This window comes from Lampetra planeri, chromosome 56 (genome assembly GCF_965212315.1).
Source record: "Lampetra planeri chromosome 56, kcLamPlan1.2.h2, whole genome shotgun sequence".
In the NCBI taxonomy this organism is placed as follows: Eukaryota; Metazoa; Chordata; class Hyperoartia; order Petromyzontiformes; family Petromyzontidae; genus Lampetra; species Lampetra planeri.
In genome coordinates, this window is record NC_136162.1 from 4152725 (window position 1) to 4284483 (window position 131759).

The 131759-nt window shown below is 46.3% G+C and overlaps 1 protein-coding gene across 1 annotated transcript; it reads left to right on the top strand.

Annotated features, from left to right (window-relative positions):
- The first annotated feature begins 18571 nt into the window (after positions 1 to 18571).
- Positions 18572 to 101299, top strand: MRE11 (MRE11 double strand break repair nuclease). The gene is made up of 19 exons (XM_078618188.1): positions 18572 to 18879; positions 20940 to 21072; positions 26456 to 26616; positions 29764 to 29851; positions 34341 to 34482; positions 38012 to 38126; positions 55478 to 55663; positions 56694 to 56859; positions 67521 to 67601; positions 70493 to 70619; positions 79800 to 79903; positions 82673 to 82843; positions 88358 to 88417; positions 89249 to 89441; positions 95442 to 95552; positions 95933 to 96006; positions 96965 to 97047; positions 97829 to 97922; positions 99389 to 101299. The coding sequence occupies exons 1-19, from the start codon at positions 18869 to 18871 to the stop codon at positions 99413 to 99415; spliced, it is 2127 nt and encodes a 708-aa protein (XP_078474314.1). The 5' UTR covers positions 18572 to 18868; the 3' UTR covers positions 99416 to 101299.
- The last annotated feature ends 30460 nt before the right edge of the window (positions 101300 to 131759 follow it).

Sequence of the window (131759 nt, forward strand, 5' to 3'; positions counted from 1 at the left end):
ATGGCGGCCCTCTTGAAATATTGAGTTTTTTTGTTTGTTATATATTTACCGATATTTTTGTTTGTTTTTAACATAGCTCTCATTGTGCTTTTGGATGCCGACCCCTGTGCTGGCTAAACACAGACGAGCCCAGAAGAGATTTAATGCATTTGTAGTGCCACTCGACACAGCACTCTTCAATAGTGGTAGGAGTCTTCATTTCTTCCAGCACGAGACACACGCAGGTTTGCAAATATTCACTTCACTCCAAGCGTCCCGAACTCCCTCGCTTCCCCCCAAACTTTGTGTATATCCCTCACACCCCCTTTCCCGAAGGTTTCCTTGACCATTCACTTGGTTCCTTGACCTACCGCTTGGTTCTTTGACCTACCGCTTGGTTCCCTGACCTTCTGCTAGGCCCGTTAAGTACCAATCCAGAGGGCTTTGTTCAACTTCTTAACTGTCTGTGTCACGCACGCCGTGTCCAGAACGTCGGGTGAGTAACTTTGGGCTGTCATCTTCTTGGTTCTTTCGGTAAAGTCACGTATAAGGGAAATAAAAAAATAAAAATAAAAACATAATAAGATAAAATTATTTTATTGTTTTATTTTTCTTATAATAAAAATATTATTTATTATAATAAAAATAAAACATAATAAAATATAATTATTATTAAAAAATATTATTTATTATAATAAAAATAAAACATAAAATAATTGTATTTTATTATGTTTTATTTTTATTATTTCCCTTCTACGTGACTTTACCGAAAGAACCAAGATGAATCCCTGCAGTCACGAAAGCTTTAAATCGAAATTTTACTTTGGACTGCCATTGAATCACTGCACAGTGAGTGTGCCGTACCGTTCTCTCACCGTTGGTTCAATCGCTACGCCGTGATGTAGAATCTATCCTGTGACCTGGGGATTGCAAGTCCGGCAAAGTGTTCACCATTACACACGACAGCGGCATCTCCAATGAAACTTATTACACGCTTTTTATGAACTCACTCTGTCTGTTGTTGTATCCTCAAATCTTCTAAATTTTTACCCACTTCCCAATGTGATATCGACTGCAAACTTGGTATACTTATGTAATACTGATGACAATACTATATTCTATCATGAAACAATAAAAAATATATTTTAAAACATTATTTTTTATATGTTATGTTTCGGCTTGGCTCTAATTGTCCACGGTAAACTGACGTTGGCTATAAATGACCACGGTCCCTTGCGTTGTGGCAAGTTTCAGGGCCACGTCCTGGAGTCATGGAGTTCTTCCATTACTAGTACGGTACATTTCATTAAAGCGTGTTTTGAAAAAGTGTTTTTTTTAACGCTGAATTCGGTGCTTCTACAGCTTAGCACTGCAAGAGAGAGAGAGAGTTCGTGTTCTCGTGGCCACAGTTATTATCATGGTTGAGTGTTCCTGCTAGGTGGCACAGCAGTATATTGATCGGCTTGTAAATCAAACAAGTGGTTGCGCGTTCAATAGCCCCCGTTTGGGAGCACACGGGACACTCATCATGTTGTTGTTGTGTAGCATCGAAGTCATTTCCATTGGTTGGTGTTCGATCTCCTAATTTACAGCCCCGCTATAGCCACTGGTGGCAATTCCACGTTCCTATGGCGAGGGCGAGTCTACACATACCGGGTACCCGATACCCGTACCCTACCCGATACCCGGCTACCCGTACCCGGCCGGGTACGGGTACCCATTTGCGACCCTGGTGCGGCCGGGTACGGGTAGGGAATCAAAACCCGTTTGCGACCTCTGCCAACTGTTGACCACCACACAAAGTGGTGCTAATTTTATCTCACTCGGAGATGATGATGGGCTGAGTCAATCGCTTCAACCGACTGCAGAAGCCGCTTGCTTTACCACTCAAGCCTCCAATGGCAATTACAGTGCGGTAAATGTGACATGAGTAATAGCTAAAGAAAAATTACTAATTCAATTACACTTCAACGATTTCAAGTTAAATGACCGCGCACCACCGGTCATTGTGTAAGTTGTGTACTCGTGTCGTGAATACTGACGAGGCACACATTGGCTGGCTTTTATAAAATGACACGGGAGAGTAACTTTATTTTTTTTTATCAGGGTCATGTGTTTTATTCAGGTCATAATAAGCCTCGACTTGTAGCAGTGCCGGATTATCCTAATAGCAACAGTAGCTATGGGCCCCGCGCTAAGGGGTCGTCCATAAATGACGTCACGTGACTTTGGACGATTGTTTACCCCCCCCCTCGTCACACGGCGTCACAAAAAGTCAGACCCCCCCCCCTAGGTGCGTGACGTCATTTATGGACGGTCCCTGACCACAAACGATTGCGTCACGAAGTGGCTTATCACGTGGACATTTACAGCAGCAAAATACTGGAAACGATGGCGCAGCCTTCTTGAATCCCTTCCTCCTCTTCTGTCCACCCTGCAGAACGAGTGGGTACATCGTGGTTAGTCAATGGGCAGGTCCTGTGTGTAAAATGCAATGTTGACTCAACCTGGTGCAGGTTAGGAATCTCTTATGCACCGTGGCGCGATGTTAACTACCTCGCCTGGTATACAGGAGGTCGTGGGCTCAATCCCGACCCTGACGCCTGCTGTATACATGGAGTTTGCGTGTCTCTCTCTCACCATGATCACGGTGGCTAAGAGATGTTAACTACCTCGCCTGGTCTACAGGAGGTCGTGGGTTCGATCCCGACCCTGACGCCTGCTGCTGTATATTTGTAGTTTGCGTGTCTCTCTCCCTGTGGTCGCGTGGATTTTTCTTCAGGTCCTCCTTTTTGCCCCTCCACATTTAGAAACATGCATTTAGAGCGTTTGGCTGCTATGCATTACCACGTGATAAGCCGCTTCGTTGAGCTATCATTTGTGGCCAGGTTGCTTTAGCTGGTAAAAAAAAAAAATGGTTCATAGTCTATACTTGCCTGATACTGCAACACAATAGTTGATTTGAGTTGCCAGTCAGGATGTGCAGTAGGCCTGGATTTCTCGGGGTTGTCACGGGCACGCGAGATTATTGCCCGTGACACTAATATCGTCTAACTTGCGACGTGACATTTTTACACTGCACTCCTGCGAAGGAGCCAAATCGGAATGGCATTCGGTTCGGTCCTTTTGTTATTGTTCTCCAGACCCTCGTGGCCTTCTGGGTCATGCCTTTAATACCAGGCCTGTCTCGTCTACTTATGTTTGACGTACTCTTATGAAATGAGAGGAAAGTTTCGACAATGCAATACGTCGTGAGCGATTAGTGTCCCGAGCGAACACAGCTTGAGTCATCGCACTGCATAGGGATCGGGTGACGTTGCATGCCTATCATATGCCCATTATCGAGGAGTACAGAATTGTATTCAAATCCTAGATTTTAAGTTTTCGTGACTGCAAGGATCCATACTCTTTGGTTTTTTCGGTAAAGTCACGTAGGTTAAAAATAATAAAAATGAAAACTAAATTATATCACAAATAAAATAAATAAAATAATGAAAACAACTAAATTAAATTACATATTGGTCCTATCAATTGTACATTGATAGATAGGACATATATCCAATCTTTTTACGAAAAATTCTCCAAATTCGTTGTACAATTGTGTGTGTGCGCGCGCCTGTGATTTGGAGCGACGCTCACAACAACGAGCGGCTAAAACACGGCAAGTTGGCATAGAAGGGGGCAGAGTTGGTGCATCGGCCAGTCATCTCAGTCTGTCAACCCATGGCACCTGGGTCTGTCCCGTGACCTCCTGCCAGCGGGCGTTCGACACTTCACGTGGCCCTAAAGTGCACCTAGCCTGGCACAAGCGCCGTGATGTCACGGCCACTTAGTGGTGAATGGTGTTCGTTGTTTTCTGTGATTTGGTGCATCTGCCAGTCATCTGAGTCGCTCAACCCACGGCACCTGGGGTGTGTTCTGTGACCGACCTTACCAGCTGAGCCTTGGACACTTTCACGTGGCCTAAAAGGTGCACCTAGCCTGGCACGAGCACCGTGGTGCCGTCACTGCCACTTAGTGGTACACGGCAGTGGTTGTTGTTATAAGGACAGAGTGTGTGGAGCGATGTTGCGTGACTAAAGTCACATTTAGAAGATCGTACTTATACTCTTGATCAGTGGTTCTTCACCTGGAGTGCACGCGCCCCCTAGGAGTGCGAGACATTGCCAGATTTTTGTTTTTAGAAGGTAAATAATCGAAACACAAATTAAGCACGGGCATCGTAAGCACGACTTTGTCTCGTCAAACCCTACGTATTTATTAACATCATAAAAATAAATATTTTGGTGATTTTGAAAACGTTTTGGTTTAGCCATGTTTGTTTGTTGTAGTACAGAGTTAGCCTGATAACTTTAATGTTACATTGTCTTATGGTTGTTGTTGTTTGACTTGCATCCCACTGGGATTTTTGCACACAGCGTTGAAATACGGTGTTTTTTTCTGGAAGACGTTGCTGTTGTTTCCACGATTTTTCTGTTGCGTGTAGTCACTTCAAGATGTTTCTTGTTCATGTTTTTGTTTTGTTGCTGTTGCACCCGAGTCAAGAGCCACATGGCTCTGCAGGGTTATACCTAATAAATAAAACTGAAATTGAAAAGGCTGCAGTAAAGGTTAAGAACCGCTTGTCTTGGTGATGGGTGTTCACAGGGGGAAGGGACGCTGCCCTGGAATGCACTCGACTTGCAGTCTCCGCAGATCGCCGGTCCAGTTCGATCTCCTGGCGCGGCAGTAGCAACATCGGTGCAAAGTTCTTGAATCTCCTCCCAACCCTCCGCCACCACCCTCCCGCTGTCTACGCGACTTCAACACAAGAGAGTCGATCGGCAGGTCAAGTGTGGTGGGGTAAAGTGTGACTACTCCCACCTGGTCCAAGACGTCTGGCCGGTGTGGAGGAGGAGGAGGGGTGCGTTTCTCTCTACATAGATCTCCCTCCAGTGGAAACCCTTCTAACAGCAGTGGAGCGAGCGAGTCCCGTAATTTCGGGGGAGCCTCTTAGCGATGTAATGAGATATCGATTCCCCGAGATTGCAATGTGTGTGTCCAAGCACGCGTGTGAGAATGTACGCCGCATGAAAAGGTGGCATATTCCGCCCGCGGGCGACGTCCGCCGTGGAGATGGAACGTTGAGATCGGCTCGTGCGTAGGTGCCAGATGAATTGCGACACCGATCCTCCGCTGCCCATCAACCAGCGGTGGTTCGATCATGGGCGATAATGTGGTATCTGTGATGGGTTAACGTAATCCTCCAGCGCAACTGGAGGCTGCTACATTTAACGCGGCCTCACGAAAAAAAAAATACCAATTCTTGAATTGATTACCGACAATTTATGATCGCTCGAGGGAAGTTACTCATCATTCCACGCCTCGTCGTCATCATCAGCCGTGGTCAATTCACTGCTAGATGAATGCGCCCCCAAAAGCTGCATTGTAACACTCCATCTGCCGCACTAACCGAATTCATCGCTCCATCTCCATTGCACCAGCTCCTCTTTATAAACACACATCGCAGTGTGATAACGTACACCGAGTGCGAGCGAATGCTGTTATTATCTTTCGATTTAAAGCTTTCGTGACTGCAGGGATTCATCTTCTTGGTTCTTTCGGTAAAGTCACGTAGAAGGGAAGTAATAAAATAATAAAAATAAAACATAATAAAATGAAATAATTCTCACGACGTTTCGGCTACAACGCAAGCAGCCGTCTTCAGGTGAAGAATGAGACACTACCAAGCTAGGAGCTTATATACCTCCAACCCAGTTTATATATAAGCTCCTAGCTTGGTAGTGTCTCATTCTTCACCTGAAGACGGCTGCTTGCGTTGTAGCCGAAACGTCGTGAGAATTATTTCATTTTATTATGTTTTATTTTTATTATTTTATTACTTCCCTTCTACGTGACTTTACCGAAAGAACCAAGAAGATGCTGTTATTATCGTTACAATTAATTGGCTATCGATGCAGGCCTGGTGGAGGCAAGGCGGGTTGATGGATTACGTCCACAGAGGTTACCATATCCCTGATGCATCCGGTCAGCAGGACTGCCGCGTGCTCACAGCATGGATGGCAAGGGACTTCCCGACCCCCTCGATGGATTGTTTTAAGTCATCTTCTCGTTAGCACCACGGAGGTTCGCTCAGAAAATTCAGTTCTCCCAGCACAACGACAAAGATCCCCCGGATAGCCTTAACAGACCGTTGGGGGCAAAGCGCCGCCCATCAGCGTGTACCGTACCAATGAATGCCGACGACACCGGCACACGGAGGCGGTGGTGTGGCCAACGTCACCACGCCCGGCCGCCTTCGTCTCGCTTAGTGGCGATGTTTACACACCGCGCCGGGTACACTCACTCGAGGCTGAGTCGACCTAGGGGAAGTGGCACCGCTCTCGCCCCCCACTGCCGCATCACTGAGCACACACAAATTAATCAGAGGCCCTTGTCAATTCAATTCCAGGATGAAGTCATGTCACGGGGTTTGTTTGACCATCCTTCAGCACGCTGGCCAGCGCGGGTTGGTGGAATTGGGGGGGAGCGAGGGGAGAGATCACTCACCCACCGATGTTTATCCGTGACCCTGGGGTTGAGGTCACAACGCCGGGTTCATGGCGCAGCTGTGTGCCAAACCGCTGCGCCACCGTGCTTCGCCGGTACGCGTATATTTAGAAGGTGTTAATGAAATTAGCAGGCTAGAATTCAATTTCTCCACTTTCAAATATAAAAATGGGCCTTGCAGATTACGTCTTTTATCAGCATATTGGGGGGGGGGGGGTGGGGGGGGGTACACAGACAGGACTGGTCCAGATTTGGTTTCAGCAGCAGCTAGCAGCGTGAAGTATGATCAGCCGGCAATGTGATTTGTGATCAACTGACAGCGTGATCTGTGATCAACTGACAGCGTGATCTGTGATCAGCTGGGATCTGTGGTCAGCTGGCAACGTGATCTGTGATCAGCTGGGATCTGTGATCTGTGATCAGCTGGGATCTGTGATCAGCTGGGATCTGTGATCAGCTGGGATCTGTGATCAGCTGGGATCTGTGATCAGCTGGCAACGTGATCTGTGATCAGCTGGGATCTGTGATCAGCTGACAGCATGATCTGTGATCAGCTGGCAAAGAGATCTGTGATCAGCTGGGATCTGTGATCAGCTAGGATCTGTAATCAGCTGGCAAAGAGATCTGTGATCAGCTGGGATCTGTGATCAGCTGGGATCTGTAATCAGCTGACAGCGTGATCTGTGATCAGCTGACAACGTCATCTGTGATCAGCTGGCAGTGTGATCTGTGATCAAGCGGCTTGGGTTCCCAGCACGTTGCGCTAACCATCCTGCGGAAGCTATACTATTTGCTATTTAGAGTTCATCAGGTAAAGCCCACTGAGCTATGTAGTAGCTTTTTTCAGAAGCGACCTGTCTGTCACAAATGATAGCTCATGGAAATGTTTCGCAGTCAAATACTGTAAACACGTCGATTCTAAATGTGGAGGGAAAAACCGGAGGACCCGGAGGAAAATCCACGCGACCACGGGGAGAAAGACACGCAAACTCCAAATATACAGCAGCAGGCGTCAGGGTCGGGATCAAATCCACGACCTCCTGCATACCAGGCGAGGTAGTCAACATCTCAGCACTGTGGCACCCCACGGTGGCTAAGCAGGCGGTGAGCCTGGATAGTGCTAGATGGGCGACCAGTACCATGCTGGTTACAGGTGGATGCGGCTCTACGGGGTGGGTAGCCGAGGGCAGTGCAATGAAGGGAAAAAAAACACACGTCCCTTGTAGATCTTAAGTTTTCGTGACTGAAATGTTCCATACTCTTTAGTTCTTTCGGTAAAGTCACGTAGGTATAAAATAAAATAAATTTGTTTCTTACTGTGGTTGTCCCACCTGATGACGGAAGCTTGTGTTGCTTCCAAAACGTCGTGATTTAATTTATTTTTGATTATTTTTATTTTATTTTATACCTACGTGACTTTACCGAAAGAACTAAAGAGTACGTCCATTGTACTGTACTTTCTATGTTCCCCCAGAAAGTTGATAATCCAATCAGTTGTGACTGAATTCTTGCAAGCTGCAGCTCTACAAATCCTGGTCTCAAAGGCGCACGGTACAAAAATAATATGTTCACCACGTCTATGCTCGCTGAATTCTCAACCAACCCGCTTGGTGAAGTATGACCAACGTGGTGAAGTATGGTTAAGTAATCCCTCTGTATTCGCATGTCGTGGGGAGTAGGCCTTCACATCACAGGGCTGTGCATGCATAACAGATTTATAGCCTGTCATGCGAAGGATCCCACTCTCCTTGCACAGAGGATCAACCTATTCACTCCTCGCTGTGGCTGCCGTTAACTTTCATGGTTCATTGCCTCGTTCTTTATGGCTACATTACCACAGTCATCGGAGCACATGCATGCGTCACACGTGCTTTTTTTAAATTACTGCGTGTAAATGTTAATCTCTCGTGTCATTGGACTTTTACAACCAGTCAGATCATATGTTTGTGTAGTTATCAAACTGAGATCACTGCCAGCTGCGTTGACAGTGGTGCGCAAACACAAATTGTACGTATGTATGTTGAACATCAATCGGACGAAGCCAACAGCGCTAATCGGAGGTGCGGGGGAAGGACAACAAACTATGGGTCTCTGTGTGAGTCTATGGGACTCTGTGTGAGTCTATGGTCTCTGTGTGAGTCTGTGCATCTCTGTGTGAGTCTATGGGTCTCTGTGTGAGTCTATGGGTCTCTGTGTGAGTATATGGGTCTCTGTGTGAGTCTGTGGGTCTCTGTGTGGGTCTATGGGTCTCTGTGTGAGTCTGTGGGTCTCTGTGTTGGTCTATGGGTCTCTATGTGGGTCTATGGGTCTCTGTGTGAGTCTATGGGTCTCTGTGTGAGTCTATGGGTTTCTGTGTGAGTCTATGGGTCTCTATGTGAGTATGTACGTTGAACTTCTTTCGCACCGTACGTAACCAACTGTGCTAATCGGAGGTGCGCGGAAATTACAAGATACCAACGCCAAAAGCAGTTCTAAAAAAATAAAAATTAGTTTTCAATCTGGATTTAAAAGTGCATAACGCCAGTCGCTTCCTGATATCGGAAGGAAGAGCGTTCCAGACGGCCGCAGAGGCGCATCTGAAAGCGCGCTGTGCCCGTCTGTGTTCGATGGCGGGCCAAAAGCCGCTGCTGCTGCTAGGATGATCGGAGTTCCTTGTGCACCGCTGCCAATTCAACACAATTCGACACACTCCGTGACCTTAAAGTGAAAATATTAAAAAAGCTGAAATGCTGAGCAACTTCCCCCTCTTCTAGATTTGAAGCTTTTGTGACTGCAAGGATTAATACTCTTAGTTTTTTCGGTAAAGTCACGTATAGATAATAATAGAAAATCACGACGTTTCGGAGGCAACACAAGTCTCCGTCATCATTCATTTTTTCTACCTACGTGACTTTACCGAAAAAACGAAGAGTATGATTCCTCCCCCTCTTCATAGCACAGGGGTGAATGTTTGGAGTTTTTAGATTGATGAAGGGTGCCAACCCTGTGCATAGTACAAGAACTAAGTCGAGGTAAGGCAAGCTTATTTTGTGTAGCGAGGTGCGAAGAACTCAGGAGACCAGGATAGCGGAGTCTCATGTGCAAGGGAGACCTGGACTTCCGAAATAATATTGTACAGAAATAAAGAAAAAGAAACAGAGAGTAAAAACAAACAACTGCATTACAGAAGAAATCGAAACGCTGCGGCACGTGCCGGCTGTGACGTTGGTATTACGCAACATCGCCGGCAAGCAAATAGCATTTAGTCCCTAGTTTTCATGGAAAACGTGATTTTTCAGTCAACAGTAATAATGGATTTCCATAGTGCAACCGCAAGATGCACCTCATATGCAAATCTGGTATCGAGAAACTTGATATGAAAATAAAAAAATGCTAAATCAGTCTAGTAAACAAGTAAAATTATCATTTCAAAGGCTTGCAATCCTTTCAGCTTCATAACTTTGATCTGTTCCCTCGAGCTCAGCCATGCAAGAGATCAACACAAAACCAGTTATCGTTATTTTTTATTTCATTTCAAAAGAGGTGCAGTAAATGTGTAAGGTACTGAAATGAAATATCCTTCAAACGCGAATAAGACGTGAAGCCATGCAATAAAAATACGAAATGTTTTTTTTTTTTTCCGCGCGCTGTTGTGCGCCTCTCCCAATCAAATTAGGAATTTTGGGTTGCTCGTTCTTTCGGATTGTGCGGGGAATTGGAGCTTGCATCGGGGGCACTGCAGACAGCCAGTCTGAGGTATTAGATCGGAGCCCTTGGTGACCTCCTTGGTGGAAGTGTTCTCGCGGTTTCCCCCTTTCTCGGTCACAAATAATAAAAGGCAAAGGCGCAACAGCCCCCTGCAATTGCCCCACTCACGCCACTGCCGATGGAAGGGGGTCCTCCGCTCTCTCTCTCTTGAATATCCCCCCCGCACCCCGACGTTGTCAGGTCAGCTCAGATGTCTTAGAAGAGGTATGAGGACCCACGCTTCACCTCAGCACACGTGACGAAGCTGCCGATCGACTGAGTGTGACGTACCCATCGATATTGCTCGGTGGACAGAAGCGGGGGCTGGGAGGGGCAGAGGGAGAGATTTAGGCGACTTTATAATAAAGGTTTTTTTGGGGGGGGTTTAGATCGCGTAAATATAAATGCGTCATATTCTTGGTTCTTTCGGTAAAGTAACATAGAAGGGAAAAAACTATTAAATAATAAAAATATAAAACAATAAAATGCTCACGACGTTTCGACTGCAACACAAGCAATCATCATCAGGTGTGAAAACCACAGCAAGAACATTTTCTTGAGAATTTTATTTTTTTATATTTTTTATAATTGTATTGTTTTTTCCCTTCTACGTGACTTTACCGAAAGAACCAAGAATATGAATCCCTGCAGTCACGAAAGCTTTAAATCAAAATATAAATGTGTCATTAAACCTGCCACCACCCGACGCAGCCGATTAGCAAGGTTTTGTCAAGTGAACCCACAACATTTACAATTTGAGTACGACGTTTTGCTGGTGATAACAGCCAGCTTCATCAGGTGATTTTCCATAATTGTTAAGAAGGTGATGTCACCAGGTGTGAAGATCAGAGGGGGGGGGGGGTTAATGTAGTCATATAAATTCCAATTGATTACACGACTAAATTAACACCCCCTTTGAGGGTTTACTCTCCAACGCTGCGGTGTGCTGAAGCCGTAACTAATTTGTACGTTTTATTTACGTGACAAACCTTACCGATTGGCACGCGGCACGACTGGATGGATGGCAAGGGACTTCCCGACCCCTCGATGGTTTTTTGAAGTTGTCTCCCCGTAAGCACCACGGAAGTTCACTCAGAAAATTCAGTGCTCTCAGCAAAAAGACAAAGATCCACCTTATAGCCTTAACATATTGTTTGGGCAAGTGCCGCTGTCAGCGTGTATTGCACCAATTAAGTCCGACGACAACGGCACACAAAGGGGTGGGTGGCCAACGTCACGCCCGGCCGCCTTTGTCTCCCTTCATGGTGATGTTTACACACCGCACCAGGTACACTCATTTTAGGCTGAGTCGACCTAGGGGAAGCGCCACTGCTACCCCCACTCCCGCATCACTCGGCACAGATGGGTGGTGGCGGGTTAACGACACATTTATATTTAGGCCATCTAACCAAGAGATACAGGGTGTTTCAAAGAATTGGACCCGATTTGAAATCGCTATATCTCTGCAACCACGAACCGCCCATGAATGAAACTCTTACCACTTGAAAGGGCGGGGCATAGAGAGGGCGGGGCGTAGAGAGGGCGGGGCGTAGAGAGGGCGGGGCGTAGAGAGGGCGGGGCGTAGAGTTTCAAATGATTACCGCTCGATGCCTCTCCCAGCGCACAAACAGCCCCTAGCCTCAGTCATTCGCAAGACGCGCTGCCTCACCGTTGGAGAGGTCGCACGGGACCCCAAGACTTGGCGCTACACTCTTGGCCCCCAAGATCCCCAGACATCACCACACCCTGCGGCCTTTTCTAGTGGGGATACACGTCAAAGACCCGTGGTGTTTTTGTGCCACAATTAGCGACTAATCTGGATGACCTCAAAAACAGAATCACGGCAGCGGTGACTTCAATGGAAGAAGACACTTTGAGAGGCGTTTTGGATGAACTCACCTATCGTCTCGATGTTGTCCGTACAGCAGGTGGAGGGCACATAGAGCATTTATAAAATGGTTAGTAAAACTTGATAACTCATTAAACCGTTTGTAACTTTTAGTGTAATTGTAACATGTTGCCATCGTGAAATATACTGCTTTGAAATTGGGTCCATAATTTTCAAACACCCTGTATATTGGCCGCGAAACCCTACATGGAGGGATGATGGGCTGATTCAACCTCCAACCAATGAACGAATACATTTTATATATTCTTGGTTCTTTCGGTAAAGTCACGTAGAAGGGAAATAATAAAATAATATAAATACCATGAGAGGTTCGTTCATGAGGCTATTCACATATACAAACACAGAGACAATTTCAACCGAGAAGATGGATTCTGGCTTAGCAATCATTGGAAGGATTTGATAAACCATTTCAGGTCTTAATTGATTGTGTTCACGCTTACGTGACTTTCAGAGCGCATTCCATTTTCTGCTCCCCCCTCCTCTTTTCTGAATATAGATGGACTCGTCCATCTGACCAACTGCCAAATCGCTGTCCTTGGTGCTGACGTTAAGACAAACCGCCACTTTTTTTCAAATGTTCTTGCTGTGGATTTCACACCTGATGATGATTGCTTGTGTTGCAGTCGAAACGTCGTGAGAATTTTTATTGTTTTATATTATTTTATTATTTCCCTTCTACGTGACTTTACCGAAAGAACCAAAAATATGAATCCCTGCAGTCACGAAAGCTTTAAATGAGAATACATTTTAGGTCGCACTCATTCCACACAAAGTGCTTGCCACGAATGAACCACACAAATGAACCACAATACCTTGCTGATCTCGTCAAGCTGCATAAACCATCACGCGAACTCCGGCCATCATCACAGCAGCAGCTTTTCCCACAAACATGTGTGGTTGCTGCAGACTTGATGCTTTGCAAAAGGTATCTCTTTGGTGTTTGAACATCTTAACATCTCCTGTTTAATTGCCAGAGTATAACCTATTCTTACTTTTCATAATTTTGATACTGGAAAAAAGGTCCCATAGATACATCGAACAAAGACGGTCACCATATCGCGTGTTTTTAGATGTGTTAATGCGGCCGCCTGGAATGCTCTTCCTTCCGATATTACGAAGCCACTGGAGCTTTGCACTTTTAAATCATGTAGATTGAAAACTCATTTCTTTATAACTGCTTTTTCTGTTTAGTTTGTTGTCCTTCCCCCGCAGCTCCGACGAGCTACATACGGTGCGAAAGAAGTTCAACGTACATACGTACGTACATACAACCAGGATTACCCTCTGATTGCGAACCACTCGCTCTACCGTTGAGCCGTCTCACAGGATTATGGACGACGCACACCCTGAAATGAAATAACCCACTGGCCCGCCGTAAGGCCCCTTTTTCCCTGACGTAGCCTTTGTTTTCTGACCCGGCTCGAGGGGGAGAAAGTGCAACAGGATGAATCACCCAGCGGCTCGCTGTAAAGCCATTATTTTTAACTGGCTGCCATTTTATCCGCACTCACATCCATCAAATCGTACGGCAGATATGTGACAAACTGTGGTTGGGTTCTGGGTATTTGATGATAAAAGCATGAAATTTGGTCGCAGCTAGCGGAGGTACCAATAAAGATGTTTTTGCCACCTAAAACCATGCAGATTGTCCTGTGGTGACTTTGGCAGCCATAAAAAAAAATAGCACTAATAACTGCCAAGAATGACATATTTGTGATGTCGTTTTTAGTGAATCTTACACTTTTCATTTTTTGATATTTCTGTTTTAGAAAGCAACAATAATAATGATGATTGTCCACACTGCCATGACGCTCCTGGAGGCTGACAAAAGCAAATCTCCCACATGCGACATACACACAGCCTGAGGTTTGATTATATAGCCAAGCAAATAAACATGCTCTAATTTCAAATGTGAGTATTTTGTTCACGAACATCCATTGCTGAACGCGTTTAATGTAATGCTTAGGGCAGACACAATGGCCATGATCTATCCACTGATGTACGAAGGCAAGGCATGCGGCACACTGTTTAGAAAAACCCACAACCTGAACTGCGTGCAGTATAGCTATGAGGTATGAAGTTACAGAAAATTGAACGAGCCCTTTATGGCCCAGGAAACAACAGTAACATTTCTGGCTCTATACAAAAAGTGGCAAATTTCCAATGACAATTTGTCAATCGTAACACATTTAGAACTTGCTCCTCGTCAACTAAAACCCGGTTTTGTATTCAAACAAATTCTGAGAGCCGCATACAATTTCCTCAATCAATTTTTTAATTCTACTTATTCCGTGAATTATTGTTTCCAGTTTAAAAACAAAAATCTGTGTCTTCGCGGTCATTACAAATATCAGTACCGTTTATAAACATCAAAAGGCTATTGCACAAAACGTCGACCATTACATACCATTAAAATGTTTAAGGACACAGTGTTTGTGACGAGCGTATTGATTCCCAAGAAATTAAGAGCGTCGTATTTAATTTTTTTACATCCACGTGTAACTTCAGCAGCATAATACGAATCTTGAAACAAGCCGGCGGCAACTTGCCAACGCTGCCGCCTTCGTGGGCCAGGTGGCTCTTGACGTGAGAGCCGTTCAGCTCAATAGGCCTTGCCTGTCTCAATTAGGGTCCTGTGTCTGATGGGACAATTCAAATCGTCGCTTTGAAGAAATTATATGAAAGCTGAGCAAAAAGCTTGGTCATCTGCGGACGACGACACTATTATTGCACGAGTACCACAGGTACCACTCGCCTATGCTGACTCTTAATTGTGTGCGTTATATGTTATAAATATCATTCAATTTCCTAGAAAGCTAATCAGTGGACATGAATGGGCCCGATCATGTCTGATCTCCGAAGCCAAGTAGCTTTGAGCCTGGTTAGTACCTCGATGGGAAATTACCTGGGTGTTGTAGACTTGCACTGGGAGGTGGTCATTCCAGAAATGGGTTCTTTAATCGATCTGTGCAAAGCTCTGAACACACTGTGCGCAGCAGAGCTTTGAGGATGTTGAGTGTTAGTGCAGAGGCTTACACAACGTACTATGAAACCGACAACTTGAGTTAAATTCCTGTCTGTCGCTAACATAATTAGCACGGCTGCCTACATACGGTGTGAAAGAAGTTCAGCTTATAAACATACATAATAGTAGTAGGTTTTTACCCTTTTAAACTGGTACAAAACTGACACCTTTATTCAAGGCATCATGTTTGCAATAACCACAACACAAGTAGTCAAAAAAGCAAACAAAAAGAAGCAACTCTGATAATGATAATAATATGCACTGTCCTTGAAGTTGATTGGTCCACACCCGAGACGGCTTTCTTTAGAGCCTAGTCCCCATTGGTGTTGGACCAGATGACACCAGAAGGCCTTATTATTTTATTACTTCCCTTCTACGTGACTTTACCGAAAGAACCAATAAGATGAATCCCTGCAGTCACGAAAGCTTTAAATCGAAAATGATCAGAGTTGCTTCTTTTTGTTTGCTTTTTTGACTACTTGTGTTGTGGTTATTGCAAACATGATGCTTTGAATAAAGGTGTCAGTTTTGTACCAGTTTAAAAGGGTAAAAACCTACTACTATATTTTGCCACTGGTAAAAGAGATCTCATAGTGTAAACATACATATTGTGCAGAGCTTTCTACGTGGACTTCCTATGGGTGCTCTGGTATTCTTTCTTAGCATGAAGATTTCCTGAAAAAAAAAACAGGACAGGTCACAAACCCTTCTTTAGTCTCCCCAAGACTAGCTAACCAAACCAGTGTGGTTGAATATGGTAGGTAAAAATAAAACAATCCTATTACCAACACAGTGACTGGAAAAACACATTTCTGTTGTTGAGATGTATTCCCAGCGATGAAACCAATGGGCTGTCACATTGATAATGAGCGTGAAATTGGACCTCAATGAAAAATTAAGGAAGGAAATTACTTTGATTTGTCACTCAGCTTCATTCACAATTCCCAACGCCTTGCTTTGATTTTTTCCCCATAGGCAAATTAGCGCACAATAGGACGTAATTTTTGGTCTCTTATATTTCCTTTCAACAATCATGACTCAGTTAAGATTGAGCACTCGTTTGTCGTGCAGACACATGTAACTATAGATACGTAATTACAGTTTACTGCTGCAGTTATGGGTAAGTTTAGAACTTTTCATTTGGGACACAATTAGCGGGGATAATACAACTCATCCACCCCATGTCGTACATGGACCCAGACCAAACGTTGCACTTTGTTGCTACCATCTGTGCTAGAAAAGCTTGAGATGTACCAAGATCTTCAAATTGATAATCAAAGTTAATTATGCAATTATGATGATTGCTTTTGTTGCGATCGAAACGTCGTGATTTAATTTATTTAATTCTATACCTACGTGACTTTACCGAAAGAACCAAAGAGTATGGATCCATGCAGTCACGAAAAACTCAAATCTAGATTGAGGGGGGGGGGTCAAAAATCGTCCAAAATCGCGTGACGTCATTTATGGACGGCCGCCAACACGGCTGTGAGATATTTACACATTTGTTGCGTCTTGTTCAAAACTTGTGGTTTTCCAGCCCACGCTATATTTCATTATTTACAGATTTGATTGAAGTCTCAAAACCAAAACTGTAATATAACGGGGTCTTTAATGTCCATTTTTTTTTGCAACAGAGTCTGCGCTTGGGCAATTCTCAGAATAAAATTATCCGGTAACTCTGGTGAGAAACAACTTAAGTTTAACATGTAGGCTTTCGCAACCAATACTAACCATAATGGAGGTTTTTTGGGGTTAGATCGTGTAAATATAAATGTGTCGTTAAACCCGCCACCACCCGACACAGCCGATTAGTAAGGTTTGTCACGTAAACAGAACGTGCCAATTCGTTACTACTACAGCACACCGGTGTGTTGGAGAATAAATCCACAACACATTCATGGCTTTATATTCTTGGCTCTTTCGGTAAAGTCACGTAGAAGGGAAATAATAAAATAAAATAAGAAAATATTATTTTATTATTTATTGTTTTTTCCCTTCTACGTGACTTTACCGAAAGAACCAAGAATATGAATCCCTGCAGTCACAGAAGCTTTAAATCAAAACATTCATGGCTGCCGCCTGATGAGGCTGGTTGTAATTACCGGCTAAACGTCTCGAATTGTAAATGTTGTGGTGGGTATTACTCTCCTACACACCCGTGCGCTGAACTAGGTGGTGGTGGGTTTAACGACACATTTATATTCACGCAACCCCACCGTTCTATTCTGGAGAAATGAACTATTCATTAATTCCAGATGGCTCAGCAGTACACCATGACCTGTCCATGCTTTCAGTTCTACCTCGTGTGCAACTTACAGGGAGGGTGTGGTCCAGATGTCCTGTGACCCCAATAAAAAAAAAATATATTGTTTAAAAGTGAGATTTATTGAATACAGAAATTGATATGCAAAGTGAAAAACAAATGTGAGGATCAATTAATTGGGCAGGGGGGGGTGTCACAAGACATCTGGACCACGTTGTGTGTGGGGGGGGGGGGCAACAAGGCGCAGCCCTGCAATTGCTCACTCGTGCCCCTGCTGGCGGAAAGGGGCATCCACTAGAGCAGGGAGTTGTAGACGAGGCTCTCTGGAGGGTACATTGGTCTACTCTTCCACGCGACCATCATCTTCTTCATCAGTGTGTGGTGTTGCGAATGATTGTTGTGCATTTGAATAAGGGGCCGTCTATAAATGACGTCACGCGATTTTGGACGATTTTTGACCCCCCCCCCTTATCGTCACACGGCGTCACAAAAAGTCAGACCCCCCCTGAAATATGACGTCACAAAGCTCCGCCCCCCCCCCGCCAAAAATAAAACATGCTTCAAATAGCTTTAAACTATTAAATGTGCCGCTGCACTCTGATGTTGTAGGAGAAAACATTTATTAAAAAGTCTATTTAATTAAGTAGAACGTGTTGTCTATATTTATTTAAAGTTGTGTATTTTGATGTGACGTCATCTTTCTCAAACCCCCCCCCCCTCGTCACACATCGTCACAAATGTCTAACCCACCCCCCCCTTAGGTGCGTGACGTCATTTATGGACGGCCCCTAATTGCAATTGCCCTAAAAAAAACTTTGCCTCATTATATGCATATTTTATACATTTAAGGCTGCCGTATTTATCGACGGATGTGTTGTATTATTGTATGACGGCCACAGTTGTATTTGTTTGCTTTTACGAAACGCGATCTCACTGCTCTGCGGCTTCCGTAGCGGGATTCGCTCTTGAGACGCCTCTCGCAAATACCCTACAACGGATTAGCATAGAGGGGTCTCCCCCCACTCGGCCATTGGTCAGAGCCGACCACGTGGCGGTGGCAGCGTGGCGCCCGATTGGCTCGTTGCGCTCCCCCCCGTCCGTTCCCGCGCTTTTTGCTAAACCACGTGGGAAATCTAAACCGCGTTGCGCGCCCCCCCTCCACCGCTCAAAGCCAAACGGGAAATTCGAGCAAAGTTTGTCGATTTGTACAATTATCGTTAAAACATTTAAACATTTAATTTTATTCCCCCCCTCTCTCTCTAAACTGTACTACCTGAAGGTGTTTTGCAAACCGGTGAAGAGAATCGTGTACGTTGTGCACCCAGTATGTGTTAGGCTCCTCGTCTTGCGATTGACTGGCGGTGAATGAATTGTCAACACGATTTTGGAAGATTTAAAGAAGCGGGCTTTTACAATGGGCGACGCGTAAGTTTCTCTCGTTACCGGCGATGCTCACGATTTCTCTCCACCGCCTCAAGGCCTCCCACGAGTCGTTGCCACGATCTCTGGCCCTCGATAGTTGCAGCAATTCCACGTCTCGCTCCTTATACCACGAGACTGACCTCATACCACGTGACTTACCTCATACCACGTGACTGACCTAGCTTCTCATACCACGTGACTGACCCCGCTCCTCATACCACGTGACTGACCCCGCTCCTCACACCACGTGACTGACCTCACTCATACCATGTGACTGACCTAGCTCCTCATACCACGTGACTGACCTCGCTCATACCACGTGACTGATCTCACTCATACCACATGACTGACCTCGCTCCTCATACCACGTGACTGACCTCGCTCCTCATACCACGTGACTGATCTCGCTCCTCATACCACGTGACTTATCTCGCTCATCATACCACGTGACTGACCTCGCTCCTCATACCACGTGACTGACCTCGCTCCTCATACCACGTGACTGACCTCGCTCCTCATACCACTTGACTGACCCCGCTCCTCATACCACGTGACTGACCTCGCTCCTCATACCACGTGACTGATCTCGCTCATCATACCACGTGACTGACCTCGCTCCTCATACCACGTGACTGACCTCGCTCCTCATACCACGTGACTGACCTCGCTCCTCATACCACGTGACTGACCTCGCTCCTCATACCACTTGACTGACCCCGCTCCTCATACCACGTGACTGATCTTGCTCCTCATACCACTTGACTGACCCCGCTCCTCATACCATGTGACTGACCTCGCTCCTCATACCACGTGACTTATCTCGCTCATCATACCACGTGACTGACCTCGCTCCTCATACCACGTGACTGACCTCGCTCATACCACGTGACTGACCTCGCTCCTCATACCACGTGACTGACCTCGCTCCTCATACCACTTGACTGACCCCGCTCCTCATACCACGTGACTGATCTTGCTCCTCATACCACTTGACTGACCCCGCTCCTCATACCATGTGACTGACCTCGCTCCTCATACCACGTGACTGATCTCGCTCCTCATACCACGTGACTGACCTCGCTCCTCATACCACGTGACTGACCTCGCTACTCATACCACGTGACTGATCTCGCTCCTCATACCACGTGACTGACCTCGATCCTCATACCACGTGACTGACCTCGCTCCTCATACCACGTGACTGACCTCGCTCCTCATACCACGTGACTGACCTCACACCACGTGACTGACCTCACTCCTCACACCACGTGACTGACCTCGCTCCTCACACCACGTGACTGACCTCGCTCATACCACGTGACTGACCTCATACCACGTGACTGACCTCGCTCATACCACGTGACTGATCTCGCGCTCCATCTCCAGATGTTCGACATAGGCTTTAGGGCGGGCAAGCTTTCCAGGTTCCATCGGCCTCAGAGTGCAATGCGCTCACCGCTTTGCTTATTCCGCTCCACACCATTGTACATATATACACAGTAAGAATAACTACTGTAGCTGCATTTAATTGAAACGTGTTCGATGTTATACTTTGTTGTTGCTGTTTCCCTTCTCTGCATGAACTTATCTTCCTATTTTAACGGATGATATATACAGTAGTGCCTTATCCAAGGCAAAGATTTAACAGCGGTACAACAACATGCGAATGTAACGGTGCAGACGAGGTGAATGAAATAGATGAGGAAGCAATGGGGGGCCAATCTGTGATACGTGAATTCGGTGACAGTGAAATTCATGACAGTAAATGACGAATGAATTGCATGAATGAATGGGGTTAATGAGTGAAAGCCGTTTAATGAAAATATGAAGAGGGAACAGTGACGGTGGTGGTTATGAGGGGCGAAGATTAAGGGGTCGTGGGGTGAGCAAGGCAACAATGCGTGTGAGTTGTGAGGAGTGGGACCTTAGCGAGCGAATGCGGAGGGGGAGGGAACAGATAGAGAGAGAGACAGCAAAGATTGAGAACGTAGTTGAGCGAGAAGACACATCAACTCTTTTCACAATGCTCTCACGATGTCCCCCAACCCACCCCTCTCCCGTAGAAATGAAGAGGACACGTTTAAAATATTGATTGCCACCGACATCCACCTGGGCTACATGGAGAAGGATGCAGTGCGTGGCAATGACACGTTTGTGACGTTCGACGAAATCATGGAGATCGCGCGCTCAAAGGACGTACGTACACCTCACGGCCGTCACAGCTTCTACTCGTGCCACAAACACACCCCGAATCCCCTCACAGGGCGGGAACACATTCCTGCGGAGGGAGCTGGTAGGAACGTTGGGTTGCTCGGTCAATGGCCAGGGTCAACGGCGGCGTGGTGTATTCCGCAAATATGCCCGACTGTGAGGGCGGGCACAAGCCGGCGTGAGTAGGTTAAACGTTGAGTTTTATAAGGGCACCACGGGGTGACCAGCCCCTCCCCACCCAGATCCACCCCTCCCACCCCCTACCCAGCCCCACCCACCCTCCCCACCCAGCCCCTCTCCACCATCCCCACCCAGCCCCTCCCCACCTTCCCCTCCCCACCCAGCCCCTCCCCACCCTCCCCTCCCCCACCCAGCCCCTCCCCACCCTCCCTCCCCACCCAGCCCCTCCCCACACTCCCCTCTCCACCCAGCCCCTCCCCTCCAATTTTTGGATGCACGACGGACGGACACAATAATCCCCTCTGGGCTGGTAGAACCAGGTGGTTCCTACCCGTATTAAGGTTCTTGTAGACCCTAGGCACTTGTTTTTCGCAGGCCTCCAGTGATTAGTTTCTACAGCTGGTACTGCTGCTGCTGCCCCATGTTACGACTACCGTCGCTGTCACTCGATTGTTTCACGCGTACTTCGTCCGTAGGACAACAACGCCGCTTTATCTTCCTTTGCACCCTCAATTGAGAATGAGATTGTGCGAAAAATTATATTTGAACATGTTTTTGCTAATTTTGCAATGAAAAAATAATGTTCATCTCCGGTGTTAATTTCTCTTACCTTATAAAAAAAACGATTGACATGACTGTGCCTAAATCTTTATTTAAAGCTTTCGTGACTGCAGAGATTCATATTCTTGGTTCGTTCCATTTAATGGGCGCGAGTCTTCTGCGCGGGAGCAGGAAAGTGTTATCGCGTAGAGATCTGCGTAAAATGCATATTTTTGGATTATCCGCGATTTTGATATTATCCGCGGTCGTCCTCCCCTTCATTAGCGCGGATAATCCAAAGTCTACTGTACTCAAATTTGGACTAGAATTTATTGGTATTTAAAGGTTGTTTCGGTTATAAACCACCTCTTGAGTGTATAAGATTTGTGGAAGAGATGGTAAGAGCCCATTTGTACAGATACCGCCATGACTCTACTTCAAGTAACTTCAGTTACTTGAGGTACCAATATTATCCATAATATAGTTTTTTGTGGTTAAATTACGTAAATATAAATGTGTCGTTAAACCCGCCACCACCCGGCACAGCTAATTACTAAGGTTTTTCACGTAATTTAAAACATGCCATTTCATTACTACTTCAGCACACCGTTGTGTTGGAGAGTACATTTACAATTCGAGTAAGACGTTTCGCCGGTGATTACAACCAGCCTCATAAGCCGACAACCAGAGTTATGGGGAAATCCTCTTTCGGTCTTAAGTGACCTCACATTACATTTCAGAGTTGAGAAACGCCGAGTCGGGTCAACTGCATCAGAGGTCAAGAGCTCAGGCCTGGCACCGTTGAGATTCTGGGTTTCTGTCCAACATAGACATGTGATTAATAAGCGGTTCTCAAGCGTAGTGGAATGGATGGCAAGTTAAGTTTAAAAGTACAAATTGCACAGCATCAATCGTTACACTCTCAACAGGTACCCATTTACGGCTGAGTCGACCTTGAGAAAGGCCCAGGACCGGTTCTCCAATGCCATTTAAAAAAAAAATCTTGATTTTGATCGAAGCTCTGATTCCAAGCTCAGAATTCATAAACCGAATTGATTGCCATTCCATTTGCACGGTGAAATAGGACTACCCACATATGCTGTTTTGTTGGATGGGGAGAAAGCCCACTTTGGCTTTTAGAATCCTTTCATGCACCTCTGGAAGGCTCCCATATCAGGACCCTCAGGAGGCTAAGGTCATCGCAAATGACTGCTCACATTCACTGAGTTTCCCGTCGCTTTGTGCTTGTGATGGTACCATTAGCAATTACGATTCAAAGCAGCCCCTGCAATGCATGGCTTATAACTAAAGCCAAAGAACAGAACGTGTGTGAGAGAAAGCCCACCGGGGGAGAATGAGACACGAAGCCACACAGTGTTCATTCTCTCTCCCTCGAAGAGTAACCACACTTTACCCCACCACACGTGACCTACCAATTGACTACACTGGTTGTGTACCCATTTATATTGCTGAGGTTTTTAGTACTTTTATATCTCTCGGAGGAGAGATAGCGAACGGCTCGGAGATGACCGACAAGCGGCCAGAGACGAGCGGGAAAGGTAGCCGGGCGGTGAGCGGAAGCCAATTTCCCTGCCAGTTACTTACCCAGGGAAGCCCCATGAGTGCGTGTCCAAAGACTCTCTTATGAGGGGGTCCTGCTTTGGGATGTTTAGTTGTTTGGCATGTGTTGTACCCCTGAGATAATGCCGACAGTGCTCCACGTTGTTGTCTCCTGGTCACCTTACAGCCCCGCTCCTACATCACATTACCAGGCGATCCACTGGTAGAAAGCCAGCCACCCATCCACGAATTAACCAGGCTCAAGCCTGCTTAGCTACCCAGATATTGGGGGGATCAGCCACATTTATGGTGATTGTGTCATACGCAAGTATTATTGAGTGAAAGCAAATGAGTTTTCGTTTTATTGTCCTCCCTGTGGTCGCGTGGATTTCTCTCCGGTTCCTCTGATTTTCCCTTCCACGTTTATAGCATTTGGCTGCGATAAATTTACACATGAAAAGCCACTTAATTGAGCTTTCATTTGTGGCCAGTTGCTTCTGAAAAAGAGCTATGTAGCTCAGTGGGGCCTTACCTGGGGAAATAAAAAGGGTAATAAAATACAAAATATAATATTGATGCCAGGAAGAATTGAGTAGACGCCCCAACCATTTCCTTCCAGTTGTGAGTTGGACACTGGCTGGTTAAGTTCGAAAAGAAAAAGTACGCAATAAATATCTTCATCTGCTTTTTGATCAAACACTACGTGCGATCCATCACAATGAACCTCGTCCGGGGACAGAAATTGGTCTCTTCCACAAAACGGAGCCACCGATTTTGTTTACTTCAACAAGGAACGCATGGCCCATTCACTCTACAACCGGTTCCAGTTACACAGTTTGGCAATAGTGATGTAAATAAATGGATAAGTACAAGAGAGAAGACATACAATTGCACGAGTGCTCGGAAATTACACCACCTTGCAGCTGCACACGGAGAGCAGCAATTTGGCTGATTTCCCAATTTTCCTGGCAAAAGACTTTTGATATAATTTATTGGCTTTATAACGGCTGGACTTAAAATTCCTGAACATTCAAAGTGCTCTAAACCAGCGTGTGATGCCGATTTATATTTATTCCGTGTGCATAGCCCTGCAGTTTTTGATTAGTTATTTATCATGATAAGTTATTGTTTCAGAACTAAAATACATTAATACAAGTACATTTAACAATGTCAGGCAAACTCCAGTGATTTTACATAGTATGTATGTTGAATGCCTTTCGCACTCTACGTAGCCAACCTTGCTAATCGTATGTGCGGGGAAACTCTGCTTCGATAACGGTGCATCCCCGCAAGTTCTTGCTTATTCTGCTGCTGGCTGAAAGGGCCTCAATTATAGGGAACTCTAGAGATAGTCCCTCTAGATCAGGGGTTGGCAACCAAATTAACAAGCAGAGCCATTTTTTTCGAGTTCGGAAAAAAAAGTCCTTAAATAAGAGCTGCGCGCGGCTACGGAGCTGCAGGTTGTCGACCCCTGTTCTAGATGTCTGTAAAGTAACTAGAGAAGTTACACTTTACCCCACCACACGTGACCTACCTTTCGACTAACTGTTGTGTACCCATTTCTATTGCTGAATTTTTGTACTATTATTATTTTTGTTTGTCCACCACTGGGTGGACAGTGGCAGAGGGATTTAATAAACTTGGCTCATTGTTTCAACTGACGCGCCGCCGGGAGATCTAACCGGCAACTTCTTCCGTACCCTACAGAGCCAACTGCGATTATTGGAGGTGCGGGTAGGACACAACAAACTAAACACAAAAAGCAGTTCTAAAAAAAAATGTGTTTTCAATCTAGAGGATTGAAAAGTGCATTGGTTTGGTGGCTTCCTAATAACGGAAGAAAGAGCATTCCAAACGGCCGCATTATAATGCAAAATATACACAACTTTAACAACCCGATTTGAAACTTGTTGATTATCGCTGGGTAAAGGGAAAGGCCAGAGGGGATAAGCTATTATATGCAAATGCATTCCCTGCTTGTGAAAACTGACACATTTAAGCCATGGAGCTTGTTTTAGTTCTTCTCACTTTCAATGTGATCATTATACAAGTTAACTGCTTAAGGTATACCTTTGGAATCCTTAATTACCATTCTGAATTTGATTTGACTTGGCAGCTGCAAAATTGTGTTTGTGCCTCCGTTTCTGAGTCTGTCTGAAGTTGTTACACGGTGACAATTCTCTGCCTCTTATGGTTCCGAATCAAGATTATTTTTCTGGTGAATGCCTTTCCCTAGATGATGAGTGAATTATTGATGTTGTCTTGTCATATTTTTAAGTTTTTTTACGTGCATTGTAATGTTTGCAGATGAACTTTCATGAATAATATGCAGTTTTTTTCTTTCCGGGCCGTCAATATTATTCAGTCAGTGTATGGTTTCAGTGTGTGACAAATTTTCCCAGAACCCTCCTGGTTCTCGTCAGATCTCGGAAGCTATGCATCATCGAGCCCGGATTCTGCATGGGTTGCTGTGACCGCTGTGACCGCTGTGAATACCACGTTGTTGCAGGCTGCTTTGGAGCCGTGTGGTGTAGGGGCCAGAATAGCATTGTTCGACTGTACTTACTATGCTCCTACTGAAGGAACCCACTGGAGCTTATTAAGAAAGCCACTGGAGCTATGCACTTTTAAATCAAGATTGAAAACTGCCTTTTGCGTTTAGTTTGTTGTCTTTACACCCACACCTTCGATTAGCACGTTGGCTACGTACGGTGCGAAAGAAGTTCAACATACATACATACTCTTCTGTGCTTCCCACCATCACCCAGCAGCATCAACAGGTCCCCCACTTTCTTGATCGGCGGGTCGCGTGTGGTGGGCTAAAGTGTGGGTACTGCCACCTCCAAGATGTGTGGCCGGTGTGAAAGAGTGGACAAAGGCACCCTCTAGAGAGGCTGTCTAGAGTTTATCTGAGTTATGATGTCCGTACGCTGAACTTCTTTCATACAGTACGTAGCCAACCGCGCTAATCAGAGGTGCGGGGCAAGGACAACACCTGCGGACAACAGTTCTGCCAGCAGTGGCACGAGCAAGCAGTTGCAGGGCTGCACCTCTATCACCTTTATCAACAGTGTCGTGTTGCCCGCAGGTGGACTTCGTGCTGCTCGGCGGAGACCTGTTCCACGAGAACAAGCCATCCCGCCGGGCGATGCACGCCTGCATGGAGACGCTGCGCAAGTACTGCATGGGCGACCGCCCCGTCACCTTCGAAGTGCTGAGCGACCAAGCGGTGAACTTCGGCGGGAGCAAGTACGCGGCGCAGACCTTGCATCGGCCGACATCGCAGTTTTGTCCCTGGGCTCGTAAGCAGCGATTGGTGTCGCCTACTAAGGTGGACCCATCATCGTGACGACACAGATGTGGCATCGGCCGAGATCACAGTTTTGTCCCTGGGCTCGTAAGCAGCGATTGGTGTCGCCTACTAAGGTGGACCCATCATCGTGACGGCACAAATGTGACATCGGCCGAGATCACAGTTTTGTCCCTGGGTCCCCAAGCAGCGTTTGGTATCGCCTACTAAGGTGGGGACCGATCATCGGGACCTCTGGTGCGGGGCGTGTTGGTCGCTCGACTATGGGGGGTTTTCGCGGTTCGGCTCCAGCAGGCCACCCCCGGTCGATGCTGCGGCTGTAACGGCCGTGGGACTTTGAGCGCCGTTTTCTGTTTCAAGGTGGGACGTTGGGGCATCTCGCGACGTCCTTGGAGCAGGAGCGTGGCGGCGGTGACGGCGTGGTCCAAAGTTTTGCCAGGATTTAAACGTTTGCTTGAGACGGATTTAATTGGGAAACAAGAGGCACTTGTTCCTCCTTGTTTGCAGTGAAAAAAAAACTTAGCAGGGCCCACCCAAAAACGAGCCTTGACACTCAGTCAGGTTTTCCCGAGATAAATGAAGGGCATTGTTATTACTACTCAGTCGTGAGAGCATTTGTCCTCCTGGAGGCTCAGCTGACTTTGGCAACTGCATTGCTTTAGGGGTCCGACAACCTCAGAGCAGAGTCGCCGCCCCAAGCCACCAATTTTAGGTGACGTTTCAAAGTGATTTTCTGCTCAAATTGATCATTGAGTTGGTGCTTATCTTCCGTTTCCAGGCTTAAGCCAGTGGTGGAAATTCTGCATTCCTATAGCAGGGAAGAGCTTATCCATAGGACTGCTACCGTTGACCTGCTCACAAGGTGGTACTGAGAGGGATGATGGACTGAGTTAACCCCCAACCAGGATTTGAATTTGCGTGCCTCCAATTGTGAGCCACTCTGCCTCCTACTCACTTTACCGCCGAGCCTCCAGGCCGGTGATGATTATTCCCTTTTTTTTCCTTCCCCATTTCCTCGGATTTCAGATAACAAAGTTTGCTGGCAAAGTGCAGCATTCAACGGCAGCGCGCTTTCAATCGTTTAAGCGTCGGGCTCGCTGTCCCGGTCTCCCCAGCGAGTGTGACGGGATTTGGCCGCTGATTGTGGAGCGGAGCGGAACTATTTTCTCTCCGGTCCTCCTGAGCCCAGTTTTCTCCAGCGCCTGAGCACAGGAATGTCTCTTGTCAGCATCTCGCTGTCATGAGTTTACAAAAGATTTGGATTTTATTTTTTTCCGCACGATCCTGCTGTACGGCTATTTATAGTTGCACATGAATTGGACACTTATTGGTGCCAATGTCTTGCCACTTTCTTTGGCCCAATGCAACGTCGGCACTTCCTGGCCAAGCACGTTGTGCTTTCACTACGTTGTCCCCACTTGAAGAAGGACGCTTGTGTTGCGCCCGAAACGTCGTGATTTAATTTATTTGTTTTCATTTATTTTATTTTATTTTTTACCTACGTGACTTTACCGAAAAAAATAAAAAAAACAAAGAGAATGCATTATTAATACCAATGCTTTTTAATCACTGGTATTACAGTGATTACGTTTATGGAATAGTCGTTGCGTTATTCGATGCCAGATTAACGTGGTGACACCATGAATATATGCCGCCCCGACTGGACATCTGTGAAAACGAGCTTTATAGCTCATCGAATTCCTCCAGGATAAAAAAAAAGATTTCTGATTGTGAATATGTTCGCAGGGCCCTTGTGTAAAATCTCACAATCTGAAAGCAACTCTTTTATCAGCAACTGGGCCCTCCCTCCCACTCATCACAGACAAGAGGAGTTAGACAGATGTGGTTGATGGTACACTTCAAGATTGGCTGATGACATTGTTTTTGGTTTGGAAATGTTCACCACAAGATTGATTGGAATCACTTGGAGACTTTTAATGTGCAATTTTATTGAGGGACTTTATGTTGTTGTCTTGGTGTGGTCTGGGACTGTTCTTGCTGTTGTTTTGCTGCCTTTCCCAAGCTTGGGAGTCGGTGTACTTGTGGAATTTGAAGTTATATACTTGATCTGTTTATTTTTAGTGATTTGCTTTCTTTTCCTATACTTTACACTGATCGTTTTTTTGTATTTTTTGTTGTTATTGTAACATTCTGTCCTGTCCCTACTGAACATCTGTGACAAAGAGCTTTGTGGCTTATCAGATTTCTCTAGGATAAATAAAGATGCTGATGCTGACGTCAAGCAGCAGAGTAAACGTATATTTGCCAAAGACATATGGAAATAACAATGTATTCAAAGTAGCAAACGAAAAGACTGGAATTCTGGAAGGCAGCAGGCGTCTTCTATTCATGCTTGGATCATTGAAATAAGGTGGCCCAGAGATGCTGATGCATCTGCATAAGCTGAAGCTGAAAAAGATTGGGGAACAATTTTCAAGGTTCTGGGGAAGTATTTTATTCGCATACGCTTGTATTATTCAAGTGTACGGCTACCTCTAGGGAAATATGTTTACTAAGCCTCCCAGGAGAGGTGCTTACCAAAGATTTGTCCAGTAGGATCAATAAATAAATAAAAATCGCCGGCCTGGAAATGCAGTGGTTAACTGAAGCTTCATTTAAGTGTCAGGAAACTTACGAAGGTGATTTGCTAATAATATATATTTTTTATAATATAGTATGATGGTACGAGTATAATGATATGATGGCATGAGAGCATATCCCGCACATTTGCGTTGGATACACATCTGCGATGGAGGTGGAGGGTGGGGTGGAGGCCGTGACATCAGTGCGATGCACGGCACCCAGCCAGGCAAGAATGAATCCGCCCAGGTAGCCAGCCAGCAAACTTTTGTGTAATATAGTATGATAAGCATTTGTTTTCAAAATACGGACACTGTAAATGGGCAAATTTTTGGTTAAGAAAGATGACTGTTGTAATGACTTATTCAGTTGTTACCAGCTTTTACTGCTCCGAATGAACTAAAAAATCGAGCAAAAATTACGATTACCATTTGCTGAAAAAGCGATTTAATTGTGTTTGATTATGGAACATTCAAGACCGCGCTTGTTTGTCTTATTTGTTGCAGGTTCCCTTGGGTCAACTATGCGGATCCAAACCTGAACATCTCCATCCCTGTGTTCAGTGTTCATGGGAATCATGATGACCCTACAGGGGTAAGACAGCGTCTTACGGAAATACGCGTGTGAATTTAAACATACAGAACGAGCGTTATCAACCTCGTCACGAAACTTTTTAAAACCAGGTCATCCGAGGTTCCAAAACATTCCATGTTGTTTCATCGCATCTCAGTGGGTTTATTTCACCTCCTGGTTAAATGAAGGATTCAACAACAACAGCACCAAAACTTATCTCCCCCCCAACATAAAAAGTAAGCATCAAAATTAGCATCATCTGCACATTAATGCAGTCACCAAAGTTGTTTTCCAGAAAGATTGTGAATTTGTACAAACTCTGGCCTAAATTGTGCATTTTTTGCACAGTTGCTGAACCACAAAGCCCAAAAGGCCCATCACATCAAACGGCCAGCAACAAGCGGCACTGTTGTGTAATAGATAGTTGAGTTGAACAAGGTTATACGAAATTGGGAAAAGAGAGATGATGTTGAAAAATAGACATAATCTTTCGAGCGCTTTGAGCAAACTGTACGTCTTGCAGACGGGAACTTGAAAGTGACGATTTATACGAGCACGTGGATTACATCCACTGAAGAGTCGTTTTTCTTTCCTTAAGTATGCGCCGAGTGATGTATTGGCCAAGGAGTAAAACCTGGAACTTCCACCTTGTGGTCTTGATCATCATCAATCATCAGTCATGGTCAGTCCACTGCTGGATGCAGTTGTCCCCAAGCTTTTACCATTCACTCAAATGCCATAATGTAACGAACCACACAGCACCTGCACACCAGCTGATTTATCCTCTGTAGATAAATAAATAGCTTACTATTAAAATTCCTTCCCTCTATTACTGCTAACCCTACTCCCTCCCTTTGATGCTGCTAATCCTGCATACTGCATAATACATGGGCATAATATGACTTTGAAACCCCCCCCACCTCCTACGCATTCCACAAGTAGTGACTAATCCCATATCTGCATTTCCCATAAATATGATAAATTCCTCTTGATATGCAAATTATTTTGTCAAGGCGCCCTTCCCCCTTCCCCCTTCCAACCCAGCTTAAATATACGCTCCAAGCATGGTGCTGTTTCATTCAGACGCTGTCTCCCCTACAGACCTGGTCTTCACCTGATGACGGCTGCTTGCATTGTGGCCAAAACGTCGTGAGAATAATTTTATTATGTTTTATTTTATTATTTTTATTGTTTCCATTCTACGTGACTTTACCGAAAGAACCAAGAAGATGAATCCCTGCAGTCACGAAAGCTTTAAATCGAAATTTAGACCACAGCAATTTGAGAATCCACTTCTGGACGAAGACGTTCCCATGCCATTCATCGGCCGGTCACTGATTTCGTTTGACAATGCTTCACCACGCTGGTCGTTGCGAGTTTGTGAATAGTCGGTGGCGGGGTGGTCGGGGCGCTGGACTGGTCCAGACTCGCTTGACGTTAGCCAATGTTACGAATCAAATCAGGTCGTCTGGGTTCATAACACCGTGTGCCCGCTGCTCTACCAAGTCTTATCGTACCGCTGTATCTTATCCCACGGGTAATCTGAGATTACCCACGGACCAATCTTTCACTTCGTTTTCTCCTCCGGGGGCAAGGGGACCTTTGCTGGCTTTGCTGGCTTTACTGTTGTGCGTGGATGCCCCGGATAATACACTTTTTTTTTTGCTTTAACTTCATCAATCTCATCTGCGGGCTTGTGCAGGTGAGATCGGAGTTGGACAAAGTTTTTTCTATCAAAAAAAAAATCATCCATTACAACTTTTTCATCCACGGCTGTGTGTGTTTGTGTTCACACCCTTCCCGTTGACGGTGAATTTGTGTGGAATAGGAGGAGGCTTTTCACGAATGAAAATATGGATTGCGAATTAAGCTCACCCTGCAGATACGATTGCCACAGATAAAATGATGTTCGTTTGTCAACCCACTCTTGTCAATCCACTGCTGGAATGAAGGGCCCTCCCTACGCCATGCGGGTTATGGCTTTAATATGTTTTTTATCCGATGCATTACCACACTGATCAAGTTCAATTGTCAAGTTGATTCTGTTAAACCAGGCAAGAACGCTTTAAGAGACCAAGAGTCTCATTTGCAAGGTTGACCGGGGTCACCGAAATGTGACAATGCAAAGTTGGTGAAAGCACAGAGTGTTAGACGTGGCAGCATAGGGGTACAGTACCACAATTTATTTTGCTGCGTTGCCATCTGCTGCCACCACGTAGCCCATCCGCTTACAACATGCTGCTGCATATGGTTGGTTACCCATCCAAGTGCTATCCAGGCTCAACGCAGCTTAACTTCTGCGAACAGACTAATCGGGACGCATTGCTAGTGATTCGGGCAAATGCCAGTTGGGGTTTATAATTAACATTTCGATTTAAAGCTTTCGTGACTGCAGGGATTCATCTTCTTGGTTCATTCGGTAAAGTCACGTAGAAGGGAAATAATACAAATAATAAAATATAACATAATAAAATGATTCTCACGACGTTTCGGCCACAACGCAAGCAGCCGTCCTCAGGTGAGCTAATCCTGCATAATGCATGGGCTAAATATGACTTTGAAAACCCCCCGCCCACCTCCTACGCATTTCACAAGTAGTGACTAATCCCATATCTGCATTTCCCATATATATGCTAAATTCCTCTTGATATGCAAATTCCTTTGTCAAGGCGCTCTTCCCCCTCCAACCCAGCTTAAATATACGCTTCCAAGCCTGGTGGTGTTCATTCAGACACTGTCTTTCCGACAGATCTGTTCTTCACCTGAGGACGGCTGCTTGCGTTGTGGCCGAAACGTCGTGAGAATTATTTTATTATGTTTTATTTTTATTATTTTATTATTTCCCTTCTACGTGACTTTACCGAAAGAACCAAGAAGATTTATAATTAACAGTTTAAACACAAATAAAGGGCAACGTTGATTTGCATATATCTGATCAGACCAAGCGTCTGCTGGGAGGCATAAGTAAAAAAAAAAGTATTATATTCACTGGCAGTGTTGTATTCTGGTGTTTGTTTGTTTATTCTCAAGGGCAGTGCACTTTGTTAATTGCCGCTGCACTGGGATAAACTCCCACAGTAATGATGCCCCCAAGGAGCTGCATGATGCTACGTTTGCATATCTCACAATTGATTGTTTAAAAAAAAAACTCGTTCTCCGGCTAACCCTTACCTAGCCTCATGAGCAGCAATGGAATTGCACACGCACACACACACACACAGCAAGCGCCAGACAGATATTGCTTGTGACGTAAGTAAATATTGGCGGTATCGCTGGAGTGTATGCCTCTGTGTCGCGCCATGTAGGCAGTGCTATTGCGTTAAAATCTCGGTCAGGGGTTTATTTGGCTCCTCCATTCCTCCAGGGTGGATAATGTGAGAGTGTCAAGACGTCAACAGTGGTTGTTCTAAAGAGCCTGGATCACTGCTGTATTTAGGCACCTCCTCCCCCACCCCATGCTCTTAAGCAAGCTAGTGCATTGCTTCGATTTCAGGTAAGAGGCCAACTTAAACAAGGAAGTGTGCATGGGCAGCTGGAAGGGATGATGGCCAGTGGTCGAGACTAACAAAGTCGCAGCCAAAGGAGGGAATGCCTGCAGGGTTGCAGGGATGGAATCGGCACGTGGGCAGGAGCCCGATGGTTTGTTGCATCGCAAGACCGTCACACAGCAGTGGCTTGATCATTGCTGCTGATGATGAGACCGACTGATGGCAGCAGACCAACTGATGATAATCATAGCCTCGTGTTTAGCATGCACACTGAGTCATCGTTTATAATGGGCCACTTTGATTAAATTACCGATTTGTCTTCAGGACTGTTTGACTCCATTACTTGCAAAGAGTAGTGCACATTGTACCGCAGCTGAAATCCAGAAAGCAAAAATCCCGTACTTTATAATTGTCCACAACAGAATCCTGCATAAGTGTCGCTCGTGCGTTCAGTGCTGCAAAATGATTACCGGCGCAGCCTGGTATGAATCTTTGCTGCTGTTAGAATTAAACTTCGATTGTGCGATCTGTGGCGCAGAGATCAGAGCCCTGAGCTTGGACCATTAAGTTTCGAATTCAGGTTTCGTCCGCCTGTGATTAAGCCGGGTTCTCAAGGGTAGCAAGTTGATGGTGTCTGCCCAATCACCAATAACTGCACAAAAGCCATCGCGTTACATGTGGTTCTATACTTAAGTTAGCGAAGATCCAGGTCTGAAAATGTGAATATTGGTTTGACGGTCATGCGACAAACAGTACAATGATGTGGCAGAGTGGGTTGGGAAAGCGCTGCCCTCAACTCTGTGTGCACCAAAGGTTCACTTGAAGGGGTCTCAGAGGCATCCACGTGATATCCCATTGCCGTCAGTCGTTGCCTAAGACGAAGGGTTTCTCTTCTCTGCGTGAGATCTGGGTGGATTCTTTGCTTGGTGACACGACACCGAAAGCAGAATCGAAATCAACTTGGGACGGAAAATGACAAGAGCTTCACATAGCAGCATCACGTGGTCTCTGCTTGTGTTCAGGCGGAAGGGCTGTGTGCGTTGGACCTACTCAGCTGTTCCGGACTCATCAACCACTTTGGCCGGGCGACGTCCTTGGAGAAGATTGAAATCAGCCCCATCTTGCTGCAGAAAGGCTCCACCAAACTGGCTCTCTTTGGATTGGGTAAATGCACACGGCATGTACACACTGATAATCAGAATGGTATCTACGGTAGGCTCTCGATTATCCGCGCTAATGATGCAACGGATAGCTGCGGAAAATTCGCAATCGCGGAAAATCCAAAAATGTAACTATTTTCCGCAGATCTCTGTGCCAAAAACCACTCATCGGTATCAATAAAATTACTCAACATTAATCACAACTGACGATTAAACCGCACGCAGATAATCTAGGATTGAAGCTTTTGTGACTGCAGAAATTATACTCATTGTTTTTTTCGAGTGCGGTCACGTATCTAGAAATAAAATAAAATTTAAATTAAATTTAATTAAAGAAATCACGACGTTTCGAACGCAACACAAGTGCTTGTGTTGCGTTCGAAACGTCGCGATTTATTTTTATTTTATTTATTTCAATGTTTTTTTATTTCTACATACGTGACCGCACGCAGATAATTGAGAGTCTACTGTATTTGTGTTTCGATGATCTGCTCTCCTTATGCCGAGGAGTCTCCAAGCACTTGACACGCGATGAGTGACACGACTCATCTGTTGTTGAGGTTGGGTGGCTCGTGGGGGTGGTGGTAATCGGCGTTGTACTGTACTTTATATGGTCCACTGCTATGCTCCCAAAATTCGCCAAGCCACGCCAACACAATGCGTTTTAAGTGTGGTCAAATAACCCCCACGACCCGCGTGGCAAGGGAAGGCCCTAAGCCAGCTGTGAATTGTAAACAAGGCCGCACAATGTGCACACGTGCAACATGCGCACACGTGCAACATGCGCACGCGTGTACGCGCCGGAGGTGCGCAAAGCTATAAACGATGCACCGTTGCATCTTCCAATTTTCTCATTCAAGAGCCGCGATTGTAAATGAAATGCGGTTGCATTTAGACGATTTATAAATTCAAGATTACGTGATATAAACGGACGCATTTGCAAATGAGTAACCCCTGAAATAAATGGTAATGAATTGCGATTTCATCAAATAATCTCTGCACTTTGTTTTGAGTCCCGCTATTGATGTGGCTCATTATTTTTTTTGTGTACTTCGGCTGAATACGTAGCGTGTACCTGCTGTTCTTTCGGGAATAATGTATTCCGCGCATTTAACATAACCATTTTGAATACATGCATTACTCTGCCACCACTTAGGGAAGTATATACACATTAAAACAAATGTCTGGCTGGCATATAGCTCGAGTGAAGGTTTAAAGGGTAAAGGATTGTCGATAAAAACTGCATTGTGAGATGATTGTTGTAAAAAGCATGCGGTTACTGTTGACAGAAACCCAAGCCCCTTGTGCAAAGTTTTCCCGGTGTCTCATCTGGTTTGAACTTGAATCTTGAATTTGTTTGAGCTGTGCCAATGCACTTTTTTCTTAGATGCTCCCAACGCAATTGAAGTTCATGCCATATATTTTTCTTCCAATATATTTGTGATATCTTTATGATGGAAAAGTCGGTTCAATTCATTCGTTATAAAAATAAGAGTGCGCGATTTTAGTGGTTCAGCGTGTGGGGTTATTGGAGTACTTTAGGCATTTAAGCAGACAACGCCTAAAAGCCAAAGTGATTTCCGGCTCAAATGTCTACCAAGGCATTGATGCTCCTCTCCTGTATGCAGCCCTGAGCCAACGGTGTAAATTCTACGTTCCCATGGCAAGGGCGAGTTTAACCATAGGACAACCGTTGTTGCATTCCTCGCAAACTCGTACTCATTTTATCAACCTCAGCCATGATGGGCCTGAGTCAACCCTCCATTCAGAAATCCGATTGCCTCAGGGTTACTGGAAGCCAATTCTAACATGTTGATGTTTCCAGCCTGCACGATCTCTGTTTTGTCTGTTTTCTCATCACTTATAGAGAGTTACAAGTCAGTGATTGTTGAAATTGGGCACAAATACATGTTCCCAGCCGGTACATACTTTATCTCCTGTTCAACTTCCCATCACTTACTGAAAGTGATGGAATTGCAAAGAAACCGCAGTTTTCAGCCTTCACACACTTTTCCATCTGAACGATGTGATAACCATTTTCAGAGAGCGTTAGAATTGGTTAGAGATGAGCTCATGGTGTCTTTGATGATGTACCTGCACAGCAGCGCTTCTCAACCTGTTTCATTCCATGGCACACTTTCGAGCATGCCCAATCTTCGCATCACACCGAGTCAAAAAAAAACTATCGCAACTTTCTGTGCTATTACTCTGCCGTGAATGAATAAATGACTTGATGAATTATACAGAACGGGATGAGAACGTTTCATGGGCAATCTTGATTTGAAGCTTTCGTGACTGCAGGAATCCATACTCTGGTTCTTTCGGTAAAGTCACGTAGGTAGTAAATTAATAGATCACGACATTTCGATCGCAACACAAGCAATCGTCATCAGGTGGGACAAACACAGACAGCAGGAGAACTGCTGATGATGGTTGCTTGTGTGTGATCGAAACGTCGTTTCATGGGCATTCAATAATTTCATCTTGGTTTTATTTGTGTCAATCTGTCTTTTCACCTTATTCTGAGAATATATTTTGCTGCCTTATCCAATTTTCCCCTTTCTCCTCCCCACACCCACCACAACTCTTTAAACTCACTTTGCAATTTCCTCAAACCTGCCTCTTTTTTTTCCCTGACCACCTGTATATTTCCCAAGATCCTAAGTTTTTCCCCTATTATATTTGTCTGCTTGTCTTTCTTTTCGGATTGTCCTAATAAAAATGATTCTCTCTTTCCTTCTCTTCACCTCTCACACCTCCACCGCGACCATTTTATTTCTCCTGCGTCTCGTAAATGTTTTGCTCTATGTTCACCGAAGCATCCGTGCGTTGTCCAATCTCCTTAGTTTTATCTCTTTCTTTTGCATGTCTGCCTGTCACTTTTTACCCTGGCCTGCGAATGTATTTTGTTGTCAAGCTCATTCACGGTTCTGGCCTTCCCTCTGCTCGCCTTCCATACAACAACTTCGAAGAAGCTTGACCCAATTTATCAATGATCGATGGCTTGTGCATCAGATCTTATTTATTCACGATGTACTTACAAAAAAAATCAGCAGACTACCTGCTGGATCTCCTCACTGTTTAGAAGAACAAATGTATCCTAAAGTCCTCGCTCATTTATCAGCTTCACATTCCTTATTGCCGTACAAATACTGGAGGAAGGGCCTTTGCTGTTGATGCCCCAAGGGTCTGGAATGCTATCGCCAATAAACTGGAACTTGGATCACTACCTGTGAGATCTGCACTCAAACTGCTCTTGAGGAGCTATACCTAATAAATAAACTTGAAATTAAACTAAATAAACTTGACGGTGACATTTTTCATCTCATAATAAAAGTTATATTGGCTTAGATCGTGTGAATATAAATGCGTCATTAACCCACCACTACTCGCGATCTAACCTAAAAGAACTTTCATTATGAATGATATCGCTCGCGAAAGCCTAAGTGCTTTTTCATCATCCCACCTTCGTGTTGCTGACATTCGACTCCTCTCTCGAACCCCCCCCCGCACCCCGCTGCGTCTTGGCCCAGGTTCCATTCGTGACGAGCGGCTCCACCGCATGTTTGTCAAGGGCGACGTGCTGATGCTGCGGCCCAAGGAAGACAAGGACGAGTGGTTCAACCTTTTCGTCATTCACCAGAACAGGTGACGTTGACCGCCGAGCTATTTGAGCTTTTTTTCTTATTCTGCTCTGCATCTTAAGTTGAGTCGAGTTTGTTTTGTTTGACACCAGAGGCCAGGATGAGTTTCATTTGCAATTGTGACCTGGGGTATTTGTCATGCCAGTAGGCGATCATCGCCCCCCTCCTGACAGACTCATGCCCCAGGTGATTCTTGCAATTGAGACTTTCCTGGTCTCTCCTTGGCATCCTCACCTGGGTAAATAAAATGTATGTATGTTGGAGTTGACACCTTTTGCAAGGAATCATGCTTATGTAATGCGGGCGTAAGCGACCTTCCGGAGGTGACGTCACGGGGGGTGGAGTCATGTGACGTGGGGGTAAGGTTCGGGGCTTTAAGCGGGTAAACCGGAAGGGGAAGGTAGTCGGGGTGTGAGCGGAAAAGAGTGAGGCCACGCGGGCAAGTGTGGAGAGGGGGGGCGCCGACGGCGATCGGGAGCCAACCCCGAAGATAAGAGGAAGCTGCGGAGTGGTGTGCAGCTGGGGAGGAGACAGCCAGGAGGGCTGCGTGTTAGAGGCAGCGGTGTGGCTGCCAGGAGGAGCTGCGGAGAGAGAGAGAGAGGGGGCTGCTTGTTAGAGGCAGCGGTGTGGCTGCCAGGAGGAGCTGCGGAGAGAGAGAGAGAGAGCAAGAAGCTGTGAGAGCTGCGGAGGGAGAAGAGCAGCAGAGAGTACAGCCAAGGGGGGCTGTGTGAGAGAAACAGCAGCGGAGCTGCTGTTGTGGATCGGGCCGACATTGGAGTCAGCACCGTGGAGAAGCTACAGAGTAAAGACAGCCGTGTGGGTGTACAGCACGAACCGAATAATAAAGGACACTGAGCCAGACATCGTGGTCCAGTCGTTTATTACACTGGTGTCGGAAGTGCAACGGCATGTCGAAACAAGTGAGGAAGAAAGTTAATCCGGCGCCTGCATCGGCTTCTTCGTCCGACGACGACGAACTCCCTCCAACCACGGATCCTGTTGGGGTGGTGGAGGAGAGCCAGGCTGAGGCGACCACGGGAACGGGAGTGGAGGATGTTGGCGCGGTGGCGGGTCCGTCGACATCATCAGACGCGGATCAACGATGGCAAGCGATGGCGGTACAACTGGAGGCACTTAAGGACGTCCTGGCGCATCTATGCCATCTCGTCGCGCCAGGGACGATGGATGATGCAAGTGGTGCTCCGCGGGCCGCCACGTTGCCTGTCCTGCCGCCGCCATTGCCCACGCGGCAAGAGGCCGCCATTTTGCGCGCTCCGTGGCGCCAAACCGCCATCTTGGCCACGCCGCGGGCCGACGCCATTTTGAATTTGCCATCACAACCACCACCATTGGAAGACGGCGGGAAGAGGAGTCGGAGTCGCCACCTTACAACGGTTAAAGAATTTTCCGTCGGTGGGGACTGGAGCGCGTTCGCCTGCCGCTTCTTGGCGGCGGTACGCACAGCAAGATGGACCGATGCGGAGGCTTTGGAGGTGTTGCCGACTCTCCTGGACGACGAATCTGTCCGATTCTTCCGTTCCATAGCGACCGATAAGAAGGCAACTTTACGTGGTGTTTTTCAAGAAATGGCCGATGCTTATGAGCCACCAGATGATGCGCATCGGCGATTCGCTCAACGACAACGAGCACCAGAGGAGTCGCCCGTGGCGTTCAGGGGTGCGGTGCTGGAGCTGGCCATGGCAGCTTATCCTGAGACGCCACAGGACCTGCTTGAGCCTCTCATATTAGGGAAAATGTTGGAGCTGTCTCGGGATCTAGGGATCCCCATGCCTGTGTGTGGGCATGAGAAGCTAACTTCCCGGATGGCTGCTAAGTGTCTCGATGCGCAATTCAACCTCCGTCGCTGGAAACAAGTGACGGCGTGGACGGGGGGGCCCGTCAAAGATGGGGATGCGCTGGGATGGAACCCTGCGCAGGCCGTCTATGTTCCGGATGACCGGGGCCCTCAACAACTGACGGCCGCCTCCGCTCCATGGACGGGACGCGGCGGGCCGAGACCGCGCGCGGTGCTACCAGAACGGGGCCGTCAGGAGGCGAGGCCTGCGCTTCGGCGCAACGAGGCCGAATGTTTCCGCTGCGGGCGTAGGGGCCACTACGCCAGAGACTGCTGGGCCCGCTTCCCGGCTCCGCCGCAGCAGGAGGCCTCGGCACCGGTCAAGTCGGCTAAAGATCCTCCGAAACAGGCATGTCGGCACGCACCAGACACTCGGCAAGGCTTTCCACCTCACCCACCACCTGTGTTGCGCGATCCTATTGTTGTTGTTAAAGAAAGGCCATCGACGGGGCCTTGTCATTCAGTTACGCAGTGGCGCAAATTGGCACGGAGAGTTGTCGCGGCCGCTACGGGTTCGTCCACTGTACCGGGGTCCATACAAGGTGTGGACGTGCGCATTTTGGTCGACTCGGGGGCGTCTGCGACTATTATATCGGATGTCATTTTCCATCTGTTGGGCATTCCGTCGGGGGCTGTGCGTCCGGTTTATGGGTCGTGCGTCGCTGCGAACGGGGGTAGCATGGGCATCGTGGGTCAGGTGGATGCTAAGATATCTATTGGGGATGTGTCGGCCTCGGGTGTTGTGTTGATATCGAGATCTTTGGCGGTTCCTTGTTTGTTAGGCACCGATTTTTTGGCTAAGATGCCCATTTTGATCAAAATCAATGAGAATTGTATTGAACTGCCGGGGGGCCGTCAAATCTCGTTTCTGCCGTCGCCCTGGGGGCGACCTGCTTCGGCCGTACAAGTGCAGGCGCTGTCCGTCGCATCTGTGGACATCCCACCTGGTACACAGATGCTTATACCCTTGCGGTATCGGAAGCCCCTGCCTGATCGGCTAGGAGCAGTAGGGGTCTTGTTGTCACCGTCCGCCACGATAACAACCGGGTTGGCGTTAGTGGGGGCACAGACCATCGTCCGGCCGGATCAATTACCGTTTTTACAGGTGCTTAATGCGGGGGGAGAAAACGTCCGTGTCCCGGCCGGTACGGTTGTGGCACATGCCACTACGGCGTTTGCGACCCATGATTGTCCACATAGCCGGGGAGTTGTTGCTGGGGTTTCCGAGCCAAGGAGTTCGGATGATCGTTGGGTTGCTCAATTATGTGACGAAAATTCTTCCCTGTCCATGGAGCAACGTGGTGCGCTGCGTAAATTGTTGTTGACATATTCCGATGTGTTCAGCTCCGATGATTTGGATTTGGGCCGCACTTCCTTGCTTTACCATCACATTGAGACGGGCGATGCTGCCCCTATTCGATTAAATTCGCATCGGATGAGTCCTGCGGAGCGAGAACACGTACGGGGGGCAGTGGAAGACATGTTGGCTGCGGACATTATATCGCCATCTAACAGCCCATGGGGCGCTCCAGTCGTCTTGGTTAAGAAGAAGGATGGCAAATTGCGATTTTGTGTTGATTTCCGCAAATTGAATAAGATATCGGTGGCAGATGCGTACCCTCTGCCGCGTATGGATGACTCCCTCGACGCATTGTCGGGGGCTAAGTTCTTTTCCACACTGGACCTCTCTTCGGGATTTTGGCAGCTTCCCCTTGACGAGTCCTCACGGGAGAAAACCGCATTCCGTACGCCTCAGGGGTTATTTCAATTCAACTGTCTCCCGATGGGATTGAATGCGGCCCCTGCTACATTTCAAAGATTGATGGAGCTCGTTTTGACGGGGTTGCAGTGGGAGACATGTCTTATATATTTGGACGATATCATTGTCTTCAGCCGCACATTCGATGAACATTTGACGCGGCTGGAGACAGTGTTTACGAGGATGCGTTCTGCCAAATTGAAATTCAAACCAAAGAAATGTCACCTACTGCAACGGTCCGTCCGCTATTTGGGGCACATTGTGAGCGCTGAGGGAGTGTCCACGGATCCGGAAAAGACGGCGTGCGTCCGGGATTGGCCGACTCCGGCCACCGTGGGGGATGTTCGGCGGTTTTTGGGATTTGCCTCGTATTACCGAAGATTCGTGCCGGGTTTTGCGACGATTGCGAGGCCTTTGCATCTCCTTACGGGTAAAGGACGGAAGTTTGTTTGGGGACAGCCGGAGGAGGCGGCCTTTCGGAGTCTGCGTGATCTATTGGCCACGGCCCCAACATTGGATTATCCCGATTTCGATCACCCATTCATTCTTGATACGGACGCGAGTGACACAGGTATTGGGGCGGTGTTATCACAGTCTAAAGGGGGTGTAGAGCGTGTCGTGGCGTATGGTAGCCGAGTCTTGTCTCCTGCGGAAACCCGCTACTGTGTCACTCGCAGAGAACTATTGGCGGTTGTTTTTTTCCTACGGCAATTTCGACCATACCTCTACGGTCGTTCTTTTATTGTGCGTACGGATCATGCGGCCTTGCAATATGCCCTTAAAATTGACCAGCCATCCGGACAGTTGGCACGTTGGTTGGACACGCTACAGGAATTTTCCTTCCAAATTCAACATCGGAAGGGTGTGCGCCATGCGAACGCTGACGCACTTTCCAGATTACCGCGGCGCGGCCCTTGTAAATGTGAGTCGGGGACGCATAGGTGTTCGCCGATTCCAAACCCCCCTCAGCCGCTCACGCTGGCCGTCGAGAAGTCGGACACTCCGATGGAACCGGGACCGGCTGACGGGGTTTTGAATCTGCCGCGGTCTGTCTGGATCCGGGAACAGATGATGGATGAGTCATTGGTGTCCTTGCGGAAGCGGTCTGCTAAGGACAATGGGAGTCCGAGTACGGCTGTGGGGCCGCAAACCGCTCTCCGAGATGGTCTGCTTATGTGGCGGGAGGGGTTCCAGGAACGTTGGCGCCTGGTGGTACCAACGTCCTTGCGGTTCGAGTTGATTAGAACCCTCCATTGTGACACTCTCTTACATTTAGGGGTGCAGAAGACCTTGTTGACGTTGCAACGTCATTATTTTTGGCACGGCATGGCGACAGATGTCGTAGGGCACGTGCGCGCGTGCCCTGCGTGTGCACAACGTAAGCCGCCGAAACATCCTTACGTGCCGCCTCTCCAGTCGATTCAGGTGTCTCGAGTCAATGAATTGGTGGCACTGGACATATTGGGACCTTTTCCACCATCGGCGAGGGGTAATAAATATTTGCTGGTAGGGGTTGAGTACCTCTCCCGTTGGCCGATGGCCTGGCCGTTGCCCGATCAGTCGGCCGCGGCCATTACCGACGCCTTTTTGTTTGGGTATATTATGGATAAGGGGGCGCCTGAGAGACTCCTCACGGACCAGGGCAGGAATTTCTCTTCTAAATTATTGGCGGAAGTGTGCGCGGGCCTTGGGACTAAGAAAGTACGGACATCCCCATACCATCCGCAGACGGATGGTATGGTTGAACGGCTGAACAGGACATTGTCTGCCATGCTTTGCCATACCGTGAGTGAACAACAATCAGATTGGGATCTGCACATCCCCGGGGTGCTTTCGGCGTACAGGATGACGCCTCATGCGGCTACAGGATATTCGCCGTTTTACCTTATGTATGGTCGGGAAAACGTGCCGCCGGTAGATGTGCAATTGGGAACTGGGGTGAAGGGACCTCGGAAACCACTTCCTGAATACATCCAGGACACGGTTCGCCGAGTCACGGAGGCGCGGGAGAATGCCCGCGTGGCTACGGCCAAAGCCCAGGCCCGGAACGAGCGATATGCGCGACGGTCTGAGGGGGAGTGCCCTTGGAAGGTTGGGGACCTAGCCTGGCTTCATTGTCCACAGGTACGTCCGGGGACCTCGCCGAAATTGCACAAACCCTGGCATGGTCCCGTACGCCTCATTGCGGTTCCCAACCCACAGACAGCACGCGTCCAGATTGGGTCTCGTCGCTGGGTTGTGCATACGTCGCGCTTGAAACCATATGTTGCTCCCTTACATGATGCGTCATCCCCCAATATTGCCTTGCCGGGGTCTGTTGCTGCTGACTCTCCCCTGCCTGCGTCCATTGATCTCGCTAGAGCGCCTGTCGTACCTGTTCCAGACAGGCCGGCCGTGACATTGCGGGGGACGAGGGGCCCTGCTCGGAGGACGCCTGCCAGGTCTGCGGGACCTTCGAGCCCTGCAGCCCTTCCGACCCAGCTGCGGGCACGGTCACAGGACAAGCCCAAGACTAACTCTTTAGAGACACGGGACGGCGGTGGACTTCCAGCTGCGACAGGGGGATTACCCCCTGTCGTTCCTCGACTTTCATCGCGTTCCCGTTCTGCGAGTGGGCCGCCGACCGTCCGGGACGGGCCGGCGACCCGCACACGTTCCAAATCGCTTACGTTTCGTTGATTGTTGCTGTCTTGTTATTTTTTTCTTACAGTTGTATTTATTGCATGCTTTTGTACGATCGTTGATGTTGATTGCGTTGTTGTTGTTCTTGCTGTTACATTATATGCTTAGTGTCCTTTAGGGGGGGAAGCTCGGTTCGCCGCATTACGATTTGCTATTGGTCAGCCGAGGTCGGCTGGGATTTTTCTACGGGGGAGGGTGGTGTAATGCGGGCGTAAGCGACCTTCCGGAGGTGACGTCACGGGGGGTGGAGTCATGTGACGTGGGGGTAAGGTTCGGGGCTTTAAGCGGGTAAACCGGAAGGGGAAGGTAGTCGGGGTGTGAGCGGAAAAGAGTGAGGCCACGCGGGCAAGTGTGGAGAGGGGGGGCGCCGACGGCGATCGGGAGCCAACCCCGAAGATAAGAGGAAGCTGCGGAGTGGTGTGCAGCTGGGGAGGAGACAGCCAGGAGGGCTGCGTGTTAGAGGCAGCGGTGTGGCTGCCAGGAGGAGCTGCGGAGAGAGAGAGAGAGGGGGCTGCTTGTTAGAGGCAGCGGTGTGGCTGCCAGGAGGAGCTGCGGAGAGAGAGAGAGAGAGCAAGAAGCTGTGAGAGCTGCGGAGGGAGAAGAGCAGCAGAGAGTACAGCCAAGGGGGGCTGTGTGAGAGAAACAGCAGCGGAGCTGCTGTTGTGGATCGGGCCGACATTGGAGTCAGCACCGTGGAGAAGCTACAGAGTAAAGACAGCCGTGTGGGTGTACAGCACGAACCGAATAATAAAGGACACTGAGCCAGACATCGTGGTCCAGTCGTTTATTACACTTACATTAACCGCAATACCTGCAGTCAAATGCAAACAAAAAACAATACTCTGATAATTTATGCATTGTCTTTGAAACTGATTGGTCCACACCAGAGACAGCTTTCTTTAGAGCCTGGTCTCATATGGTGTTCGACCAGATGACGCAAGTATTGTGATTAATGTAAGCATGATTCCTTGCAAAAGGTGTCAGTTTTGTTGCCAGAAAAAAGGGGAAAAACCCTATTAGTATATTTTGGTACTGGCAAAGGAGGTCCCATGATATATTGGAGTTCTTTCGCACCGTATGTAGCCAACCGTGCTAATCAAGCTTGAATTGACTACACGGATCACCGGGTAAAACATGTTACCTTGTTCAGCAACAACCACACAACATAGCGTCACGCATCTACATCTGAGACACTTTATTGGAATGCGACTTTGTCAATCCTCCGGCGCCTCCATGAACATACAATTACATGAATGCTTACGCCAAACTTGACCATTTAAGGAGTGTGTCCAGCAGCTGAACAAAACGTCAACGAAACAGGAGAATAAAATATCGAAATTACAGGAGAAATGGGGAGAAAAAGAGGTAAAAGCCGCGTCGCGACTTCAGTAAAAAATGCATTTGGTATCGGACGGAAGAGTATGTATTTTTTTAAAATATACTACATCCTCTGCTGAGCTCTTGTATAAATCCATGTCGGTGAGTACTTCAGAGGACGTTGGACCAAACCTTGGGATTTAAACTCACGGTGGCTGGTTCAGCCCAGAGTTGTAAGCATGCTCATCATCATGGCAATTTTTCTGCGGTCGGAAATATTATTTCTTACACAGCCTTCATGGAGATTTGTGCAGGAAATCGCCTTAAGTGCAGCAAACATTAAAAAGCCGGTGGCGTCATGATCATATGCAAGAGTAGATCATTTTGTGGGTTTTTTTAAATAACCAAAACATGTGAAATTTGCCAAATTACCAGCAGTGTCTCTAGATGGCTATAGATTGGCTTCAAACCCGTGTTTATTCTAAACGTGGAGAGGAAAACCAGAGGACTGTGCAACCACGGGGAGAGACACATGCAAATATCCAGCAGCAGGCATCAGGGTCGGTTTCGAACCCACGACCTCCTGTATACCAGGTGAGGGAGATAACATCTCCATTGAGTGATTGACACAGAGCATCTTCACCATTCACCCACCTCGCTTCCATGCATCTCATATTGCGATGCTGCCGCAAGACATGAGTAATGAGGTGAGATAATTTGACAAAAAATTAAATCACGTTTACTCCTGGGTGATTTAAAGTTGAAAACTGCCGTAATAATCTCTTTTTATAGGATTAAGTGTTAGACTTCATGAAGGACTGATATGGTGATATTACGGTGTTATGAAATGACTTTTGTATATGGGATGAGTGGCATTATTTGTTCCTCTTTAAACCTGTAAATCCAACATTGAACTCATGGGCCACTGCCAGTTATACTCAAGTAAATCTCAACACTATTATATTCGTATTTTGAACAATGGTGGGAATTCATATGATTAGTATTAATTTTTGGGCCAGTAAATGTTCTTATGTTAATTCAATGTTTTTTCATGTGTAGCTGTTTGCCAATCCACTGCTGGATGAGGGCCTCCCCACACCATGTAAATTGTGGTGGTTATTGTGGTGGTTATATGACCATGCTAAATTCCTCTTGATATGCAAATTCTTTTGTCAAGGCGCCCTTTCCCCCCCTTCCAACCCAGCTTAAATATATGCTCCAAGCATGGTGCTGTTTCATTCAGACCCTGTAGCCTTGACAGACCTGGTTTTCACCTGAGGACGGCTGCTTGCGTTGTGGCCGAAACGTCGTGAGAATTATTTTATTATGTTTTATTTTTATTATTTTATTACTTCCCTTCTACGTGACTTTACCGAAAGAACCAAGAAGATGAATCCCTGCAGTCACGAAAACTTTAAATCGAAATATATGACCATACTTCACAAAACTGGTCAGCGCGGGTTGGAAACAGCTGAGACCATATACATGGAGTCATAGATTACAGAACAGCAATGGACTTTGCTGCAATGCCAACTACTAATGAACTCTGCCGCAGCCAATAACACCTTTTTGATGCATTGGATGGTGTTGACCCCATCGAAGCATTTGCCAGGCACAACAGGGCTTAGTTCTGAGGTCTGAAGAGGTTGTGCCATCGGTCATTGTGCCCCATTGCATTCTGATTGTGACCGCTTTTTTTTCAAGGGTTGTAATGGCAACGAATTAGAATGCAAGCACAGCCCTCTACTCTGCGTACACAGGAGTTCAAGAGCTCTTGCAGGATCTCAGCAAGTCGATAATTAACAGGTGGGCTGGAGCAAAGACAAACACCCCTTGATAGCCTTTCATCGACTGTTCTGCCAGGTACTCATTTCAGGCTAAGTTGGCATAGGGGAGGGTCCAGGACCGGCTGAAATATTCACCACTTGTTATTGGTCGTGAGCGAGAATCGTAACTCGGGTCGCCAGGTTCGTAGCGCAGCGCGCAAAACCGCTGCGACACTGCTCCCCATAACGTGAAATATCGCACACACATGCAATCAAACACTTTGCAGGTGGATGGCATGTATTTGTGAAACTCCATAATCGGCTGGGTTGTGAATTGGCCAGGCGATAGTAGCACAGACAGTAGGTTTTTGAATCCTCTGCTGAGCTCCGAGTGTTATTCTCTCGTACGTGTGGTGCGTCTCTTGCGGGTTTCTTGCCACGTGGATTCAAACACTGCTTCATGGAATTGGATAAGCATCGCAAAAATGCAGCTCCACCCTCCTTAAAACGAGTCTGTGGGATCCATTGAGACTTCCATCGGTAATTACCTGGCATTATTATCGGTAATTGCAAGCAAGAACATGCACATCAACATAAAGCCACACACAATTGATCGTATATTTAATTGTCCCGTTATGTTGTGTACTTTCAATTAAGGTTGCCTATCTGCCCACATGGCAGCTGACAATGATGCCCTGGTTCAGCTGTTCTGGGCAGGCTGACATTGCCGTGCGCGGGGTTGGGGAAGTGAGCGGGTTTGGGAAAATAGGTAGGTAGGTTCACTTGGGAGGGGGGGCGGGCGGGGGGATTTGTTCGAGTGTGCAATATTGACTTCGTGAAGAATCTTGCACGTACGTATGTTGAACTTCTTTCGCACTGTACGTACCCGAGCATGCTAACTGGAGGTTGCAAGGGAAGGACAACAAACTAAACACAAAAAGCAGTTTTAAATGAATCAGTTTTAAATATAGATTTTAAAGTGCTTAGCTCCAGTGGCTTCCTAATATTCGAAGGAAGAGCGTTCCAGACGGCCGCGGAAACGCATCCGAAAGTGCGTGATGCAGTGTAAATAGAGCAACAACTATAATTTTACATTGAGACGGTTGATTCAGACGATGGCGTCAGGCGTAGCGGAGTGTATCTCTGTGATGATTCCCCTCCCTCCTTCGTGTTTGAACCGGGCATGGAATCGTTATTTGTTCCACAGTCTGTTCCGCAATGGAGAGTTACAAATATTCCATGTGTGCATCAAATGGAATATTTTGTGCATCAAATGGAATATATTTGTGTGCGAATATGGCTTAGGGGTTCTGGCCCCAGCAGCTTCGTTGAAGATGTAAGCCAGAGATATTCTCACTCTGGGTCTTGTTCGAGTTGTTTGTGAGTTCTTGTGAACTCCAGTCGGGATATCCACAACTGGGGAGGGGGCACCGCAGTAAACGCCCAATCACCCCAGGAGCACACAGCCGAGATCGAGGTTCGTGCATAAAAGGGCACCATCGGTAGATCTTAAAGACCACGAAGGGGCCCGTACGATTGAATTAGCTACCGAATATGAAGTGACTCTAGGGCTCGTTAAGGCCTCAAATGCGAGCAACGTGATATGAATTTCCACTCGTCTAGAGACACGAAGCCAACGCGTATGACGCGGTAACATATAATCAATATCTAAATTATATACCATGTTCTCCAGACTTTAAGATGCTCTTGAAATTAAGACGCACCCCCAAAACGTCTGCCCGATGTCAATAAAGCTTTACGCAACTGGATTGTGAGATGCACCCCCAAACTTTTTGCCTCTAAGGTACAAGGTGAAAACAACGTGTGTTTTGTATTTTAGAAAATAACGATAAATGAATTCTCAACAATCCTAAGCTAATGGCTCTCCAATCTGGATTTGGGTTCTACCTATTCTTATTTGGCTTGATGTCCCGACAATTTGCCGCTTCCATCAGAAGCTGAACTCAGTTCCTTGCGAGGTTCACAGGGCGTGGTAAATGCAACGGAGAGCTGTATGCAGCACAACCCTGAAGACCTTCGCAAGTAGTAGTACAACCCCTAAGCTGACGCTCATTTCTGTTGTCTATGATGGCAATCTGTTCAGGAGATAAATGCCAATGTTGAGGTCTGCTAGCCAGGGCGAGAGGGTTTAACATAGGAGAGTTTTTGCGTAGGTTTTGCTACTCTGTTGAAGGAGCGCAGACTACGGTGGTCCATTATGTGGTACATTATGTGGTCCGTAGTTTCGGTTGCTTGGCCGCAATCGCACGACTGTCGCTTGTGTCTTTAAATTTTCTATTTATGAAGAAGATAAAACCACGTGTTGAATAACCTGGAGGGAGTCTGCATTTGAAGACGCTCTCCGTGTAATTGATGAAAATAACTTTTAGTTCCTTATTGAAACGTTACATTTATTATTTCACGGCTGAAACTCTCTATCCTAAATGGTTTTATGATGAAAATGCAAAGAAATCTAATCAAATATATGGAAAAATAATAACTGTGTCATCTTCCAATCACACTCCATCACCCTTACATTTTACCCGTTGGTTTGATGCTCACATTTTCAAAGAGGGATGGAAGTTCATTTCTAATAATCTCCTTAAAATGTTAAAACTCTCGTCTTTGTGCGCCAATAATTTGCCCATCGGAGCTCGATTCCTGGCTATGATTGACCATCAGTGGGGCCAGGACATTGCACAGTAAATTTTCATCGCAGAATTCAAATTGTGCGCGTTCGGATTGAATGTGTCATCCTTCCGCCAGTCCCAGATTCTGAGACGCTTTATATCCAATACCCGTGGTCACTATCGATCGCGCGCTTTCAGATCCGCTTCTGCGGCCGTCTGGAACGCTCTTACGATGTTAGGAAGCCGCTGGAGCAATGCAATTTTGAATCTAGATTGAAAACTTATTTCTTCAGAACTGCCTTTTGTGTTTAGTTTGTTGTCCTTCACTCGAACCTCCGATTAGCACGGATGGCAGCCTACGGTACTAAAGGAGTTCAACATACATTCATACACGAACGTGATGAGCAATCGTTTGTTTTTATTTATATGTTTTTTGGACAAACAAATGATCACGTTGATCAATTATCTGCTCGCCTTTACACTTGCCAGCGACGTACTAGCAGGCATGAGGATAAGAACCGGCTGGGTCATCTTTTCAGGCAAAAAAGTTATTTCCATTAGGTCCATTGCTTTATATCTGCTAACATGCACAGGTGCCAATTACCATTGGAGAGGCACAAATTGATGAGTAACGTTTTAGCCAAAATGTCATTACCGGCGCTGGTCAAGTGGAAGCTAATTTTGGGATATTTTTTTGTAAAGACTAAATCAATTAAAACCTGCAGTTAGGACATAATTTTACAAACGGTTGAATAAAGACCCAGCAGGGATGCGCACGTCTTTGTGTTTTTAAATCGTCATTTTCATCAGTCACGGTCGATCCACTTTCTGAGTGAAGGTCTCACTAAGCCGTTGCCACCTCTCACAATCCGGCAATCTAACTAGTCCATCCAACACCTGCGCACATGATCTGATTTCATTGATTCTAGATTTGAAGCTTTCGTGACTGCAAGGATTCATACTCTTAGTTCTTTCGGTAAAGTCACGTAGGTAAAAAATGAAATTAAAATTAATAAAAAATAAAAACAATAAAATCACGACGTTTCGGAGGCAACACAAGCTTCCGTCTTCAGGTGAAACTGTCACAGCAAAAAATCTGTATCAAGTAGAGAGAAGTCCCAAGAGGTACGACCTTATATACTGATTAAGGGGGGAGGAGCCAGGAAGGGCCGCGGGAGAGGAGGAGTTGTGAGATGGTCAGTACTGCTGCTGGAACTGAGCCTTTGTAATGTAGATGGCATATGTAGATAAGCCAGCTAGGATTAATCCGCCTTTTGTTATTCTGCTGATTTCATTGCTCCGTCTCCCTGGTGGGCACGCTCTCTCGGGCGTATTCTGTTCCCTTGGCTGTCGCTCGCGTCACTAATTCCTGACCATCAGCCCTCATCCCTTCTAGCCACCACGTGGCCCTGCCCAAAGCACGCTCACTTTTCCTTTTCAGTTTGAATTATGCCTCCAAACTTGTGACTGTTCTCTAACGCATGCCCTTCTCTTTCTGTCTCTATCGGTGTATTTCCGAGGATGCTCCTCTCCATGTTTAGAACACATTCCTGCGGGGGGAGCTGGTAGGAACGTTGGGTTGCTCGGTCAATGTCCAGGGTCAACGGCGGCGTGGTGTATTCCGCAAATATGGCCGACTGTGAGGGCGGGCACAAGCCGGCGTGAGTAGGTTAAACATTGAGTTTTATAAGGGCACCACGGGGTGATCAGCCCCTCCCCACCCAGCCCCACCCTCCCCACCCAGCCCCTCTCCACCCTCACCTCCCCACCCAGCCCCTCCCTCCCCACCCAGCCCCTCCCTGCACGACGGACGGACGGACACAATAATCCCCTGTGGGCTGGTGTAACCAGGAGGTTCCTACCAGTATCAACATTCTGATTCTGATGCTCCTCTGTGCACTCTTGAGCATTTTCCCCATGTTCTTTGGTAGCGCTGACAGTGTCACAGCTGATAAAAAAAACTTTTTTTTCGCAACAATTTTATCTGTTGCTTTTTGTTCAGTGCTTCAAATTGGCTCGAACTTGCTTTTGTCTGTTGAAACGATTTTCGATTCCATTGCACATTCAGTGGCTATCCCAAGTGCACATTATCGCCTGTGGGTGTTTTATTGTTGACATGTGGTAATTCTTGTATATGTACATATAAAGCTACACCTTTTAGAGGTGGCCAAGTGATATCACAACTCAGAATTCATGGGTTTTTATGTGAGCGGGATATCGAACCCTGGTGCCTCGCGATTGAGTCAGCGTCTCGCAATCGGGAAAAAGCACGCGTTCAAATTCTGCTATGAGATCTCTTTTACCAGTGGCAAAATATAGTAGTAGGTTTTTACCTGGTTGGGTAAAAACCTACTACTATGTTCAAATTCTGGTTGGGTGTTTTTCCTCGGCCCCGTTGTCCGTCCCTCTGTAGTTGATGAACAAGTGCCACTTTTGTGCCGGAGTCAATATTGTTTGCCCTATTGATCGACTAATCCTCCATCATAGGAATGTCGAATTTCCTCCACTGGCTCAGAGCCTCAATGCTCAGCAGAAAATGACTTTGACATTTTTTTTACTTTAACACAGGGATTAAAGAAAATCGACAGCTTCTCCATGCGCGAGCACATTCTCATCTCCTAAGATGGCTTTAATCCATCCTGTGGTGGAAATTTTCTATTTCCGCATAGGTGGTTGCAGTTGTGCTGTATAGCTGCCCCAAACTCATCCGAGCGCATTTATATATTATTATTATGACCACTCGAGAAGTTAGTCTCTTCGCAAAGGCTGAAGCTTACGTTTGAGGATATAGTCCCCAAGGAACAAGCCGGGTACAGGAACGGACGAAATGTCCGCGAGCAAGCGACATTGAAGACAGGCTTTGAACGTCGTCCCAAAACAGCGGCAGCGTTCGATGGCCTCTCTTCGGCAGTTGATACCGCATAGCGGAAGGGTCTGCCGCTACAGCTTGCGACGGACCGTCCGACTTGTCGCCGACGTGCCGAGCCAGCGATAGTTCACCGCATCCACTTTGGTGAAGCGGCCAGCGGCACACGGAGATTGAATAGCCGACTCCCGGCAAGAGCCGGCTCCCGCAGGGATCTGCTCTTGCCCCGGCGCTGTTCAATCTCAACGCCGGCGGGCATTCCGGCAACATCTTCCCGCAGGTTCATGTACGTGGACGGCGCCGCACGCTGGCAACCCAAGCCCCTGGACGAGAGAGGACAATGGGAAAGTCCTCGAGAAAGATGTCCAAAAATCGGAGAGGCGTACTTCAAGAAGTGGCACCGCCATAAGCCAGACAAAACAACCTCGTTGAGGAGCTGACTGTGAAAGCGCCGGGCCTTGTCTCTCCTACGTGGAGCCCCCGCTAGACCACCCTCGAAAGACAACATTGGGAGAAGCACGTACACCTTGCAGCCGCGGGATTGACAAATAACTGGCGGTTATTGTTATTGTAATTTTTTTATTAAGTTCTTGAATTAAACTTGGATCGCTCAAATGCGGCTTGGTCAAAACTCTCATATTTTTGGCAATAAATGTTGCACGACGCTACTTTCTATATTGATATTTGTCACGTTAGTTATGCATGAAAAAATTATTCTGATGAATTATGCATGTGCGGGTCTGTGGGTTTCTATGCATGCATAACTCATGAGACAACAGACAAGCGTTCCGATGGTGAACAATGCAGAGGTCGCAAACGGGTTTTGATTCCTTACCCGTACCCGTACCCGGCCGCACCAGGGTCGCAAACGGGTACCCGTACCCTACCCGATACCCGGCTACCCGTACCCGGCCGGGTATCGGGTAGGGTACGGGTACCCGATTGCGACCTCTGGGATGAAGCCATGTTGCAGGCGTGGGTGGGTTGATTCTATGAACTTAAATTGTGAGAAGAGACAAGACGTTGGGAAATGAGTGACAAATGGTTACTCACCAGTGACTCACGGCCTACCCGTACCCGGCCGCACCAGGGTCGCAAACGGGTATCCGTACCCGGCTGGGTACGGGTAGCCGGGTATCGGGTAGGGTACGGGTAACGGGTACCCGATTGCGACCTCTGCAACAATGTCAGCACCAGAGGAGTACTTCAGCACTGCTAAGATTTTGGTTTTAATTCTTAGCACTCATCCAAAGCAAATCACATTTCCTGAGATTAGCGAGTCGGATGTTATAATTAAACTCACAAACTCACGGCCAATCCGCCCACCACCTTTACAAGTGGGAATTCTTGGAAAGCCTGGAGTGCATGGGTCTCTGTGTGAAATCGCACAGTATTGTATGACTATGAACTCTGTGTGAGTCTGTGGGTCTCTGTGTGAGTCTGTGAGTCTCTGTGTGAGTCTGTGGGTCTCTATACGAGTCTGTGCGTCTCTCTGTGAGACCTCACTAATTGTGAACCACTGCAAACTATGAAAATTAACTGGATGCAATGAATCAATCCACCACCAAATTAATTGAAGCAATGTCCTGGTCTAAACTAATCAGGACATCGACTTATGAGTTGCTATTAATCCATCCGTACGTGACTAAAGATGCATGTCACAAATTATGACACAAGGAGACTACATGCCTCCGTTGAGGAGGAATGATTGCCCTGCGAAAAAGTGGCTAATTGTCGGGTTCCAGGAACCAAAGCTCTGGGATGTCATCATGACCCATGCATTAATTTTGTTACCATAGCTTTGTGGGAAAGGATCCATTAGTGTGAGTAATGCAGATTTGTATGCATGCACAATGTGTAATCTTGCACCCTTTTATGTGTGTGCAGGCCAAAATCACCGTATTTCAGAGTCCACTCCGTCCGTCCGTAAATGCACGGAATGCAGGTGTCTTTTAATGAAAGGTGGTAAACACCAAAGTTGTACCCACGATTTTATCTCTACATCACAGCGTTTGATTCTGTATAGGAATCCAATTTAGTTTTTTTATTATCTTGTTGGTCATGTGGTCAATGTGGGTCTTCAAAGACATTTTCGAGTCCAGGATAACGCCGAGATATTTAAAGTTGACAAACTGCTGATTCCAGTGCGCTGACCATGATGCCACCGCTCCAAAGACAAAGTTCAGCCTGTTGGGGCAAGTGCTGTTTGCGAGTACCTATGAAGGCCGGCACGGAACATGAGGGAGTGGGTGGCCAGCACCACACTCCCGACCGCCTTTACCTCACCAGTGGCAACATTTACAACACACCACACCAGGTACTCATTTGAGGCTGAGTCGACGTAGGGGAGGCCCAGAACCAGTTTAGATAATCGCCACTGGCGTTGGCCGTGAGCGGTAATCGAACTCGGGTCACCAGGTTCGTAGCGCAGCGAGCTAACCGCTACCCACCCACTTTCCCACGCACGCACACACACACAGGTCCAAGCACAGCGCCACCAACTACATTCCGGAGCACTTCCTCTATAGCTTCCTGGACCTGGTGGTGTGGGGCCACGAGCACGAGTGCCTCATCAAGCCCGTGCGCAACGAGCAGCGCTTGTTCTACGTCACGCAACCCGGCAGCAGCGTCGCGACCTCCCTCTCTCCCGGCGAAGCAGTTGCCAAGTGAGCGGCGTTCGGCGGACGCGTGCACAACAACGACAAATATCCCCTGTGCAGCCTTAGACTGTTGGGGGTAAGTGCCGTTAGAAAGCGGCACCTGCGAAGGCCGCCCACGGCGCACGAGGGGGTGGGTGGCCAGCACCACGCCTGGCTGGCCTTGTCTCAGAGGTCGCAAACGGGTTTTGATTCCTTACCCACACTTTAACCCACCACACGTGACCTTCCGATCAACAAACTGGTGACCTCTGGATGGCAAGTCCAGTGTACTGGCCGTTACACCCCTGTGGCACCATTGCAAAACTGGTTCATAGTAATCAAAGCTGCATGATGTAGGGGGGAGCAGGGAGAGCTGTCGACAAATGACTGCTGGTGTACACACGTGTGCAAAGCATGGACCAAATGACCCTTTAAGCCACAACTTTAACATGTTGCGGCTTCAAAGATTCGTTGGTCTATGATAATCATAAGTAATATTTGTGATGCCAAATGTATGTCTTTATGAACGTATTGGCGGTACACCGGTGTGCAGTTCTAAATAATAATTAGAACGCTTACAATTATTTTATTTTCTCACCATTCGCAACCCCGCTCAGAAAATCTTGTGGGGTCGTGCATTAAAATCAGTTCTCGTGATGTCGAAGCAGTTGTAAGACGAATGTCAGTTCAAATTGTGATTATAGAGACTGTTTTATGAGGACCCCGGTGTGTTATGCTACACCGGTGTACCGCCAATACGTCCGTATGTTGAACTTCTTTCGCACCGTACGTAGCCGACCACGCTAATCGGAGGTGCGGGGGAAGGACAACAAACTATGGGTCTCTGTGTGAGTCTATGGGTCTCTGTGTGAGTCTATGGGTCTCTGTGTGAGTCTGTGGGTCTCTGTGTGAGTCTATGGGTCTCTGTGTGAGTCTGTGGGTCTCTGTGTGAGTCTATGGGGTGTCTGTGAGTCTATGTATGTTGAACTTCTTTCGCACCGCATGTAGCCTACCGCGCTAATCGGAGGTGCGAATGATGCTGTTGCGTCTTTTAAAGGCACGTGGGCATCCTTCACGTGCACGGGAAGCGCATGAACCTTCAAAAGATCCCGCTGCAGACCGTTCGGCAGTTTTACATTCAGGATGTGGTTCTGCAGGACACAACCATCAACCCTTCTCACCCCAAGGTCACTCAGATGATTGAAAACTACTGTTCTGAGAAGGTAAATCTGGTTACCCATGCAAACCGTAGCCTCCGTGTGTGCTAACTGCTGATGGGAGTCTGTCTGCTTACCTTACGTAACCTTAAATTTCGATTTAAAGCTTTCGTGACTGCAAGGATTCATCTTCTTGGTTCTTTCGGTAAAGTCACGTAGAAGGGAAGTAATAAAATAATAAAAATAAAACATAATAAAATTATTCTCACGACGTTTCGGCCACAACGCAAGCAGCCGTCCTCAGGTGAAAACCAGGTCCGTCGAGGCGACAGAGTCTGAATGAAACAGCACACGAGCTTGGAGCATATATATAAGCTGGGCGCCTTGACAAAGGAATTTGCATATCAATAGGAATTCAGCATATTTATGGGAAATGCAGGAATGTGATTACTACTACATATGCATGTGCATTATGCAGGATTAACAGCATCAAAGGGAGCTGCAGTTGCTGCTGCTGCAGTTGCTGCTGCTGCAGTTGCTGCTGCTGCAGTTGCTGCTGCTGCAGTTGCTGCTGCTGCAGTTGCTGCTGCTGCAGTTGCTGCTGCTGCAGTTGCTGCTGCTGCAGTTGCTGCTGCTGCAGTTGCTGCTGCTGCAGTTGCTGCTGCTGCAGTTGCTGCTGCTGCAGTTGCTGCTGCTGCAGTTGCTGCTGCTGCAGTTGCTGCTGCTGCAGTTGCTGCTGCTGCAGTTGCTGCTGCTCAAGTTGCTGCTGCTGCAGTTGCTGCTGCTGCAGTTGCTGCTGCTGCAGTTGCTGCTGCTGCAGTTGCTGCTGCTGCAGTTGCTGCTGCTGCATTTGCTGCTGCTGCAGTTGCTGCTGCTGCAGTTGCTGCTGCTGCAGTTGCTGCTGCTGCAGTTGCTGCTGCTGCAGTTGCTGCTGCTGCAGTTGCTGCTGCTGCAGTTGCTTATCATGGGACCTTTTTGCCAGTATCAAAGTATGAAAAATGAGAATAGATTTTATCCTAAAGTAGTAATAGGGTTTTACCCTATTAACTGGTACAAAAACTGACACCTTTATACAAGGGATCATGTTTACAATAACCACAACACAAGCAGTCAAAAAGCAAACAAAAAGAAACAACTCTGATAATGATAATGTTATGCACTGTCCTTGAAGTTGATTGGTCCACGCCCGAGACGGCTTTTCTTTGAGCCTAAAAGCTGTCTCGGGTGTGGACCAATCAACTTCAAGGACAGTGCATATCATTATCAGAGTTGTTTATTTTTGTTTGCATTTTGACTGCTTGTGTTGTGGTTATTGCTAACATGATGCCTTGTATAAAGGTGTCAGTTTTTGTACCAGTTGAAAGGGTAAAAACCTATTACTATATTTTGCCACTGGTAAAGGAGGTCTGATAGGGTTTATCCTTTTTGGCGATGAAACGGACAATGCATATATTATCAGAACCTGTTCGTGTGTATGTGTACCACACACACGTGTGGTTAATGCAGACGTGTTTCCTTGTTTGAACATCTTAACGCCTGTTTTATTGCCATAAAGGGTAAAACCTATTCTTATTTTTCATAATTTTCTCTCCTCTCTTCTGCATGGGTTTCTTCCCATCGCTAAAAACAACGGACATTGTAACTGCAAAAAAATAATTTGTGTCTTTGTAGAAAATATAAATAACAAAGTGTATCATTTTTTTCAAAGAGTTGTTTTCGGATGGCTAATGCATTGGGCACCACAGCAAAATCTACTTGATTTATGCTGTGACCTTTATACAGACAGAAGGGGGACTTTACATTTATTTACAATACACATACCTGTCAACCCATATGATTTATCCGTATTCTTGTACAGGGAAATTGAGTACAACATTATTTTTTGTGTTTCTCCCTTGTGATGGTTCTTTGTAGGATGAATGATGAGAATTATAAGGTCATGGGGTGCCCAATAAGGTCTCAATTTGTCTGTAATAAGGTAGGCACTGATAAGCGGTTGACAGGTATGAATACATCACACTCCGTGTTGATGAGATTTAATTGGCTAGAGGATCTAACATTTGTTACTTTGCTTCTTCATGCCTCTGGTCATCCTGGGTCAGTTAGCTGTGCCCGTCGTTAATTGATTGAGTGCCGAGTCGAACGGCCCCGCAGTTAATCGAGTTAATTGATTGAGTTGACGGGATTCTCTTCTTGGGCACGCACAATCCATGAGTGCACCTGGTTCTCCACGGGGGCTCCAAACTGTCGTAAGTGGGGAAAAAAAGGGGCCTTTGGAATCCTCCTTACCCATACTTCCCATTACAAAATATCCCTTCTCATTACGCCCAACGTTGCGATCGCGTTGCCCTTCAAGGTTTCTCTCCTCCACTTAGGTCTGTGAAACGTCCCCCACAATGCCCCTCCTCCCCTCCCGCCTTGCCCATTGGCGTCACCCCAGCCACTGGCAAGACCCCTTTTTTTGTTGTACGCTTTTATTGAACATGCACCGTTGTCTGTTTATATTCTTTCAAATCTTTGACGCCTAATATCCTCGGATCTACGAAGCCGAACGAGCTGAAATGTTCTACACTGACTAGTCTCGCACGACAATTCAAGATTTCATTAAACAAAAACGGTCCAGGTCCCGCCGGTCCTGGGCCTCTTAACATTTGTAACTTTACGTAATTAATGCTAATCAATTCCGCCCCCCATTTTAAATCACAAATGGTCGCGGGCAGCATAGATGTTTAGTACAACTGTATTTGAACACAACAGGGCTCCTGCAGCCCTATGACAACCTGTTTGTGCATGGTGGACACCTTCTAGGCACTGTCCAGGCTCAGAGCTGCTTGGCTTTCGAGGACCGACCAGATCGGCCGCATTTCAATTCGGGGTGATTTGTTCATCGGCGGCGTTGAGGGTTATGGTGTTGCTGTTCTTAACAGTTAACGCCTCGCGGTGCCGAGATGTTAATTACATCGCCTTTTATACAGGAGGTCGTGGGTGCGATCCTAACTCTGCCACCTGGATATTTTGCATTTGCTTGTTCTCCCCCTGTAAATCCGCTATTCGATTTGTATATACATAGCTAGAGAGATGCAAAGTAATTTGATTGCTTTGTTGAACTTCAACATTACATAACCTTACTGTTTGCAAATGACTATGAGACTAAAACGTAAAAATTAAGTAACATCTTACCATATATAACAAAAGTATTTTAACACAAATGCTACTACTATCTCTACTCTTACCTACTAAGTTGCCAATTTAAATGATTAAAACTTTTACAAAATGTGCATGTTGCCAACCAATTAACTTCCTTTCAGTTTGAAATAGCCGTTGAAAATTAAATTTAAAACAATACAAAAATAGAAACAAACTAGTTGTTTATTGCACACACTTTTATTTGCACTAAACGTAGAAATTAATTATTTTAACCCCAGAATTAATCAAATTTGATGTTCTGAATAAAAGTGGGTGGCTTGCATAATACAAACAGAATATGGCGAAAGGAAACCACCCACTTTTATTCAGAACATCAAATTTGATGAATTCTGGGATCAAAATAATGAATTTCTACGTTTGAGTGCAAATAAAATTGTGTGCATTGAAAATTTTTTTTTTTTACCAATTAAAAAAAAATATTTTTTTCCTTCTGCCTCATCGTGGCTCTTCCTCTCTTTTTCCTGCAATCTCCCCGTTCAAAATTCTGTACGATGCTTCCCTCCACCGCAACACTTGGCCCAGTGCGGCCCCGGAAGACAGCGTCTCTGTCGGGAAGACAGCGTCTCTGAGACCTGTTCTTCACCTGAGGACGGCTGCTTGTGTTGTGGCCGAAACGTCGTGAGAATTATTTTATTATGTTTTATTTTTATTATTTTATTATTTCCCTTCTACGTGACTTTACCGAAAGAACCAAGAAGATGAATCCCTGCAGTCACGAAAGCTTTAAATCGAAACCGAACAAATATGTTGCTCCGGTTAATCCGAAATCCACATGACCGCCTCTACAGTACAGGAGTTGCATATCTTTACAACAGTGGGCGGAGTTTGATTGGTTTTGATTGGCGTGGCTCTGCTATCCACTTACTGGGCAGGCGTTTTTTGCGTGGGAACGGGAAAGTGTTATCACATAGTGATCCGCGGAAAATTGATATTTTTGGATTCGCGATTTTTAATTATCCACGGCCACCCTCCCCGTCATTAACGCGGAAAATCGAGGGTCTGCTGTATTTGCTATCACCGTCATCATTAGCCATGATCAGTTCACTGTTGGATGAAGGCCTCCCCAATTGACTGCCACCTCTCAACATCTTGTGATGCAGCAATCCATTCAGCACCTCACCACTCCCATCTCCTCGGTGGACGTAGTCTTCGACACGTTCCATCCTTTGGCCGCCACTCCGTTATTATTCTTATCCAGAGTCCCTTCCAGCGACGTGTCCTGCCACAAGACCACTTGCCTTTCCTCAAAGTCTCAGCACATTCGTCTGTAACACTGTGGCCTTCAAAGAAAAAGCATATAACAGGCGGAATGTCGGTAAATTACCCTCCTTCATAGCCAATGAAAGGGAGAGAAAATTCTTGCTCTTCTTTATTTGCAATGAAAAAGGGACATTGCCTGAAACGTTGCATTTTATATATAATTTATTTATAAGGCAGTGCTATTGACAGATGTGTTGAGTTGTTATTTGTGCACTGCCATTGCAATTTCACCAAATCGTTATTTTCTCCGTATGTTTTATTTATCTTTGAATATTTTTTTCAATATTCTGTGCTTCCTGAATTGAGATATATTTATCTTTACGTTGACAAGGCTGACCCAAGTAACTAAATGTAGACGGGAACATTTACTCATATATTATAACGTAAAGGCAAGAATTTTAGCGTGGCGTTTTTTCCCTCTTTATCTGAGAATCTAACGATGATCATTCCTGCACAGATGGTGCATTTTGTAATTCCTTGCGGCAGCCTAATGGGTGACCGAATGCTGGAATCGAATTGCGAATTCCAAAAAAAGTGGCTCATTAGTTTGTGCACTAACCTCCAGGCTTAGCAACTGCCCAAAGTAAGAATAAAAAAATGTCTGAAACACGCGAAGACGACAACCGTGATGTCGATGGACACTTTATCCGCTCCTAGCGATTAATTTTAACCACTTTGTCCACGTCAGCGTTGTCAACCGTTTACGGCAGTCAACATTTTCTTCATACGTTTCAATGATGGTAAGACGTATAAAAAAAAATGTGTCCGTTATTCACATTTTTCCACATACATCTTCAACACGGACCATTTGTTTTCGGGCGACTCGCAGTAATATATTTTGTTTCGGTGCTCTACGCGTAATTTGTTTTCTTTTTTTCTTTTGTTCTTTTGGTGTCCTGCGTCACTCTTGCAAATGAGACACTTCGGGTCTCTTGGAGTGCTTGCCTGGTCAATCAAAATAAACTTGAAATGACGTGGCACGTCATACGCAGCTGCCGCTGAGTAATGGTGAACACACTGCACCTGCCCTCTCCCCGTGAGATTTCTCCTGGATAAACCAGTGGAATAATGATCATTACCCATAATCGAGGTTTTTGGGTGAGAACGCGTAAATATATAAATGTGTCGTTAAAACCCGCAACCACCCGACACAGCCAACTAGTAAGGGTTGTCACGTAAACAGAACGTGGCTAATTCGTCACTAGTACAGCACTAGTGTATAGTGTAGTGTATAGTGTAGTATACTAGTACAGCACTAATGTGTAGTGTATTGTGTAGTGTACTCGTGTCGTGTATAGTGCAGTGTATAGTGTAGTGTATAGTGTAGTATACTAATACAGCACTAGTGTATAATGTAGTGTACTAGTGTAGTGTACAGTGTAGTGTATAGTGTAGTGTATAGTGTAGTGTACTAGTGTATAGTGTACTGTATAGTGTAGTGTATAGTAGTGTAGTGTATAGTGTAGTGTATAGTGTAGTGTAGTGGTATAGTAGTGTATAGTGTAGTGTATAGTGCAGTATCAGTATACTAGTACAGCACACTGGTGTGTTGGAGAGCCAAGCCACAACATTTACAATCTGAGTACGACGTTTCGCCAGTAATTACAACCAGCTTCATCAGGCGACAGCCAGATTTGTGGAGAAGTCCACCTGTTTCATTCCTTATATAGAGGCGTAGATGTGTTCACCACACAGCTTGTGCTTTTGCACAATGTGTGGGGGGGGATTACTGAGGCAACGCATTATGCGAGCCCTTTGAATTTGTCCTTCCTGTCTATTGTGTTTATTAAAACGGTAATCCCTATTGAAGTACACTGCCCTTTGTAGGCAGGCATTTAAATCATGTATTTTTTGATGATTCGCTTTCACGCAGCACTAAGGCGAACGGTTAAAGTTATTTTGATTTCTTTCAATTTCGATAGATCCTCTAATTAGTCTTGACCAGTAGTAGATAGTTTTGCACAAAACTTCAACATTATCAAAATCAATTGAGTGTCCTTGTTGGCACGCATGCTCTCCTACTGGTGACAGTTGTATTTGTGAGTATTTAATATTTGTTTGATGTTCTTTTAGTCTCGTGCTGATCATTCGTCCTGTTTGCCCAACATAACATTCACCACATGCGCAGTTAATCCTGTATACACCTTCTGTTGATCGCTTCGGTAATACATCTTTTGTATTTTATGTACCGTGCCAAATCTGGCGGGTTTTAACGACACATATATTTACGCGAAGATATTTTTCGCAAAAGCCTACGTGTTAAAATGATAATTACATCGGTCTCACTGCAACTCACTGCATCATGTTCTGAAATTTCTACCACCGTGCCACTTGTAATATAAACACTTTTTTTTTTATATATGGACAGCTGCTCTTCTAATTCCCAATTACCCGGCAATGAGACGTTTTACATATGAAAGACGCGTTAAGCTAATTCGATGTGAAGGCAGATGATGACGGGGATGATGATATTATATTTCAGTTATATTGCTAAATAACCTAATGCCATCGTTATAATGAGCTGCTTTGCCCCGCGTTGATCGTTCTGTCACATCATATTAAAAGGTTCATCTTCATCGAGGTGAATCAAACAAATACTTTGCTATATTCTCCCTGCAAGTTTTATGCTGCACGTGCACTGCCAATGTGGAAAGAGAATGGAAGAAGGGCAATTTTAAGATCTGTTGGGACAATAAAGTTCCTTTAAGGAATAGAAGCGTGGATTTCCTTTCCATATGTTTGATTTTTGACGGCATATTATCAACTTATTCAATATAAATTTTGATTTGAAGCTTTCGTGACTGCAGGGATTCATATTCTTGGTTCTTTCGGTAAAGTCACGTAGAAGGGAAATAATACAAATAAAACGTAATACAATTCTCACGACGTTTCGGCCACAACACAAGCAGCCGTCCTCGGGTGAAGAACAGAGCTGTCGGAAAGGCATTAGGATGCTTTCGTCTTGAAGACAGAAGCTTGTGTTGCCTCCGAAACGTCGTGATTTAATTTATTTTTATTTTATTTTTTACCTACGTGACTTTACCAAAAAAAACAAAGAGTATATCTATTTTCGACAGCGTATTCAATCATTTTCGAGAGTTAAAAAACTGCATATTGCACATGTTAAAATAACTTATTAATCATCTGTGTGATCGGTGGCAATATAAAATAATTTACACGTTTGACAATTGAGGACACATCAAATCCAGAGCTGTTGAAACATATGCTGCTTTAAAATGTCGTGCATTTTTCCTCCGCTTGTGATCTTCCACTGCTGAATTGACTATAAAATACACAGACATTTTATATGTGTGCATATATATTCAATTCTGGTGGGATAGAGTGTGAGATGCATTCGTCTGGTTTGGCTATGGGCAGTTAGCCAGGCCCAGTCAGAGGCCGGAGATTGCAGTCAACCAAGCAGGCCACTCTAATGCCAGCTAACAATTCAGGAAAACAGGCTTTAGAGGTAGGCCTGAAATTATTACCACCAGCATTCAATAATGAAGTAATCGAAAGCAAACAACTGTAATATTTTCCTCACTAAAGTAACGTTATTTTCGACATTCATATGGCCGAATGCGTGTTCTTTTAAGGATTCAACTTTGCACGCACACTGGGGCTTCTAACCAAGACAGGCGTCCTGATGTGTGGATGGTAGGTAGGTGGATCTGTGGCTGTAGACAATATAACAATAGAGTTATTGTTGGAGTGGAGGGGAGTTCAGGCTGTGGGGAGCTCATGCTGCAGGAAAACTCGAGGCATCGATTATATTTTAAGTTTCACGTTCCTCCCAGGGCAATTTACTCCTTGTTTTGTCCAAATTGGAAGATGGAAACGGTGTTCTAAAGCCACTCATCGAATTAAACCACTCGTGAATTTCAAGTGTATGAAAGTTATGATACTAATCTTTTAAATGATGCTTTCAATCGGACGAAAACTTATTTGTCAGTCGTTACGGGTCACTAAGTGTTGAGGTTTGGTTGTACATAACGATTACAAATGAAGTGGCGGCTACAGCATTAGAATTGAATAAAGATCCACTTTGGCTTTTTTTTCTCCGTCTCGAGATACCATTGTGGTTCAACAAAGCATGCAGAGCACTTTGTCCCGCATTAGCATTCTGTAAAAGTTATTTTTGGTTGAGTGATTGATTTAAAAAAAAGGTCAGAGTATCCCCAGTGAAGCCAATTTAGTACCATTACCATATCCCACACGCCTTCCTTTGAAAATGATCTCCCAATGCATGAATGTCAGCGGGTACACAGTAGTCCCTCGGTTAACAGTGACATCATCGGTTAACGTTTTTTTTGGAAACGTTTCGCCTCCCACATGACCCCACATTAACGGCACGTTTACGTTATGCGCACGGGCGACAATTTCGGCCAATCCGTGCGCTCGAACACGAGGCAGAGCCACGTCCTCAGCCAATCAGCGACGCTCGTTTATGAGCGTTTCGCCCTCAACTGGCGTTGCTTACATTATTACGTTTTCTGTTTTTGGCATTGGAAAACAGCTCTCTTGCAGACTCAGTGATTCGGCGAACAGTTATTTCGGTTAACAGTTTTTGTGGAAGGGATTAAAAACGTTAACTGAGGGACTACCGTACCTGGAATGAATCTGTAGACATTATTTCAGATTCTTTGACGTGTTTCCGTACCTCGTGTTGCTTGGTGCGACGTCGGGACATTTCTCTCTGTGTGCTGGGAGCTTCTTCAGCAACTTGGTTCTAAGCAACACGCTATAAAGCACAACCGCCAAAACCCACGCGGTATTGTTTAAAACTATTATTTAAGTGTTGTTGATTCAAACGTCAGTCCTTTACTGTGCATACCAGTACATTTGAACTGAAGCAACTTAACTACAGAAACTTAACTTGGTTCCAAGCAACTCGCTCTATCTCCAACACAACTCCCAAAACCCACATTCCAGTATTGTTTACAACTGTTCCTTACAATTGTAAGTAGTATACGTAGCGTATTATCGTGTCCATTCTTGACTGTGCATACGAGTCAAATTGAACTCAAGGAACTTCTCGCACGATGCGCTTCCGGACAAGCGAGTGAAACGTTGTATTTTTTTGCTAAAACGAAATGTGTGGTCACGTGACACGCACGCTGACTCGTCGTTGGAAATGTAAACAGTGGCTTTGATTTCCAAACGGCTTTCGACGTCTTGGGGAGCGGAGGTCAGGGAGATGAAATGTCATGAATATTAATTGCCGAGGTGGCCGGAAAGCATCGATCCTCGGGTTCAAATCCACGCAGGCATCTGTGATTAAACCAGAGACTCGGTTATAATGGATTCATGGTCTCAGCCAGGTTCACCGGTGATTATAGTAAACAAAAAAAACATTAAGTTTAGTTCTGCATTTAATGTGGCTAAATTTCCGCTCTGAAAATTGTTACATTTTTCAAACATTTTCTTTGTCATGCGTCAAACGTTAATCTGAGTGGCGAAGCGAAGCAGATGGGAAAGTGCTGCCCCTGCCTTGTTGGCCATAAGTCACTTGAAGAGATCTCTGTGTTGGTACCTCTGTGATATCCGCTTCTGCGGACCATTCTCATCTCATCGCATGAATCTGGTACCTCAAGAAAAAAATTTGTGGGAAAAGGTAGTCAGATGTACTGTGTATATATATATATCAATCTATTTTATATGAGGCTGTTTTAAATGAAAATGTTTATATATATATATTTTTTCAACTTAAGGTTGAAAGCATTTAACCATTTTCTATGTTGGTCTGTAACAAGGGCGGGTGGGATGACACAACAACTCTTGTAAAGATGATCCAATAGCAACAGAACTTTAATGTAAAGCTGTGTTGCAATTCAGGAAATTACCCGATTGAAAAATGGCCAAATTTATCACAGGGTTGCCCAAAACTTGTTGCTGAAAACCAGCACTAAAATAACTCTTTGCAAATATGCAAAAACTTTATTTTAATGTTCTTTGGTTCTTTCGGTAAAGTCACGTAGGTAGAAAAATAAAACAAAATAAAAATAAAATATCACGACGTTTCGATCGCAACACAAGTGGTCGTTCTCGGGCAGAAAAAATAATCCAGCAGTGGAACTGCTGAACCGGCTACCCAACCAGCATGTGTGTTGCTAATTAAATGCTTCTTGTGAAGGTGTATGTGTGTATGTTGATCGTCTTTCTCACCGTACGTAGCCAACCACGAGTTGGAAAGTGTTAAATGATCCGTGCGTGTGCACGGTGTTTTTTCTAACTTTTTTAAAATTGGTTTCTACCCACAGGTGGAAGACATGCTTGAGCAAGCCGCAGCTGAGCGATCGGGACACAGCAAGCAGCCGGACCGGCCTCTGATACGTTTGAGGGTAAGCCTGCAGCCACTACAAGTTTTCATCACTCGTTATCATCATCATCGTCGTCGTTGTCATCATCGTGTGAGGATACCAGCTGTGGGAGAAAACCAAAGAACCCAGAGGGAACAACCTTCTGTAGGACGTGGATCAGAGGTCGCAATCGGGTACCCAATACCCGTACCCTACCCGATACCCGGCTACCCGTACCGGGCCGGGTATCGTGTACGGGTATGGGTACCCGTACCCTACCCGGCCGGGTACGGGTAGCCGTTTTCTGGTGCGGCCGGGTATGGGTACGGATAAGGAATCAAAACCCGTTTGCGACCTCTGACGTGGATAGATACATATAGACGACAAACAGAGAAGCACTCGAGTGACAGATGTTCTTACTGTGAGGCACAGGTGGTGGCGTTGTGTCTAATAGCCCCCAGCCCATAGACTTCAACATCGGCTGTGTCACCTTCCTCGGCAGCATTAGACTCGTCAGGGACAGCAGCAGCAGCAGCAGCATCATAATCATAAAATGTTTGTCAAGTAAAGCAATGCACCATACTTGAGTAAAGAGTCACAGTGAGTTCCTGCTCCAATGAGCATTGAAGCTGGGCTCATCCGTTATTTCCAGCCTTGAACCAGTCATGGAGATTCAACATTCCTCCGATTACCTTGGCTGGCTGCGTACGGTGCGAAAGAAGTTCAACATACGTACATACATACATGTCGAATAGGACAACCACTTTTTCTACTTCCCCACAAAAGTGGTACCTGTTTAACTGACCCCCCCCCCCTGTTTAGTAGACTGCTTCTCACAACGCCACCACTGACAGTGTCATAACTTGCGCTTCAAAATCGGGAAGAATAGTTCGGGAAATTCTTCCAAAGAATTACCTCCTGAAGTGAAGCATTGACTTAATAATAATACTTTGTTCTAGATTTGAAGCTTTCGTGACTGCAAGGATTCATACTCTTAGGTTTTTTCGGTAAAGTCACGTAGGTAGAAAAATATAATGACAATAATAATAAATGAAAATGACTAAATTAAATCACTTTTATTAATTTTTATTTATTTTTATTTTATCATTATATTTTTTTACCTACATGACTTTACCGAAGAAAACCTAAGAATAATACTGATATTTTATGCTAATTGCATTCTACTTGTATTATTATGATCGTTTGCACAATAGCATCCCATAAGGCTGTAAATTAATTTTATGTATCAGGACCAAATCCCATATAGAGCCACTACCAAGCAAATCAAAACCCGACGATGCGAAGTGTCCCTCAAAAGAAATGAATAAACAAAATTAAGAATTGGCGTCAAAACTAAAGGGTACAAACAAACAACAACATCAACAACAAAGTTATCGCAACAAAGAATTTGCACTTTGGGTGAAAACAAATCCATCGGCGATGACGATGGTGTCACCACCTGTCCAGCTTTCATGTGGTCACACATCAATATTCTCATCACACCTTTCCATCATGTGACATTGTCCTTCTGTTGTGTTTCCATTTTAAGTCGTTAAAACAGTTGAAACTCCGCGCATAACGATTTTCTCTCCATTGCCTTTGATTAATGAAGGTGCATAGAATGCTAAGTGTCCCTGTAATGTGCTGCTCCTCACTAGGCCATATGTCGATCTACTTGTGTTTATCTTTGGCCTATTGATCCTTTCTGGGCAAGTTGCCAAGTTAACTGCGGTGAGAGCCATTCGCCGAAGAGATAGGCAAACGTGTGAAATCTTTACTTAAAGAATATGAAATTGATGAAGTAGATTTTTCACTGTTTTCACTTCGCCTCCAGCTATCAACGTCTTTCACGGTGCGCTTTCTGTTTGCCTGCAAGGGAGATTTTAATTTAGCCGTTCCCGATTTACTTTATTTAAAAAAAAAAGTTTACCGTAAGCGGATTGTCATTTCATGTCATCTTCTTAGTTTTTTTTAAATCTCCACGTATCTGATTCATTTTGAATGTCATACTTTTGTTCAATTTTCTTCACGTGCACGCAACACTTGAGTCAAAGAGTCACGAGCGATTTCCTGTTCTCATGAACGTCAAGGAGGTGGTCATCTGCTTACAGTGCTGAGCCTGCGGGAGAAATGCCCCATTCCTCAGGGAGTGAGTCCTGTATCCATAGGTCAACCTGACAAGCAGAATTCCAACTCTCAACCTACCGATTGCGTGCCACTCGCTCTTCCTGGCCGATCATTTTGGCCGATCATTTTGGCCGCGCCTGGGATGTCAGGTTGTTTACCCATACTTCACCACGCCGGTCAATGCGGGTTGGTGACAGGAAGAGTTCAGATATAATTCGCCGCTGACGTTAGCCATTGGGGGGACTTGAACTCAGGCAGTAATGATTGCTGTGTATAATAATCCCACATGAGTTAATTTACGGTGTCAAAATTGAACCCAGACGCACGGCACGCAATGGCCTCCTCTCTTGCGAATGATGTTACGGGCCCTTTAGTCTTCTTGGTTCTTTCGGTAAAGTCACGTAGAAGGGAAATAATATAATAATAAAACATAATAAAATAATTCTCACGACGTTTCGGCCACAACGCAAGCAGCCGTCCTCAGGTGAAGAACAGGTCTGTCGGAAAGACAGCGTCATCCCTTCTACGTGACTTTACCGAAAGAACCAAGAAGATGAATCCCTGCAGTCACGAAAGCTTTAAATCGAAATTTTGGCCCTTTAGTGTTCTCTGTGAAGCAGCCAGCATGTAGTATTTATACGGTTTAATGCACCGGCAGTTATAATGAGGGGGGCCACTGGATTCGAACCGTGAACCTCTGTGTCAAAGGTCGAACGCGCTACCGCTAGGCCATGTCACTGCCTACAAGGTGCTGACGAAGGTATTGAGGTGATGTTTGTCCGTGCACCCTATTCTGTTGTTTGCAGATTGACTACAGCGGAGGCTTTGAGCCGTTCAACACTCTGCGCTTTAGCCAGAAGTTTGTGGAAAATGTTGGGAACCCGAAGGACATCATTCACTTCTTCAGACAGAGGGAGATGAAGGCCAGAACAGGTTTGCTCTCAATCACGTATTCATTATGATCATTCTGTCACCTCCACGGCAACAACATTTCGCTGTGGCGAGATGTTGACTCCTTCTCACATCCACGCGACCACGGGGAGAGAGTGAGAGGCACGCAAATATACAGCAGCAGGCGTCGGGGTCGGGATCGAACCGACGACCTCCTGCGTAGCAATCGTGGTCGTCAACATCTCCTAGCCACCGCGGCGTATTGCGAGAGACCCACGCTTTAAGATGTTCTGTGTTCATATTTTGTTTGTTGCGGTTGAACCCGACTTAAGAGCCGCATGGCTCACAGGGCTATACCTAATAAATGAAACTTGAAACTCTCCTCGCATGCAGGAGTTCGTGGGTTCCATCCCAACGCTGACGCCTGTATATTCGGGGTTTTCATGTTCTCCCCGTGGTCGCGGGGATTTTTCTCCGGTTTGATGCCCCCGCATTTTGAATCGACGTGCGTTTAGAGTATTTAGCTGCCGCTATAAATTTCCACGCGATAAGCCACTTCGTTCGGCTATCATTTGTGACCAGGTCACTTCTGAAAAATAACTATATGGCTATATGGCTACGTGGGCCTTACTTGGAAAAATTAAAAATAGTTTAGTTTAAGTTATGGAGCTTCGACATGCAAGCCCCCGACGGGCTTCATAGAAATTAATTTAAAAAAAGACATTACATAGATAAGTTCGAAGTAACGTTGGTCCGATTGAGTTCAAATGAACACATTCAGCCATATGGCCAAAACAGTTGATTTAGATTGCGATCATTTAGCTCACTCTTTTTACGATATTAACTTTGTACGTATGTATGTTGAACTTCTTTCGCACAGTACGTAGCCAATCGTGTTAATCGGAGATCCTCAAACATTTCACACCGTTCATCGCCATGTTCATCAAAGTATTGCATTTCTTGTTGAATTATATAAAGCGCCGCTCAAAATTAATGTTTTCTTACTTTCAAGTTTTATGCGCCTCCTGGTTTTGTTCATTAAACTTAAACACCGTGAGTTCAGAGACAATCCCGTCGATGTTTAATGTTTGCTCAACAGAGTTCAAACGTAATGCATGACATCGATAAACACAGAGTCGTTGTGTAGAGAGCGCAGACGCACAGACGATCCTGAGCAGACTGAATAGGAATGGATTAGAATGAGATTCTCGGCTGTGGACATGAACATCAAAAGTAACAAATAGAGAGGGTTTAGTCTCTCTGTTCTATATTCGTATTGAGTAGCACCGTATTATTCAGTATACATTTTGCATCCTAAACTCTTAATCCACATTTCTTGTTCGCCATACAAACCTGGGAATCCGTCATTCTTGCCGTGTTACACTGATCCCAATGAATCTCGGATTTCTCAGATCAAGGACGATGCGAAATGTCACTTGCGAAAGCAGTTTGAAGCATTTGCATGACCGTGCCAATGGCTTGTACAACAACAACAATTGCCGCCATTCGCCACTAAGTGACGGTGACATCTCCATGGCGCCTGTGCAAGGCCAGGTGCACTTTGAGGCCACGTGACGTGTCGAAGGCTTGCTGACAGGAGGTTAAGGGACAGACCCAGGTGCCATGGGTTTACTGACTCAGATGACTGGCAGATGCACCAGCTGTGCCCCCTACTGTGCCAACTTACTGCTGTTTAGCCGCCCGGCTCTCCGCTCGCTGTTGTGAGCGTCGCTCCTCTGATTTCCGTTGTTGTTGGAGGGCGACTGCCTCCAACTGCCCAGTAGCATCCTTCACGAGCCTTCTCCACAGAGGCCGATCTTGACACGGCTGGTACCAGTCTGTGGTAATCAGCGCAGATTGCCCCAGACCCTAAACGTGGTGTGCTCCTCTAAAACAAGAGTGGACAGTCTCGCCTACTTCACATCTCTCCAGAGACGTAGATGGAGTGAAAGAGTAATTGCACCTCTCTGAAGAAGTGGTAGAATTAGCCATAGCCGTTTTAGGGTTGCTGCTTGTCCCCACCCGTTAACGCCGCAAAATAAATGGTGGCAAGTCTCCTGTTCCCAGTGCTGCCCGATAGACCCCACGACTCGCAAATCTAAATCGCAGTGATCTTCATCTCATTGTCCTGATGGTATTACTCCTCTGTGTCATCACCCCCATGCTATCGGTACATTGGTCGCCTTTTGTAGTTCTCTGCTTTTACAGGATGGCATGCGGATTGCCACACAGATAGGACGGATTTTACGTATGGAGATTGAGGAAATTAGCTCCACATTTAATTTCCACCACAACTTTTCACCGACACGCCATTCAGCCTCGTGATTTTTAATTTCGCGTAATGGGACCGACAAACCGCAGTCTTAACATCTCGTCAACAATAACATTTTATATTTCTGTATCACACGATCACGAGAGGTTGCTGTGAATTTGGCCTTCATCCAGCAGTGGATTGACCATGGATGATTATGATGATTGCTATATTAGTGCTTTTAATGATAGTGCATCACTGATTGCTTGCTGCTGCCGGAAACAGCATCGCCGAATAATTTGTATCAGAAATGTACGGGTAGTTATGGAAATGGTGATTGGGCTCGGGAAATTTGTTTCATCCTCTGCAACGCAATTATAATGGCAGTCAAATTCCTTGTATTGAGATGGTAATGGAGCCCAGGAATCCACCGCCAAGGGGTGGTTATGCCTTGTTTGTCCTCAACCAGAATACATCTTCCCACAATGCATTGTGCCAGCAACATTTTACAATTCAACTTTTAATATTGATTCGTTTATTCAGTCATGATTTTCGTTATTAAAGGGTGTTGTCTGTTACTAAATAGCTACGGTTATGCAACTATTCATATGCCCATTCAAAAACTGGTCATGAGAAAGCATGAAAATATTTTAAATTCTCATTAGGCCCCGTGTCGTATTAAGTGCAGACTCCAATTATTATTAACTCTTTCTCTGGACTCTCTGTGTATGTGCTATGAATATGGGTCAATGCCTGCTATGTTGCTGATTTTAAATATTTTTAAATGTAATTAAGACCACAGTGTTGTTTATAAATGCGTTGAGTTTTTTTGTTTCCATTATTTGTGCTTGTGCACCACTGCCAGCGCGGAAGCTACGGCAAATAAAATGTATCATTCTCCCGAATCTTAATTGAGCCGACCTAACGATGTTCGCCCACAACACAGATAGGCTCATCTTCCACGTGCTCGCTGGTGACACTCATTGCTTTCATGGCTTTATTTTGGTGATTTTCGAACAGTTTTTTGGTTTGGCCATGTTTGTTTGTTGTAGTACAGAGTTAGACTGATAGCCTTAATCTAAGTTGTCTTGTGGTTGTTGTTGTTTGACTTGCATCCCACTGGGATTTTTGCACACAGTGTTGGTGTACGGTGCTTTTTCTGCAATATTTTGCTGTCTTTTCTTGGATTTTCTGTTTGCACATAGTCACTTTAAGATGTTGTCTTGATGATGTTTTTGTTGTCTGTTTGTTGCGGTTGCACCCGATTCAAGAGCCGAATGGCTCACAGGGCTATACCTAATAAATGAACTTGAACTCACACTTTTAACCCTCTTGGGGTCCAATGAGATCAGGGATGCAGGGCAACTATCGCCTATAGGCATGACAGTCAGAGCACGATCATCATCATCTGACAAGCGTAGGCGACGAAGACCCTTTGGTACCAACCAGAGTTGTGTGTCCATCACGTGTCAGGACCGATCTTATCAACGAACCCACAAGTCCGGTGGATAGCCCAACGGATGGTGCCATGCATTCAATCGAACGGACTTTTTTATTATTATTGTTATTATTATTCAAATACCCAGTAAACAAAAGTAGATTTTTCGAAGAGGAGGGAGCAAATTAACAAGTGACTTGTGCCAAACTCAAAGCGATACACACCTCACAATGGGGGACCGACTGGGGCATCCGGGCTTCCTGCCCTACCGCGCTAGGGGTAACGGTCGGGAGCGGTACCAGACGTGCATTTCTAACGCCTGACTTTTCGAGTCAGCCTCGGCCACGTTCTTCAATGTCCCTCGATTGGACACGACCCCAGTGTGTTCGAGAGGGCAGAGGGACACGGTTGAATCTTAGTCACGAGTTCTATACCATAGGAGTTCTATGGTGTGTCAAACTTGCATCCATTACACTGGTCAACACACTTTTTCTGGCATAAAGTATTCCAACGGTTTTAAAGTAATTTTGGGGTGCTGATTCCAAATCTGGCATCAGTTTTTGTCTATCACATCAGGTTTTTGAGATATAATATATTGCATTTTCAATATAAACTGCAGAAGAAAAATATTAAATAAATGTGGATATCTACATAAAATGCTAATATAAACACACTATCCTAAAAATACATCACCATATTTTAACACTAAAGCAGTCACTGACTCGCAACAACTTGCAATCATAAGTGACAGAGTTAATTACGGGTAAAATCAATGAAAATGGGGTATGCCGATAGCATAAAAATGAGATGTGATAGAGCAAATCTGAGATCAGATTTGGAATCAGCACCCTGAAATTAGTCTAAAACAGCTGCAAAAGTCCAGGCCAGAATTTTTTTTTTGTTGACCAGTGTTATCTCTCTCACCTCTCTGTGCATGTGTACTATGAATAAGTGCCATTGCCCAAAACGTCACCCGTTACATATTTATCCTTCTCAGGCCACGGTGATATTGACGAATGTAATGAATTTTCTTACATATATATAGAGAGAGATATAAATTGGCAAAGCAGTGGTGCGATGCATTCTTGTCTCAATACCCTGGTCTTAGCAAAGATGCTTCCTTTGGGAGGGCCTGTGTGGGGGAGGCCTGCTCTCTTCATCTGTGTCACCATCTGTGGTACTTTTGCTAATTTACATTATAAGGAAGGTTCCTGCAAACGGCGGAACTGGCCTGAAAAATAAGGGTTTTTTTCAATGCACGAAGGTACACGAAACTAATTTTCTTCGGTCCAAATGATGGTACGATGATGTGCGATGGCTCTTTCCTTGAGATGCAGCTCATTACCGGGCAATCAAATCACGCGTTACCCCCCCCCCCCCCCCCATGCTGAGCAGAACATTAACGACTGATGTGTCCCCGCTAATGTTTATTGAATCGAAATTGATCGAGGCTTCTTAAAAGTCATAATTAGGGCATTGACCAAATTTTCCTCCCCAGCCCTCTTTGCAGCAGATTTACGCACAGCCCAAGCAAGTGTCAGTATGAGAGGTGTCACTATTGACTCCTGTCCCTGCTCAGCGATTTAATTAATTTTCTCAAATCGGGGTCACGACTGTTAGTGGTAAAGGTGCAGTCCTGCAGTGTTATCCATCTGTGCTACCGCTGGCCGATGGGACTCCACTGGAGGGTGCCTCACAAGGCGTTTTTGGCCTACTCTTCCTTTTTCGCGTGATAGCCTGGAACAGGTGAACGTACCCACACTTTACCCCACCACATGCGATCCCACGATGCTGGGTGGGCAGAGGCTGGTGGTGGGAGCGGGGATTTAAGTAACTTGCCCAGCCGTTGCAACTGCCGCATCATTGCCAGATCGAATTGACCTGGCGACCTAGGTTCAAAGGCCAGTGTGCTAACCTTTACACCGTGGCTTGCGTCTGTGATGATTGTAGTGGCCACTAATGGGCGCAGGGTTCACATGAACCCATTGCGAGAAACATAAATAATATAACGTGGATTCTGTCCGCGATTAAGTTGTTTGGGTTTGATCGTGGAAATGTATTATGTATGTATGTTGAACTTGTTTTGCACCATACGTAGCCAAGCATGCTAATCAGAGGTGCTCGGGGGAAGGACAAAAAAATAAAAACAAAAGCAGTTGTAAAGAAATGAAATGTCATTTTAGATTTGAAAGTGCAGTGGCTTCATATCGTAAGGAAGAGCGCTCCAGATGGCCGCAGAAGCGCATCTGAAAGCGCGTGATGCGGTGATCGTGTCGTACACCCACCTCCACCCGACACAGCCAATCAGTAAGGTTCGTCACGTGACAATTAGTTACTATCGGTAAAGTCACGTAGGTAAAAAATAAAATTACTAAACGTAATAATAGAAGTAAAATAAAATTATTTTATTTTTTATTTAGTAATTTTATTTTTTACCTACGTGACTTTACAGAAAAAAACCTAAGAGTATAAATCCTTGCAGTCACGAAAGCTTCAAATCTAGAATTAGTGACTACTTCGGCACAACCAGTTGTGTGCTAGGGACTTAACCCACAACAGCATTTGCAACCAATATTTTTCTTTTCGATTTAAAGCTTTCGTGACTGCAGGGATTCATCTTCTTGGTTCTTTCGGTAAAGTCACGTAGAAGGGAAATAATAAAATTAAAAAAATAAAACGTAATATTTATTATTATTCTTTTATTATTTCCCTTCTACGTGACTTTACCGAAAGAACCAAGAAGATGAACCAATATTTTGCTGGTGATCACAACCATGGATTCTGTTGCACGTGTGATTTACACACGTGGGTGTCACGAGCTTAACCGTCGATGCGAGTTGACAATTCAACATTGCATTGTGAGACCCCAATTGCGACGTGAGCTTGTGCCCGAGATGGATCACAGCAGCGCAGGATTGGTGTCCGTGCTTTTTGGCTGCAAGTGGTGGCTTAGTGGTGCGTGCTGTGGTCTTGGTGACCCCTGCATTCAGTTCTCTTTGCAATGCGTAACATCGGTGACGGTGCGCTTCGACCTTTTACGTACGTCTCTAAAATAGAGCTCTGTTCACTCGTTCGGTGTCATTAGCCAGGGGGAGGCAGATGTAGCCGTGGGGCACGCTCGCCGCACAAAGAGCCACGCGTGTCCCCTTGTTCCTGCGATGACGCTTCGTTTCGACCTCCGTCCAAATTGAGCACTTTTCGGCGTCTCGGCGTCACTGTCAGGTGTAACCGGGTCACGCTGGCCGCACAATCCACTCGCGTGTTCTGATCCAGTCTTCTTTTGTAAACGGCGCGCAATTAACCTTGGCACATTGTCGTAAATATGTGCTTGTGCAGTGTCAGGAAACTAAAAAAGGAAAAGGTTTTTTCTCGACTCCACAGATTTATAAGCGAAGTAAAGAGCATTTTGGGAGTGATTGCAGCCATTTACTGCCGATGTCACCTCGCCTCGCATATAGCCTCTGTTTGCTCGATGCCGCAGCTGTTGCAGTTACAATTCAGTGTCAAAGGCCTGATCTGAAATTATCCAACTATCTCGGTTTGGTTTAGGCCTTACCTTTGGTCGCTTGTCTCTGGGTATCCACTACAATTTTTATTTTTGCAGTCACTTGTGGCCTATTGATTGAGGCCTATGGCTTGGAAACGATCCGCAAGTAACATTTATTCTTCGCTGCAAAGATCGTAGCCACCCTAATCGAGTACTAGAGAGCACTGCAGATTACCCAATGCCTCTGTGTCGAGGCCTTAAATAGAGACAAAGAGAGAGGGGGGGGGGCAGAGAGAGGTGGTTCTGCTGGAGCAGAGAAATTAGCATGTCAATGAATCCACCCCGAAGCAACCGAGGGAAAGAAGATCGAATGGCCCTATGAGAGCCTGGTAAATTTTAGAGAGAGAAATAGTTTGAGAAAACAGAATTTAGCAAATATTTTGAAAATGTAATGTAATGCCACACAGAGAGTCGGCTAACACACAGTTAACGCATAGCCTGCTCGATTACGATCTCCAAAGATGTCAGATTGTTATATTAGGCCCTCAATAAGGTGAAATCTTCCCCCACCACTGGTACGAATCGTAGAACTACAGGCCGGGCATGTAGAGGAGTGGTTCTTCACCTTTACTTTTGCGGCCTTGCATCCCTTTTGGTTCTCAATTGTACAAAAATGTTAGTAAATACATAGGTTTAAAGCTTTCGTGACTGCAGGGATTCATCTTCTTGGTTCTTTCGGTAAAGTCACGTAGAAGGGAAATAATAAAATAATAAAAATAAAACAATAAAATAATTCTCACGACGTTTCGGCCACAACGCAAGCAGCCGCCCTTTACCGAAAGAACCAAGAAGATAAATACATAGGGTTTGATGAAACAAAGTAGTTGTACTTACATGCCCGTGCCTAATTTGTGTTTCGATGATATACCTTCGAACAAAAATTTGACGATGCCTCGCACCCCAAAAAGTGCATCTCGCACGCCCAGGCGGTGCGTGCACACCAGGTTAAGAACCACTGATGTGGAGCATAGACTACCTAAATTAGTGAGGAGAAGCATGTCTGAGGCTCGCATTGTCTGCTCCTGAAATGCCCCAAATCTCGTTTTAATCACACCTATGTGCATTTTTTCCCCCCTATGGAAGGTTACCATTGCGTTGAACGTGAAATTCCAGTTACTTATTTGCAAATTACTTGTAGTACAAATGCTCTCACCTGAGGATAATTGGCCAAAGCAGTGGGCATTCAACTGCCTCCCTCAAAAATATATATTTGCCTCCCATAATGCAGTTCTGCAATATCATACTTGACCACGCTGGTCAGTGCGAGTTAGTGAAGGACCGTTACGTATGTATGTGTGTTGAATCTGTTTTGCACTGTACGTAGCCAATCGTTCTAATCGGAGGTGCGGGGAAATCGGTTATAGCTTTGTCCTGGCAGTCGAACTGAGGTCGGTTGAGTTCATAGATGGGCGCTAACTGCTGCCTCGCTACAAAACCCCGCATCATGTTGATGCACGTTCGAATTTCAATCAATGCACGTGTCCCATTTTTTTTTGTTTAAAAGGTTTGTTTACTGCTCAATATCTGGTAATGGAAAACCATTCATACTCGCATGCCAAATGAGAACTGTCCACGCGTCTGCGTGCTTCAAATGTTCTGTACACTTGAAATGTGTTTCCAAGGCACCGTCACTGCAAAGTGCATCAGTCAATCCTTGTGCCCTTTCTTCTCCGAATAAAGGGCATTTCTTGAAAATGTTACCCGGTTATATTTTATTTTCGGAGGCAGCGTCGTAGCGTTTTGCACATTCAAACTCGGCCCATTAACATTTTTTCACCATTCACGTACGTTGTGTTGTGCCAAAGAAATACCAGTATCACAACAGACAGGGATATGCACCCTGGTATTGTGACATTACACACCACACAAAAGCAGACCACTCTGTGTGTCACGTGCACTCGGCACTGAACCACATGTTGTACTTGAGCGAAAATGAGGACTGTGCACCCGCACTGACATCGGTTTTGCTGTTCTAACTTCTTCCAGGGGACGAGATTGATTTCGGCCAGGCATTCTCACACGCGGCCCACGGGGAGAACACGCTGCGGGTGGAAGACTTGGTTAAAGAGTATTTTAAATCCGCCGAAAAGGTAAATTATTCAGCAGACAGGGGCGTCACACGAACGCCTTGCATGCCTCGGGTCATTTAAGGAAATTGAGTAAAAGGGTGCGGCCCTGAAAATGCATTGCTCATTTTCCTGCCTGCACGCAGGCCTGCTGCACGCGAGGGAGCTCTAGAGAGTTGCTTTAAGATTGCAATTGGCCTACTTTTCCACACTGGCCAGTTGTCTTTGAAGAGGTGGGTGGATTCCGACAACACTCGACCTGCCGATCAATCAACTGTGGTGTTCCCATTCGTTCTGCTTGGTGGACAGAGGTGGGGGGGGGAGTTTAAGAAACCTACCGATCTTTTCCACTAGTTACCTACGCATTGCAAGTTCACTGCCGCTATTACACCGCAGCAGCATACCCCCTTCCTGGGAAGTCATTCCAAGTGGTTCTGTCCCTGATTTGAACTCCGTTCCCACCGTACAGCAGGGCTGAACACTGCTGTTGTAAAGTCTCTACGGGTGCCTGAAGCATGCAGCCTCTTAAACTCACATTCCGTTGCCATGTTTGAAGGTCTCAGCTCCTTCTAGATTTGAAGTTTCCGTGACTGCAAGGATCCATACTCTTTGGTTCTTTCGGTAAAGTCACATAGGTGAAAAAATAAAAAATAAGAATAAAAATAAAAAATAGAAATAACTAAATTAAATCACGACGTTTCGATTGCAACACAAGCAATCAGCATCAGGTGTGACAACCACGGCAAGAAATAGTTACTGAAGTGTTTCTCTGAAAGTTTAATAAAAACAAGATTGGCATTCCCTTCTCTTATTCTGTTCCTCCTTTTGCTTGTCTTCCTCATGCCTCCACACAAGTCTCTCTTTGCAATCTCCCCACCAGTCACCTTGAATGACATCACGACTGTAATCTCCAAGGTTAACCCTTTCCCGTTACGATGACGTACATTGTTGTGAAAGCCTACGTGTGAGATTAGATTAAGAGGTGTTTGGCTATTTTAATAACTTAATGTCATAAGCTGCGCGCACCTTCAAACATCTATTTGAACTGACTCAATTATCTGAACCGAGAGGTTTAAACAAAAAATCTTTGATATTTTTGAGCACGTAAATGTTTTTTTTTTTAAACAGAAAAAAAATCTGCCTCCAATTTATAGAATTTCTGCCACATTAAAAGCAGTGCGTGGGGTGCAAGTGATTTGTCTCGTATTGATAATTGCCTCCACAGTAAATCCGATTTTATGTCTCGAGTGTGTCGCTACATTCGTAGTTTCACACTTGAAGAGATAATCCTGACTCGCTTAATTGTGCTTGATAATACGGGTGCTCAATGTGTGTACGGAACAGATACGTTCAAGAAAAGTTGCCTGTCAAACGAAATTCCATACACCGAACCCTATCTTCCCACCGACCTCCATTATACAACTGTAGATGCATAATAAAATCACACTTTGGGATGCAGAAAACCCTCTTTAAAATACAGTATTTCATGGAAAAATCGAGAATTTTTTCTGATAAAATAGTGATAAATTATAATATCTCAAAAAGAAGTCGCAAAATAAATAAATAAATAAAATACCTTACAGTACTTAACACGCAGGCTGTCACGACCAATTTGACGTTAATGTAGCCCTCGCGTGAGGTCTGTCCCACATCGGGAAAAGTCAGCTGCAGTGCAAAGAAGAAATGTTAATCCACCAATTAGTCCACGACGTGGACTTTATGGAAGCCAAAGAGTTTTAGTTCATCAGCCTCGTTACTTTGCATACATTTTAAACTTTTCTTAACTTAAGTTCGACTAGCGAAGACGCAGTAACATCTGCTCTGCGACAGTAAAATTCTGGGTTCCATTAAGGCCCCATTTGTGATTTGGGCAATTTTTGTCCAGAGGGGAATTATTCCGCGGAGATGTACACTCGGACAAATGCACGTTTCACGAGCGCACGGTGTAACTCTGCTCATTCGATTCTATTTGTGGGGGCCACTGTAGACAGATCCTGTTATCCGTGTCTATTTGCATAAATTACTCCTCTTATCCGCACAGGAAAGTGCATATAAATATGCTTAATATGACGACTTTGTCAACACGTATGTGTCACTCCTCTTATCCAAGCAAAGTCTCTGATGATTATCATATTTTGCTACTGGCAAAGGAGGTTCCAATGGTGTAAATGCTTACCCCGAGCTCTCATACTCTGATAGTGCATTGTCTTTGAGTTGTGCGCCTTTTGGCGTCATCTGGTCCAACACCGTGTGAGACTAGCCTCTAAGAAAAGCTGTCTCGCGTGTGGACCAATCAATTTCAAGGACAGTGCATACATTATCAGAGTTGTGTTTTTTGTTTTCATTCCGACCGCCGGCATTGTGGTCAATGCAAACATGACTCCTTGTAAAAAAAGGTGTCAGTTTTGTTGCCAGATTAAATGGTAAAAAAAAACAATTATCTCTGATGATAATCGTCTCGTGGATAAGATTTCTTGACACCAATAACAGCAGTGTCGTATAATAATAATATTAATAATAATTTACAGGCCTTTTTGAGTCCGCTGATGGATGAAGGCCCTCCCGCATGCCGTATCGCTCATGGGTGTTGTTTGACCATTCTTCACCACACTGGTCAGTGCGGGTAGGTGATGTCAGCCCCTGGTCCGGGAATTGAGCTCGGCTTGTCGGGATCGCAGAGCGGCGCGCTAACCACCATGCCAACCACTCCACAAATCGGATAATGGGTGTACGGACGAATAAAAGTGAGCAGCGCTCTCCGTTAACGCGTTGTGGCGCGCGTGTTTTATTCAGAACGTGCAGCTGGCGCTGTTGACGGAACGAGGAATGGGTGCGGCGGTGCAAGAGTTTGTTGACAAGGAAGAAAAGGAGGCGATCTCGGAGCTGGTCAAAGTGCAGCTCGCGAAGACGCAGGAACATCTGAAGAAAACGGAGGTGTCGTCAGTCGATACCATTGGTGAAGAGGTCAGGGGGCACGTTCTGTCTCAGATTCGCATCCAGGTTGCATCGAAACGCTGACCTACCGCGGTGTTAATTTCTCACGCGCACACGTTTTATCACTTGTTTTGGCCTGTTTTTTTGCCTGTCGGCGTGTGCTCTTGAAAAGTAGGATGCAGATTGAAGCGTTTTTCACTCACTCTCCGCCAAGGCCCGTGACAAATCGCAGCGCTATTTTGCTCACTTTGTGCAATTAATTGGTAACGCTGTAAAAAAACAACTACATTGTACGTGATGATAATCTCGGCATCATTTATAAGCAAAAAAAGAAATTTCTTCGCAATGATTATTAGTCTGGTATAATGCGTTGGCGCGGCGGTTGATGTTCTGGGCTCTGAACCCGGTGACCTGAGCCCGAACAGTTTTGCCCCCCAACTCTCCCTTTACCAACTCGAATTTACCTGCGTGGTGAAGTATGGTCAAACGATCCCTACTACTACCGACGTGGCCTGAGAGGCTTCCATTCAGTAAGTGGATTTACAAAAGTGGCTGCAAATACATTTTAACGTGATTTTTTTTTTTACAAATAATACTAATTTAAAATTATTATAAAACTGCTGTTCATCAGAGATAATCTGAGCCTTTATTAAGACATAGTACATCTTAATTCTTAGGAGGCATTTTCCCAGTTACGCGTGAGACATGATTACATGGTTGTCTTTAACCCTCACCTTCACTCCCTTTGCATCTTATTTCCATTATTATTAGGCTTGTTTACCCAGGAAAGCCTAATTGAGTCTCAATACTCATTTTTTATTCAGACGAGGTTTTGCCAAGTTTACGCAGCAGGGGGGCGATGTTTCTCAGCGCAATTCCAGTTGAGTAATTCGCAGGATTCTTTTTACTGCATTGGGATATTTTTGGGCTAATACCAGTTGCACTGAAGTTTTTTTTGCATGCTATGTGGGGAGCAAACACCAGAGAACCTTGAGAAAAAACCCTTGCCGAACAGGGGAAGGACATACAATCTCTGGACATCTGTGAAAAAGAACTTTATAGCTCATCGGATTCCTCCAGTATAAATACATATTCTGATTCTGATCACCACACAGAAAGGCACATGAGTGAGGAATGGAACCCAGGACTTTCTTGCTGTGAGGCCCGAGCGTTATCACTGAGTCGCGCTGCCGCCTTTCTTGCCTTGTTGCACCAACAATCCTTTCTATTGCTAACGCCATACGCCGCTCACCCAATCAAAGCGTACACCCAACATTATCCAGATCTCCCAATGCCATCCGTAGCTGGCCTCTTGCATGTGTCACCGCTAGCCAACTCCTTAACGCGCCCACTACCCAGACAAACTTCCCGATTTATCGCCACGGCAATTCGAGGGTGCCTCATAATGCACGACGAAAGGGGGCCCACCAAATTGCACGTTCCTAACGAGTAATGTAATTAACGCATCGGGGGGGGCGGGGAGGGGGGGCTTTTTCGGAGCCTTGCCTCCCACGGACTGACGACACGATTTGTGATACGTGAGGAGCAGCGGCGGCGTAGAGAAGATAGGATTTCTGCGACGCTTCATTAGCTCGACCTGCGTGGCGGCTGCTGAGTGTTGCTGATGGCGACAGGCAAACGCGAGCCGCACGGTGAACGTGCTCGCCGCGCCACCAAACACAATTGTGGACACATTTAGTGGTTGCGCCATTTTTTGGCGCCGCCGTGGTGAGATGTTAACTCTACCTCGCCTGGTATGCAGGAGGTCGTGGGTTCGATCCTGACCCTGACGCCTGCTGTTTTTTTGGAGTTTGCGTGTCTCTCTCTCATCATCATCACGGTGGCGAGGAGATGTTAACTACCTCGCATGGTATACAGGTGGTCGTGGGTTCGATCCTGACCCTGACGCCTGCTGTATATTTGGAGTTTGCGTGTCTCTCTCTCATCATCATCACGGTGGCTAGGAGATGTTAACTACCTCGCATGGTATACAGGAGGTCGTGGGTTCGATCCGGACCCTGACACCTGCTGTATATTTGGAGTTTGCGTGTCTCTCTCTCTCTCTCTCATCATCATCACGGTGGCGAGGAGATGTTAACTACCTCGCATGGTATACAGGTGGTCGTGGGTTCGATCCTGACCCTGACGCCTGCTGTATATTTGGAGTTTGCGTGTCTCTCTCTCATCATCATCACGGTGGCTAGGAGATGTTAACTACCTCGCATGGTATACAGGAGGTCGTGGGTTTGATCCGGACCCTGACACCTGCTGTATATTTGGAGTTTGCGTGTCTCTCTTTCTCTCATCATCATCACGGTGGCGAGGAGATGTTAACTACCTCACATGGTATGCAGGTGGTCGTGGGTTCGATCCTGACCCTGACGCCTGCTGTATATTTGGAGTTTGCGTGTCTCTCTCTCCCCATAGTCACATGGTCCTCTATTTTTTTGCCACCACATTTAGAATCAAACATGCGTTTATAGCAGTGGTTCTTAACCTGGGATGCACCCACCCCTTGGGGGGGTGAGATGCCCTTTCTGAGAACTAAAAGGGTGCAGGCTGCAGTGGTTTAGAGTGTTTGGCTGCTACACATTTCCACACCATCAGCCGCTTCGTTGAGCTATCACATGTGGCCAGGTCGCTTCTGAAAAGAGCTACATAGCTCAGTGGGCCTTACCTGGTAAAATACATTTTTTTTAAATTAAAATCTCTGCATGGCCGAAAAAGCTCCCCCCACCCCACCACTGATTCTTATTTCGTATGGCCCATGTAGAGCAACCATTAGGGATTTGGTTGTAAGCGATTTAACCATTCGATTGGTTTGTCCCAGAGTTGGTGCTTTGCGGATACAAAGACAAAGATCCCCCGCATAGCCTCAACAGACTGCTGGGGCAGCGAACACCTACGAAGGCTGAAACGACACACGAAGGGGGGGTGGGTGGCCAGGACCACACCCGGCCACCTTTGTCTTCCCAGTGACGATGTTAACACACTGCACCGGGTACTCATTTGAGGCTGAGTTGACCTAGAGACGGGTGGGAGCATTACTGGTGTTCGCCGTAAGTAGATTTCCAACTCGGGTTTCTGGGTTCTTACTGCAGCGCGGAAACCACTACACCGCCCGCCCAAGCATCTTTAAAACCATAATATAGGTTTTTGGGTCAGATCGCGTTATTTATAAATGTGTCAAAACTCTCCACCACCACGTTTTTCAAAGGACAAAATAATTCACTTCTTTAGCCCACCGGTGTGCTGAAGAGAAAATCAACAGCATTTTATAATTTGAGTAGTACGACGTTTCGCTGATAATTACAATCATCTTCATCGGGCAAGAATGGAACGTCGTACTCAAATTTTAAAATGCTGTTGATTCTCTCTTCAGCACACCCGTGGGCTTAAAAAGTTAATTATTTTGTCCTTTGAAAACGTGACACATTTTTTACTCTTTGGCCGTGTCGGGTGGTGGAGGGTTACGACACATTTATAAATAATGCGATCTGACCCAAAAACCTATATTATGAATAATATTGGTCGCGAAAGCCTGCTACGTGTTAAATCTTTAAAACCCTCCGCCTCCATCCACCGAGCAGTATAAATAGGTTACGTGTGGTGGTGGGGTAAAGTGTGGGTACTTTTTCAAAGACTTCTGGCCACCACGGTAGCAGCAGCCACATATCCTGAAAAGCCAATTATAGGCCCTATAAGGCTGATGCTCTATAAGTATTTAATACGAAGAGATTGAAAGTTGTTTGTTTATTTTATTGTGCATATAATATTTGGTTCACTGCGCAGCTGGCCAAATAAAACGCGTTTACTCGGCTTAATGTCTCTCGGAGCAGATTTAGTCTATGCAAATGTGTTCAGCGCGCTATTAGCATTAAACATGCAGTGCGCACACAGGACGGTTCACCGCTCGGTCGGCTCCAACCTGAGATACGTCCCCCGTCACCAATACCAATCATCACCACCATGAGGGTGAACGCAGCGTGATTTATCCGCGACCGATGACTGTTATCGCTTTGTGTTAAACATTACTTAAGCGCTTGTCACCGTTTATGTTACAGTCATGCTGTCAGAATATAAGCACAGAGTAAATCTTTTTTTTTATTGAATACGCCTACAAAGACAAAATTGCCCCTGAATGTGTCCTATTTTGTTAGTTAAGAAAGATTTTTTTTTTAGCTAGGAGAGACTGAATGGGGGAGTGTAAGGTGTTTTAGTCTCTGGTTGCAAGGTGGTGTGGAGATGACAATTTCATCACCGCTTTTCTTGATTCATCTTCTGTGTAGCGTTTTAAGTCTTCCTGAATTGTGTAACGGAGTCTTTTATACCTACTGCAGATTTCCTTCCTTTATGCCAAAGCACTCGTCAATGTAATTGGTCACACTGCCCAATGAAGGGACCCAACTTGAAAAAAAGAGTCTTGAGATTCATGAGCCTTTATTGGGTGAATAATTATGTCCATTATATCAGGAACATTACAAAATGAGCCACAAGCAACGTTGGAAAAAAAATTGCTGAAAAGTGCGCAGAGTATGCTTGTGGTTGAGCAACAACGTGAATAATAAAACATCGTCGTCGCTAAATTTCGATTTAAAGCTTTCGTGACTGCAGGGATTCATCTTCTTGGTTCTTTCGGTAAAGTCACGTAGAAGGGAAATAATAAAGTAATAAAAATAAAACATAATAAAACATCGTCGTCGCTGTTAATAGAATACGTTGGGCTTAGGCGAGACGCGTCGCGAGTAATGGATGACGGCCGGTAGCCGCCCCCCCCCTCCCCCTGTAAGAACGCGTGCCAGAGAACATCCACCGCGGAGATGGAGCAATGAAATCGGCTCAGATGCCAGATGGATTGTTGCATCATGAGATTGTGACGGGATGGGGGGGGGGTCCTAAAGTAATATCACATCTTCTGGAGGCTGTGCTTTGGTTGTGGTTCGCACGCTGTTTGCTTAACGAGTAATTGTTGCAGAAGACTTCCCGAACCTGATGCTTTTAAATCACCGCGTTTGCAACCCCTGGAAGACGGCTCCATAAAGTACCGCATTCCTCCTATTCTAAAATTAAGTTTCTTTTTTAACCAAAATGACTCCAAATTACATCTTACTATTCCTGAGCATCATTGGAACCTCATTTGCCAGTAAAAATATGATAATTGTTTTTTTACCCTTCTATCTGGCAACAAAACTGACACCTTTTTTACAAGGAGTCCAATCAACTTCAAGGACAGTGCACATTATCAGAGTTATGTTTTTTGTTTGCATTATGACTGCAGGTATTGTGGTCTATGTAAACATGACTCCTTGTAAAAAAGGTGTCAGTTTTGTTGCCAGATCGAAGGGTAAAAAACCAATTATCATTCCTGAGTATCTTAAACTTCTCGAGAATTCAATGCAGTCCCGTCACAGTGGATCATTATCTTCCGTGGTCGATAGCGGAGCGAACGAGCAATAGAGTCACCCGAGCTACTACACGCCCAGCTCGTGCGCCGCGTGGTCTGGCCATCGTTGCCCTCGCTAAAGACGCCTCGTCCCGTTGCAGGTGCGTCACTTCCGTGAGTCCTGCAAGAAAAACATGCAGGAGGACGAGGACATCAAAGAGGTATTTTTTTGATAATTGTTTTTTTTAAATCCTTTATATTAAGTTCGCTTGCTTGCTTGCGTGCTTGCTTGCTTGCGTGCTTGCTTGCTTGCTTACGACCGTGCAAATCTTTCGGTCGTTTTTTAACCCACTTCCCGTGATCCAATCGAGCTGACATTTTCCACACAGACTCGTTGTGCGTGACAATTAATGTTCGTGAAAATTGTTTTCCAAAATTTTACACTGTTTAGGGAAAACAAATTAAATATTTAATTACCAATTGCTTAATACTGGCAGACAATCATCTGACCCATAGGTGGCAGCCATCTCAAGCCAGAGGACGAGAAGACTCTAGCCGCCACGCATATAAAGGATTTATAGTGAAAAACTTTGTTTTTACGGGTTTATTTTTTACTCTTTTATCTGGCAACAAAACTGACACTTTTTTTTTTACAAGGAGTCATGTTTGCATAGACCACAATACCTGCAGTCATAATGCAAACAAAAAACATAACTCTGATAATGTATGCACTGGCCTTGAAGTTGATTGGTCCACACCCGAGACAGTTTTCCTTAGAGCCTAGTCTCACATGGTGTTGGACCAGATGACGCCAAAAGGCGCACAACTCAAAGACAATGAACCATCAGAGTATGAGAGCTCGGGGTAAGCATTTACACCATTGGAACCTCATTTGCCTCCCCACCCAGCCCCTCCCCACCCAGCCCCTCCCTCCCCACCCAGCCCCTCCCTACACAACGGACGGACGGACACAATAATCCCCTGTGGGCTGGTGTAACCAGGAGGTTCCAACCAGTATATTCTCTCTTCTCTTGTCTTGCCCCGTCCTATAGGCGGTGAGCCGCTCCCGAGCAATCAGACCCACTGGGGAGACGAGTGATCGCGACGATGACGACCAAGACGACGAGGAGAGGGCGGACGAGGTCCATACTTCTACGAGCAGGGGTCGAGGCAAGGGCAGCAGAGGTCGGGCCAGAGGTCAGGGGTCGGCGGTCACAAGGGGCAAGACGACGAGAGGAGGTCGGGGTGAGTCGTATTCCGGGGCTGGGTGCCTGTCAGGTGATCCGTGGCGGCTAGCTATTTAGGGCCTCTGCGTGTTTGTGTGTTTGTCTCTCTCTGTGTGTCTCTGTGTTATCTCTCTCTGCGTACGTGTCTGTCTATGTGTCTCCTGTTCTGTGTTTAAGCTCTCTCTTAAATTTAGCAATCTTTGGAAGAGCGTAATCAACCAGGTAGGGTGTTGACTGTTGTGTTAGCCGACTATCTGTGTTGTATTACATTATATTTCTAAGTTTACTAGGTTTTGTTTTCTCTTTCATTTGTACCTGATGATGGTTGATTGTGTTGCACTCGAAACGTCGTATGCTATTGTTTAATGTATTATGTTCTCTTTCTACGTGACTTTACCGAAAGAACCAAAGAGTATTTAGGGCCTGCTCGTTACAAAAATGGTCCACCCTCAACCACATCGACTGCATAAACCGTGGCAGCTGATGCACAAATGTTAATCAAAATACTCTCCAGGGTGCGACTTCTTCTCATCCAGAACAGACCGTGCAACGTGTAACGACGCAATGCCCGATCCACGAAGGAAACATCGCAGCGATACACTCTGCTACTCCTGACGCGTTTATCTGGCTTGACCACCTGAACGTGAAATTGTAGTTGTTGCTCTGCATGTACATCTGCCATACGAAAGAAGATTATAACAAGTATAACCCGTAAAAACAAAGTTTTTCACTATAAATTCTTTATATGCGTGGCGGCTAGAGTCCTCTCGTCCTCTGGCTTGATTGCATTGCACCATTAAGCAATTGGTAATTAAATATAATATTTTTGTCCTAAAAAGTGTAAAATTTTGAAAAAACATTTTTCACGAACATTAATTATCACGCACAACGAGTCTGTGTGGTAAATGTCAGCTCGATTGGATCACGGGAAGTGGGTTAAAAAACGACCGAAAGATTTGCACGGTCGTAAGCAAGCAAGCGAACTTAATATAAAGGATATAAAAATGATAAGCTGCATACGCAACTGGCCTGAGCCTATCGGTGCATTCCAGATGAATTTGGTCATCGACATCATACGGTACAGGAAGTGGGTATTCATGTCGCTCGATTCCGTGGAAGAAGACCGATAGTTTCTCATGACAGATGTGGCCCCCTTTTGTGCTTCATACACCCCGAGGATGTTTTGTCAGTGGGAGCCCCCATCAGAGGCTGGAAAAAAAATGACCTGGGTAGACTCACACCGAAGATTTAACCTGGTTGAGTAAATGAACGATTGTTTAAACGCTGATTTAAAGCTTTCGTGACTGCAGGGATTCATATTCTTGGTTCTTTTGGTAAAGTCACGTAGAAGGGAAATAATCAAATAATAAAAAGATAAAACAATAAAAAAATATTACGACATTTCGACTGCAACACAAGCAATCATCATCAGGTGTGAAATCCACAGCAAGAAAATTTGGTTCTTTCGGTAAAGTCACGTAGAAGGGAAATAATAAAATAATAAAAATATAAAACAATAAAAAATTCTCACGACGTTTCGACTGCAACACAAGCAATCATCATCAGGTGTGAAAGCCACAGCAAATTTTCAAATTTTCTTCCAGTAGAAACGTCGTGAGAATTTTTTTATTGTTTTATCTTTTTATTATTTCCCTTCTACCTGACTTTACCGAAAGAACCAAGAATATGTTTAAACGCTGTTTGCCGCTTTTCATGCTGAGCAAGGTAAAACGATATACGTGCAGCACCGCAGTATTTTAGCTCGCGCCATTGGAGGCAGAAGGACCTTGGGGCTTTGGCCTACTCTTCCACTCTCACCAGACCTCTTGGAAGAGGTGTGGGAGCCACCCTCCCTTTACCCCCCGACTAAGTTGGTAGTCTATAAAATATTAAAAAAAAAAATTTTAAACACGCTTTAATGAAATGTACTGTCCGAGCTGCCCCTCCCCCTGCCCCCTTCCCCCATCGCCCCTCCCCTCCTTCCACATCCCCCGCCCCTGGGCGTGACTCCCCGAGGCTTGCCGTGACGTAAGGGACCACGTGGTGATTTACAGGCAACTTGAGTTTAGCGTGGACAATTAGAGCCGTAAACTTGGACAATTAGAGCCGTAAAAAAGATTGTTTACATTTTTTTTTTCAATGATAGAATTTAGTATTGTCATCAGTATGACATACCTATGCCAAGTTTGCAGTCGATACGACATTGGGAAGACGGTTGAAATTGAGTACAAGATTTGAGGATACAACAGACAGAGTGAGTTAAATAAAAAAGCGTGTAAAATCTTCTTGGTTCTTTCGGTAAAGTCACGTAGAAGGGAAGTAATAAAATAATAAAAATAAAACATAATAAAATAAAATAATTCTCACGACGTTTCGGCTACAACGCAAGCAGCCGTCTTCAGGTGAAGAATGAGACACTACCAAGCTAGGAGCTTATATATAAGCTGGGTTGGAGGTGGAAGAGCGCCTTAACAAAAATAATGTGCATATGAAGAGGAATTTAGCATATTCATGGGAAATGCGTAGGAGGTGGGTGGGGGGGTTTCATAGTCATATTATGCCCATGCATTATGCAGGATCAACAGCACCAAGGGGGGGTGCAGGGAGTAGCATTAACAAAGGAAAGGAATGTTAATAGTATGTAGCTGCAGTTACTAAACAACCACGTAGAAAACTAAAGTATAAACTACATAAAAAACTAAAGTATAAACTGCATAGCACCATCAGTATACTTACTATACTCTACAATAAGCTGATCCTGCATAATGCGCGTATAATAATGATCTTCTTGGTTCTTTCGGTAAAGTCTTCAGCCGCTTGCGTTGTAGCCGAAACGTCGTGAGAATTATTTTATCATGTTTTATTTTTATTATTGTATTACTTCCCTTCTACGTGACTTTACCGAAAGAACCAAGAAGATGAATCCCTGCAGTCACGAAAGCTTTAAAGCGTGTAAAATGTTTAAAAATATATATTTTTTAAAATTATAATCATAGAATATAGTCTTGTCATCAGTATGACATAAGTATACCAAGTTTGCAGTCGATAGCACATTGGGAAGTGGGTAAAAATTGAGTTAGATTTTTTTTTGAGGATATGATAACAGACGGAGTGAGTTAAATAAAAGCGTGTAAAAACCGGCAAAATCTTTGCAAAAACTATCTCCTGTCCCTGTAATGGCCGATATTAGTTGCATAATGTCTCACCCTCCCTGCTGTGCAAAGGATGAAAAAACAATCGTTCGCTATATTTAAGCCCGTCTTGAAAACTTAGCTCTTAAAATTGGCCTTTAATTCCCTAGGTCTGGCCGTGTACCTTTGCAGGTTCTGTTTATTTCCCACTTTCCGTAGACGGGACGCATTAGTGGGATCTACTACGGATGAAATGCGCCTTACAAATCTACATTATTATTGTTGTTGTTACAGCTCGGATTTGTTATTCTATTCAGGTGTCTATTTGTTTTGTCTCAATTTTACCCTGTAACATGCATTTAGATGTTCTCCTCTCTTCTGTCCTGTTCTCTCTCGCCATTAGCCTTAACACGTGTAAACATTCGCGTACAATTTGCATAAATCATGAATAAACGTGTGTGTTCTCAACGCGCACGCAATTCGATGCGCCTATCATGACCAGCATCGAACGGCTGAAACGTTGCATGCCGAGTACGCGCGGAATCCACTTAATGGCTTTGAGGGCTGAATGTTCAAAGAGTCGATGTAAGCAGAGTGGGAAATAAATGACCTCCGGAGAAAAAATGCTTCTCCCTCGGGCCACGTATGCGGGGAGCAGTAGCGCAGCGGTTAGTTCTGCACTGTGTGTGTCTGCGCGTTAGACTGCTTGAGCGTTTGTGTTAGGGCAGCGGTTCTCAAAGTTTGGTTCCCGGACCACCAGCATCATCAGCCCTCTCTCGTATTTCCTTAGAACTGCTTTTTGTGTTTATTCTGTGGTCTTCTGCCGCCCCTCCGATTAGCACGGTTCGCTACGTGCGGTGCAAAAGAAGTTCAACACACGTACAGCAAATCGGCGCACACTTTCAACTGTGTGCTCTCCGTAAACGTAGCACGACTTGCGTGCGCGCGTACAATGGGAGTGGCCGGTCTCATTCATTAGCACAGCTATTACACGAAGCAGCCAAATAGGCGAGTTGCATTAGTAACGCATTAGTCACGAGTGCGTGGCTGAGACGCAATGACCTCAGGTGTGACCGATTTGAATGCCGTTAGCATTGAGCCGCTCTGCGTAACGTACGTTTCTGTTAACGCCAACACTGCCCTTGCATCGCTCTTCCCGTTCACGTGCAGATGAGAAAGTTTCTCGTCCACTCATCGGCAAGAAATTACCTCTGTCTGTTCCAGTATATGGCCAAGCTCTGGTTTCTGTTTTGACAGGAGGTTGAATTTAGCAATCAGGTTAACTTTACATTTGGTTGACATTGAAGTAGTTGAGGAAACTGTCATGTTATCTACGTGGTCCCAATCAGATGTTCACATTTTATCTGTTAATGATAAGTGTGATTGAAAGAGAGTCTTGTCTAACAAGATTGTTATCAATCAGAGTAACAGTCCAATTTCCGACAGCCTAAAATCGGTACTCGCTAAAGGGTTCAATTTCGCAGTCACCCCAAAACACATCCCAGGTGATGACATCATTGCCCAGGTCGACGTAGCTCTCAAAAGTTTGGGACGCATTCCGGCAGACGTTGCAAGATCTGAAATCGCTGCTATCCTCAGAAATGCTAAGAAACCCATTAGCAACATCAGCAAGGACGAGCGTTTTGAACTCGCTCAGTTAAAAAAGAGAGATGACATTGTCATCCTCTCAGCCAACAAGGGCAATGCCACTTTCATCATGGATAAAACCACTTACAACAACAAAATTCACGACCTTCTTAATGATGGCAGCTATACCAAAATCAATAGAGATCCTACCAACCGCCTGGCTATGAAAACCAACAATATCATCACAAAAAATTGTAAATGTTGTGGATTTACGCTTCAACACACCGGTGGGCTAAAGCAAGGAACTATTTTGTCTTTTGTCAACGTGACACTTTTTTTGCTGATTGGCCGTGTCGGGTGGTGGAGGGTTACGACACCTTTATAAATAACGCGATCTAAAATCCAAAAACGTTGATTATGAATAATATCATCACTCATTCGACTTCTCTAATCGAACCGACCAAGCAGCTCTCTATAAAACCTTCGGCTGCTGGACCACCCAGATTTTATGGCCTTCCAAAAATCCATAAAGAAGGTACCCCGCTCCGTCCTATCGTCTCCACCATTAACTCACCCACCTTTTGTCTGAGACCCTGCTTCCTGTCACGGGCAAGACCACCTCAGCTGTACTTAACTCAGCTCACTTGGTTTCTCTAATCAAGGACATCTCACTGTCTCCAGATGATTTGCTTGTCAGTTTCGATGTAGTCTCGCTGTTCACCAAGGTACCTGTACCTGACACCATTGCAATCATTGAAGAGACTTGGTCCAACAGGGACTGAATCCTGATGTACCAACTTTGGTGAGGCATTGCCTTACCAACAATTACTTCACCTGGAATGGTACATTTCTACAAACAAAATGAGGGTACCCCAATGGGTTCTCCCTTATCACCTGTGGTAGCAAATGTTTTCATGGAGAAATTTGAGACAGATACCATCCAGACATCCACCCTACGTCCTTCCTTGTGGAAGAGATACGTAGATGACACGTTCGTTATCTGGCCACATGGCCTGCCAGCACTGAACCAATTTTTCAACCACATAAATTCCATACACCCACTCCCTCGTGTGATGTTCCGGCCTTCATAGGTGCTGCCCGCTAACAGCACTTGCCCCAACAGTCTGTTAAGGCTACACGGGGGATCTTTGCCTTAATTTTAGTTTTACTTCTGTCACACCGTACGTAGTCAGCCGCGTTAATCTGTGGTGCGGGACCTGACCCGGAAGGCCCGTACCGTGAGCGTCCACTGACCGTCGACGCCGTGAAACGTCGTCGTTTGTGCGAATGCGTCGTTGCAGGCAGCCGCGGCAAGGCCGGCGGGTTAGGATTGGACTTTCACACTGAGCCCCCCCCCAGTGCCAGACGCAAGGCCCCGGCGGGCAACGTCGCCCCACAATCCAGGATTGACGGTGAGAGCACACGCACGTTGGCCTGGTATGCAGGAGGGCTTGGGTTCGATCCCGACCCTGACGCCTGTTGTATATATGGAGTTTGCATGTCGCGTGGATTCTCCGAGTCCTCTGGTTTTTCCCTCTGTCTTTTGAATCATGCGGTTAAGAGTATTAGGCTGCTATAAATGCCCACTTGGTAAGCCACTTCGTTGAGCTATCATTTATGGCCAGGTCTCTTCTAGTTTGTAAGTTTAGACCATTGAGCTAATCAGCCGCCAATATATTCTCCATCCGTGTTTTAAAAAAAAATCTGTTAGAAATTCAATGGAATATCACAGCATAACCTGTGCATTTTGTGGAGAATACTGCTAATTTTCCTTTTCTTGTGTGTGTGTAAGCAATGTTTACAACTTCGACACAAAAGCCTTCCAGGTCGACATCTGTTGCGAACAAATACAACCCGCCCGTACAGGTAAACACGACAGCAGGGGCTGTTTGCATGAATTATTCTTATCGTATATGGACATGAATTGAGTAGCAGTTATAAACCAATGTCTTAGTTGTTAATCCAGCTGCTGGCTTTAGAGTTGGGTGAGTTTGAACCCCGGTCGTGCCCTCGGAGAACACTCACAGTGGACACGAGTTTACACAGAGACCCAGGGACTCGTATAGATACCCGTATACTGTCATAGAGACCCATAGACTCAAATAGAGACCCGTATACACACACAGAGACCCATATATTCACATAGATACCCATATACTGATACAGAGAAACATATTCACTTAGAGAGCTGTATACTCTACTCACACAGAGACCCATACACTCACACATCGACCCATATATTCACACAGAGACACATAGACTCACACAGAGACACATAGACTCACACAGAGACCCATAGACTCACGCAGAGACCCATAGACTCACACAGAGACCCATAGACTCACACAGAGACCCATAGGCTCACACAGACCCATAGACTCACACGGAGACACATAGACTCGCACAGAGACTCATATACTAACACAGAGACCCATACACTCACACATCGACCCATACACGCACACAGAGACCCATATACTCACACATAGACCCATATACGCACACAGAGACTCATATACTCACACAGAGACCCATATATGCACACGGAGACACGGAGCGTAGTGATTCTGTACGATTGTCGTGCGAGGAACATTCAGTGGTCGAGCGGGTAGGAAAGTGCTGCTCCCTACTGTGCGACGTGATGTCGACAGCAAGATCGGGATACAGATGGGAGCAAAACATTTTTTTGTTTAAACTTAAGTCAAAAAGAAGAGCATATCTCGGAGGGTCGGTGTCAGTTGCTGCGATGAAAATGCGTTGTGACATCGACCGCACTGGCCATGATGACGTCTTAACTTCGCCATGAAATGTTTAATGTTTGCAGATAAGTGATAGTGAGAGTGAAACGGAGCTGCTTTCTGCATCTCCAAAGAGAAGCAGCGAGAGGAATCGAAATGAGGTCACCGGGTTCGTAGCGCAGTGCACTAACCACGACACTAACTCTCATGTACATGTATATCCACTCACAAAATAATAATAAAGAAGTATATTTGGTGTTCACGCCCTTCTTATAGCATCATGAAGGCTATGGAGAAGGGGCTATGTTTTTTTATTTGTGACCTATACAGAATATCTCTACCATGAGTCTACCGCATAACTGGCTATAGTTTTGTCTCGTGTAGCATCAACATATACATATACCTTCTTGGTTCTTTCGGTAAAGTACCGTAGAAGGGAAATAATAAAATAATAAAAATAAAACATAATAAAATACAATTCTCACGACGTTTCGGCCACAACGCAAGCAGCCGTCCTGTCTTTCCGACAGACCTGGTCTTCACCCGAGGACGGCTGCTTGCGTTGTGGCCGAAACGTCGTGAAAATTGTATTTTATTATGTTTTATTTTTATTCTTTTATTATTTCCCTTCTACGTGACTTTACCGAAAGAACCAAGAAGATGAATCCCTGCAGTCACGAAAGCTTTAAATCGACATATAAATATACGTATATGCGTTAAAGATCCCATGATGTAATTGGCAAGATTAGGCCATTGTGTTACCGACATCATGGCCTAAAGTTGAAAAAAAATGGTGACATCATATAATTTGCGTGTGCAATCATTTAACCAGTCGACAATCCGTTGTTACACGCTTGATTCGACGCTCATTCCCTTAGCGTAGGAATCGAATTGGATGGATGAATCTGACGCGTGTCGTTCAGACGCCTAATTTTCATTCCGCCCCACAGTCCCGCGGGACGCTCCAGGGCGCCTTCTGGCTCCTACAGGACGAGCTCGCAGAGCCAAAGGGGCGTCATGTTTGACGACGACGACAACGACGAGGTGAGTCACGTTCCGCGATGAACCTGAAGGGACCCGGTGACCTTTCGTTACTTTTCTTACACGCGAGGTCAGCCAAGTTGCCCCGTCATGGAAATCACGAAACGTGCGGTCATGGCTTTAATGACACGTACCATGTTCATTCTTTTATATTACCTCTACGATAATTTTTTTTAATTGAAAGAGATGCTAGGGGTCGCTGAAATGCAAAGCATTGTACCTGTTATTTTTTAGACCATGGGTTCAAAAGGTGGCTGAGTTGGTTCAGAGGTCAGTGCGATAATCTGTCACCGCTGAGATGCCACGGTTTCAAATTTACATGTCAACTGCCTCTGCATTAAGCCGGCAGCTCGAGTGCAGTGAGGTGATGGTCTAAGGCAGATCACCCATGACTGAACTTATCCCCTGGTGGTGTCATTAAGATGCATTTCTTTTAAAGAAGTCTTACTCATTCTTAACCTTTTCGCTAACATATGTTCACTTGCGAACTGTCTATAACCTTGTTATTTTCATTATCTTGTTATTAAAAATGAAGTGGAGTGTCTTAGCAAAACACCGTTTTGAACACATTTAACGTGCCCTGTTTTCTGTCTAGATTATTTCAAATCTTTGATGCTTAATATCTTCGGGTTTACGAAGCCTAACTAGCTGAAATTTTCTACACAGATTCATCTTGTGCGACAATTGATGATTTCAGTTTAAAAACCGGTCCCTGTCCCACCGATCCTGGGCCTCTAAATGTTTTAACTTCATTTTTTATTGCACTGTTCCAAATATATTCGAATTATCTTGAAAATAATGAACTATTATTATTGTCTGGATTGAGATCTTAGAATGAATATGTACATGTACTTATTATGTTTGCAATATTAACATAAACACTTAAACTACAAATACAATTTTAATTTACAAGCTTCATTTTAAAGGGTTTCAACAAATCAAATTTGATTAATTCTGGGGTCAAAACAATTGAGATGTTATTTATTTTTGAGATATATTTTCTAATTCAAAGCATTCAACCAATTCCCGTTAAATCTGATATTAAATGTGGATATTAATCAACGGAGAGATGAAGAGGCTACTTTTCTTTCTTTGCTGGACTTCAACATCACTGAAAATGACCAGAAATTACGTCCAAGCCTTATTGAAGTAAATGACAATGATACTAAAACGTAAAAATAAAAAAATAAACAAATTTACATTTTTTTACACACACTTTTATTTGCACTGAAAAGTAGAAATATAGTATTTTGACCCCGGAATTAATCTAATTTGACGTGCTGAATAAAAGTCACTGGCTTGCATAAAGAAAATTAAATATATTGTGATTCATTCTGGGATCAAAATAATTTATTTTCGACTTTTGAGTGCAAATAAAAGTACGTACATTGACGAATTTATTTCTTTACCAATTTTTTTTCTATTCTTAACACAGGTCAGATGGATAATTATCAAATTTATTTTCACAGGATGAAGACTATAATCCTTTCAAATAGAAGCGGGACAAGTCGAAGGAAGAAATTGTTCAGTTTGAAATCCGCGTTAAATCTTTTCCTCTGCATTATAGCCTTGGGTATGAGGGTGGCTGGCTGGGGCTGCTTGAGGAGCTTATGAAGGCAACGTTTTGCCAGGGTCCCAGATTCACATCAGGCTGGCCATTGGCGGTTTAAACGTTCACACGTGGGGAGTGTCGATCGCCTTTATCTGATCACCAAATGTCGGCGGAAGAAAGAAAGGTGAAAAAAAAAACACCGACGTGTGATTTTTTTTTCTCATCGCTCAAGGTTCGAAAGGCCGATGTGTCCTCAATCAATCGAATTAAGTAGGGTGTGACACGTGTCATCGAACGTGAAGGCGTGTCACCCACCTTGTACCACCTGGCACGATCTAATGCTGCGCTGAAGGAGTCTCAAGATGGGAGGGAGGGGGGGGGGAGTTTTCTTCTCCTGGTGTGACTTTTTTTTTTGACCCCCTGACCTTGACCCCTTGATACGAAATAATCGTTTGCGTCGTTGTTTGGGAATTTTTTATGACGGAATAAATAAGCAGACGGTATGTCTCCACATATCCGTCTTGCCACGTAAAAAAAAAAATATTTCTTACACAACTCATCAGCCGCACGGCCTTCTGGGAGTGCATCATTTAATCGGTATTGTTTCAACATAAGCAAAAAGTCTGGACCGGTTTTAACACCCACAGTGTGCTGACTAATTGGCGATACAACCGCTAATGTGACCCTCTGTCTTGCATCATGCCCACTCTGGTGGAGCTGCTACGACTTGTTGTCATTTAATCCTGTCCCATCCCTTTCCCATTTTGATGACGTACGTGTACGTACGTGTACGTCATCAGAAGAACTAAAATAAATTAACTGTCGGTACATCATGAGGTCGGAAGACGTAGCGAGGCTCCCACAAGGCCATGCGGGAGGGCGCGTGGCACAGTTTGGCGCCAGCTATCGTAGAGTTGCGGTCGTGTCGCTAGAGTTGTCTGCGGAGAGTACAATGTCTTTTCAAAACAGCGGCTTCTCTAAATAAAATTAACGCTCAACCACTTGCGCGTTCAATGATTCAGCGACGAACGGAACCGACGCCCATCCTGCAACTTGCAGACGTCTTGGAAACGCTAAAGGGTTAAGCTCGCGCCCTCGCACACAAGCTGTGTAGCTTGGTGGTGCCTGCGGTCTGCTCTCCACAGGACGTCAATCTGTTCGGCGTGTTAACAGAGTGCTGCGGAAACTGTTGAGTAAAGCAGAGATGCTCGCCAATCATATTCCCCGTGGCCCGGTGGAAGCTCATTGTCCGCTGCAGCGAACGTGGCCCCAATTTTGTGAATGACGTGAAACGTTCATTGCGGCTTCCTTTGATTGCGATCACATTAAACCCAAGGGAAAGTGTGCTTGGTTTGGCTTTTAATAATTCATGTGTGAGAGAGGAAAAAAAAAATTTGCAAAAGCAAACTTAATTTTCACCAAAGCTCAGTTATCTGCTGTTTTTCACCATTCTGTTCCTCCCCCATGTGCCTTCACATTTATAATCGTTGCTGCCTTTTGTTATTGCCGTTTAAAGGTTGGCGCTGGTCCTTGTGATTGTGCACACATCAATGTTATTTGCCTGCCTGCTGGGAAAGTTGTCAAATGTGGGTTTTGTTGCGACGCATGAGACCACAAAACTTAGGTAAAAAATATTTCACCCTTAAAAGCGTGTGCGCGGAAAAGCGTGCTTCATATTGTTACGTGGTCGGAAACTATGATTCTGGTCAAAAGTTGAGAATGGAGTAATGTAAATGTCTCACGAGAAAAGGCGAGGACTTTGTCAAGGAAGGTCATGGTGTCCGTGGAAATTGTGAATTTGAATAAAGGCTTAAGTAAAATCTTTGAACGAGCACTTCCAGCCCTCATTATACTCTGTGACTGTTTCATGAATTGTGTCCCCCCCCCCCCCCCCACACTTTGGCTATTAATTTGGCATTTAGAAATACCGCAGGAATATGAAACTCACCTCGTACGTTAATAACATTATGACCTTACCAGCAAAAAAGTACAAATAGGTGACGTTCTGGGAAAAACTGTCCTTAATTGCAAATCTATTTTCATTCTAAGTGTTATCCATGAGTATTCGGAATATAACGGTGGTTAATAATGAAACAATGTAATCTAAATATGTAATTGATGGAAAGGTTGGCCACTTTATTGGTGGTACATGCATAGGCCTTTGTCCGCTGCTGGATGACGACCTTCCTTTGCCGTGTGAATCATGGAACGGGGAGGGTGGGAGGTGATGATTTGACCATACTTCACCGTGCTTGTCATTTCCGGTTGGCCAATGTGGGGAGCATAGAAGTACAATACCTCAGTGGGTTTCCCTGCACCGTCCTCCGCTCCACAATGTTATGCATGGCGGTTGCACATACAATCAATATTCAGGCTCAATCAAGCTTAGCTTCTGAGATCCGATGCGATCTTGCACATTCGGGAGTGATTGAGGCATAAGCTTACCATCTGCCTCCAGAATGTGCAATTAGGACATGGGTCACGCTGCTCTGGCGTAGTAACAATAACTGGCAGAACTTGATAAAAAGAACAGGTAATCGTGTGATGTTCCTTACAATTGATGAGTAATATGCTTTGCATTGTCCTCGGTTAATGGTCCGAGTCACTTATCTTTGAAAGTAAAATTCCTCTTAGGTACAACGAAAATTGATTTGCCATTCAGACGTGCTGATTTTGCATTCAGTGTTTCCAATTAAAACGCAGTTTGGAGGCGACCTTTTTGGCCCAGAGGTCAGTGCCGAGCTGGCACCGTTAAGATTCTGGGTTTGAATCCAGCCACCCACCGTCCGATGGTTAAACGGGCGTCTCGAGTGGCCTCGGCCTCGTCACCAACGAACCCGCGCGCGGGCCAAACAGAAAAAACCCCGTTAAATTAAAGTTCGTTCTTCTTGAGAATTAAAATACATCGATTAAAGTCACGCGACGAAACGTCAACTCTCGCATGCAGAGTGGGTGGAAGAGTGGTGCTGTTTGCTGTGCGTACTAGAGGACCAGAGAGCACACAGCACCACGTTCCCTTCTCGATCATTCCCGTAGCCACCAGTCCCTTCACACTCACAGCTGACTCCCCTGTCATTACCTCCCGTGGCCACCAGTCCCTTCACACTCACAACTGACTCCCCTGTCATTACCTCCCGTGGCCACCAGTCCCTTCACACTCACAACTGACTCCCCTGTCATTACCTCCCGTGGCCACCAGTCCCTTCACACTCACAACTGACTCCCCTGTCATTACCTCCCGTGGCCACCAGTCCCTTCGCACTCAAAACTGATACCCCTGTCATTACCTCCCGTGGCCACCAGTCCCTTCACACTCACAACTGACTCCCCTGTCATTACCTCCCGTGGCCACCAGTCCCTTCGCAATCACAACTGATGCCCCTGTCATTACCTCCCGTGGCCACCAGTCCCTTCACACTCACAGCTGACTCCCCTGTCATTACCTTCCGTGGCCACCAGTCCCTTCGCACTCACAAATGATACCCCTGTCATTACCTCCCATGGCCACTAGTCCACTCACACCACATGTCGACTCTACTGTCATTACATATATATGGGACTGCAAAGCTTTAGAAATTATTGACTTATTCTCTCTCTTCGAGAGTGAGCGAATACCGTGCAGTGCATTTCAAGTTTAAATGACTACGGTCCAAATGAAAAAAATAAACTACCCACACATTACTCAATTGGGATTATCCATATTAGCAAGCGTCGCCTCGTAAACCAACTTGGTACCACCCTCCAGGTTGATTTTTTTTCTCACCGCAGGTTGCCGAGCCCTGTCGCTGACGTCACAGGCAATGGACGAATCGAAATGTCCGTTGGTGACGCTGTTTGTCGTCACAGCGTTCTGAATGACGTCGCACGCAATGGCCGCGTAGTCGTAACGAGATACAGAGTAAAATTTCGAATCAACATCGCCACGTGTTTGGCTGCTGTACATGTCCACACGATGACGACGATGACGATGATGAGAAGTCACGTGGTTGAGCCCTCATTTGTGATCGTCAGGTCGCTTCTGAAAGAAGAACCACGGATCTCAGCCAGCCTTCCACAAGGTCAAATTAATCAAAACTCTTCTTGGTTCTTTCGGTAAAGTCACTTTACCGAAAGAACCAAGAAGATGAATCCCTGCAGTCACGAAAGCTTTAAATCGAAATTTTATCAAAAATCCTTGAGTTGACAGTGTCGATTTAAAGCTTTCGTGACTGCAGGGATTCATATTCTTGGTTCTTTCGGTAAAATCACCTAGAAGGGAAATAATACAAATAAAACAATAAAATTATCACGACGTTTCGATTGCAACACAAGCAATCATCATCATCTGTAAAAACCACAGCAAGAAAATTTGAAAAAAAAAATATTTCTGTGGTTTTCACACCTGATGATGATTGCTTGTGTTGCAATCGAAACGTCGTGAGAATTTTATTGTTTTTATTATTTCCCTTCTACGTGACTTTACCGAAAGAACCAATAATATGAGATACAGATTAGTGAGATAAACAGAGAGAGACCTGGAAACGAGATACATACAGATCAGTGATTACATGTACGGACGTGTCATCACGACGTCACGTGACGGGACGATGCATCGTTGCATCCTAGTTATGTGGCCTGCCAGACAACATAGGGACCGTCCATAAATGACGTCACGCGATTTTGGACGATTTTTGACCCCCCCCCTCGTCTCATGGCGTCACAAAATTTCAGACCCCCCCCCTCAAATATGACGTCACAAAGCTCTGCCCTCCCCCCCCAAAATAAAACATGCTTCAAATCGCTTTAAACAATTGTCATTGTAGTGCGTATTTAATGTGGCGCTGCACTTTGATGTTGTAGAAGAAACATTTATTAAAAGTCTATTTCATTAAGTAGAACGTGTTGTCTATATGTATTTAAAGTTGCGCATTTTTATGTGACCTCACATTTCTCAACCCCCCCCCCCCCCATCGTCACACATCGTCACAAATGTCTGACCCCCCCCTAGCTGCGTGACGTCATTTATGGACGGCCCCATAGTGGCGTAGCTAGATATTTTGCGCCCGGAGACGAACTATAAAATTGGCGCCCCCCACCCGTTTAATCACATACCAAAATGTAATTACATGACAAGTAGGCTGTGTGTGGCGGGATATATAAACTTTGAGGTTGAGGTGTACATTTGTGCAGTAGTTTCAGGCTGCCGCGCCCGCCGCAGTAAGTTCTAATGTGACGTTGTAAGCCTCATTTTGGCGCCCCTTTACCTTGGCGCCTGGGGACATATGTACCCCCCTGCCCCCCCCCCCTAGCTACGCCTCTGCCCCATAGACGTTTGATTTAATCTGGAAGAATCCCACGATCTATGGAGCTCGTTTTCACAAGCGTGCAGCCCAACACTGATCGGCAATGGTGAAACACTCCACTCCAGAGGCAGTTACGTTGACATTATACAATTATATGTAAACGTCGAAGACACCAACGGAATCATGCTATTATATCCGAACAATAGAGCGTGCAATTGCAGGCCTGCATCTTTATTATTCAGAGCAAGTAAGACTTCGTGCCGATCTTTTACGAGCTTCAAAATCCTCTCAACCAAATCATCCACAGCATCGCTTAAGACGCTGTACGAACATATGTCGTTGATAAAAGTCACGTCCTATATATATATTTTTTTTTATATTTTGCCAGGTACTTAGCTGAATTCTTTATTTAATTCACAATAGAAGCAAAAGATAATGCTTATAGAAATAATATATTCTTCGCCTTGATCAACACAAAATCAATTTAACACCGCAACTTGCGTGCCAGTAATTATGTAGAGTATCGCAAACCGATTTATTTGTATAGGATTATGTTTTGAAATGTCATACCTTATTCTTGTAAATCCATTAGATTAGATTTTATTTTCGATAAAAATGAGTCGTCAAGTCATGTTAAGGCCATCAATTGCAGTCGCATGTGTAATGTAGTCACTCGGCGGGAGACGACTTCACGGGTAACACACTCTTTATTTTATCAAACTCGTTCACAGGTGACTAACACCTACTTTGTATCTCGGGTGACAAACACCCACTTAGTATCTCGGGTGACAAACACCCACTTAGTATCTCGGGTGACAAACACCCACTTAGCTACTTGGCGACTAACGCCCACTGAGCTACTCGGATGACCAACATCCACTTAGTATCTCGGGTGACAAACACCCACTTAGCTACTCGGCGACTAACGCCACTGAGCTACTCGGATGACCAACATCCACTTAGCTACTCGGCGACTAACGCCACTGAGCTACTCGGGACACTCCCTGCCCGGGGTATCCGTCTCGACTGTGGGTCCCCAGCCCGACCCACGGGGGCGTCGGACCCCGGGTCCCACAGCCTCGCCTCCGAGCCACACAGGGCCCCGGTCCCCACAAGGACGGCGGGACTAGGGGTCTCGGGGCACTAGGTCTTCAGCTCCGTCTTCGGGTCTTCAACTGGGTAACTCTCCCCGAGTGCTCTCGCGCGTCCCCCTTTATACCCCACCTGCGGACGTCGCTGCGAGCACCCACTTATTCGACCAATCGCTGGGCGCTGGCTACGATCCTGTTTTCCCACATCTCATCGTGCCTCACCACCCACGCCGCGCCGCCCCGTCATCTGTCACTCCCGGCGCGCGCGTCCACACCACGCCCACAACGCGTGCCCAACCCCGCACCCCGCGCCGCCCCGTGATCCATCACTGTCACAGTCGGCGCACGTCAACACCACCACTACACATGCATGGAATTATGAAGGTCGGTCATTATCCTTCACTTCAATTTCCCTTATCAGCCCATTTATGTTAAATGCTTGCATTTGCAATTTAGTCCATTTCAAACTCACATCATTCATTATTGGAATGTAATTTACTTGTTCGTTATTTAGAGTTCACACTTTTTTGACCGTGAAAGAATAAAATCACTTCTAGATTTGAAGCTTTCGTGACTGCAAGGATTCATATTCTTAGGTTTTTTTCGGTAAAGTCACGTAGGTAAAAAATTAAAATTAATAAAAATAAAATAAAATAAAAATCACGACGTTTTGGAGGCAACATCTGAAGACGGAAGCTTGTGTTGCCTCCGAAACGTCGTGATTTTTATTTTATTTTACTTTTATTAATTTTAATTTTTTACCTACGTGACTTTACCGAAAAAAACTAAGAATAAAATCACTGCCATGTAATTTTCCATTGAGGCAGCGCGATATTGGGAATTGTAATTGGATCGTGGCCGCATTGTACACTGAACGTCCATGTGGCGTCCTCTCATTCGAGTCGTCGGCGATGCAAACTGCTGCTCTTCAAGTCGAGGCAGTGGAGGGATTTAATACTGGTAGGAACCTCCTGGTTACACCAGCCCACAGGGGATTATTGTGTCCGTCCGTCCGTCGTGCAGGGAGGGGCTGGGTGGGGAGGGGCTGGGTGGGGAGGGGAGGATGGGGAGGGGCTGGGTGGGGAGGGGCTGGGTGGGGAGGGGCTGGGTGGGGAGGGTGGGGAGGGGCTGGGTGGGGAGGGGCCGGGTGGGGAGGGGCTGGGTGGGGAGGGGCTGGGTGGGGAGGGGCTGGGTGGGAAGGGTGGGGAGGGGCTGGTCACCCCGTGGTGCCCTTATAAAACTCAACGTTTAACCTACTCACGCCGGCTTGTGCCCGCCCTCACAGTCGGGAATATTTTGCGGAATACACCACGCCGCTGTTGACCCTGGCCATTGACCGAGCAACCCAACGTTCCTACCAGCTCCCTCCGCAGGAGGGATGTGTTCATAAACTTTCTCCACCGTTTAAACTCCCACGTTGCGACACACAACCCAACCTGGCCACTGCTGCATCGCAAATCCGGCACGCTGACCTTCCAGAAACCAGCATATTTATTGTGTGCTGGAGGAATCCGATGAGCTATAAAGCTCTTTTTCACAGATGTCTCGTAAGGACGGGTCAGAACGTTACAACAGCAAACAATGCAAACACACTTCGCCACGCTGGCATTGGATGATATTGGTCGCGAAATCCTACGTGTTAAGCACACTTCACCACGCTGGTATCGGATGATATTGGTCGCGAAAGCCTGCGTGTTAAACACACTTCACCGCAATGGTCAGGATCAGTTCCGATATCACTCGCTGGGGGTTGCCACCTCTGGTGCTGTCGATGTTAAACGTTCGGGGAACACTTAAACATTTCCCAGCGAAATCCGGACTGGTGGCAACGCCGCTCACCACTGATCATTGGCGCTGGGGGGTTTCAAAGCAAAGTTTAAGCCGCGTGATGTTAAACTTCCACACTGCTGTGCGCAGTGGGGAAGTAATGACTCCACTTGTCGTCCGTACGTTTTCTCATTATGCGCGTATATTTGGGCATAGCTGGATGTCAATTATAATTTGTTCGGTTTAAAACAAAAAAAAACCGTACACGCTTTAATTGAAGCTTTGAAATGCGGACCCTTCTGTGTGAAATAATTGGCACACGTCGGATGACGTCCCGCGTCAACCGGTGTGTTTTGTTGTCGTCGTTGCTACGATGGCGTTTCAATTACATGTGCATCTGGTGCAGCCCATTAGCTGCTACCGACTTAAGCACTGCAAGAAGAGTCAACGATTTGATCCTTTGCCGCACAACTCTACACGGATCTGTGTGTAACTCGACACTCCTGGACACGCTTGCAAATGTTCCAACTCAACGGAATATCCATGTGTAGGGGTTGTTACGGGAAGAAAGGCGGACAGAAACACAAGGGTGTCTGCACCCACACGCGGGTGTCTACATCCACGTCCGCATCGGCTAACCCTGGGGGGCCATGGGGGGCGCTGTGATCCCCCATAGCCCCACCCCTCGGAGAGGATTCCTATAAAAGGCGTGGAGCCAGAGGGCTCGGGGCCAGTGTGTTAGAAGCTTTACCAGTGAAGACTGAAGACCGGCAGAATAGGTCCTGGGACTCCCCTGGCTCGCTGTCCTTGTCAGGGCCGAGCAGGGCAAGCCAGTGGCGCGGCCCCAAGAGCTCCAGGACTGCTGCTCTTGTAAGAGCACGGCCTGGTTAGCTGGGTGCCGGGATCCGTGCTTGACCAGGGCCAGATCAGATAGCCTCCCCTAGCACTCGTAGCGGAGGACTGGGAATAGGACAGTCAGGGGATAGTGCTAGGGGTGTTTCCCATTGAGTACGGGTGAAGGGGCGTTACCCCTTCAAGTGTTGTTACCGCCTTTTGGTTAAATAAAAGAGTGTGCCTCAACTACGTCGTCTGTCTCCCTGGGAACTCACCACACATGTGTTGACAGTATTTTAAAATCCGCCGTGCTCTGTACGTATGCACGGCGAACATCGTTGGCACCGAACGTAGCCATCCGTGCTAATCGGAGGTGCGGGGGGAACGACAAGGAACTAAACACAACAACAACACCAAGCACTTCTAAAGAAAGTAGTTTTCAATCTAAGAGTTAAATGTGCCGTAGCTTCCATTGGCTTCCTAATCCCGCTCCAGATGGCCGCAGAAGCGCATCTTGAACGCGCGAGATGCGGTGACCAGACGATATTCACCCAAAAGATTTCGATTTAAAGCTTTCGTGACTGCAGGGATTCATCTTCTTGGTTCTTTCGGTAAAGTCACGTAGAATGGAAATAATAAAATAATAAAAATATAACATAATAAAATAATTCTCAGACTCTGTCTTATCGACAGACCTGTTCTTCACCGGAGGACGGTTGCTTGCGTTGTGGCCGAAACGTCGTGAGAATTATTTTATTATGTTTTCTTTTTATTATTTTATTATTTCCATTCTACGTGACTTTACCGAAAGAACCAAGAAGACACCCAAAAGTTGCTGCGGTGAATGAGCGCAGTGCGTGCGGTGGTGGTTTTTGCTCTTTGACTAGATCAGCAGCGGCGAACGCGAGGTACTGTGGCTCTGTCCAGCCCGAAGATCAGAATCGGAAATGCTATTTATCCTGAAGAAATCCGAGTCTATGAAGCTGTTTTTCACAGATGTCCAGAAGAAGGCCCGATTCCCAAGCCCCACTGCAATTTCTGTCACGATCCGGCGATGCAACAATCCGTGTTGGCTCCGACCCCGTCATACCACCACCACCACCAACCACCACCACCAACCACCACCACCAACCAGCACCACCACCACCAGCAGCAGCACCACCAACCAACCACCAGCACCACCACCACCACCACCAACCACCACCACCAGCACCAACCAGCACCACCACCAGCACCACCACCAACCAGCACCACCACCACCACCAGCAGCAGCACCACCAACCAACCACCAGCACCACCACCACCACCACCACCAACCACCACCAGCACCAACCAGCACCACCACCAGCACCACCACCAGCACCACCACCAGCACCAGCAGCACCAACCAGCACCACCACCAGCACCACCACCAACCAGCACCACCACCAGCACCACCACCACCAGCACCACCAACCAACCACCACCACCACCACCACCAACCACCATCACCAGTACCACCAGTACCACCAGCACCACCACCAGCACCACCACCACCAGCACCACCACCACCAGAACCACCACCACCACCAGCCACCAGCACCACCACCACCAGCACCACCACCAGCACCACCAGCACCACCACCACCAGCACCACCACCAGCACCAACCACCACCACCACCAACCACCAGCACCACCACCAACCACCACCACCACCAGCACCACCAGCACCACCACCAACCACCGGCACCACCAGCACCACCAACCACCAGCACCACCACCAGCTTCTGGGGTTACCCATCCTTCACGGAGCAAGGCCTCTTTGGCTGCCGCTCCGCTTCTGATTAGCGGCGCGCGCCCCATTGCTTGGGGATTCGTTATCAGAGTTGCCGTTTGTGTGGCCTCCGAGAACACTTTCAGCTGACGTGGAGAGAGAGAGAGAGTGAACCCAGCAACCAAAATGACAAGAAGAGACGTTTTTTTTCCTTCTAAATCGGTAAAAAAAAATTGAAAACCGAACTCAATATTTCAAGAGCCGCAATGCAAGCGTGATGAATGCCTGACGGCGGGGTCCTTAATCAATAAGTCACGAAGAAGCAATTTTTAAAGAAGTAATGTTAAAGGAAGTCATTTGTAAAGAAGTAATTTTTAAAGAATAGCTATTTTTAAAAGAAGTAATTTTAAAAGAATAACTATTTTTAAAAGAAGTATTTTTTAAAGAAATTATTTTAAAAGAACAAGTAATTTAAAAGTAGAAGTCATTTTAAACGAGTCACCGCATGCGACCCCGTAGCCGCCACTGGCCCGACCCTGCTTGGCCAGCCGCGACTGTTGAACGGAGTTGGTGACACCGCGGCGTTCGGCAATGGGTTGGTTAATCAGTGCCGGATGAAGCGAGTGCGGGCCTATAGCATGATGTTATAAGGGAGCTATAATTTAAATAAAACACACAAATAAAAACAAAAAATTATTGCGTAGTAAAGTAATGGTATTTTTTTCATTTGTTATACAGCCAGATAATACGACAAATCGCTAACCTTAAACACCCAGTCGTTCGTAAAAGTTGAAGGCGGTATAGTACTATAGCAATAGAGCAAGTGCACTGTCATTGAACCGGAATTGATAACTTGAAAGCATTTAGCGCGGGGCCCTTGAAAGTGCGGGGCCCGTAGCTTATGTAGCTACTTGTGCTACGAGGTTAAATCCGGCACTGCGGTTAACATCGCAAGGTAGACGAGGTTGCGATTGTGCCAGGATAGGTGTTGCACGTGCGGGGGAGCGGTGGCGCAGCGGTTAGCGCGCTGGCTCGCGCTGCGAACCCGGGGTTCGATTCCAGCTCACGACTGCCAACACCAGTGACGATTATCTGAACCGATCCTGCTGCCCCCCCCCCGCTCCCAGGTGCTACTCGCTAACAGCACTTGCCCCGACGCTATGTGCAAGGCTACACGGGTGATACGGGGGATCTTTGTCTTTGTCCACAAGGTGTTCGATACACCAGCGCCCCCAGCCGTTGTACGATGTGATAACACACATCAGTCGTAACCGGCAAGGGATGTGATCATGTGAGCTTTGACATTGTAGACGTTTTGGAATTCGGATCGATGGTCTTTAGATGTATGATCTTCGGAGCTTTGAAGTTGAGAAATTAATCTCGCTGTGCACCGATGTGAAACGTCATTCGTGCCAACAAAAGTGACGTCACCGATGCCAACGCGATGTCGTCGTTGGCAGAAGTGATGTCACGTCGTGATGTCACGGTTCTTTTTTTTCTTCATATATAGTTACTAATTAATTTGATTCATTTGAACATTTGTTTCGAACTGCAAAGTGCATTTATATTCATATTCTAGCAAAAGTTTATGCGTATCGTGTCTGGGTATGCTTTTAATCATAATAATTTACATTTCTAAGGTGCATTTCATCTTTGATTCTAAATGTAGGATTGTATAGCTGTATGCCTTTTACTTGTGGTTGTACTTTAAAACCAACTTCATATGCATATTTTACCGAGCAAGGCTTTGTAATTTTATCAAGTTTCGTAAAGAGTGACATAAAAACAAAATATATACAAACAGCACGAGTGGTGTAGTATTTCATGCGTTATTGTCTGTACCTCTCCAGAGAGCCAATTCAAAATGTGATTTTTTTGTCATAATGTTTGATTTTTACTGCATTGTGCGCTTTTGAATGCGCTTCTACGGCCGTCTAGAACGCGCTTCTTTCTGATATTAGGACGACACTGGACTGTATGCACTTTTATATCACCTAGAATTGACGAACGAATTTCTTTAAAACTGCTTTTTGTTTCGATTTAAAGCTTTCGTGACTGCAGGGATTCATCCTCTTGGTTCTTTCGGTAAAGTCACGTAGAATGGAAATAATAAAATAATAAAAATAAAACATAATAAAATAATATAATAATGCAATATAACAAAGTAATAATATAATAATATAATATTAAAACAAAATATTTTATTATTTCCATTCTACGTGACTTTTCCGAAAGAACCAAGAAGACTGCTTTTTGTGTTTCGATTGTTGTCCCCTGACGCGCTTGAGTCAGGAGATGCGGGAGCGCGTCACCGTGCTGCGTCCTTCGCCGCTTGTCACTTGCGGATTGAGGCATCCTTAAACGTTCCCAGGGTCTGCTCCGAGTGGCCATAGTCGCACAATGACAGATACTTTTTAAATTTTTTATTTAAAGCTTTCGTGACTGCAGGGATTCATATTCTTAGTTATTTTGGTAAAGTCACGTAGAAGGGAAATAATAAAATAATAAAAATATTAAACAATAAAAATTCTCACGACGTTTCGACTGCAACACAAGCAATCATCACAAATTCTCACGACGTTTCGACTGCAACACAAGCAATCATCACCTGATGATGATTGCTTGTGTTGCAGTCAACATTCTATTTTTTTAAATATTTACATTATATTTTATTACTTCCCTTCTACGTGACTTTACCGAAAGAACCAAGAATAAGATTATTTTTTGTTATATATATAAAAAATTGCATCATCGTAATGATCAAGTATTCGCATCTGCTGCCATGATTCTCCGAGTCCTCCGGGTTTTTCAGCCTCAACATTTAGAATCAACATGCACTATAAGAGTATTTGGCAGCTATGAATGTCCACGTGATGGCAATGAGCCACTTTATTGAGCTATCATTTGTGATAGCCAGGGTCGCGTCTGAAAATGAGCTATTGCTCAATGGGCTTTATCTGGTAAAATAAAAAAGTGTTTTAAAATATATATAGTTTCATTTGTGCAAAATGTATTCAGTAATCAGAATGCACGTCCCTCCACTGCTTCCCAATCTAATTGCAGGTCAACACTCTGTCTGGTATCACTCCTCTCGATTTTTTTTTACTAAATATTTTATGATTGGACAACAGCAAAGGCAATAATCTCCGTGAAAAATTGCCCTGCAGGAGCTCCGCGCGAACGCGATTGGATTTCTGAGAATCCATCAATATATTAATCTACTCGGTTTTCTGGGAAATCTGGGGGGAGGGGGGAGGAGGGGGCCCATATAATTGACGTGCCACGAGAGTTTTTTGTTGTTGTGGCTTTGATGCCACTCCTGGAAGGGGCATCACCAAGGAAAGTCCTCTCTGTGTTTTGCCGACTCCTCGCCGCACGTGGGGTTCACACAAGGGGGCGTCCATAAATGACGTCACGCACGATTTTTGACCCCTCACCTTTCGTCACAAAAAGTCAGACCCCCCCTCAAATATGACGTCACAAAGCTCTGCCCCCCCCCCCCAAAAAATATAAAACATGCTTCAAATCGCTTTAAACTATTGTGATTGTAGTGCGTGTTTAATGTGGCGCTGCACTCTGATGTTGTAGGAGAAACCATTTATTAAAAAGTCTATTTAATTAAGTAGAACGTGTTGTCTATATTTATTTAAAGTTGCGCATTTTGATGTGACGTCACATATCTCAACTGCCCCCCCCCCCATCGTCACACATCGTCACAAATGTCTGACCCCCCCCCCCCCCCCAGGTGCGTGACGTCATTTATGGACGGCCCCAAACGCGACCCCCCGAGGGCCTTCCACGTGACCGCCAACAACTCTCCCGGGGCCCAGGACTTCACATTCTCTCCACGCGTCCCTTCCACTTGCGCTTACCCCCCACTCCCCCTTTGAATAGCCCTCGAGCCCCCCATTTCTCGAAGGTTCGCTCACCCACATTTCCCTCAGCCAATCACCGTCCTTCTCCAACGGTTGTAACCCCCCCCCCCCCCCCCCCGACAGTCAAGCTTCGTTTTCCCCACCTTCTAAGTTTCAATTTCTTCCCCGCAATCGGTTTAATTCTCTGGCCTCTCACGAAATCACCGTGTGAGGCCTCCCTTGCACCCGACAGAGACCTTCGCAAAATTCCCGAGCGCACGTTTTTTTTTTTCGCACGCGCAATTGTCTCGTGTAAGTGCTCCGTTGTTGTTTGTCGGTCTTTACAAACAAACAACAACAACACCTTCCGCTCCGCCCTCCCAACAGAAGCGTGGAGGGATTCACGCAAAGGGGATTGCATTGAATTAGGGGCACGCACGCAGCCGCATGACAACATTCACGCTTGTCGGAGAGATTAAGCCGGGCTCGGGCAGGACACGGTCACGGCTAGGAGGGACAGTCGGTCAACCACCCCACCTCCCCTCCCGGGTCAAAAAAAACTAAACTGCCTATGTTTGTTCTCTCTCTCTATGTATCTCTGTGATATCTGTCTGCTTATATGTCTGTCTATATGTCTCTGGTTCTGTGTTTTATCTCTCTCTCAAATTTAGCATTCTCAGGAAGAACGTAATCAACCAGGTAGGGTGTTGACTATTGTGTTATCCGACTCTCTGTTGTATTACATTACATTTCTGAGTATACTAGATTTGTGTTTCTATTTCACTTATACCTGATGACGATTGCTTGTGTTGCAATCGAAACGTCGTATGCTAGTATTTAATTTATTGTTTTATCTTTATACGTGACTTTACCGAAAGAACCAAAGAGTAATTCCTGCAGTCACGAAAGCTCCAAATTAAGATTGACAACAAAAACAAATGGAACGGAGCGTGACCGAGAGCGCGTTCACTGGTAGGAGATGGAGCGAGACGACGAGCACCTTGTTGATTGTCGCCACTACAGGATCGCGAGATATGGTGACGGCTTGTTGGGATGGCCTTCATCCAGCAGTGGATTGCCCACGGCCGATGACAATGGCTTGGGGTGGTCTCCATCCAGCAGATAATTGGCCACGGCCGATGGCAATGGCTTGGGGTGGTCTCCATCCAGCAGAGAATTGGCCACGGCCGATGGCAATGGCTTGGGGTGGTCTCCATCCAGCAGAGAATTGCCCACGGCCGATGGCAATGGCTTGGGGTGGTCTCCATCCAGCAGAGAATTGCCCACGGCCGATGGCAATGGCTTGGGGTGGTCTCCATCCAGCAGAGAATTGCCCACGGCCGATGGCAATGGCTTGGGGTGGTCTCCATCCAGCAGAGAATTGCCCACGGCCGATGGCAATGGCTTGGGGTGGTCTCCATCCAGCAGAGAATTGCCCACGGCCGATGGCAATGGCTTGGGGTGGTCTCCATCCAGCAGATAATTGGCCACGGCCGATGGCAATGGCTTGGGGTGGTCTCCATCCAGCAGAGAATTGGCCACGGCCGATGGCAATGGCTTGGGGTGGTCTCCATCCAGCAGAGAATTGCCCACGGCCGATGGCAATGGCTTGGGGTGGTCTCCATCCAGCAGAGAATTGCCCACGGCCGATGGCAATGGCTTGGGGTGGTCTCCATCCAGCAGAGAATTGCCCACGGCCGATGGCAATGGCTTGGGGTGGTCTCCATCCAGCAGAGAATTGCCCACGGCCGATGGCAATGGCTTGGGGTGGTCTCCATCCAGCAGATAATTGGCCACGGCCGATGGCAATGGCTTGGGGTGGTCTCCATCCAGCAGAGAATTGCCCACGGCTGATGGCAATGGCTTGGGGTGGTCTCCATCCAGCAGATAATTGGCCACGGCCGATGGCAATGGCTTGGGGTGGTCTCCATCCAGCAGAGAATTGCCCACGGCTGATGGCAATGGCTTGGGGTGGTCTCCATCCAGCAGATAATTGGCCACGGCCGATGGCAATGGCTTGGGGTGGTCTCCATCCAGCAGAGAATTGCCCACGGCTGATGGCAATGGCTTGGGGTGGTCTCCATCCAGCAGAGAATTGCCCACGGCTGATGAGGATTTACACACGCAATTGTTCTTAGACCCCTTAAAACATAAACATACGTAATATACTGTATTTTTGTGCGTGTGTTAAACACACAATTTACATGTCAATAAGTAAACAATGCATCTGCAATACAAACACTACCACCACAGTGATTGCATTAGTAACTTGCAAAGATGTTCATTGCAGCACAATATATATATTTACGCGTATTAAATAGTAGCTTCCCTGGTGCATTTGCATGGGCGCTTTGTTGATGCGTGACTTAATGTGAGAATTGAAATGTGTCGACAGTGGCTGGGACAATAAACCGACGGCAAAGAGACGTAACATAGCAATACCGATTTAATTCTTGAATTGTTTTACCACAATTTGAATATCTCGGGGGCACGCCAAACAACAACAACAACATTACAATGCAATGGTGCAAAGAAGCGTAATGTGTACAATAAACAAACCTGGTCGTAGCGTCAAAAATATGAATCATTTATGGAAAAACACACGTAGGTTTACGTTTGACTTGGGGGTAATTGCATTCATTAAATGATCGGCAGTAGGTAGACGCAGCTCTTCTCATTATTGCGGTGTCAATGTGCGCATTGTTCCGTGAAGGCTCACTCACCTCGACAGTGATGAAGTCTGCAGGGCCACCACGTGACGACAAAAACCCCCATTTCGGCAGAGATGTCTTCAAGGACACATCGCGTATCGGTCGGTCGTTTTGTCTTTGGAACTGCTTTGTGTGATTAGTTCGTTGTCCTTCCCCGATTAGCACGGTTGGCCATGTACGGTGCAAAAGAAGTTCAACGTACATAGACTCACACAAAGACCCATAGACTCGCACACAGACCCACAGACTCACACAGAGACCCATATACTCACACAGAGACCCGTAGATTCACATAGAGACCAATATACTCACACAGAGACCCACAGAGTCACACAGATACCCATAGACTCACACAGAGACCCATAGACTCGCACAGAGACCCATAGACTCACACAGACACCCATAGATCCACATAGAGACCCATAGACTTACACAGACACCCACAAACTCACACACAGACCCATAGACTCACATAGAGACCCATATACTCACACAGAGACCTGTAGACTCACATAGAGACCCACAGACTCACACAGAGACCCATAGACTCGCACAGAGACCCATAGACTCTCACAGAGACCCACAGACTCACGCAGAGACCCATAGACTCATACAGAAACCCATAGACTCACACAGAGACCCATAGACTCACACAGAGACCCGTAGACTCACACAGAGACTCATAGTTTGTTGTCCTCCCCCCGAACTTCCGATTATCACGGTTGGCTATGTACGGTGCGAAAGAGGTTCAACATACATACACATGTGTGTTTGAATGAATCAATGGTAGACCAGGAGCCTAAGCAGTTTGGCAGGTGAACTTCTTTTTTGTTGAAACGGTCAACGGGGAGGCCAGGAAAGCGTTGCAATGTGTGATGGTGAAACCAAGGGATTTGGCTATGATGTATGTATGTTCTATGTATGTTGTATGTATGTTATATGTTGAGCTTCTTTCGCACCGTACGTATCCAACCATGCTCATCGGACGTGCGGGGGAAGGAGAACAAACCTGAACACAATGAGCGGTGCTGAAGAAATCACATCATCGATCTCGATGATCATTTAAGAGTAGATTTGAAGCTTTCGTGACTGCAAGGAATCATATTCTTAGGTTTTTTCGGTAAAGTCACGTAGGTAAAACATCAAAATTAATGAAAATAAAATAAAATAAAAACAAAAATCACGACGTTTCGGAGGCAACACAAGTCTCCGTCATCAGGTGGGACTAGATCTGGCTGTGACGGTCCCACCTGATGACGGAGACTTGTGTTGCCTCCGAAACGTCGTGATTTTTGTTTTTATTTTATTTTATTTTCATTAATTTTGATGTTTTACCTACGTGACTTTACCGAAAAAACCTAAGAATATCATTTAAGAGGGCACAGCTCCCAATAGCTTCCTAATTTCGAAAGGAAGAGACCGTTCCAGACGGCCACAGAAGCGACTATGTGAAAGACGATACAGTGATGGCTCAACAAAAGCCGCTGCTGCTGCTGTCGGCTGCGAGGATGAGCTGAGTTCGCGTTGTAGTAGTTCGTGCTCCTTTGACGAAATCAGCAACGGGACATTGTGGTCACAAAGAGTTGGACATCCAACAGAGTGACGCAGAGACCCATGGAGTTACGTAGCTGATGTAAACGTGAACAGCTCCCGGTGTTGATTGGTCCACACCCGAGACAGCTTTCCTTAGAGCCTAGTCTCACATGGTGTTGGACCAAATGACGGCAAAAAGGCGCACAACTCAAAGACAATGCGTCATCTGGTCCAACCCATGTGAGACTAGGCTCTAAGGAAAGCTGTCTCGGGTGTGGACCAATCAACTTCAAGGACAGTGCATATATTATCAGAGTTATGTTTTTTGTTTGCATTATGGCTGCAGGTATTGTGGTCTATGCAAACATGACTCCTTGTAAAAAAAAAAAGGTGTCAGTTTTGTTGCCAGATAGAAGGGTTAAAAAAACAATTATCATATTTTTTACTGGCAAATGAGGTTCCAATGGAGCTCCCGGTGGCTCTCCTGCTGCCGTGAAGAAGAGAGCGTTCCAGACGGCCGCAGAAGCGCATCTGAAAGCGCCGCGCGATGGTCCAGTGAGCGCCGTCTGTGATCGATGGCTCAACAAAAGCTGCCGCAGCGCAGTTCGCGCGATGATGGTTTCATGGTTTTATGGTCCTTGACGAGATCGGCAGCGAGGTATGACGACGTCTGGATCTTGACGAGAGCAGTCAGTCCCCCGAGTTGTGACCGTAACGCGTTGCAACACAAAAGGCGGCTTTACATTTTATTTTTCAAAGATCTGACAACGAAAATCCGCGGCGCCTCCGTCCACCGCTTCAGAGTTGGCGACTGCTCGCCATGTACAACAACTCTTCCACAGATCCATAGACTCACACAGAGACCCGTAGACTCACACAGAGACCCGTAGACTCACACAGAGACCCGTAGACTCACACAGAGACCCATAGACTCACACAGAGACCCGTAGACTCACACAGAGACCCGTAGACTCACACAGAGACCCGTAGACTCACACAGAGACCCATAGACTCACACAGAGACCCGTAGACTCACACAGAGACCCGTAGACTCACACAGAGACCCGTAGACTCACACAGAGACCCATAGACTCACACAGAGACCCATAGACTCACACAGAGACCCGTAGACTCACACAGAGACCCATAGACTCACACAGAGACCCGTAGACTCACACAGAGACCCGTAGACTCACACAGAGACCCGTAGACTCACACAGAGACCCATAGACTCACACAGAGACCCGTAGACTCACACAGAGACCCGTAGACTCACACAGAGACCCGTAGACTCACACAGAGACCCATAGACTCACACAGAGACCCATAGACTCACACAGAGACCCGTAGACTCACACAGAGACCCGTAGACTCACACAGAGACCCATAGACTCACACAGAGACCCGTAGACTCACACAGAGACCCGTAGACTCACACAGAGACCCGTAGACTCACACAGAGACCCATAGACTCACACAGAGACCCGTAGACTCACACAGAGACCCGTAGACTCACACAGAGACCCGTAGACTCACACAGAGACCCATAGACTCACACAGAGACCCATAGACTCACACAGAGACCCGTAGACTCACACAGAGACCCATAGACTCACACAGAGACCCGTAGACTCACACAGAGACCCGTAGACTCACACAGAGACCCGTAGACTCACACAGAGACCCATAGACTCACACAGAGACCCGTAGACTCACACAGAGACCCGTAGACTCACACAGAGACCCGTAGACTCACACAGAGACCCATAGACTCACACAGAGACCCATAGACTCACACAGAGACCCGTAGACTCACACAGAGACCCGTAGACTCACACAGAGACCCGTAGACTCACACAGAGACCCGTAGACTCACACAGAGACCCATAGACTCACACAGAGACCCGTAGACTCAAATACTCCCACGGCCACAACTCTTCCACAGGAGTGGGACGTTCACGATGACCCCCCCCACTCCCACGGCCACAGATCCATAGACTCACACAGAGACCCGTAGACTCACACAGAGACCCGTAGACTCACACAGAGACCCGTAGACTCAAATACTCCCACGGCCACAACTCTTCCACAGGAGTGGGACATTCACGATGACCCCCCCCACTCCCACGGCCACAGATCCATAGACTCACACAGAGACCCGTAGACTCACACAGAGACCCGTAGACTCACACAGAGACCCGTAGACTCAAATACTCCCACGGCCACAACTCTTCCACAGGAGTGGGACATTCACGATGACCCCCCCCACTCCCACGGCCACAGATCCATAGACTCACACAGAGACCCGTAGACTCACACAGAGACCCGTAGACTCACACAGAGACCCGTAGACTCAAATACTCCCACGGCCACAACTCTTCCACAGGAGTGGGACATTCACGATGACCCCCCCCACTCCCACGGCCACAGATCCATAGACTCACACAGAGACCCGTAGACTCACACAGAGACCCATAGACTCACACAGAGACCCATAGACTCACACAGAGACCCGTAGACTCACACAGAGACCCGTAGACTCACACAGAGACCCGTAGACTCACACAGAGACCCGTAGACTCACACAGAGACCCGTAGACTCACACAGAGACCCATAGACTCACACAGAGACCCATAGACTCACACAGAGACCCGTAGACTCACACAGAGACCCATAGACTCACACAGAGACCCATAGACTCACACAGAGACCCATAGACTCAAATACTCCCACGGCCACAACTCTTCCACAGGAGTGGGACGTTCACGATGACCCCCCCCTCCCCCAACACTTCCACAGGAGTGGGACATTCACAATGACCCTCTCCCCTCCCACGGCCAACCACCACCAGGGTGCAGTGACCTCGTCCACCACTCGAGCCGCACGGTGGACCCCACCCCACGTCAACCCTCTCCGGCGCGAGTCGCCCCGACTCGCCAACTTCAACTCACCCCCCCCCCCTCCCTCCCACCATTCACAGCGGCTCGCCGTGACATGAACAGAACTATGACGAACGGGGGGGAGGGCGGGGTAGGAAGGTTTCTCAATAATAATAATTATTATAAAATAATAAATTAATTAGAAACAAAACCCAACTCACTCTTTTCGTTCCGGGCCGGTCTCCGTTACCCCTCTCGGCACGCGGATGTTTGCAGAGCGGCGAGCGAGCTTCGGCGATTTTACAGCGGTGGTCGTGGTGGTGCCCCCCCCCCCACCACCAAGTGAGATGAGATGTCTCAATGACGCTCGTAGCGCTGGGCGAATTTTTTGTTTTAAAATTCTTCAAACAAAAACTCAAAATCTTGAACGGGAAGAGGAAAAACCCTGGGGGGGGGGGAGGTGGGGGTAGAAGGGGGAGGATGCCCAGGTGGTGACCAGAGTTCCACAAATATTGGTGAGAGAAAAGCAAAACAAAAAACAACACCTCCACTGAGAGGCACAGCTCCTAACGAGGGATGATTGATGTGGGGGGGGGGGGCGACAACCCTGACCCCTCCCCCCACGGCATCTCATTTGGTGACCTCCGCGCACAGGTCGACTCTGACATCACGTGGCGAGGACGACCTCCACGCGGGGCTCGGCAAACAGCGCCGTCTGTGGCGAGGACGTTTGAAAGGACGAAAACATTTACATCTCTACGAGTGTGAGTGTGTGAGTGTGTGTGGGTGAGGGTGTGTGAGTGTGTGAGTGTGTGTGAGTGTGTGTGTGAGTCTGTGTGAGTGTGTGTGTATATGTGTGAGTGTGTGTGAGTGTGTGTATGGTAGTGTGTGTATGAGTGTGTGTGTATATGTGTGAGTGTGTTAGTGTGTGTATGAGTGTATGTGTATATGAGTCTGAGTGTGTGAGTGTGTGTGTCGTTCAAAAGACGGCCACGGGATGAAATGCGACCGCGTGAACGGAGCCTCCGGGGAGATGGAGCGACGGAATCAGTTCGTGTGCAGGCGATGGGTGGATCGGCGGAGTCGGCGGCGGCGGTGGCTTGGAGAGGCCTCCATCCAGCAGCGGATTGAGCACGGCTGGCGGCGAAGACGACGGCTCGGAGGAACGGAAGCCGGCGACTGGAGACGACCTCACAACGTGCCTCGCCCCTCTGGGCCTAGATCCTGGAAGGGAGTGGAGAGACAACGTGGGAGAGAGACGTCGTGAGAGAGACAACGTGGGAGACAACGTGGGAGAGAGACAACGTGGGAGAGGGACATCGTAAGAGAGAGACAACGTGGGAGTGAGCGAGAGAGTGAGCGAGAGGTGGGGGTTTACATAAAGCAAAGTAAAAAAAAATACGAAATGATGAACGAAGCAAAGTGCCGACTACACCGAGCATCTTCTTGTTTCCACTGATCGTAAAAAAGAGAGAGAGACAGGGAGCTTGGAGCCCCTCAGCCTCGTCATTGCCCGCCCCCCCCCCCCCCCGTGTGTTGTACAGCAGTCACTGTGTTAGACCCCACTCACCTCACCCACCACACCTTCCTCCCTCCCTCCCTCACCTCCCTAACCTCACCTCCCTCACCTCCGTCCACTCACCTCACCCACCACACCTCCCTCACCTCCCTCCCTCACCTCCCTCCCTCACCTCCCTCACCTCCCTCACCTCCCTCCCTCCCTCCCTCACCTCACCTCACCTCCCTCACTCACCTCCCTCACCTCCCTCACCTCCCTCACCTCCCTCCCTCACCTCCCTCACCTCCCTCCCTCCCTCACCTCCCTCCCTCCCTCACCTCCCTCACCTCCCTCCCTCCCTCACCTCCCTCCCTCCCTCCCTCCCTCACCTCCCTCACCTCACCTCCCTCACCTCTCTCACCTCCCTCACCTCCCTCACTCACCTCCCTCACCTCCCTCCCTTACCTCCCTCCCTCCCTCCCTCACCTCCCTCACCTCCCTCCCTCCCTCCCTCACCTCCCTCACCTCCCTCCCTCACCTCACCTCCCTCACCTCACCTCCCTCACCTCTCTCACCTCCCTCACCTCCCTCACTCACCTCCCTCACCTCACCTCCCTCACCTCCCTCGCCTCCCTCCCTCACCTCACCTCACCTCCCTCACTCACCTCCCTCCCTCACCTCCCTCCCTCACCTCCCTCTCCTCCCTCACCTCCCTCACCTCCCTCCCTCACCTCACCTCCCTCACCTCCCTCCCTCACCTCCCTCCCTCACCTCACTCACCTCACCTCCCTCACCTCCCTCACCTCCCTCACCTCCCTCCCTCCCTCACCTCCCTCCCTCACCTCCCTCACCTCCCTCACCTCACCTCACCTCCCTCACCTCCCTCCCTCAACTTCAACTCACCTCCCTCACCTCCCTCCCTCACCTCCCTCCCTCCCTCACCTCCCTCACCTCCCTCACCTCCCCTCACCTCACCTCACCTCCCTCACCTCCCTCACCTCCCTCACCTCCCTCCCTCACCTCCCTCAACTCCCTCCCTCACCTCCCTCACCTCACCCCCCTCCCCTCACCTCCCTCATCCCCTTGTCACCACCACAGCAAATTCCAGGAGCTGCCCAATGAGTTCGGACTGAGACCTCCAACGCGGCCGTCTGGAACGCTCTCTTCCTTCTGATATTAGGAAGCCACTTGGAGCTGTGGCACTTTTTTATCATCTCGATTGACGAACTCATTTCTTTAGAACTGCTTGTTGTTGTTGTTGTGTTTAGTTTGTTGTCCTCCTACGACGTGGGGTGCGAAAGAAGTTCAACGTATATGGTGAATCGCCCTTCTTTTTTTACTGAACACATTTGTCAATAGTGCTACCTTCAAAGGAAATGTCTTTCTGTGTGCCGTGGAGGCCCGTTGCCCGAAACGTCGCCTGTTATACACATTTTCTTTGTAAGGCCACAGTGTTTTTGATTAATGTTTTGATATACATGTTGTTGTTGTTATTATTTGCGCTTGTGTACCACCACTGCAGCAGCATCACCAAATAATTTAGTTATTTATAGAGGGCGCTTCACATCCATAGAAGTGTCTCAGAGAGCATTTTTACATCTCGGAATATTTTCGTGAATGGCCGACAACCACATTTTGTCTCAAATAACCAATTTTTATTACACTCCTTTACCCAGGAGTCTCATTGAGTCCCAAAATTATTTTCCAGGGAAGATCCTGACAAGGGGAGCGATGTTGCCGCTGCTTCATCCTGCTGGAGATCCTAATCGATTAATTTGCAAGGGAAAAAAATTAACCCGTAAAAACAAAGTTTTTCACTATACATCCTTTATATGCGTGGCATCGGTTTTATTTTATTATTAATTTCTGTTTTTCTTGAGTAAGAGTTTCATTTTTATCACATTGGTATTTTAAATTAAATATGAAAATTGTTTTCCTAAAAAGTGGAAAATTTTGGAAAAAAATTTTCACGAAAATAAATTGTCACGCACAACGATTCTGTGTGCAAAATGTCAGCTCGATTGGACCACGGGAAGTGGGTTAAAAAACGACCGAAAGATTTGCACGGTCGTAAGCGCGCAAGCAAGCAAGTGAACTTAATATAAAGGATTTAAAAAAGTCAGCACAGGGTTATCAGTGAAAGCGTTTTGTTCCATTAGCAATATACAGGAACATTTTAAATACACATATATATTTTAAATCAAAGCTTTTATTAGACTACATCGACAGACGAAAGGGAGCTACGGGATCAGCTTACTGTGCAGATGCTGGGTTCGATTGTTTACATCGCATGAATCGTGAGAGGTGGTGGAAAACCGACACTGTCAATTTTTTGGTTCTTTCGGTAAAGTCACGTAGAAGGGAAATAATAAAATAATAAAAATTAAACATTATAAAATATATTTATTATTGTATTATTTCCCTTCTACGTGACTTTACCGAAAGAACCAAGAAGATGAATCCCTGCAGTCACGAAAGCTTTAAATCGACACTGTCAACTCAAGGATTTTTGATAAAATTTCGATTTAAAGCTTTCGTGACTGCAGGGATTCATCTTCTTGGTTCTTTCGCTAAAGCGACTTTACCGAAAGAACCAAGAAGATTTTTGATTACTTTGACTTTGTGGAAGGCTGGCTGAGATCCGTGGTTCTTCTTTCAGAAGCGACCTGACGATCACAAATGACAGCTCAACCACGTGACTTCTCATCATCGTCATCGTCGTCATCGTGTGGACATGTACAGCAGCCAAACACGTGGCGATGTTGATTCGAAATGTGGAGGTGAAAACCGCAGGGCCCGGAGAAAAATCCACGCTACCATGGGGAGAGAGGCACGCAAATATTCAGTTGTCAGGGTCGGGATCGGGATCGAACCCATGCCCTCCTGCATACCAGGCAAGGGACTTAGCATCTCGCTACCGTGGCGCCCTTAAAAAGAGAGACCTTCATCTAGCAGTGGATCGATCACGGTGATGATGATGAGGATAATTAAGACTCAATTACTGGCTAATCCAGCCACGCGATCTCCTGCTCCTGCTGCTGCTGAACCAGCAGCAGGAGATCGACATACTAATTGAAGTTGTGAAACGTAACACAAAATATAATTTAGTGTTGCAAAATACATGAGAATATTAATACAGTAGTTTGAAATATGAATGCATACAATCAATTTCTAAATATATATATAAACCAACGTGAATATCTCTTAGCGCCTACTAATCATTCCTCGCTTATGGCGTTGCCAGCTGTCCTGATTTTCCTAGGAACGTCTTCTTGTCGAGGCAACTCTTCGTCGTCTTGAGACATCTCCAAGTCTTCCCGGGACATTGAACGTCCCATTTTTTTTGTTACTTTGTCAGTTGCACATCGATGATAATGATTACAAAAATAATTAATCATCATTATTAGAATTAATGCGTTGTGTTGAATCGCGTATAATAATGATCTTCTTGGTTCTTTCGGTAAAGTCTTCAGCCGCTTGCGTTGTAGCCGAAACGTCGTGAGAATTATTTTATCATGTTTTATTTTTATTATTGTATTACTTCCCTTCTACGTGACTTTACCGAAAGAACCAAGAAGATGAATCCCTGCAGTCACGAAAGCTTTAAATCGAAATATAATAATGATCATAATGAAAATTATTTCTTTCAATGTCATAATTAGTACAATGAAAATAAATATTATTATGCACCATCCAACACAAACCTTGCTCACCTACACACTGACGGTGACCTCTAGAGGTGACCACCCCCACTCACTCACCTACACACTCACGGTGACCCCTGGAGGTCACCACCCTGCTCACTCACCTACACACTGACGGTGAACCCTGGAGGTCACCACCCCCACTCACTCACCTACACACTGACAGTGACCCCTGGATGTGACCCTCCCACTCACTCACTTACACACTGACGGTGACCCCTGGAGGTCACCACCCCCACTCACTCACCTACACACTGACGGTGACCCCTGCAGGTCACCACCCCCACTCACTCACCTACACACTGACGGTGACCCCTGGAGGTCACCACCCCCACTCACTCACCTACACACTGACGGTGACCCCTGCAGGTCACCACCCTGCTCACTCACCTACACACTGACGGTGACCCCTGGAGGTCACCACCCCCACTCACTCACCTACACACTGACGGTGACCCCTGCAGGTCACCACCCCCACTCACTCACCTACACACTGACGGTGACCCCTGGAGGTCACCACCCCCACTCACTCACCTACACACTGACGGTGACCCCTGCAGGTCACCACCCCCACTCACTCACCTACACACTGACGGTGACCTCTGGAGGTCACCACCCCCACTCACTCACCTACACACTGACGGTGACCTCTGGAGGTCACCACCCCCACTCACTCACCTACACCCTCTCGGTCAGAGTGGCTTGCAACCCATGGCCCATTGACCCCTGGTGGCTCGCAAGGTCTCTGGAAGTGGTCTTCAGCAGACCTGCGGCGGATACTCCAATTTTTTTTTGTTTTTTTTGGTCGGAGCGCAAACGCACTTAATAATGTAGCGTAACTTACTTGCGCAGCACCGCTTTAAATTTCCTCATCGTGCATTGAAAATATGCGCGTGTGGATGAATACTAAAATACGCAGTGCGAGACATTAAGGATGAATCACCCTGTACTGCGGCAAGTGGTCACGTGTGCGCCTCGATCTCGATTTGATCTCGCTCTTTTTTTCTGGTGTACGCGACGTACAAGTGACATTCATCATCTCGTCGTCACCGCCATCACCACTGTTATCATCGTCGTCGTCACCACCATCACCACCATCATCATCGTCGTCGTCACCACCATCACCACTGTCATCATCGTCGTCGTCACCACCATCACCACCGTCATCATCTCGTCGTCACCACCATCACCACCGTCATCATCTCGTCGTCACCACCATCACCACCGTCATCATCTCGTCGTCACCACCATCACCACCGTCATCATCGTCGTCGTCACCACCATCACTACTGTCATCATCGTCGTCGTCACCACCATCACCACTGTCATCATCTCGTCGTCACCACCATCACCACCGTCATCATCGTCGTCGTCGGCCATGATCCATCCACTGCTGAATGAAGGCCTCCAAAAGCCGTCGCCATCTCTCGCCGGTCCTACGATGTACGTATGCACAGTACGGTGAACTTCTTTCTCGCCGTACGTGCTAATCGGAGGTGCGCGGGAAGGGCACGAAACTAAACACAACAACAACAACGACGAGCAGTTTCTAAGGAAATTAAGTTTGTCAATCTCGAGGATTTAAGAGCGCCATATCTCCCAGCGGCGTCCTAAAATCGCGAAGGGAGAGCGTTCCAGACGGCCCATCCCGTGGACGTTTCCCACCGCACGGCAACCAACGGTGCCAATCGGAGGTGCAACGCTCCACAGTCGATCCCATTATTCCGCTCCGTCCCTCGACTGCCGCTCCGTCGCTCGTCTCGACACGTCACGGCCAGCGTCGCTCTGACAGCTGCGAGGGCGTCTCAGACCCGCGGATGCTCTCCAGTGCACGTGGGGGTTCGTCTTTGACGTCGCGGAGATTTCAAATGCGGTCCACATCACTCACGCTCGGAAATCTTCCAACTGCACCCCCCCCCCAACACCCACCCCCCCCCCCGGCAGTGTCCACCAGGATCGTCCACAGACCTCTCCCCTCCCCCTTCGACACCACCCCCCCCTCTACCCCCACCACCCCCCCACCCCAAAACCACCCCCACCCCCCCCACCCCCCCCACCACCACCACCCCCACCACCCCCCACCACCACCCACCACGCCCCCACCACCCCCCCCACCACAACCCCCCCACACTCCCCCACTGATGGTGGGTGGTGGTGGTGGTGGGTAGGGGTGGAGGTGGTGGGTGGTGGTGGTGGGGGTGGTAGTGGGGTGATAGTGGTGGAGTGGGGGTGGTGATGGGGTGGTGGTGGTGGAGTGGGGGTGGAGTGGGGGTGGTGTGGGATTGATGGTGGTGGGGTGTTGATGGGGTGGTGGTGGTGACATCGGTCTGCAGGTCGTCTCAAGCACTCCCCGTGGGAAACTCGCGAGATAAGTTGCCCGTTGGGTTGGGTTCCGAGTCCATAGTTTGCAGTAAAAAAACACAAATGTTAAAGCTACACATCTATGTTTGCGCGATCTAACCCAAAATAACCTTTATTGTGAATAATATTGGTCGCGAAAGCCTACGTGTTAAACTTACAAATTCGAAATCGATGTTTGTGACTAGATTTAACTCCGTGTTTGCCCAATGCAGAACGAGTTTTCTTTATATATATACATATATCACGTGAGCAAGAGTGCAGAATGACGGTTCATCCAGATGTAGAGTTCTTGAAATATATATTTTTTTGTCGCGTTAGTGGTGACCTCGTGAATGAAAGTGGTTAAAGCTCGGTTAAGGTCACCTTTCCGACAATGTCCCTTCTTGCAATGTTCACTGCAACAACAACAACCACCGCTATTCACCACCGAGTGGTGGTGACGTCACCACGGCGCCTGTGCCAGGCTATGTGCACTGGCATTCTGCGGCCGTCTGGAACGCTCTCACTTCCGATATTAGGAAGCCGCTGCAGCTAAGCGCTTTTATATCATCTAGATCGAAAACTCATTGATCTAGAACTGCTTTTTGTGTGTAGTTTGTTGTCCTTCCCCCCGCACCTCCGATTTGCACGGTTGGCTACGTACGGTGCGAAAGAAGTTCAGCATACAGGTCATACTATACATAAGTGTGATATGGAAGAAGATTCATTGACTGTAACATCGCCTTTTTTAAAATGTAAGGCCACATTGTTAATGGCAAATGTGTTGAATCTCCATATTAGAGATTTTTTGGGGGGTTAGATCGCGTAAATATAAATGTGCCGTTAAACCCGCCATCACCCGACACAGCCAATTAGTAAATATTTGTCACGGAAACAAAACGTGCCAATTCGTTACTATTTTTCGATTTAAAGCTTTCGTGACTGCAGGGATTCATCTTCTTGGTTCTTTCAGTAAAGTCACGTAGAATGGAAATAATAAAAATGCATTATTATATTATTATGTTTTATTTTTATTATTTTATTATTTCCATTCTACGTGACTTTACCGAAAGAACCAAGAAGATGAATTCGTTACTAGTTCAGCACTAACCGGTTGTGTGTTGGAGAGTAAACCCACTACAACATTTACAATTCCAGTACCATGACAATTCGCCGATAATTACGACAACGACAACAACAACGACGGCTAGCAGCATCATCAGGTGACAGCCACAGAGTTGTGGAGAAATCCTCTTCCTGATTCTTAAATAGAGGGGGGAGGGGCATACATGTGATGTCGTCACTTGTCTGTGAGCCAATCAGATGGGGGGGGGTGTAATGTAAGCGTATAAATTATGACGCTGGTTGTGATTACTGGCGTAACCTCACGGCGCTCGAATTGTAAATGTTGTGGTGGGTTTACCCTCCAACACACAATCGGCGCGCTGAACTGGTAACGAATTGGAACGTTTTGTTGACGTGACACAAACCTTTACGAATTGGCTGTCGGGTGGTAACGGGTTTCACGACACACATTCAAATATTTACGAGACCTAACCCAAACTAACATCTTATTATGAGTTTAACACGTAGCAGGCTTTCGCGACCAATATTATTCATAATCAACGTTTTTGGGTTTAGATCGCGTTATTTATAAATGTGTCGTAACCCTACACCACCCGACACGGCCAATCAGTAAAAAAGTGTCACGTTGACAAAAGACAAATAGTTCACTGCTTTAGCCCACGCGATCTAAACCCAAAAACGTTGATTATGAATCTTTTTATGAATTAGATTGGTCGCGACAGCCTCCTACCACAATGTGTTCGAATCTTGTTTTTATCTGTTCAAGTTCTACACTGGAAACACAGCTACGTCATCGTAAGCACAGAATATCATTGATGTGCCTACGAATCAGTGGGAGTAACCGTGTCTCCACCACACCAGTCCACGCGTCTCTACTCCCAGCATAATCTGTATGCATGTCGTATATATTATGCACGTGTCGGATGTATTATGCATGTAGTATGTGTTATGCGCCCGTTTGTAGTTGAGCAGACAGTGGTTGCAAGCACGAATATGTGTGTGTATTCATGTGTGTGTGTGTATTCATGTGTGTGTGTGTATGCATGTGTGCGTGTGTAGCGTGTGGGGAGCGGTGGTGTAGTGGTTAGCGGTTCAGATAATCGTCACTAGTTAACACCAGTGACGTTTATCTGAACTGGTACTGGGCCTCCCCGAGGTCGACTCAGCCTCAAATGAGTACCTGGTGCAGTGTGTAAACATCGCCACTGGGGAGACAAAGGCGGCCGGGCGTGGTGCTGGCCACCCACCCCCTCGTGTGCCGTGCCAGCCTTCATAGGTGCTCGCTAACAGCACTTACCCCTACAGTATGTTAAGGCTATACGGGGGATCTTCGTATGTATGTACATATATGTATTTTGTCAAGTATACCTTTACGTTGTATATATCGTAACTGATATTGTCAACATTGGCTTTACGAGCGAGCAGTGAAAATTCCACATTCCTATACCAGGGCCAGTCGTGCCATCGGACAAGTCACTGTTGACTTCTCAACAGGGTGGTAGATATTTTATCGACCGGGAGAGATGATGATGACGATGTTGTTGAGCTGAGTCAACCCGCCAACCAGGATTTTAATTCGCAATCTTCTGTTTGTGAGCCGCTCACTCTGCTGCCCAGCCTCCGGGCCACAGACATAAATGAATGATTTGACAAATGTGCTCCTGGAACATCGCCCTGTTGTTGTTGTTGTTGTTGCTGTTAAACTGTTGTTGTTGTTGTTAAACTGTTGTTGCGTGCAGAGTACGAATGGCGGAGTGAGATCCACTGCGGCTGCTCTTTCATTCCACGTGGCGTTTCCTTGCAAAAAGCGACCCTAAGTAGTGACACGGATCATTCTCCGTCCGAAGAGAATTAGATCCCACCGGCCGTGGCCTTGGTGGCCATGGTGGTGGTGGCGGTTGTGGTGGTGGTGGCAGTGGTGGTGGTGGCAGTGGTGGTGGCGGTGGTGGTTGCA

Excerpts from the sequence above, each read along its gene's own strand:
- MRE11 (XM_078618188.1), top strand. Across the intron at positions 55,664-56,693 it reads CCCGGCGAAGCAGTTGCCAA|GCACGTGGGCATCCTTCACG; the intron begins GTGAGCGGCGTT and ends CGTCTTTTAAAG. Across the intron at positions 67,602-70,492 it reads GGCCTCTGATACGTTTGAGG|ATTGACTACAGCGGAGGCTT; the intron begins GTAAGCCTGCAG and ends TGTTGTTTGCAG.